Here is a 144,179-nt window from a genome sequence, read left to right as displayed (position 1 = left end):
ATATTGTTTTATGACATCAGCTAACAACCCTGTAACATGTCATCACCCTCCCTTCTCAACCTTGGGTTCCCTATTACCAGCTTTCCAGTCTCCTCCTGTCTTCTCGTCCTTGCCCCAGCAGTGGTGTACCCCTTTAGTCTTGTTTCGTTTTATGGGCCTGTCCAATCTTTGACTGAAGGGTGAACCTCAGGAGTGACTTCATTACTGAGCTGAAAGGGTGTCTGGGGGCCATACTCTTCTAGGTTTCTCCAGTCTCTGTCAGGCCAGCAAGTCTGGTCTTTCTTTTTGAGTTAGAATTTTGTTCTACGTTTTTCTCCAGCTCTGTCCAGGACCTGCTATTGTGATCCCTGTGAGAGCAGTCGGTGGTAGTAGCCGGAAACCATCTAGTTGTATTGGACTCAGTCTGGTGGAGGCTGTGGTAGATGTGGTCCATTAGATCTTTGAACTAATCTTTCCCTTGTATTTTTAGTTTTCTTCATTATTCCTTGCTCTGGAAGGGGTGAGACCAGTGGAGTATCCTAGATGGGGAGTTTTTTGTTTTTTTTTTTAATAATTTTTATTGTGCTTTAAGTGAAAGTTTACAAATCAAGTCAGTCTGTCACATATAAGCTTATACACACCTTACTCCATACTCCCACTTACCCTCCCTCTAACGAGTCAGCCCGCTCCCTCCTTCCAGTCTCTCGTGACGATTTTGCCAGTTTCTAACCCTCTCTACCCTCCCATCTCCCCTCCAGACAGGAGATGCCAACACAGGCTCAAGTGACCACCTGATACAAGTAGCTCACTCTTCGTCAGCATCTCTCTCCAACCCATTGTCCAGTCCCTTCCATGTCTGATGAGTTGTCTTCGGGAATGGTTCCGTCCTGGGCCAACAGAAGGTTTGGGGACCATGACCACCGGGATTCTTCTAGTCTCAGTCAGACCATTAAGTCTGGTCTTTTTATGAGAATTTGGGGTCTGCATCCCACTGTTCTCCTGATCCCTCAGGGGTTCTCTGTTGTGCTCCCTGTCAGGGCAGTCATCGATTGTGGCTGGGCACCAACTAGTTCTTCTGGTGTCAAGATGATGTAGGTCTCTGGTTCATGTGGCCCTTTCTGTCTCTTCGGCTCATTGTTATCGTGTGACCTTGGTGTTCTTCATTCTCCTTTGATCCAGGTGGGTTGAGACCAATTGATGCATCTTAGATGGCCACTTGTTAGCATTTAAGACCCCAGATGCCACATTTCAAAGTGGGATGCAGAATGTTTTCATAATAGAATTATTTTGCCAATCGACTTAGAAGTCCCCTTAAGCCATAGTCCCCAAACCCCCGCCCTTGCTCCGCTGACCTTCGAAGCATTCAGTTTATCCCGGAAACTTCTTTGCTTTTGGTCCAGTCCAGTTGAGCTGACCTTCCCTGAATTGAGTACTGTCCTTCTCTTCACCTAAAGTAGTTCTTATCTACTAACTAATCAGTAAATAACCGTCTTCCACCCTCCCCGCCCCCTCGTAACCACAAAAGTATGTGTTCTTCTCAGTTTATACTATTTCTCAAGATCTTTTTCATAATAGTGGTCTTATACAATATTTGTCCTTTTGCCTCTGACTAATTTCACTCAGCATAATGCCTTCCAGGTTCCTCCATGTTATGAAATGTTTCACAGATTCCTCACTGTTCTTTATCGATGTGTAGTATTCCACTGTGTGAATATACCATAATTTATTTAACCATTCATCTGTTGATGGACACCTTGGTTGCTTCCAGCTTTTTCTAATGTAAACAGAGCTGTAATAAACATGGGTGTGCATATATCTGTTCGTGTAAATGCTCTTATTTCTCTAGGGTATATTCTGAGGAGTGGGATTTCTGGGTTGTATGGTAGTTCTGTATCTAACTTTTTAAGAAAATGCCAGATAGATTTCCAAAGTGGTTGTACCATTTTACATTCCCACTAGCAATGTATAAGAGTTCCAATCTCTCCGCAGCCTCTCCAACATTTATTATTTTGTGTTTTTTGGATTAATGCCAGCCTTGTTGGACTGAGATGGAATCTCATCATAGTTTTAATTTGCATTTCTCTAATGGCTAATAATCGAGAGCATTTTCTCATGTATCTGTTAGCTGCCTGAATATCTTCTTTAGTGAAGTGCGTGTTCATATTCTTGGCCACTTTTTGACTGGGTTGTTTGTCTTTTTGTGGTTGGGTTTTAACAGAATCATATAGATTTTAGGGATCAGGTGCTGGTCGGAGATGGCATAGCTGAAAATTCTTTCCCAATCTGTAGGTGGTCTTTTTACTCTTTTGGTGAAGTCTTTAGATGAGCATAGGTGTTTGATTTTTAGGAGTTCCCAGTTATCGGGTTTCTCTTCGTCATTTTTGGTAATGTTTTGTATTCTGTTTATGCCTTGTGTTAGGGCTCCTAGGGTTGTCCCTATTTTTTCTTCCATGATCTTTATCGTTTTAGTCTTTATGTTTAGGTCTTTGATCCACTTGGAGTTAGTTTTTGTGCATGATGTGAGGTATGGGTTCTGTTTCATTTTTTTGCAAATGAATATCCAGTTATGCCAGCACCATTTGTTAAAACGACTATCTTTTCCCCAATTAACTGACACTGGGCCTTTGTCGAATATCAGCTGCTCATATGTGGATGGATTTATATCTGGGTTCTCAATTCTGTTCCATTGGTCTATGTGCCTGTTGTTGTACCAGTACCAGGCTGTTTTGACTACTGTGGCTGTGTAATATGTTCTAAAATCAGGTACAGTGAGGCCTCCCACTTTCTTCTTCTTTTTCAGTAATGCTTTACTTATCCGGGGCTTCTTTCCCTTCCATATGAAGCTGGTGATTTGTTTCGCCATCACATTAAAAAATGTCATTGGGATTTGGATTGGAAGTGCATTGTATGTATAGATGGCTTTAGGTAGAATAGACATTTTTACAATGTTAAGTCTTCCTATCCATGAGCAAGGTATGTTTTTCCACTTATGTAGGTCCTTTTTAGTTTCTTGCACTAGTACTTTGTAGTTTTCTTTGTATAGGTCTTTTATGTCTTTGGTAAGATTTATTCCTAAGTATTTTATCTTCTTGGGGACTCCTGTGAATGGTATTGATTTCGTTATTTCCTCTTCGATGTTCTTTTTGTTGACGTAGAGGAATCCAAGTGATTTTTGTATGTTTATCTTATAACCTGAGACTCTGCCAAACTCTTCTATTACTTTCAGTAGTTTTCTGGAGGGTTCCTTAGGGTTTTCTGTGTATAAGATCATGTCATCTGCAAATAGAGATAATTTTACTTCCTCCTTGCCAATCCAGATGCCCTTTATTTCTTTGTCTAGCCTAATTGCTCTGGCTAGGACCTCTAGCACAATGTTGAATAAGAGCAGTGATAGAGGGCATCCTTGTCTGGTTCCCGTTCTCAAGGGAAATGCTTTCGGGCTCTCTCCATTTAGAGTGATGTTGGCTGTTGGCTTTGTATAGATGCCCTTTATTATGTTGAGGAATTTTCCTTCAGTTCCTATTTTGGTGAGAGTTTTTATCATAAATAGATGTTGGACTTTGTCAAATACCTTTTCTGAATCAATTGATAAGGTCATGTGGTTTTTGTCTTTTGTTTTATTTATATGGTGGATTACATTAATGGTTTTTCTAATATTAAACCAGCCTTGCACACCTGGTATAAATCCCACTTGGTCGTGGTGGATTATTTTTTTGATATGTTGTTGAACTCTATTGGCTAGAATTTTGTTGAGGATTTTTGCATCTATGTTCATGAGGGATATAGGTCTGTAATTTTCTTTTTTTGTGGTGTCTTTACCTGGTTTTGGTATCAGGGATATGGTGGCTTCATAGAATGAGTTAGGTAGTATTCAGTCATTTTCTATGATTTGAAATACCTTTAGTAGTAGTGGTGTTAACTCTTCTCTGAAAGTTTGGTAGAACTCTGCAGTAAAGCCATCTGTGCCAGGGCTTTTTTTTGTTGGGAGTTTTTTGATTACCTTTTCAATCTCTTTTTTTTGTTATAGGTCCATTTAGTTGTTCTACTTCTGATTGTGTTAGTTTAGGTAGGTAGTGTTTTTCTAGGAATTCATCCATTTCTTCTAGGTTTGCAAATTTGTTAGAGTACAATATTTCGTAATAATCTGATATGATTCTTTTAGTTTCAGTTGGGTCTGTTGTGATGTGGCCCATCTCCTTTCTTATTCGGGTTATTTGTTTCCTTTCCTGTATTTCTTTAGTCAGTCTAGCTAATGGTTTATCAATTTTGTTAATTTTTTCAAAGAACCAGCTTTTGGCTTTGTTAATTCTTTCAATTGTTTTGCTTTTCTCTAATTCATTTAGTTCAGCTCTAATTTTTATTATTTGTTTTCTTCTGGTACCTGATGGATTCTTTTGTTGCTCACTTTCTATTTGTTCAAGTTGTAGGGACAGTTCTCTGATTTTGGCTCTTTCTTCTTTATGAATGTGTGCATGTATTGATATAAATTGACCTCTGAGCAATGCTTTTGCTGTGTCCCAGAGGTTTTGATGGGAAGTGTTTTCATTCTTGTTGCATTCTATGAATTTCTTTACTCCCTCCTTAATGTCTTCTATAACCCAGTCTTTTTTGAGCAGGGTATTGTTCAGTTTCCAAGAATTTGATTTGTTTTCCCTAATTTTTCTGTTATTGATTTTCACTTTTATGGCCTTGTGGTCTGAGAAGATGCTTTGTAATATTTCGATGTTTTGGACTCTGCAAAGGTTTGTTTTATGACCTAATATGTGGTCTATTCTAGAGAATGTTCCATGTGCGCTAGAAAAAAAAAGTATATTTTGCAGCAGTTGGGTGGAGTGTTCTGTATAAGTCTATGAGGTCAAATTGGTTGATTGTAGCAATTAGGTCTTCGGTGTCTCTATTGAGCTTCTTACCGGAAGTCCTGTCCTTCTCCGAAAGTGGTGTGTTGAAGTCTCCTACTATAATTGTGGAGGTGTCTATCTCACTTTTCAGTTCTGTTTAAGTTTGTTTTATGTATCTTGCAGCCCTGTCATTGGGTGCATAAATATTTAACATAGTTATATCTTCCTGGTCTATTGTCCCTTTAATCATTATGTAGTGTCCTTCTTTATCCTTTGTGGTGGATTTAACTTTAAAGTTTATTTTGTCAGAAATTAATATTGCTACTCCTGCTCTTTTTTGCTTGTTTGCTTGATGTATTTTTTTCCATCCTTTGAGTTTTAGTTTGTTTGTGTCTCTAAGTCTAAGGTGTGTCTCTTGTATGCAGCATATAGACAGATCGTGTTTCTTTATCCAGTCTGAGACTCTCTGTCTCTTTATTGGTGCATTTGGTCCATTTATATTCAGTGTAATTATAGATAAGTATGTGTTTAGTGCTGTCATTTTGATGTCTTTTTGTGTGTGTTGTTGACAATTTCATTTTTCCACTTACTTTTTTGTGCTGAGACGTTTTTCTTTGTAAATTGTGTGATCCTGATTTGCATAGTCGTTGACTTTATGTTTGCTGAGTCGTTATGTTTTTCCTGGTTTTTATTTTGAGTTATGGAGTTGTTAGACCTCTTTGTGGTTACCTTAATATTTATCCCTATTTTTCTAAGTGAAAACCTAACTTGTATTGTCCTATATTGCCTTGTTTCCCTCTCCATATGGCAGTTCTATGCCTCCTATATTTAGTCCCTCTTTTTGATTATTGTGATATTTTACATATTGACTTCAATGATTCCCTGTTTTGAGCATTTTTTTCTTTTTGAAATTAATCTTAATTTGTTTTTGTGATTTCCCTATTTGAGTTGATATCAGGATGTTCTGTTCAGTGACCTTGTGTTGTGCTGGTATCTGATATTATTGGTTTTCTGACCAATTTTCTTTAGTATTTCTTGTAGCTTTGGTTTGGTTTTTGCAATTCTCTAAGCTTGTGCTTATCTGTAAATGTTTTAATTTTGCCTTCATACTTGAGAGAGAGTTTTGCTGGATATGTGATCCTTGGCTGGCAGTTTTTTTCCTTCAGTGCTCTATATATGTCATCCCATTGCCCTCTTGACTGCATGGTTTCTGCTGAGTAGTCTGAACTTATTCTTATTGATTCTCCTTTGTAGGAGACTTTTCTTTTATCCGTGGCTGCTTTTAAAATTTTATCTTTGGTTTTGGCAAGTTTGATGATAATATGTCTTGGTGATTTTCTTTTTGGATCAATCTTACATGGGGTTCGATGAGCATCTTGGATAGATATCCTTTTGTCTTTCATGATGTCACGGAAGCTTTCTGCCAACAGATCTTCAACTATTCTCTCTGTATTTTCTGTTATCCCTCCTTGTTCTGGGACTCCAATGACTCGCAAGTTATTCTTCTTGATAGAGTCCCACATGATTCTTAGCGTTTCTTCATTTTTTTTAATTCTTTCATCTGATTTTTTTTCAGCTATATTGGTGTCAATTCCCTTGTCCTCCAGATCCCCCACCCTGCCTTCCAATTGCTCGAGTCCGCTCCTCTGACTTCCTATTGAGTTGTCTAATTCTGTAATTTTACTGTTAATCTTTTGGACTTCTGAATGCTGTCTCTCTATGGATTCTTGCAGCTTATTAATTTTTCCACTATGTTCTTGAATAATCTTTTTGATTTCTTCAACTGCTTTATCAGTGTGTTCCTTGGCTTTTTCTGTAGATTGCCTTATTTCATTTCTGAGGTCAGCCCTGATGTCTTGAAGCATTCTGTAAATTAGTTTTTAATATTCTGCCTCTGGCAATTCCAGGATTGTATCTTCATTTGGGAAAGATTTTGATTCTTTAGTTTGGGGAGTTGTAGAAGCAATCATGGTCTGCTTCTTTATGTGGTTTGATATCAACTGCTGTCTCCGAGCCATCTCTAAGATATTGTAGTGATTTATTCTATATTTGCTCACTGAGTCTTATCTTGTTTTGTTTTCTTTCAACATACACAGATGGGCTACTAGATTGCGCTGTCTTGATTGTTGTAGCCCTTGAATCACTTATGTCCTATTACCAGCTGGTTTGGGCTGTTACCAGATATATAAGCCTAAGGGTCCATTCACTATTCTTGAGTAGAATCTGATTTTGGGTCATCAAGTGTGTGGTGCAGACTGTCACCTATCCACCTAGAGAAGTACTGGTGATAGTTGTGTGCATCAGATTGTAGTAGCAGCAGGGGTTCACACTCCGGAGGGGCAGGATGCTGACAGGCTTCCCCCAAGTGCCAGTGAGGTAGGTGTGTCTCTATTCCTAAAGCACTTTGGTGGGTGGGCTCTGCAGCTGTACCTGAGGCCCCCAATGCAAGTACCTCTACAGATTGGTAGGTGTCACCCTCCTTAGACCCCTAACGCAGGAGGCTAGGTGGTCTGGGGGAGCTTCAGCTCTCAGTTCCCTGTTGTGGGTCAGTGAGGGCTCTGTTGAATATGCAGAGATATCAGACCTGGGAAACTTGTCGTTCCAGTAATCTGCTAAAACAAGTACAGTCAGATCCCCATCAGAATTGCCTTTGCATTGTAATAGCCACCTTGTTCCCTGTAGGGATGAAAGCCCAAGACTGTAGATCACATATGTTTGGCTGGAGTTGGTTCTGTATTTTTAGTCCAATTAGGGAAGGATTTTTGGTCCCTGAGTTTTTTTGTAGCTGTTTCTCTCAGGCCAGGAGAATGGGTTAGGAAAAGACCAAAAAAAAAAAAGAAAAACCTCAGCGCACTTCACTCTCTGGCTCAGGAAATTCCAATGTTAATGAAGCTGCTTGGGAAGGGGAGGGGAGGGTTCAGATAAATAGGAGAGAGTAGCACCCCAGAATATAGACAAAGTTACTTATCTTGTTTGGTGATGACTGTTTTATCTGAGATTCCCGAGGCATGTGTAGCCTGTGTGCGTTGGCTCAGTCGAGATTGCCCCTGAGGGTCAGGCCCGCATCCCGTGCTTGTGCTGTCTCAGAAGCCGTGGTCAGTTCCTTCACTCCCAGTCCAAAGCCCAGCACCAAGGTTCCCTGGCTGGGACGGCACACTCCAGGCTCCAAAATCAGTCACTGCCTCCCGGTGACTTCTTCTCCTGTCAGCCGCGTCACCGCACTGCCTGCGTGCACTGGCTGGGTTTCCCCCAAGGTCACTTCTGGGGGCTGGGGCTGTGTCCCATGTTTGCACCATCTCAGGATACCGTGTTCAGCTTCCCTGCACCCAGTCCAAAGCCCAGCGCCAAGGTTTCCTGACTGGGACACTGGTTCCAGGCTCCGAAAACAGTCGCTGCTTCCCCGTGGTTGTTCGTTCTCAGTCTCTGTCACTCAGGTCAACTCTTTAGATCTGTGTTTGATGGTCAGGGTTCGTAGATTGTCATGTATGTGATCGCTTCACTTGTTTTTCCTAGTCTTTGTCACAACAGGGATCCAAGGTAGCTTCTACCTAGTCAGCCATCTTGGCCCCGCCTTCTCCGTAGGGTTTTCATTGGTTGATTTTCAGAAGTAGATTGCCAGTTTTTTCTTCCTACTCAATTTTAATTTGGGAGCTCTGCTGAAAACTGTTCAGCATCACAGCAACATACAGGTCACCACTGACAGATGGGTTGCAAAAATTCTACCACAGAACCACTACTGCCCTCAGACTTATGTTTAGGTAGCTTCAATTGCCAGAACCCCTAAGCTCCCACTTAGGTGGCCCTCAACAACACTTGCGTTTGCAGATTCAGTGTCAGAGGTAACTTGCTAAAACACCTGTCCCAGATTCAAATTTACATGTTGTTAACTTCCTTCTAACAGCTCCTGGTGATGAAGTAGTTAGGCATGTGCCTGCTAAGCAGAAGGTCGGTAGTTCAAATCCACCAGCTGCTCCTTGGAAGCCCTATGGGGCAGTTCTACTCTGTCCTATAGGGTCATTATGAGATGGAATATACTCTACGGTGAAGGGTTATCTTAAGGTAGGAGTCCCTGGGAGGCATAAACAGTTAAGTGCTTGACTACTAAGTGAAAGGTTGGCTTGGTAAGGGGTGGAAGGGTGAGGCATTTTGGGTCTGCTTGTGTCTTGTGCCTTCCTCCACCCCCTTAAAAATGGTTGGAAGGGCTGACAGCTGTTGACAGTTTAGTCACATTCCAACTCTATAACTTTCTAGCTTTGTGATCTGGCTAAGCTGTTTAACTCTCTAACCATCAGTTTTCCTGCCTATGATATCGAGATAATAATAGTATTTACCTCTTACTTATTTAACCTAGGGATACCAGGTTAAATAAGTAACTGGAAAGCACTTAGAATAGTGCCTGGCCCATAGTAAGTGCTCAATAAATGTTTATTATTGTTCTTAAAAAAAAAAAACTTCTCAAATTGGGGATATTGGGTGGGCTTGGGTACTAGAGTCAAACTCAATTTAAAGGAATTGTACATAATTATAAATAAGAACAAGTTGTAACATGATTACAGAACAAGACAGAAGGAACTACATTACAAGTAAAGCACTGTAATATCACTGAGCTTTACGTTTCTTTATCAGTTAGGAAGTAGAGCAAAAGGGAGGACTGACACGCTATTCGATTGACCAAACCATACCAAACCAAACCTACTGCCATCGAGTCGATTCAGACTCATAGCGACTCTTTAGAACAGAGTAGAACTGCACCATAGAGTTTCCAAGGCGTGCCTGGCGGATTCGAACTGCTGACCTCTTGGTTAGCAGCCATAGCACTTAACCACTACGCCACCAGGGTTTCTTACTCGATTGACATGAGGGTAAATTTGCAGACAACACTGGCTGATGTATCAGAAGTGCCGATCAGAATGAAATCTGGGGACCACAGAATCACATGGGTGTTTTTAAAAATGTAATTTTCTGTGTCCTATTGATTCAGAGGTCCTGGGAATCTACTTTTTTTTTTTTTTTTTTAAACAAGTACCTAGGTGCTTGTTAGCACCTGAAAGTTTGGTTACCATTGATCCAAGGACTGAGAGAGAACATCCCACCAGGATCAAAGTGAATCTGCAGCTGAACAAAAGCAAGCCTGAGCCTTGAGATTTGACAAAATAGATCTCAATTCCTAGGCCGTTAGGACATCAATTGACTAGAGAGATAATAACAGCTGATCTTGTGAAATATTTATTGAGTGAAGAACATTGATCATCTATGATCCAGCTTTGCCAGATATCAACTCTGTAGGACACCAAGTGATCAAGAAGGCCTGAGTTTAAGAATGGCAAAGTAACAGCAGCAAAGCCCATTTTTCTCTCAAAAATCATCCCCTTAATAACAAGAATTACAAAAAACAGAAACATTGTGTTCAATGATACTAGAATCCCTGAAACACAAGATATGGAGACAAAAAGCAGATGGAACGTTGAGAAATGACTTAGCAAAACAGGACAAGGTCAAAACTGAGAGTCTACAAAGGAAGAACTAAATTAAGGCATTTCACCTGCAGGACTCAGGTGAAATGTGTTAATTGGCATCAGAATTGGTGACACTAAGTATTGTGAAGTATCGAAAGAGATGTGGAGGAGGCAAAAAAAAAAATGGGAGGGATTGAAAGCTATTTTAGACCCTCTGGCTTCCACCCAGAAACCTGGTGGTGTAGTGGTTAAAAGCTATGGCTGCTAACCAAAAGGTCGGCAGATCAAATCCACCTGATGTTCCTTGGAAATCCTGTCCTACAGGGTCAGGTCGCTATGAGTCAGAATCGACTTGACAGCAGCAGGTTTGGTTTGGTTTCAGAGTCCACCCCTTCTTCCACATTCAGATGACTGTCTCTCACCCACCAAATATACTTTAAGGAGAAACAAATGATCTTCTATTTTCAGGAAACTTTTGGAAGGTGTGCTGAACAAAATAGGGGATAAACTCAGAGAGAGGAAGACAGGAATTTTAGGAAACAGGAGATCCACATAGGAAGGATTGAAGGGAAATTCCAGGATGTTGGCAAAGGGAAATCCCTGAACAACAGCTGTGCAGCAAGAAGAAAGAACCAGGCCAAAGTGAAGCAGGAGAACAGAGGACTCTGGGAGGAATATCTTCAGGAAAAGATATTGAAACTTACAGTTTTCTGATGGGTTTGAAGTTGTGAAATATACTGGAAGCCATTGTGCACAGCTCGACAGCACTGGGTTTTTTTTATAGGAGGATAGGAGCAGAGTTTGCTATATAGATCAAAAAACCCTAAGCAAATTAAAACAAAAAACAAAAAACTAATTACTAACTCCAGGACAAACAAATGTTATACAATTTAGCGACTGTAACAGAGTCTGTTGCTTGGCTTAAAAGTGAATAGTAGTCATAAATAGTGAAAACGCTGAATGTAGATCTAACCAAAAATTGTGCTTATTATTATATTGAAAGAATGTAAGAGCTAAAATACTCATCTACCAGAATAAGAATTAAATAGATTATGTCAATTATAAACCAAGAGATATAAGGATATTTATTAGAACTATAGAGATACATACCCAAAGGAATCAAGAAAGGAGTAGAAAGTAGATGTCTCTTAGGGATGGGAGAGTGAGAGGAGTGCCAGGAGAGGTGGTGCTGGTGTTAGGAATCTGCTAGGTTTAAAAAATATATATATATATTTAAGACTCTAAACACTATAGCTTTATTATAAACTTTCTAGAAACAGAACACCATAATGTTAAGTGTGTTGTTCTGGAGAACAACTGTCAGAATAAAGCTCTATTATAATTCTAGCTTTGTGACCTTAGGAAAGTTACTGATCATCAGTTTTATCTTCTGTACAACGGGGATGACATGAGTAGCAATTAACTCATGGAGCATGTTGAGATTCAACGAGTTAGTCCTTGTAAAATACCTAGAGTGGTGTCTGGTGCAGACAGAGCATTCCATAAATCTCATCCATTGTTATTTCACTTTAAAAATTATATTCATGTGTTACTTTGATAGGAACCCTGCTGGCGCAGTGGTTAAGAGCTCGTCTGGTAACTAAAAGTTGGCTGTTCAAATCTACCGGTCACTTCTTGGAAACCCTATGGGGGCAGTTCTACTCTGCCCTGTAGGGTTGCTATGAGTAGGAACCAACTATACGGCACATAACAACAACAATTACTTTGATAAGAAAATAATTTTTTTTTTTTTTTAAATAGGGCAAATGGAGAGCCCTGACAAGGAAGTTTTGAGAAGCTTTCCATCCACACCATCTCTTAAGCTGCATCCTCACTCGCCAGACCCCAAAAAGGATGCTAAAAGAGTTATGGCTTCTGTGACCTGAGAGGGAGGGGAGAAGGGAATGTGTGTGTGTGTGTGTGTGTGTGTGTGTGTGTGTTTGTTTGTCTGAGTGTGTAAGAGAATGAAACTTCTCGATTAATACATCTATTAAAAAGTAGACTTATTTGACTAATATTTTGTCATTAGATTTTTTCCTGTTTCCACGTGTGTAGACTACACTCCTTTTTTAGCCCTGTTTATTTTAGGGTAAGAGTCCCTGGGAGGCACAAATGGTTAAGCGCTTGACTACTAACCCAAAGGTTGGACTGGTGATCTGCTTCCAAGTGGTCACAGCCTTAAAAACACTATGGAGCAGTTCTACCCTGCACATATGGGGTCGCCTTGAGTCGGAATCCGTTTGACTGCAACTAATTTGAGGGTAGGAGGGAGAACAGTCTAGAGGTTTCTCCTGATAAATCAATTCGTGCCTTGACATAATCATGTTATTTTCTTTGTGCTGGGGGTGTGTGCATTTACAGGCCTGAGGACAAGGTTTCATGCAGCCCTGTCTCTCCACTTGTCTAGATGAGGAAAATGACAAGTCAAGATTGGAAAGAAGCTGAGCTCATGTTACTTTCCTGACAGATGCTTGATAAAAACAGCTAATTGGTACCTCTTCCAGCTTACTCTAGGTGAAATTGGCTGAAAATCAAACATAATAGCTAATACAGCTGGAACGTGATTTTGTTTCTCCTAGAGAGGTCTGTCTGCGGGGGTCTTTCAGGAACAAACAGCACCTGATGTCAGACTAGTGCTACCTTAAAAGGCTGTCCTCTGGAGACCACTGAACTCAGGCTGTCTGGAGTGCAGTTTCTCCCCTGCAAAAAGGTTCACTGCAATTGCTGAAATGCCACCCCTTCATATCCCTGCTCCCAACACTGACCATTGGAGCATAGATGGCTTCTTCCCTCTTCCTGCTTGAACTTGGGACTCTTGGATCCTTCTTTCTCCCTCCCCACTTCAGTTATTCACTTATCCCAGCTCCCATCCTTTGTGCACTTACCCTTGACCTGTACAGGTCAATTCTTTCCAGTCTATTTACCATTTAATGATTAGGTTTAGTGGCCTATCTTGTCCATGTCTTAAATTTTGACTGCCCAAGGGTAAGAGACTGTCTTTCTTTCTTTTTTTTTATTAAATTTTTATTTTTATTTTATTTGTAAGGAATTTTCATTGTTTCTTTTGTTGGGTAGATGTCTTAAATAATCCATCCAAGGAAGGTCATTAGTTCAACTTGATAAACCTATACCTTCATGTATGATGGAAACAACGATGACAAATATTGAAGTCGCCTTTCTGGATCACACCATGCCGGTTTCAGAAAACCTGGAAAGAGTAGGAGCTCTGGCTGAATTTTCTTGAGTGGCTTCGGTAGAGTTGCTGGTGACCCATTTTGCTTTAGGGGCGCAAAATGCAAGGACTGTTTTCTTTGCAACTCTCAAGGTGCCAGGATTGATGCAGCAGTAGCTGATTCTGTGAAAGAGAAAGGAGAAGAATTTTAAAACTCAAATAGGGTCTGGAAGAGTAAGAGAAATACCTTTGGATTTGGACAGGAGAACATGAAGGTCAAGTTCAGGGACCCAGAAGCATTTTGCAGATCATCCCATTATAATGTGAAGTCTCTGTGGAGAGCATCTCATTTTAAAACTGCCGAGCTCTTCAGAAGCAGCCCAGGTGGCACAGTGGTTAAAGTGATAGACTGCTAACCAAAAGGTCAGCAGTTTGAGCCCACCAGCCTTTCTGTGAGAGAACAATACGGTAGTCTGCTTCAGTAAAGATTACAGTCTTGGAAACCCTATGAAGCAGTTCTAATCTGTCCTGTGGGGTCACTTGCAACAGGTTTGGATTTTTTATGAACTCCTTGGAAGGATGAGTGAGGCATGGCCATTTGCTTGCTGACCTTTGGCAAGTCACTTGTGCCATTATTTTCTCTTTTATAAAAATGGCAAGAAAAACAGTACACCAGAGTAGGGTATAGATGGGTGAGATAAGATTGAGGAATGCTTCTGAGGTCATCAAAGAAATGAAGATTTAAACCTCAGTAGTATAATTTTGGTGAGTATGAGTTTATGAGTGAGTGAAAGCGAAAGCAAGAGTTGAGGTCATTAGAGGTGAGGCTACATTTATTGGATCTGCTGGGCAGCTAGAACAACAAGATAGAGGGAAGATGAAAGGGAGTATGATATAACATCAGAGGCAGGAACGTGGCATGAGTCATCATTACATATTAAAGACAGCAGTGAACACAGACATACAAACCCACCACCTTCAGAGGGCACAGGAAGCAGCCTACTGATCACTACTGTATTAGTTTCCTACTGCTGCTGCAATAAATTTAAACAACACAAATTAACATATAGTTCTGCAGGTCAGAAGTCTGAAATGATTCTTAAGAGTTAAAATCAAAATGTTGGCAGGGCGGTTTTCTTTCAGCAGGCTCTAGCTTTTTTCAGCTTCTAGGGGCCTCTTGGATTCTTTGGCTTGTGGGTGCATCCTTTTATCACTCCAACCTCAGCTTCCGTCCTCATATGTCCTCTCTGTGACCCTCCTGTCTCTTTCTTATAAGGATTCTTGGGATTACATTGTCCCCTCCTCGATAATTCAGGATTATCTCCCAATTTCAAGACTTTAATTTTAATCACATCTGCAAAGTTCCTTTTGTCATGTAAGGTAACATACTCACACATTCTGGGGATTAGAATGTTGAAATCTTTGTTGTTTTTGTTAGTTGCTGTCAGGGCAGCTCCAATGCCCGGTAACTAACCTATGTATAGCAGAATAAAACATTGCTCAGTGTTGTGCCATCTTCAAGATCTTTGGTATGTCTGAGTCCATTGTTGCGGTCACTGTGTCAATCCATCTCATTGAGGATTTCCCTTACCTTGGCTGGCTGACCACTTTATCAAACATGACGTTTTTCTCTGATGCGGCATCCAAAGTAAACAAGATGAAGTCTCAGACAAAATTCTGTGATTCATAGGGTTTTCATTGGCTAATTTTTGAAAGTAGATCATCAGACCTTTCTTCCTACTCTGTCTTAGTCTGGAAGCTCCACTGAAACCTGTCCACCCTCACCAGCAGCAGATTAACTTATAGGCAAGGTACGTTAAGCAAGGTATGCACAGGCTTACTTGTGTTTACTTACTAATCTGTAGTGAACAATTTCACATGGGTTTCACCAAGTCTTTGACGTGGTGAAAAACAGGTGACATTGTTTACTATAGATTAGTAAATATGTACAAGTAAACCCTTTCATAACTTGCTTATTGGGTAATCTGGCCCTGACCACGATATGACCTTATTGTATTTGAGATACTGGGGGCATAGCTTCCAGCCTCATAACAACGTGCAAACCACCACAGTCTGACAAATTGACAGACATCTTTGGGGGCCATTATTCAGCCTATCACAACTACCCAGTGAAACACATGTTCTTTGTTAAAGGCTTTTTTTTTTTTTTTAATGTTAAGAGCATGATCCCCATATAATTAGAAAATAAACACATCAAAAATGTTATTTAACTCATTAATTAAGTAGGAAACAGTAAGATGTTACAACTGTTTCAAAGGAGAATTAAAAATCCATGCTGTTGTCATTGTTGTTGTTAGGTGCCTTAGAGTTGGTTCCCATTAATAGAACTCCAACAGAACAAAACACTGCCTGGTCCTGCACCATCCTCACAATCATTACTTTGTTTGAGCCCTTTGTGGCAGCCATCTTGTTAAGGGTCTTCATCTTTTTTGCTAATCCTCTACTTTACCAAGAATGATGTCCTTGTCTAGGGACTGGCCCTTCCTAAAAACATGACCAAAGCATGTGAGACGATGTCTTGCCATCCTTGCTTCTAAAGAGCATTTGGTTGCCCTTTTTCAAAACAGATTTTTTCCTTCTTCTGGCAGTTAGTATTTGTCACCAACACCATAAATCAAAGGCATCAATTCTTCTTCAGCCTTCCTTATTCATTCGTTGTCCAACTTTTGCATATATCTGAGGCTATTGAAAATACCATGGCTTGAGTCAGGCACACCTTAGTCCCCAATGTGACATCTTTGCTTTTTAACACTTTAAAAAGGTCCTTTGCAGCAGATTTGCCCAATGTAATATGCTGTTTGATTTCTTGTCTGCTGCTTCCGTGGGTGTCGATTGTGGAGCCAAGTCAAATGAAATCATTGGCAACTTCAATCTTTTCTCCATTAATCATGATGTTGCTTATTAGTCCAGTTGTGAGAATTTTGGCTTTCTTCATGTTGAGGTCTTAATCCATACTGAAGGCCGTGGTCTTTGATCTTTGTCAATAAGCACTTTAAGTCTTCTTCTCTTTGAGCAAGGAAGTTGTGTCATTTGAATATCGAAGGCCGTTAATGAGTTTTCCTCAATCCTGATGCCATATTCTTCTTCATATAGTCCAGCTTCTGAGACTATTTGCTTAGCATACAGTTTGAATAAATATGAAGAACGGATACAACACTAACACACACCTTTCCTGATTTTAAACCATGCCGTATCCTTTTGTTCTGTTTGAACAGCTACCTCACAGTCTATGTACAGGTTCTGCTTGAGCACAATTAAGTGTTCTGGAATTCCCATTCTTTGCAATGTTACCCACATTTTCTTATGACCCACAAAGTTGAATCCCTTTGCATGGTCAATAAAACACAGGTAAACATCTTTCTGGTATTCTCTGCTTTCTACCAAGATTCATCTAACATCAGCAATGATATCCCTCCTTCCGTATGATCTTCTGAAGAAGGCTTGAATTTCTGGCAATTCTGGGTCAACATACTGCTGTAAACATTTCTGGATGATCTTCAGCAAAATTTTACTTGCTTGTGATATTAATAATATTGTGCAACAATTTCCAAATTCTGTTTTATTACCTTTCTTTGGAATGGGCACGTATATGGATCTCTTCCAGTTGATTGGCTGGGTAGCTGTCTTCCAAATTTCTTGGTGTAGACAAGTGAGCACTTCCAGCATTGCATCTATTTGTTGAAACATCTCAATTGGTGTTCCATCAGTTCCTGAAGCCTTGTTTTTCACCAATGCCTTCAGTGCAGCTTGGACTTCTTCCTTTAATACCGTTGGTTCTTGATCATATGCTACCTCCTGAAATGGTTGAATGTTGACCAATTCTTTTGGTACAGTGAATTTGTGTGTTCCTTCCATCTTCTTTTGATGTTTCCTGCATGGTTCAACATTTTGCCCATAGAATTCAATATTCGAACTCAAGGCTTGAATTTTTTCTTCAGTTCTTTCAGCTTGAGAAACGCCAAGTGTGTTGTTCTCTTTTGGATTTCTATCGCCAGGCCTTTTCATATTTCATTGTAATTCTTTACTTTGTCTTCTGGGGCCACCCTTTGAAATCTTCTATTCAGCTCTACTACTTCATCATTTCTTCCAATTATTTTAGCTCCTTTATGTTCAAGAGCAAGCTTCAGAGTCTCTCCTGACATCCATTTTGGTCTTTTCTTTCTTTCTTGTGTTTTTAATAACTTTTTGCTTTCTTCATATATAATGTCCTAGATGTCATCCCACAACTCATCTGGTCTTTCATCCTTGGTGTTCAAAATGTCAAATCTATTCTCAAGATGGTCTCTAAATTCAGGCGGAATATACTCAAGGTAGTGCTTTGGGTCTCATGGACTTTTTAAAATTTTCTTCAGCTTCAACTTGAACTTGCATATGAGTAATTGATGGTCTGTTCCGCAGTTGGCCCCCAGCCTTGTTCTGAACTGATGATGTTGAACTTCTCTATTGTCTCTTTCCACAGATGCAGTCAGTTTGATTCCTGTGTATTCCATTCAGTGAGGCCCACATGTATAGTCACCATTTATGTTGTTGAAAAAAGATATTTTCAATGACTATGTCATCGGTCTTACAAAATTCTGTTATGCAATCTCCACGTCTTTTCTATCACCAAGGCCCTATTTTCCAACTACTGATCCTTCTTCTTTGTTTCCAACTTTTGCATTCCAATTGCCAGTAATTATCAATGCATCTTGATACATGTTTGATTAATTTCAGACTGTAGACGTTGGTAAAAATCTTCAATTTCTTCATCTTTGGCATTAGTGGTTGGTGTGTAAATTTTGAAAAATCGTTCTATTCACTGGTCTTCCTTGTAGTGTATGGATATTATCTTGTCACTGACAGTGTTGTACTTCAGGATATATCTTGAAATGTTTTTTTGACAGTAAATGTAACACCATTTCTTTTCAATTTGTTGTTCTTGGCCCAGTAGATAATATGATTGTCCAATTCAAAATGGCCAATACCAGTCGATTTCAGCTCCTAATGCCTAGGATATCTATCTTCAAGCATTCCATTTCATTTTTGACAGATTTCAATTTTCCTTGATTCATACTTTGTGTGTTCCACATTCCAATTAATAATGAGTCTTTAAAAATCCATAAACATATATAAAGCCATTAGGAATGCTGAAGTGAATTTGGAGATTAATATAAAACTGGTCAATATCTACAGAACAATAATTGGGTACTTCTCTATAAGACACAATTTGCATTTCTATGAATAAAATGATTTACTATCCGCATTCTACAACTCAGAGAGTTGCTGTTTCAATGAAATACAGAGGATAACCCAGTGTGACAGGACACTCAATAATCATTTTTGCCAATTTCAAAGTCTTTTACAATGTTTCCTGACACCTGCTAAAACCGAAATATTCCATTTTTTCTCAAAGACATACAAGGTGACCCCTATGTAAGGCTATGAAATAAACAAGGTTTGGCTTCCCTGTTCTGTTGCCTCCCATCCTCAGGAGAGTCTCTCCACCCCTCATAGATGCCATAAGTCCTCTCCACCCTGAACCACTGGCTGGCTACTTCATTCACATGCATTTACAATTGTCAAGTGACAGCCTAAATTGCATATACTGCTGGGTAGGTGTAAAACAAACAGAAGCCAAAGCATTTTAAGCTGAATGTAATAAAGTTGAGAATGTAGGCAACAGTTTTCACCCTGGCTGCACATTAGAATCACCTGGAGAGCTTTTTCAACACTACCAATAGTGGGATACAAACCCAGGGCAAATGAATTGGCATTTTGGGGGTGGAGCTCAAGCACTGTTATTGTTTTTAAAATCTTCCCAGATGATTCTATGTGAACCCATGGTTGTATGTCACTGGTGTAGAGCCTTACTCCTCAAAGTGTAGTCCACAGACCACAGCATAAGTAACACCTGGAGCTTCACAGACACATTGACTCTCAGGCCCCACCTTATACCTTCTGAATCAAAGTCTGGAATTTAGCTAGATATTAGATGCTTTGTAGGCACGTTAAAGTTTGAGGAGCACTAGTGTGGAAGAGTGATTCTAAAACATTGGCCAAACATCAGAATCATCTGTATGGCTTGTTATACCACAGATTGTTGGATACCACCCCCTGAGTTTCCAACTTGGCAGGTCTGGGTAGTAATTTTTGTTAGCTGCCATCAAGTTGGCTCCTGCCTCATAGTGACCCACGCACAACAGAACAAAATACTGCCTTGTCTTTCACCATCCCCATGATCGGTGCGAATCAGTTTGTTGTAATCCATAGAGTTTTTATTGGCTGATTTCTCAGAAGTAGATCAGCAGAGCTTTCTTCCTAATCCATTTTAGCCTGGAAGCACTACTGAAACCTGTTTAGCATCACAGTAACACACGTCTCCACTGACAGACACGTGGTGGCTAACCGTGAGGTCCATTGGCCAGGAATTGAATCCAGGTCTCTTGGATGGAGGGCAAGAATTCTACCACAAAACTGCCAGTGCCCCACAGGTCTGGATGCTTTCCCTACAAGTTCCAAGGGGCCCACACTTTGAGAACCACTAGTATACAACATTGAGGAGCCCTGGTGGCACTGTGGTTAAGCACTATGCTGCTAATAGGAAGGTCGGCAGTTCAAACCCACTAGCCGCTTTGTGGGAGAAAGATGTAACAGCCTACTCCTGTAAAGATTACAGCCTTGGAAACCCTATGGGGGCAATTCTACTCTGTCCTATAGGGTCGCTGTGAGTTGGAAGCAACTCGACTGCCATGGGTACTACAGAACATTAGAGAGCAGAAGAGAATTTTGATTGAGCATCGGTTCTTTCAGGGAAGCCACACCATAGTGCTTGCCTATCCATTCCACTGAGGCAAACAGTGGCACTCACACACCTAAAGCTCTTCAGAAGACCCTAAAATAGTGGCTTTTAGCTAGGAAGGGAAAATATCTTGAGAAAATGGCCCTTGTCCTCTGCAGAAATTATCTTGGACAGAACCAACTCAGATCCCCCCACTCCCCAAAGTTCCTCAGGATCCCTCAGTCTTTGAAAGGCTTTCTTGAGGAGAGAAAACCAATGACTTGTTTTTTCTGAGCCTGGAGTAGAGGCCTACTTAATTGTGAAATTACTTTTTTCCTTTTAAAGAGTTGTTTTTGTTTTGTTTTTTAACCTCCCTCCTTCCCCTACTTCTTTTTCTTTCTGTTTCTCACTTTTTTAATCAGAAAGTCCTAGATGAATCATGATGGCTTGCATTTAACTGACACCTGTTGTCCCTGAAGCAATTTCTTTTAACAATTCACTGATCCATACCCACCCCTCCCTGGAATAATAGCAGGGACCGGTTTTATTAACTTCATTTTTTGGATGTGGCATCTGAGGCTAAGTTACCTGCCCAAGTTCGTGGTAAGACATGGTCACTACCCACACGTGTTCCTGGGGCTTTTCAACAACTAAACCATCCATTCAGGCCTGCCTGCTCCAGATGCCTTCCTAGGAGACAATGGTAGTGACAGATGTGAATGTGGACAGGCTTCTCTGTCCTTCCAGGCCGGGGCCCGCAGTTGGGTCTCTGAGGCCCTGCATGCAGCAGCCCTGTGGAAGTAGGTGTGGTTAAAGCTAAGGCTGGGAGAAAGGGGTGGGAAAACCCCAGGGCCCAAGCTTGTGGGCTCTCTCACTTGCAAAGAAATCAGGTGCCCCAGCCAAGGGGTGGAGCCTTGGCACCCAGGCCCCTGGAGCTCAGAGGCTTGAGATAGGCCTGAGGGTGTGCCCCAGCCCTGTGCCTGTTTTAAAAGGCGTACTGGTAATAACTGGGGAGGCCTCAAGGTTGCACTGGTTGTGCAGTCTTGTATGTCTCCTTCATCTCTTCCTTGTTCCTCAAATAGCCGACCTCGGGCCGCCTTCTCAGGGTGGTTGGGAAGATAAAGGCTTTTATCAACTGCACAGGAGATTAAAATGTAATGTGCTGGCCTGGTTCTCTATTTCTTTTTTCCCTCTTGCTCTTTTTTGTCCACCTCCCTTCCCCCACCTGTTGGTTGCTGCATTTTGCCCTCCTCTTCCAATGGCCTTTATTTTTCTCCCCTTGGCTGGATTCAGCTGTCTCATAATATCATGTGACCAGCACATTTTTGATAAGTCCTCTACTTTGAGTTATGGAACCTCATCATGATTCTTCCTCCATATTGAATCTTTACTACTTCCAGAGATGTTTTCTCTATGTGACTCTTTTTTATCAATGGCTGACATTTACTGAGGTCTCAGGCAAGATGTCGGTCAGGGCACAGTCATCTGAAGGTTTTCTCTATGCCCAGAACTGTGTTAAACTCTTTACATAGTTGTTGTTGTTTCCCTCATTTAATCCTCCTAAGAGGCTACAAACAGAAATTACTATTATTATTATACCCATTTTATTGATGAGAAAGCTGAGCCACAGAAAAGCTACACGAGAGTTTATGGCAAATGCATTACATTCCTGAATACTATAGCTTATTCCCATTAAAGGAGATTCCAAGAGTAGATTATTCCCAAATCCCTGAGGTTGTCAGTCCCCAAGCTATGAGCTTCAGGTAGAGTAGTAGCAGAAGAGAAACTGTTTCAAGTTGTCTGTTAGTAAGTTGAGTACATCGCGAGAGAAGGCTATGTGATATATGGCGAATGAGCACAAAATACAGAGCTATAGCCCAAACTTTGTCATGAACCTGGGATGCTTGTCTTTATTCCTTTAGTTGTGGGTTTCTTTACCTGTAAAATGCATGGGACTCTGCTACTTAGAAGATTTTTTCCAATAGTAACAGTTCATAATTGTACAAAAGCAACATGTTTTAGGAAAATAGAAGTGTCGTTTGACCCTAGGCATCTGCTCTCCTTCTGTGTTTGTAAGCATGGAACTAAACCTGCAGGTTGAACAAGTGCACCAGTCGGGGATACAACCAACTGTGCCCAGGAGGCTTTGGCTGGACATTCCTTGGTAGGATGGTAGGTCTCAACAACACAAAAGAAATGTTGGGCTGATACTCATGTGTCCATGTTAAATCCCTATTTTATTGTCCTGCCGACAAGGGTGGCTTGAAACTCTTATCCTTCTCACTTTGCTGTGGCCCATACTGGGTAAACATGTTCTGCATGCAAAGCCTTGAGAGCTGTGCTGTAGCCTGGGATTTGTAAAATGTGAGCCTGATCCAATGCCCACATGGTATTTCCTACTTCTTAGAACCAGGGATCTTCTGGAAGTGGAGTTGATGTTGAAAAGAAGCTATGATGGAAAGAAGATAGAAGAAGTCACAGGAAATATGGAGCTTTCTTCTCTACCCAAAACTTTACTCCAAATAGCTGTAATATGCCACGAATATCATTGTGAGCTAAGACCAAGCATCTAGAGTCATCATCTCTCCATGATTACTTCAAAATAAATATAGCCAGAGGAAGACTGAGGTATATAGAGGAAGGAGGGTTTCATTTTGGAGGGACATGTGCATTTCCATCATACAAAGTCAAGTAGCATGGCTTCGAGCACAGCTCTGGTACGCTTGCTGCAATAAGGTGACTGTCTTTGACTTCAGTGAGAACCTAGATATCTAAACTGATGTTAAGTTGAATACAACTTAGTCTAGTTGTTATTTCAGCAATTTGTTACTCTGGGGCAGGGAATGAAACTAAGACTCTGCTGTCATTTTCTTTATTCCCCATTGATATAGCAAAGGACTGTAGTAAAAAGTATCCCATACTAGGAACCAGATCACCAGGGTCCTTGGCCAAGTCCCAACATGTGTCAGCAATGGGATCATGTCACATTGCTTCGTTTCTCAGAGCCTATATACTCTCATGTGAAAAGTAGACTGTTGTACCTGTTCTTCCCACATAATATAGGATGGCTCAAAGAATCAACTGAGATAACGAATATGAAAACAATTTTCTAAACTGTAAAGAGCCATAACAATGGAAGAATATTAGAGGTTATACTAGTTATTGCTGTACAACGAATTACCCCAAAACTTAAAATAACAACAAACATTTATTATCTCACTCAGTTTTAGGGGGTAAGAAATTTGGAGACAGTTTAGCTGAGTGGTTCTGGTTCCTGGGGTCTCAGGCAAGATGTTGGCCAGGGCACAGTCATCCAAAGGGTTGATCGGGGCTGGTGGGTCCGCTTCTAGGCTCACTCACGTAGTTGCTATGTTAATGCTGGCTATTGACCTGAGAAGTTAGTTCTCCACCACGCTGACCTTTCCATAGGGCTGCCTGAGCATCCTCATGACATGGCAGCTGGCTTCCTCCACAGTGAGTGATCCAAGAGAGAACAAGGTAAAGATGCAGTGTCTTTTATGACCTAGCCTTGGAAGTCACAGTATTCCAGTGGTCCATGTCATGGATTGAATTATATCCCCCCAAAAATGTGTGTATCAATTTGGTTAGGCCATGATTCCCAGTATTGTGCAGTTGTCCTCCATTTTGTGATTGTAATTTTATGTTAAGAGGATTAGGGTGGGATGGTAACACCACCCTTACTCAGGTCACCTCCCTGATCCAATGGAAAGGGAGTTCCCCTGGGGTGTGACCCGCACCACCTTTTATCTCTCAAAAAATAAAAGAAAAGGGAAGCAAGCAGAGAGTTGGGGAGCTCCTACCACCAAGGGTGCAGCACCGGGAGCAAAGCTCGTCCTTTGGACCCGGGGTCCCTGTGCCTGAGAAGCTACTTGACCAGGGGAAGATGAGGACAAGGACTTTCTTCCAGAGCCAACAGAGAGAGAAAGGCTTCCCCTGGAGCTGACACTCTGAATTCAGACTTCTAGCCTGCTGGACTGTGAAAAAATTAATTTCTCTTTGTTAAAGCCATTCACTTGTGTCATTTCTGTTACAGCAGTACTAGGTAACTAAGACAGTCCACAATATCCTATTGGTTACACCGGTCAGCCCTTTTCACAGTGGAGGGGACTGCATAGGAGCATAAGTACCAGGAGGCAAGAATCACTGAGGTCTTCTTAGAGGCCATCTTGTAAGCTGACGACTACAGATGTCATTAGATTTATTGTTCTATCTGCAAATTTTGGAAGTTGGAACTGCTTTTAGCTTTGGTGATGACTTTGGCTAAAATTCAGGCTTTCTCTCAGCCCGGCAATGCTTTCTGTTCTCTGAACTCATGACTCCAAGATGCATTTTTCCAAAGGTCATTGGGAGAATAGGGGTAGGTGGGATAGGTAGTGCAGGTGATAGAAGCGAGAAGGCAAAGTAGTGTTATGGATACCTGAAGAGAGCAGTGAATAAGGTTGGTAAAGAAGCTCAGGAAAGCTTCAGGAGCACCAAGCCAGTGGTATCAAGCCCTCAGTGTGCCTATTATAACACAGAAGCAAGAACAGGGTCAACTTTAGCCAATAGTTTCAAATTTCCACCCCAGCGGACCTTTAATCAGCCTTGCCAACAAGAAGCAAACGTAAGCCTGACTTCCTGTGCCTTTTCCTGCTCAGCGTCTGTGTGTGCATGTGTGTGTGGCGGGGGGGTGGGGGGGGGTGGTGTCAACCATCATGGAAATGGTCTGGAAAGGTAACCAAAACAGAAAATGTTGGGTTCAGCAACCTCTCTTTTGCTCTGGGCATTGCATTTTTTTTTTCATAGTAGTGAAATACAACCAAATTTCTTAAAGGTTTTCTCTATTTGTGTTTCAATCAAGACTGTGAAATAAAGTAATGAAAGAAAAACAATCCTTATGTTTCAAGAGTATGTATTTGACAATAAATTCAATTTCCCAGTATTTAAATACCAATAATGTAGCCCAGAACTATGTGTGACTATGGCGGGAGTAGGAGAGAACATAGTAAGGAGAAAATTAAAAAGACTCTGCTCTCCTGGACCTGGTGGTGCAATGATTAAGTGCTTGGCTGCTAACTTAAAGGTTGGTGATTCAAACTCACCTAGCAGCTCTGTGGGAGAAAGACCTGGGGATCTACTTCCATAAAGATTACAGCCTAGTAAACCTAATGGGGCAGTTCTACTCTGTCACATGAGGTCGCTATGAGTTGAAAATAGACTCCATGGCACCTAACAACAACAACTCCTTAGGCCTTACGGTCTATTTGGGGTGAAAAAGCACTAAAGAAAAAGAGCATACACATACAGTGGAGAATGGCACATGCTGTTGACTGACTGACCCAGCAGCTATCCTCAACCCCTTCTTCTTGTCCACCTCCCACTATAGATATGGAAGTGAGATTCTTAATATCTTGTCCTCAGTTGAGACTAGAGCTGAACACATAACCCAGTTCTGACCAATGAGATGTAAAATCTGCTGGGGACATTTGGAGATGTTTCCTTTTTCTGATAAAAGGAACAGATGTGAGAGGAGAGCTCATTGGGCAGTATCCCTTCCCCTCCTTACTGCCTGCAATGTGGAAGTGATGCTTGGAGTTGGCCAGTCATTTTGTGACCGTGAAGCAACAAGCATGAGGACAAAAAACCCATACGCAGAGCAAAGCACGAAAGTAACCTGGGTCGTGGTTGGAATCATGGCACTTGCAAACTAACCCCAGTAACTGTCTACCTCCAGTTACCTTCAAGTCAGTTCTGACTCATGGCGACCCCATGTGTGTCACAGTAGAACTGTACTCCATAGAGTTTTCAATGGCTGATTTTTCAGAAGTAGATCACCATGCCTCTTTTCTGTGGCTCCTCTGGGTAGACTAAAACGTCAACCATTAACTGTTTGCACCATCCGAGAACTCTGTCTACCTCCAGACCTCTGATGGTATGCACTTAAACCACTTTTAGGTGGCTTTTCCCTTATTTGCAGTTGATAATTTCCCATATGGAATATAGAATTTAAAATCAAGTGAGAGTATGAAGGAGTAAATGCATTGAAAGATCAGTGAGAGGTGAATTCACTGAGAGTTAGAGTGGTAAGGTAGGGCTTGTTAGAGGAATCTGCACCAATGGGAGATGTGGCAGATGGGGTGAAAATTGGCATTCTAAAGAGGATACACCAGGATCCTCTGTTTCTTGTTGTCATTGAGTCAGTGTTTCTAAAGACAAGGTTGTTATAGGTGCCTGTTCCCTAAAACGTGTTACACAGCATCTTGGGTAATTGGAGGAAGTGCAGTGTCATGTTTCAGAGAAAGGGCTTGGACATTAGGCAGACCTGGATTTGAGTCCCAGGTACACCACAAATCAGATCTATGACTTTGGGCACTTAGCATAACCTCTTTACGTTTCAGTTCCTCATCTGCAAATTGGGAGGCAATAAAAATTAAATGACATATGTAAAATACTTCGTATACCATGCTTAGTATACAGTAAGTGTCTTAGTCATCTAGTATTGCTATGACAGAAATACCACTGGTGGATGGCTTTAACAAAGAGAAATTTGTTTCCCCACAGTAAAGTAGGCTACAAGTCCAAATTCAGGGCATCAGTCCAGGGGAAGGCTTTGTCTGTCGGCCTTGTCTTCAATCTTTCCCCGGACTAGGAGCTTCTCTATGAAAAGAACCCGAGTCCAAAGGCCATGCTCTGCTCCTGGGACTGCTTTCTTGGTGGTATGAGGTCCCCCCTCTCTGCTCCCTTCCTTTCCTTTTTAGCTCTTGAGAGATAAAAGGTGGTGCAGGCCATACCTCAGGGAAACTCCCTTTACATTAGATCAAGGATGTGACCTGGGTAAGGGTATTACAATCCCACCTTAATCCCCTTCAACATAAAAATTATAATCACAAAATGGAGGGCAACCACACAGTACTGGGAATCCTGGCCTAACCAACTTGATACATATTTTTGGGAGACACAATTCAACCCAAGACAATAAGTATCCAATAACATGAGTAGTAGTTATTAACAGCATCATTATTGTAATCAGATACTAATTCTTTTGTCCGTCTTTACATGCCAGTATAGTAATGCCTGCTTAAGTCCTCTAAGATTCAATTACTGTCTGTCACATGGGAATGGCATCTCTCAGACGTGTATTAAATATGAATGGGGACCTTTGTGGTATAGTTTCTCTTTGAAACAAATTTTACCTGGAGTATGTAAGTAACTTCTAGCATTTTGTTATTTTTAAGCCCGTTAAATAGAATTTTGAGCTAATAATCACCAAATGATATTTTCTTCTAATAGAAGATACAAGAATTTTGTAAGGCACAAAGATCAAAACTTTAAATAATATTCCTTGGACTCAGTGAGAGTTTCAGGGTTGCCAGAATCAGGAGTAAACCGGCTTAGACTTTGGCAAATCCTGAATCAGTTTGAACTTCAAGAAAATTCAAGGGCATGAAGCTATCACGTTTGGTAAGAGCTTCTCACATTGTGTCTTAATTTTTCCCATCAACAAGGATGGGACAATAGATGGGAAAGTTGGTGGGGGGACACAAATACAATGTCAAAAAAAACCTGAAAGCTGCCAACTAAATATGCTTTCAAAATTTTCAGTTATCCAGATGGTGGTTCATGTAAGCTCCTGGACCCTCTGAGCATGTACTGGGAAATTCACACATGTGTACACGATCACCTGCATATGTTCTCACAGCTCTACGCCTTTTTCCTCTCCTGCTCTGTTCTCTTGCACTATATATGTATTAGATCTCCTGAACCTGTTCTCTAGAGCTTCTTTCTTTTCACTTACCTTGATCATCTCTTTTCTTTTTTTCTCTGTATTCTGAGGACATCTTGAGTTGTTCTTCTCATGCATTTAATTTTCCAGTTTATTTTTCACTGGCAGCATTCATTTTAAAATCTGCTCGTGGTTTTCATCTGATAGCAATTAGATCTGATCTCAAATTGTTTCCTTTTTGTAAATGCAAGTTTCTCACCAATTTCATAGAGAAAATGGATTTGATTTCTTTTTCCTGTTCTTTGGAGCGAATTTGTCTTCAGTGGGTGACGTTTGCCCTAACCCTCCAGAAATGTCCCCTTCATTTTAATTACAAAAACTTTTAATATGCCTAGTGATTGACTGAAATTTCTGCAGCAGAAATTTTGTAAGCTTGTTCTTACACACAGCTATTACTAAAACTTCAATTATATAAACTTACAATCAAACAAATGATAATCACAGCTATCATTAAAAATTATATTTTATAAACTTAAAATCAAATAAATTATAATTATATTACATAAAAGATAAAGTACATTCAGATCTCATCACTTCCTAATTGTTTTACTACATTTTATTGTTATCTATGCTCTCAAGGTTGTTTTTCATCTGTTGTATTTGCATGGTGGAAATACTATCCTATAGATTGGTGTGCTATTGTGTATCTCTTTCCAACTCCATGTTCAGGGAGGTACAGAGAACAAATTGCTGAACATTTTCCAGCACACCCCTGCTGGCCCACCTTGAACCCCAATTTCGCTAAATCTGGGGGAGAAGGAGGATCTGCTGTGGAGTTCTGCTAAGAATCTATACCTACTTGCTCCCAGAGAGGCTTTCCCTTTGAATGTCTTTAATCAAAGGCTGATCAGAATTTCCTTCCATTCCTGTACTCACAGATTTTTGCAGAAATTCCTCAAGTTTTATGTATTGATGACAATCCCCAGGAAATCCTCCCCCACCTCCTACCCAGGAAAAGGCCAGAAAAACTGGACTTCAAAGTTCCAGAGGTGTTAATTAGGTGAAGGAGTCCCCGGGTGGTGCAAACAGTTAACGTGCTCCACTGCTACTTGGAAGGTTGGCAATTCAAGTTTACCCAGAGGCACCATGCAAGAAAGGCCTAGCAATCTACTGAAGAATCAGCCATTGAAAACCCTATGGAGCACAGTCTTATTTTGACACACAGGAGTCCCCATGAGTCAGAATCGACTCAATAGCAACTGGTTTTATTTAGCTGAAATGTATCACTGAAATCTGTCTATCACAACAATGCTTTGAGAGATCAAGCTGGAAAAAAAAAAGGTTAACAGGAAAAATGAGCTAGAATGATGAACAGAACGTAGCGACATGTGATGTTGGGCTCCAGACCAGATCAAGCTGACATCTAGATAAGAGAGTGGAGTGTCCAGTCTCAAACTGCCTTGAAACTTGGCACTGCCAGAGATGTCACAAGGACTTTGTGAAAAGTTGCATTAACATTATCTACGAGCCAAAACTAACATTAAGTGGCAAGCGAGAATCACCGCTGAGTTCCTGGCCTGGAGACAGTCTAGCAAATAAGCCGTGGTCCTCAACTTGGTTGCCTTTCCTTCTGCAGAACTTGCAGAGCCACTTTCTCAGGCATGTGGAAGTGGGTACAGCCCAAGGAGTGCTAGGAAACTGACGAGATGCACCTGGAGCAGGGTTTTAGACCCAAGCCACAGAACCTCCTTTCTAGAACAACATTCGCCTTGTGCCACAGCTTGAATAGGAAAACACTCTATAGAAAATATCTCTGAAAAAAAAATTAATTTGAGAACATTGTGTAAACGGTGCTATCATTTACAAAGACCCCTTTGACAGATTGCTCTCAAGTATCAGGGCAAGGAAAATGTTTATCTCACAATAAACTACAAGTTCCTCCTCTGGAGCATTAGCTCTAAGGAACCATTGTGTGGTCCTTTTTTTGCCTGGCTGATAGGAAGCTCTGTTTTCCTTCGATTATTGGAGCTTTTCTTAGGCATGATTTGTTTTTATTTTCAATAACTTTTGCCCTCCTCTTGCACTACTTGTTTTGCATTGGTAATTTTTTTTAACATAATTGTGTCCAATAAAACTTTATTAAAAAAATGTTGAAATGGCAAATGTTTCATTATATACCCATAAAAAACAAAACCCACTACCGTCGAGTCGATTCTGACTCATATCGACCCTATAGGACTGAGTAGAAATGCCCCACAATGTTTCCAAGGAGTGGCAGGTGGATTTGAACTACCAACCTTTTGCTTAGCAGCCAAGCTCTTAACGTCTGTGCCACCAGGCCTCCATATACATATATATATACTTACCACAATGAAAAGCAAACTAACAAAAACATTATATGATATTTTTTCTGAACAATTAGATAAACAGCAGCCAGCTATGCATGGACCAATGATTTTAGTGTGTTAGATTTTAGTGTGAGTAATCCAACACTGTGTACCTAAGATCCAATAAAAATAATAAAATATTTTCTGTAAGTAGGAAAAGGTATAAATAAATATTTTCAAAGTTAAGTCAATAGATTTTTCAGTGGTCTACTATACATCCAGCCCTATGCTAAGAACTATGGTAAAGCAAAAGTCATAGGTACAGTTCCTGGTCTTGGGAACCCAGGCTTATTGAATAGGCAAGTCTCAACAACAACCATAATTTATCTATCGTATGTCAGCCATCATCCAGGTGCATTTTATACTTTATCTTATTTAATCTTCACCCTACCCACTGCCATCAAATTGATAGTGACCCCATAGAGTTTTCAAGGCTATAAACCTCTATGAAAGCAGACTGCCACATCTTCTTCCTGCAGACCACTGGTAGTTTTGAACCACTGACCTTTCAGTTAGCAGTCAATCGCTTTAATTACTGTGCCACCAAGGCTCCTTAATCCTTACCCCCTAGAGACTACAATTCATTTGGTCAGGTTTCGCCTGGGTATCCATAGCATTTCTAACAAGTTCTGGGAAGTTATACATAAGAAACACCTGGGGGTCTTGTTATACTCTAGGTTCTGAGTCGGTATATCTAGGGTAGAAGTGCAAATTCTCAGCAAGGAACTTGTTAGACATGCAAATTCTCAGCAGGGGTTTGAACTGAACAGAACCAGTTTGAAGTCTTGATCCATGATTTTAAAGGCTCCCCACCCAGGTGAGTCTTAATTGTAGCCCGGGGTTGAGAATTCCTGACCTAGAATGAAAGGAACAGAGGCAGCTGCATGCAGCTCACATCCAATGTGCCACAGCCAATGGGTCAAGTGAGGCCCCAGCATCTGTCCATGGACAGGGAGGACAGTAGCCTACCTGGAGCTGAGCAGTGTGACATCAGCTGTCTGAACGACCTATAGCACAGAAACCACAGATGGGGACATTCAATTCTGGAGGAGAACTTAAAGTGGATATAATGCCTATGACAACACTGGGAAAACCAAACAATTTATCTGCTAAGTGATGCTATTAAGAGATCCAATGGCATAGCCTCAAGAGCATGAGCCCCACGAAGGCTGAAGAAGAGCAACTACCAGACCCTTTTTCTAGGACAGGTAACAACTTAAAATGTCATCTCTGAAGACTTGCCTAACTCTTTCTCCCATGGTCTCCTGAAGTTTATTGTTCCGTTTTCTCTAAAAAAAAAAAAACAGTTGCCATCAACCTCGTGTGCGTAGGAGTTGTGCTCCGGAGAGTTTTCAATGGGTGATTTTTCAGAAGTAGATAGCCAAGCCTTTCTTCTGAAGCGTCTCTGGGTGGACTCGAAGCTCCAACCTTTTGGTTAGCGGCCAAGTGCGTTAACCATTTGCACCAACTGGGACTCCTCATTCCTCTCTATTATCCCCCTTATCATGCAGGATGGCAGTTGTTTAAGGGTTTACCTTCACCAGCAGACTGTGGCTCTTTTCCTGCCTTCTTTATCATTGTATTTCCAGAGGGCAGCAGTGTCCAGCACATGGTAGGTGGATAATTCATTGTTCAATGAATTGATGAGCTGTAATCAGATGGCTCATCTGTAAAGATCCAAAGAAACAGATCTCCACCGTGAAAAAACAATTTAAAACTTCAAACCACGTGGCACAGGGCCTGTCTATAAAACCCTCTGCCATCGAGTTGATTCTGACTCTTAGCGACAGTGTATATCCACATTTTTTCTTTTCTAAAGGCTTGGACTATAAATCATTGAGCTCTAAAATGAGAGCTGCAGATAAATAAATTGGTTCCATTGGGTTAGTCATACAATGTATGGTATATTTTCCAGTCAAAACCATAATTCCCATGAGCAGTCCTGGTGATGAATGAAGCTATACTGCAATTTTGTTCTTAGAATGATGGCTGGTGGTATTTGGAGGTTGACTCTTCTGTTCTTGTATTACAGGCCAAACCTTTGCATGTGTCAGGCCAGGTATAGCTTCAGATTATTTTTCTCTTTAACAAAAAGTTAAGCCTGAGGTCATGCTTCAGACTGTTGTGATTGAGTGCTACAGAGGGAAGGGAATTTCTAAACTTCCTTTTGGAAAGCAAAATGCAGATAAGCATGTTGGTGGTTACTCATTTATCCTTTTTTTTTTTTTCCAAAAAGCGTCTCAGCAGTTTTCTTTTGAGCTGATTTATGACATCAGTATCAAACTGGAGATTACGAAGTGCTATCTTTTGAGAAGATTATCTGAAGTTTGGATAGTGAACAATCAATTATATCTATTTACACCTAAGATATTGCAACAGGATTCTTATTTTCAGATAGATTTTTTAAAGGGTAAGTTTGGAAAAAAAAGTTTTTTTAATGGGCTGACACTGTATTGGGTCTTAAGAGATTGTATTTACCTCCACCCCTCACCTCCCATTCCCCAAAGGATTTGGCGGGCTGGGCTCTCTGACTCAGTGCCTTGTGCTGTAGAGAGATGGGCAATGTATTACTTGCAAACACACTCCCCTCCACATGTCAAGAACTTGGCTGCCAATTTTGATTCACCTCAAGTGTAGCTTTAAGACATCTGCAAGATAAGTGGACCCCAATTCTGCTGATGTTATCATCACTGACAACACTAAGGGCCGATATTCAATCAATTGCAAAGTGGTCTGCAGTCACCAGTCATGTTATGGGTTATAATTGTGGCACAAATGTAAATGGAGAAATGGGAGATTGAGTAGTCTCATTTGGTACACCAAATCACAGCATATGTGCTAGCAGGGGTCCCAGAGACCATCCAGGCACATACCCTTATTTCACAGATAAGGAGCTGGAGACCTAGGCAGGTGAACTAAGTTGGTCAAGTTCTCACAGCTGGTTAAAGGCAGAGGTAAGGCCAGTCATTTCTTAAGCTGCAAACTCACCCGGTACTTTTCCTCCAAACAGTGTATGCCATGAGCATTAATTATAAATATTATACTTGTATCACTCATAAAGGGCAGTGGTTTTCATTGAAATACTAGAAGTCCTTTTCAACAATCAGGTGATCTGACTCTCAAACTTTAGTGTGCATTAAAATCACTTGGAGTGCTTGTTCAAACAGATTGCTGAGCCCCACTCACAGAGTTAGTAGGTCAGGGGTAAAAACAGAGTTAGTAGGTCAGGGGTGGGGCCTGAGAATTTGCCTTTCTACAAGTTTCCGAGTGAACCGATGCTGCTAGACTGGGGATCACATTTTGGGAACCATTGGTCTAAAGCAAACTGATGCCATTCCCTGCCTTTCATCGATGGCCATCTGTGCATTGTCCACCAGTTGAGATCCACGTGGTTAGATCCACAGCAGGGGAGTTACTGGTGGACTTCTCTTTGAACTCCCTAGTGCATTTTCCATTGGAGGGCAGTCTCATTACAGCACGAGGGTCAAGAGCTCCAACTTGATTCAGACCACCAAGTACTCTACTCTTTAATTGCTGCATGAACTTGAGCATGTCATTTAACTTCTATATTTCAGTTTTTTCACCTGTTGAATGGGGATAATACCTTCTAACTCATATAACTGTGGAAGGATTAAACAAGACAAAGCCTATCGAGTTTAATGCATAATAATCACTTGGTGTATCAATCAAAGTCTAGTCCGGAAAAAAGGAATTAGCTCCTATGGAGAGACTGAAAGGACTCAGTTACTCATTGATGGAAGGGCTCAGAAACCAAGCAGGGGTGGTAAGGGAAACCAGAGGCTTAGCAACAGTGGAAAGCTGCTACACTCCTTGGGCTACAGTAAAAATGAAAGTAGGTAATGTTGCCAGAGCCGAGAAACCAGCCTTCCTCAGAGATCTAGAGCATAGTGAGGCTGCTCAGACCTTGGAGAGAGGGTCTGTCTGGCGGGAGCTAGAGCTGCAGAGGAGACACATTACCTTGAAACCAGAAGGCAAAGGACCCTGGGAATATAGTCTTTGTATACCTAACAGAGCAGAGGTTAAGCAGGAAACGAATCTGAAAGCAAACAGGCAGCAGCTGCCACACTCAGCAAATGTTATTGTTGTCGCTACTGTGATCACTTGCATGCCCCTCTTACCTCCATTACTGACCTTGCCGAGGGCCCTCACTATGCCTACATGTAAAAGGAGCGCTATATACAGGCAAGGTGTCATTGTCATGTGCTTTTTACTAAAAACAAATGTGCAAGTTATGTTGCAGTAAGACTTGTGTAGCTTGACTAGATGGTGCAATGAGAACCCTTTATCTGGAGCATGTCCTTAGCTCTCTGTCCAGAGCATCACGTCATACCTCTCAAGCTGCCCGCCACTTCATACTATCCCTACATTGTGTGTGAAATATGCTGAACTGCACAGCAGAGACAAAACTGGAAGCCACAATAAACCATAGTTTCTAGAGGATGATTCTGAAGATTTGAGGATGCGTGGTGGGGGAGGGGAGGGACTGAGGGATAGTGGGCTTTCTTATGTCTTCTTATAGCAGGAACATGCCTTGAAATGACATCACCTAGAGGTATGTCTCTTCATTATTAAGGATATGCAGGGCAGTGGTGGTTCGGTGGTAGAATTCTTACCTCCCATCGGGAGACCTGGGTTCAATTCTCAGCCAACGCACCTTGAGCAGCTACCACCCATCCGTCAGGGGAGGCTTGTGTATTGCTGTGATTCTGAATAGGTTTCAGAGAAGCTCTCCGACTATGACAGACTAAGAAGAACGTCTGGCAATCTATTTCCAAAAAATCAGCCAATGAACACCCTATGGATCAAAACAGTCTAAAACTTTGTATACGGGATCGCCATGAATTGGCAGCTAACAACATTAAGGAGATGATGAAATTATGTAAACACTGGAAGTTATCATTCGTGTGACCACTCTTACATAGTCCTTCTTGTTTTACCAAAACAAGATAATGTGATTATAGAATAAAAGCGGATGGGTGAGGACTAACAGAAACAGTGGCAACATTTATTAACCAAAAGAGCTGCTTTGGAAATATTTCCTAGGTGATAATTGAAATCTCAACCCAAAACTTAAGTTTCAAAACAACCTTTATTCTGTTTGAAGACCTAATACAATGCATTAAAGCAACTTAAAACAACAAGACGTAGCTCCATTGAATCTATAGTTTGAACAAAATGTCAAGGAGGCACACTCCCTCCACCCCCCACCCTGGTTGCCTTGTAAAGGCAAAATTACAACTGACCATGACATCCTCCCTCTCGTCAAAAGACCAACTTTAACAATGTCATATAAACAGATTTGTAAAAACATTGAACAGATCGTCGTTTTAAAAAATACACACATATAAATGAGTTTTTTTTTGTTTTGCTTTTTTTTTTTTTTTTGAAATAGCAGCATCCTGGGCAGCTAATGCTATCTCATGGTGACAAGTTTCATGTTAAATACTCTTCCCAATTAACTCAATTCTGTTCCCACCCCACCCATAAAGCTAGTATTTTACATAACTAGATTTTCAAAAAATACGAATTTGGCATTTTAGAACTTTGTCCCATTTGAAGCATTGTGCTTTAAACTGCCCCTTTCTTAGATGACCCTGAACTCCAACAGCTCTCGGGGTCTGCTTTCCAACTGACTTGGATACCATGCACAGCAAAAGCACAGTTGTTAAAACTAGCAGAATTTTTCTCCCAATAAGGAACATCAGTAGGACTTCCCAAACACATTAACTAGTTCATAACCAACTATATGACAAAGCACTTGGTTCCCCACAGTGACAGCGCACAGAAACACATTCTGACTCGACACATCAAAGACAAGGATTTTCCCATTAAGCGAGTCATCCGGACCAGCCCCCCCCAAAAGGAGTAACTTGTTTTAAAAACAGAAAAAAGCCAAAGAATTATGAACTTCTCACTTCACTTGCAAACAATTTTCACCTTTTTAAGACAAAACAAGGCAACCTCAAAGAAGAAAAAAAAATCCATACACATATACAGAATTGTACTAGACATTTGCTTGTTATGCACTTGAACTCAACGACTGTGGATCTGTTTTGGTTGAAAGGTGTGCGGGAAACACAGTCCATGCACATATACATATATACAGATATCAAGGGCCATGAAGTTATCAGATGTCGTAAACACATGCTTTTTGCCTTTTCACATGGTTATGATCTTTCTGTCGTGCAAAATGGAGCTCCCAAGGATCCCACTTCCACAGCCCTATCACAGGCTATCTGCAGCTTAGCCTCTGCCTTTTATCTTTAGGACACTACAGTGGGTGGAGAAAATAGATGCATGGATAAAATCACTATCAGAAGTGCCTCTGCTGTATTCATTGGTACTCAGGAGCCACCAAGACAGTGTTGTTAAAAGATGGCTGATTAAACCCAAAGAGCCCGGCTGGTCAAACATCAAGAAGGACAAATGTGGTGGACATGTTACACAGCAGTGAAAAAGGCATTCCGCAGAGATGGTGTAACTCACTGTGATACGGAACGCTGGATCCTGCCTCGCTGTTCCATGGAAGATCTACTGCATTTATGCTTATGAGATGCAAAAATAAGGCAAATGCCTAAATACCATGTCATCTTGCAAAGAGTCTTTAAGCAAAAACACGAACAAAACTGCAGCTTCTGATGAGACTTTTGAACTCAAATCTTATATTTTAGAAATTAAATAAAAATTATGTATTTAATAGCATACATGGATGTGCTACCAAAATAAACAAGAACTAGTTTTTTTTTAGTTTATCAACTACTACTGACTAATTGTTAAGACTTCTGTGTGATGTGGCTGGATACTTCCACCAGAAGTTTTAAACCAAAGACACTCACAGACTAAAACCAGGGAAATGATATTATTTGAAGATGAGAGGGAGATAGTCAGATCAGTTCAGTCAAGTTTCAGGGCTGACAATCTGGTGTTAAGACTGAATTCTGCTCTTGAGTAGCTTCATGGAAAGAGGGAAAAAAAAAATAATAATAATACATTCTACAGATCATTAACTCAGCTGCTAGACTGATTCTTTAGAAAGAATTTTGAAAGGATCAACATTAAAACAAAACCCTCTCACCCCACTATTTGAAGGGAAGAGAAATAAAACTGCAGGTGAATCGGTCTAATATTGAGAAAGGAAAACTGAAATTGCAAGATTCCACTTTAATCAATCAGGGTAGTGACCATGATTATAATTAGGCTTTATTACTTGTAACACATGTACAATTCCTACCAAACATAATGGCTTTTGGTAAGTAAATCAGGGAGAGGCACTTCTTACTCTCCCTAAGTTGGAAAGATTATTAATCACTTCCTTTTCCCCACAGTAAAGCGTAACACGTACAATTACTTGGGATTCCTGAAATGGCCAGGACTTTTAACAAGCTCCAGTGGGCCCAGAGCCATGACAATAATGAACATATCTATTTGCTCTATGTTCTAAATTGAATGGATAGAAAAATAACAAAACACCCAAATAAAAACAGTTTTTTTCAGATCATGCTTTTTCTAAAAGGTATGCTTGTTGTCTGTAGTGGACAATCTAATGTTAAAAAGAGAAAAACATTTCTAACTGCACAGGTTCTACCTTGAAAGCAGTGCTCTAAGCAAAGGTGTACACAGTTCCAGGAACCCAACAACAAACTCAAGAACTTTCTAAGAGCTGAAATATCTGACTGGCTGGACTATGATAAGACAGTTACAGTAGGTTTTTAATTGTCATTAATTGACAGTAACTAATGAAGTAGGAAAAGACTTCACTTTGCAGTTATTCACCTCTTCTCTGTAACCACAAGAGAAAGTGCAAACCACCTCCCCGCCCTTCCCGCCACCCCACCTACCCCATCCTTTTGTTACATACCCCCCTCCCTAGATTCAAGAAGTTCACAATTCTTTATGAAATAAACATTACCAGGTACCGTATTTTCAGAGTCTTGAAACAACATGGTTGGACTCAGCGATACTTTGTCATATTCATAATATCTTTTTTTTTTTATTGAATAAAGCAGCTTTGAAGCTTATCAGGCACTGCCCAATGAAACATTTAGTCCAAAAATCTGTCATGAACTTTTTAACCTTGAGCTAATAGCCAAGTACTCTGTACAAGAAAAACTGTAAAATATTTCATAGTTTTAATTCTGAAGCCATTTTTTACTGGCATCCTGTACATTTCTTCTTAAAAAAAAAAAAAAGAATAACAAAATGAATATTAACAAAAGTCAGGGACAACAATATTTTCAAGCAACAAAAATCAGGGTGGGGGAAGCTTATTCTGAAGGTACATTTAAAACTGAGATAACAACTTAATGAAAATTAAGAATTGCATAGCGCTGTGAATTTAGCCTTCAGCAAAACAAAACAGAAGCTATTTGGTATTAATACAAATCCATCTATTTGATAGTTAGTCATCCAATAATATGTACATATTTTATATACTGAATGTCATTTTTAAGTCCTGTTTTCCAAGTTCAATTTTTCTGTTGGTGGGTTTTATTGGTTTGTTTGTATTTGTCATTTTGAAAAGTTTAAACAAAACACTTTCTGGCACTTTGCTACGACAGAATTTCCTCTGAATGTACATGAACTGACATTCTCCCAAAGTGTCCCTTGTAAGTAGAAGTGCCTTCCTGCTACATATCGTTCATTTGTTAGAAAATGAAATAATCCACAGTGCGACGTGCCTGGGGGTGCTTGGACACAGCGACACACCCAGGCTAAACCAGGCTGGACCCAGCCTTTGCAGGTCACAGGGCTCCTGAGCCCCATCTACCCTTCGGTCTACAAAGTCCCAACTTGTAGCTGGTAAAGCTTTAGAAAGCATTAACAAGCACCATGGTTAAAGGCCTCTTTGTCCCTGCACGCAGAGATTTTTTATTTCTTTTTCTCTTTGTGTTGTGAGTTGTTGTCGTTTTAAATAAAAAAAAAAAAAAAAAAGGAAAGAAGGGAAGGTAACCACTCCGGATTAGAAACGTATGGTCACTCAGCACTAGGCTGTGTGTCTTCCCCTACTGCTTTGTTGTCAAAGAAAGCTCTAGTCCTATCCGAAGACAGCGGGCTTTGTTTCCACAGCTCAATTCACAGGTCAGGCTGGAGAGGAGCCCTTCGCTTTCCAGAGGCCTCAGGGTGGTTGAACTTCAGGAGAAGGATCAGAGTGTCAGCGCTTCATCGCCTCTGCTGTGCATATACTGGGTAGGCTAGTGTGACGTTGAGGGAGTCGTTGTGCTGCACGAGGGACGTGTGTTGGTAATGTAGCACCAGTTCTTTCAGGGAGCTGTACAAGTTATAGGGCTCTGCAAAGCCATACCCAGTTGCCGTCTTGTTTATGACACAATGCTTTACCTCGCCATCCACCCTAGAGAAGAAAAAAAAAAAAAACACCTTTTGAGCTCGTCCAGGACACTTCACAATTCCACAACGCATTTTTAATATAGTAATCACGAAACAGCATACTATCCAGGCCATCTCAACTTGGGGGAAAGAGTCCTAGATTAGCTGCGAACATTTGGCTTTGGCATTCCCTTACTAAGTGACTAGATAGGTAACCCAACATCACTGAACCGCTGCAATCTCTTCTTTAAAATGGTTTAAAAGGAGGACAATCATAAGCTATAAGCAACAGTTATAACTCTGAGAAACATAATGAGATAATGTATGCAATGTGCATGACAGAATGCCTGGTTTGCAGTAAACACGCATCAAATGGTAGCTTCCAACCACTAAACGTACTATATTGCTGTTACTCCCCTACCAGCGGTACTGCCGTTACTACAGTTACAATTACCAATGGGACTCCGTCTTTCAGGCTATCCTTAAAATGTCTACACAACTCTCTACCTCTGCACTTACTCTGTATTCTCCTACTCCATTGTCCTTACCCAAAGTTCCTCTTATTCCTTCTTTCCTCTAGGAATATGTCTCTGATTAAATGGAGACAGTATAATGCACTTTTAGAACCTTTCCCCAGTAGAGGACATTTATTTCCCTCAAATGGTATTATTAGTGCTTTATAACTCACTTCTCAAAGTATTTTCCAAACTATTAAGAAATAAACGAAAAGAAAATATAACACATGACAAACGTGTCTTTTCTTGGGTGGGCCTATCTTATTTGAAGGACAGTGATGACAGTGTCCTTTCTCTTGTGTTTTGATCTGTTCACTACCTGTAAGTAGTGCTCTCACCTGAATTACCACATATTCTAACCAGAGTGGCCTTGAGAGGCAAAAAAAAAAAAAAAAAAAAAGTAGGCATCGTGATTCCCATTTTAAAAATGAAGGGGAAAAAAAAAAGACTCAAAGACTTCTCATGATTAACTAATAGCTGAATTGGGACCCAAACCTCAGTTTTCCAACTACGAAGCAGTCTTCTTTCTGCTAGACCTGATTCACAGATAGTCCTGCCTAGTACTTTAAACTGATATTATGTTTGTTTTATCTTCTCTAGTACATAAGCACTGTACTGTTGTAAGATTCTGAAAGACTAGACTGGTTTCAAATCCTTGCTCCCCAGGGCTGAATGAACGACTAGTGGTCTCAAGAGATGTTAAAAAAAAGAAAGGTCTACAGGAGATACATACACTACAGAGCAGGCGTAACAGCCCTGTTTACTGCTCTCTCGGACAAGGAAAGTGCCATCCCGCTTCCCTCGCAATAGGTTCTCAGCTTTGTTCCGGTTGCTGCTTCCCACATTCCAGGTCTTCTCATCGTGGTGGGGTAAATCCTCGTCATCTTCCACCAGCGAATATTGACTAAGTAGGTAGGAGAGAAAGCTTCTAAATGAAGAGCATGGAAACCGCCAGCCTACCCGACTGTCTCCCTGAAGAAGGGCCTTCTAGTCACTTGTACCCAGTTCCTGCCCCTCTCCTGCCCAGCAAGCCAGGCCAGCGGTCACGTGTCTGATTATAACTCAGCGTCTCTGACTTGAATTTTCCACTTATCGTGTTTAGCTTTCAATGTAACCTCCCCAGACAAAGAGGTGGCCAATAAATTATCCTATTTCTGTTTTCACTTAATTTTTACCTGGGCAGAAGAAAGGTATTAATAACCTTGTTTATCCAGTTTAGATCAAGAAATTGATTGACTAAAACGTGTGCCAGTTTTCAATGAATTCAAACAAAACACATACTTCAGCTTCAAAGTATACTAAACTTTATTTTTTTTTCCGGCTGTTCCAAAAATATTTTGGGATTTTTCAAATGTTCAGGGACATCATGATGGACAAAGAGTGCCATGTGACACCATTATGGGTAAAAATAAATCCTAGTCTTGCTTAACCTTTCCTTTTTAAAAATACTAGACAATGAGATTTAGTTTATACATTTTCTCCTGTGAGGGTTCCAAACTTAGCAAAATTCCTTCCTTGCTCTGAAAACAAAGCAAATCCTGTGTTTTCCTTAAACGAGAAAACTCTTTTGCTATCTCCCATCTTCAGTAACTACTTACTCTTCAGTGTTTTCATTGCCCAGCCACTCGTTCAACTTCTTCTGCCGAACACCTTTTTGAGTCAACCACCTGAAAAATAGTTTTAGGAAGAAAATGCATCAGTAACTCAACCACAATTTTAACATTTACCAATGATTCATGCCTTAACAGTGGGGTTCCAGTTCAAACGCTTACAGCAAGTATTGGTCTCTTGTCTTTCTCAGCTGGATGAGGTCTGGTTTGATGCTATTCATACGTTTGTCAATCTCTCGATACTCAGCTGCCTGCTTCTTCAAGTCTTCCTCCAATCTTCTTCGACTGTCGACAATCTCACTGATGCGCGACTTTAACTTTTCATAATTATGCATAATCCTACAGGTAAGAGAAAAGCATCTGTCATTACCTGGGTGCATCATGAAAGTTCCCCAAAGTTTATGAAAAGTTCCGCTATGACTTCCCAGCCGTTTTCCTCAGGGAAAGAATGCTTTCTCTTCCTTCCTATTTTAATTATTCCAAGCACAGAAAGTGAGATAATCTTTAAGCAGTTTTAGAGGATTTTCATTCTCTGAAGCACAAGGACACTGGAAGAAATTCCCGTGGTTGACTAACCTTTGTATTTCTTTCTCATTGCCTTCACGTTTAAACTTTTCTATGTATTCTTTGCTGTACCGCTCCTGGGTTTGGCACTGTTCTTCAAATATTTTTATGGTTTCATTAAATGCTTCAATAGCTGTTCTTTTCATTTGGATTTCCTGAAACACAATTTTATACGACAATGTCATACCTTGCATATAACAATTTCTTACTCTAAGACACTACTAGGACATTTGATCTGCATTTTTTACTAGCATTTAAGTATTCTGTTAGAAAAGTGGGACAGGAACTCATAAAATCCATTAAACTCGTATCGCAGAAACACACATTTTCCTTTGAAGAACTTTCCCAATCTAAGGAAAATGATTACTCGACAATTTCCTACAGTTTTCATCTTTTTAAAAAGCTGGTGTACTTTATCAGTAGTTTATGGCATCCATGTCATCATCTACTCCCTCTGGTGGCCCCATATACATGACGGTCTAGAGGGAATTAAGTCCCTAGAAATGCAATGCAGTAAATGTAGCTAGCCTCTGTTTTTCACGGCACAGTACATAAATGGTTAAATGTCCACTTCAGAGATTGTACAAGTCTTTGGAACTTCCAGTTATTATTAACTTCCAACCCAAAAAGCATTCTATAATCAGGGATTATATCGAATCAACTTTAAAAATCATAGCAACCTCTTCATTCATCATGTGAACTTAATTTACTACTCTGATACTTATAAACCCAGTGCCATCGATTAAGTCGATTCTGACTTATAGCAACCGTAGCTATAGGACAGAGTTGAACTGCCCCACAGGGATTCCAAGGAGCGGCTGGCGGATTTGAGCTGCTGACCTTTTGGTTAGCAGCCAAGCTCTTAAGCCACTGCACCACAAGGACTCCTCTGATATTTATAGGCCTCATTTAAAAGGTTTAGAGATACTATGCCCCGACAATCAATAGTGATTCAAAAATAGATGATCTCTTTCTCATTTCATTCACAAAAACTCAACTATTTTTCATCTTTGCTTTGTTTTGAAGCTGTATATAATACTTGTAAGGTTCTAATACCTAAGAAATCTGAACTTTTAATCTGATTTTCACAGAAAATTTACCTGGGAAGTACGGGTATAATCTTCATATAATCTATCATACTCCCGACTTTTTTCTTGGAATTGAGTGTTATATTCATGTAATTTTTTCCCTACAGCTTCAATATTATCTTCTTTGACCACTTGATCCTGGAAGGATTTGAGATTGGAGGAAAAATAAAAATTTGGTTTATAAGGCATTGACTCAAATAACAATTATTTAACAAAATATTGGACATGGAAAAATATTTAAGGTACTTAATTTAGCAATGATAAAATTTTAACTTTGTGATCACAAGTGTAAAAGGCTTTCAAACTTGATTACATGTAAGTCATCTGCTTCAAAATTTTTTCTAAGTATTAAAGGTACCTTGTTGAAACATCATAATAACCTGAACATTTCAGTCTTGATTACCTGTTGGTATTTGGATACTGGATAAAGCAATTTCACATCCAGCTTGGGATTATACTGAGCTAGAGATTCATTCCGGTAGTGGTTTATTAGTTCAACCACAGAGTTGAAAGTTAATGGGTCAGAGAAGCCATATTTCCCATCTCGGTGAAATATTTTGATTAATTTGTTATTTCCTCCTTTCCTGTAAATACAGCATAGAAATAATAGCATCACAATTTCCCGATGATGAATACATCTTAATGTCAACCCAGATACCCAAATTTCAGCTACACCCCCTCCCTTACCTTAGTGTAAGCGTATAATCACCATGCATTTTAGTAGAGGCATCTCGTACCAAAAACGTCCCATCTGCTGTATCTCGAAGTTTTTCATTCACTTCTTCCCTAAAATGAAAAGATGATGTTCACTTCTGGGATTTAATGACTTTGGACTTACACTTATTAATTGCATTTTTAGAGCGAAATAACATATCCTTTCTTTGTTTAGATGTTTCAGTCTATTACAAACAGGTGCATGGGAGTTATACACCCCCCACCCCCACCACCACCCAAGAAAGAAGAAGGAAAATATACCCACTTTCACAACTGATGTATCTGTGGCATAGTTTTTATTTATTTGTTAACCACACTTCAGTCACTCTAAAAAAATCGGGACAAAAAGCAATCATCCCCCAAAAAAGTTTCCCCCCCAGCCCCTCACACCCTTCCAAAAAAAAGCTAAGGAAAAAAAAAAATTGCATTTTAAGACAATAACACTGATTCTTAGAGTTCAACAATGAAACTTCCCGGGTATTTAATTTCCTGTGGCATCCAGCACCCACAGTTCTCCAGCGCTCAGGGACTTTTTTTGGTCGTCTTTGGAATAGAACCAACTATGCTTCATGCTTATATTGGATGATATCCTAAAAATGGAATTTAGCAAGCTGGTGCTTTTTTTTTTTTTCTTCTCCTCTCAATCTAAAACTGTATCTAGTGCAAACTAGGAGTTTCTGTCACCTTACCTCGAGATATCTCCCCAGTACCATTCAGCATCTTGTAAGGACATATTGTTATTCATACCGTTGTTGGCTACAGTAGTGGGCTTGGGTGGTTTAGGGGGCAGTGCTGCAGATTAAGGAGAAAGAAAAGTTGTTCACAATCCCAAGTACAACTGAGTTTTTAACTTATACCAAAAATTTCTTTAGATAAATAACTTTCTATATAAAGAAAGGAATTAGAATAATTGTGAAATACAGAACTAATGCACAATTCTTTGACACACTGAAGATATTTTTCTTTAAAAAAATTTTTTTTCAGAGTATGGCTCAAAAAAAAAAAAAAAAAATTGAAAGAGAGAAAGAGACAAAGACAGAGCCAGAGAGGGGGAGAGAGAGAAACTCAGAGGTTAACAAATGATTGGGCTGGCCATGCAAATGAATTTTAAAGTAAATCCAGACTCATGACATTTTCTACTTCTAGATGCTTGTAAGTTTTCTGCGTGGTCAAATCCATCTAAAGTAAGAAACCATGAACATATGAGCAGGAGGAATCACATGGGTTGGCTTTAATTTTCTCTTCTTATTTAATTATAAAAGACAAATTGTTTCTGTCCTCCACAAATGCTGTGGTGATAAAAAAGCTCATCTACAGCAATATGTTTTAAGAGGAGGAATTGGGTTTCTCTAATCTTAGTATTTCAAGCAGTGTTCTGCCAAAAGCCACTTTAAGAAACCCATCTGTGACCTAAATCTCCTTAGTATTAATGCTAATATTCTGTTGGATAAATTGTGCTCTATATGGCAAGAGTGATTAAAAACCACATCCCCCTTCCTCAATGTCAAATCAATATACATACACCAACTGGTGACACATAAGAGGCTGCAGTGTTTTTTTAATTTCTTAATTGGGGGAAGGACTAACACTGGAATAAAACAATTTAGGAAACAAAATAAATCTAGGACTTTCAGCTAAATTCTAAGTTTTAAAGCACTGTGTTACTACTTTAATTTATGCAAAATGATTTCAGGTATCTCAAGACTATTTTACAAAGATTAAGAACTAAACACTAGAAAACTTTTTTCATTATAGTACGTTAATATAAGAAAGAACAAGCAAAGCCTCAACGTTTGATTTAGAATATGGAATAGTTTCCGGTCATCACGAACTGAGTTGCAATCACTGCTACATTGTGCATGCTTTCTAAAGTACCAAGTGTTATCACTGCAAAGTGCCACACAGTTCTCATCCACTGTCAACAGAGAAAAGCAGCTCAAAGGGTGCATCATTTTAATCATAGGAACGAGACCCCACAATATCACCCAAATCGCAAAGGACCACAATTCACAAAGGACACCAACGACAAACTGGAATTCAATTCATATCCATTCAAGTAAGAAATAAGCATTTACCACACACAGCCTGCTTTCTGCTAGCTTCCACAGGCGGTCAAACAATTTGTTTAATTTTCAAGCTCTGATCAAACTAATTGTCATCCAAGAACAAATTAATAAAAGCAGAAATCTACAGAGGATATGTTACAGTAGCTGTCAAAATTTTTTAAAAACCCACAAAATTAACTAGCTCTCTACAATACTGCAGTATTACCTGGTGGATCCATTTCTATATAAAACATCAAGTCTGTGCCACAATTTATATCTGTCTTAGCATATTCTATATCCAGGTCTTCCATATTCCAAACAGTGTTGTACATTTGTGCAAGAGTTCCCTTGGCTGAGCTCGGTTATAAGAAAAGAGTCCAGCTTTCTTTGTAATGGTGTCTTGGAATTCATTTTAAAACCTATAAGAGGCTGCACTGTAACCTATTACATCACACACCCCAGCCAATCAAGTCAGAAAAATGTCACCAGACCACTCCTGCTTCATCATTTCCCTTCTACACCGGCCTTAACACAATCCCAACCTCACTAAGATGGACATTTAGCAGAACTGCAGTGTATACATGCTCATCGTTTCAAAAAGGTGTTTAATTTGACCGTTCTCTTCCTGCAGTGAGTTTTCTAATTCCTGTTTTATGACTCCTTGCGGCATGGTATGCCCCACTCTTGGCAGGCTGACAAAAGCTGATACGCTGCGGCACGTAGCTTTTTTTTTTCCCCAGTGCATCTGGGTTTATAGATAGTCTGGTCGTTCCTTGGTTTAAAAATCTTACAGACGCATCAGAATGATACACTTAAGGTTTATTTTATAGTCCTTAAATGCCTCCCATATATGTCATAAGCTGAACAGATCAAGGACCCTAGATATTTAGTTTCAGTCCTACATAATTCACTGAAAACTCAGAATTTAAGCACTGTCACAAATGTAGCACATTAGAAAACAAAATTAGGAGAAGAAAAAAAAAAAAAGGCAAAGACAAAATCTCCTCTGCTAACAAACGTTGCTAATGAAAACTAGACTTCATGGAGCAACAATAAAAATCTGAACAGCAACGAAGATGCAAATTATTTGCAGAAATAAGAAACATACTTGTCAACACGAGTCATGAGAACTGAAATGCTACTGTCAGACAAAACTGGTCAAGGTAAGATACTCCTTCAAAAAGAAAAAAGGCCATATATGAGAATGCAGAGCAGAGGTGTAGTTATCTTTGGAAATTATTTTTCCTTGATGAACCTGTCTTTGGCTTACTGTGCTTAGGAGGGGGTGATGTAATCTTTTTTTTTTTTTTTTTTGTAGATCTCTTATGCCTCACTCTGGACACAAGTATTATTCCTTCTTAGCAGTATTCAATAAAAAGAAATCAATTCCTCTACAAATCTAATTATTTAGTTTTTTAAAATCATTCTGCATATAATGCTGCCACTCTTACTGGAGCTTAATATATATTCCCATTTTGAAGCTGCCTCTCTACAGTCACAATATTATGATAGGGTGGAGGGAGAAAGGGGGAGAAAGACCTTCCCCCAACACAAATGTGGCTCATTTTAATAACTATAGTGGCACTGTGATCCACGCAGGTGTATATCACAGGCTCGCGTGACAATTTAAAGAACACAGAGCCCTTGAAATTTATTCTCCTAGACTTTCTATCAAATTTGGATCATAAAGTATATAAAAATTAGACTAAAGGCAAGGAGATCTCTGAGCACTGCTCACTTGTAAAAAAAATTGTACCCCCTCTCTAATTTAATTTCTCTTTCCATTAACGGGGAAGACAAGCTCACCCTACCCCCTCCCATCCTTAGGTAAACTTAAATTCAAATGCAAATAAAAATGGTTAAGGTGGTAGGTAGGGAGGTATGCCCTCCAATAAGATTCAGGGTGAAAAAATAGCTTAATTAAAATGTTGACCCTCTCCAAAAAGGACAGGGAGACAGGTCCTTATTGCAGCTGCTCCCTCGTCTACCAGTTAGCCGGCCAGACAAACTGATGTGCATTTTGGAGAACTGGGTGCAAGTGATCTGGCTATTGGAACCCATGTGGCAAACGGACCCGGGAGGAGGCAGGGAGACAGGTGATTTTCCACGGACTCTCCAAAGCCTGGCCTGGAACCAACTTCCAGCCAAGCACTTTGTAATCGCCTCTGTCCCTAAATGCCTAATTTCCAACCTAAACCCCATCTTTCCCTGGTACTGCCCACCCCGCAAGGAAATGGGGAAGTGTCTCCCCTAATCTCTCATCTCCCTTCTGCAAGCAGCACTGGCAGACGCACGCGCGCACACATACACACACATACACAGATACAGACACAGACACACACACACGCGCCAAAACTTAAGCTACAGAAATAAACCTTTAACAAAAGTATAAAAAGACACAGTGAAGGGGCTGAGAAGTGCACAAATGAAAGACAACTTACTTTGCAGGTTATGCATTTGAACGGTTTCTCTTTGAAATGCCTGTATCCGACAACTGAAAAAATATCCAAAAAGCTATTCTTCCACCAACTGGGAAAAGCCCCCACGTCTCCCCCCGACTACTCGCGGGCCCGCTCGCTCACGGCCTCCAGCGAGTGCGCGCAGGGGCGGGGACGGCGCCGGCAGGAATCCTCCAGCTTTCAATCAGGACTCGGCTGCTCCGGCTGCCAGCTGCCGCACAGCCCCTGACCAGCACCGGCCACCGCGTCCCGCGTCCCGGGCCTCCGCTCACTGCTGGCTCCCCATTGGGAAACGCACTCGAGTTCGGTACTGTACTGGGGAGGAAAAAGGCCCAGCCGCTCGCACGTCTCTCTTAGATAAAGATCGCAGCTTCATGATTAACTTGGGCAGGTTCAAATATTTGCTGAGCTAGGGATTTCGCGTGGGGGAGGGGCGCCAAAGTCAAAGTTGTCATCAGCTAACAAGTGGCCAATGCAAGACCAACTCACTCATTTTAGCCGAGGAAATGAGAAGGCCATTGTGAGGGGACCTAAAATAGTCTCTGTGACTGGCTGCCGCTGCGCTCGCAGAGCTCAAGTAGCCGGCAGTGAAGCGAGGCACTATGCGCAGCCAAACACAGGAAGTGGCTGAGCTAGTTCAGCAAAAAATAGAATCAAAGCTTTCCTTGTAAAGGCCAGAACCTCTCAGAACAGCCCAGAACAGAGTGCCTTGCTAGTGTCCACCTCCTGCACCTCCTCCCACACACTTGCACAGACAGCCCCGCAGGTGTAACAGGAAAGCCCTCATAGAGCAATTCAGGCAGGGGACAGATTTAAACAACAACAAAAAAAATTAATAGTAGGAGAGGAGCCCCGGGAAGAGGACTATAAACTCTGCATGGATACTATACTCCATGATCATGTGAAGATTAAAAAACAAAGAAGTAAAACCCTGCAGCTATTTTTATGGGGTCGATTTCAACACATATGTAAATGTCCATAAATGCTCATATGCTTTTTTAATAATTACAAGTTATGTCTGCATTAGATCTATGTGATGGCTACATGAGGCAAAGGATAGGATGGCAAAGCAAGGGACATACCTTTCTCTATTTTGCCCTTTATTTGAGACAGTTGCAAAGAACCAGACTTAGGAACTACTGGCTACCATGTAAAGAATAAAATTTTACCATTTTCACTGCATCAGACTTTAATATTATCGTGAGGACCATAACCCATTGGAAAGTTACACAACCACTGAACTTTATGACTACAAAGTGATTGAAAGATCAGTTCAATCACTTCCCTTATGCCTCGTTAAAAAAAAATTCTGACCCAGGGGGTGAAGCGGTTCTCAGAAGATTAGGGCTCCAGCACTAGAACTTGGACTTCTCAAGTTTGATCCTAAACACCTTTCCCTGTGGCCCTGCCCTTAACTTCCTTCTGCCAGAGAAAGTCAAAATGAACATGTGAAACTGAAGTTCATTTCTTTAAAGCCACATGCAAAAAGTTTCATAGCTACAACAAAACTTAAGGTTTTTCTAATTTCTATTTTTGGCTTACTTAAATTAAAAAAAAAAAAAATTAAAGGCTACAATCTTTTTCAGTCTCTTTGAAGAAACATGGGTTTTGCCAATAACATCCTGAATCTATAGGAAGGTGATCTGTATCTGGGTACTGCCATGAAGTCCACACAGGCAAACAGCAGCAACCCAGCTTCGGGATTATTCTCAGTGCCCAGCAAATGCCGCTAAATCCACGATGAAAGTGATTTTACAAACTTTCCTATGGTGCAAATGACAATACAGAGAAGCCTGCTTTCCCAGTGAAAAAGCACAGTCTGTGAGTGAGTCTTCCAGCTCCCACTGCTGACCACAGTGACAGAGGCTCAGAGAATACCCTTGCACCCTGAGTTGCATAATCTTGCCCTACTTTTAAAAATAGCCTTTCTAAAAGCTACAAACATAGGAAGCAGCCTGTTAGCCATACCTGTCTGGGTGCACATGATGTTTTATGTCAAAACCTTCTAAGATGAAAATGCTCTCTAGGTCCAACAGTGTATTTTCTGTCTCAGAAGAAAATTATCCACTGGAAAGTAGTACACCCTCGACTTACAGAAGGGAAATCTTTTAAAATAGATTTGAAAATGGTTTGCTTCAAATAAGTTTCTCATATATGTACAATCATCTACCACAGAGGTTCTGTTATATTACTGAGAGTGTGAGCTGAGCATCTTCCCATTGAATTTTAGTCTTTGAAAAATGATCTGCTAGACACAGTCTTTATTAGCTTAAAATAGGGAGCCCTCTGCTGGTGAAACAGACTCAGTAACTCCTGCTCGGGAGACAATGATTTAACTTTCTGCACATTTCATTCATCTCGCCCTACGTCCAAAATGTCACACAGACTAATAAACACAGTCGTTCAGCTGCTGCTATGAGCTGGAATCAACTTGATGGCAGTGTTCAGAGCTTGTTTTTTGATTCGGTTCAACTGTCACTTAATCTATATGATTCACTAACAACTAGTAATTCAAATGTGCAGATGTCATCACAACTTAGGAAATATTTTCTTATGCGGCTGCGAAGCTCTTTTCGGAAAACTAGTATTTTAATTTCAGCCTTTGTCTGGGACATCAAAGACTCAACCACACAGAAGAACTGACACATATAACTGAAAGCCAAGTTTACCTTCTGGATTTTGGAAGACAATATGTATTACTTTCCCCAAAGTTTTGTAAAATGCATTTCAGAGGCAAAAACAGGCCATTACTGTACTTCTTTGCAGGCATAATCTAGTCAGAAAAATGTCTCTTGATCCTTAAGCTATGTCTGAAAGTTACAGACTGAACAGTATATCTCATACATGCAAATCACCACTAAGTTGAGAAATGTTCCATAGCTTTCATCATCCTGCACAACTGCACAACTTCTGTTTTTTGTTTGTTTTGTTTTGTTTTTAGTAAGGAGACTTTACTCGAAATGATTATTGCAGGGAACAGGGGAGGGGATTACTGCAATAGGGAGAAGGCTCTCACTGTAAGACCTGCAAGCATCTCCTGCACGACTTTTTAAATGTTTCCACTGACCATCATTTATGAACAAAAGACCATTTAAAAAAAAAAAAAAAGAGGCCGTGAGGATAAAAACATGAACCAAAATGTTTGTTTAGGGGTAAAATGAATACCTCTCTTCATAATTTTAACTTAAGACAACTTAGGACGGAAAGGTCTTTCAGGAAGATGCAAATTCATTACTCCACCTCCAGTGCCTTAATGATAAATTACGTGTCCTATGCTAAGGAAAACGTCCGTTTGAGTTTATAAATAAACCCAGGTTTACCTAATCTGACACATTCTACGAGGTATCTGAAAAGGTGTGCCCACTGCTTGTAGAAGAATAGAGCACGTCTCGCCTGTGATTTTCCCTTCAGATTCTATACCTGAGAACAAGAAGACTACGCTGCGAAAACAAAAGTAAAATGGAGCTGTACGCCACCAACACACAAACACTGCAATACGTCTGTTTTTCAGAGCACAAATAAAACTCACTCTTTTTCGATAAAACCTAGCATGGCTTGCCTCTATTCACTCCTAAACATCTAAATACATGCATTTTTTTTTCCAGGTTTCATTTCTCACCTTTGAAACAACCTTCTAAGTCAGACCACATTTAAACCCAATAAAAAATAAATCAGAGGAAAGTAAAACTCTTTGAAAGTCATTTCCCTCTACCTTAGTGCTTGCTTTAGTCTTGGTTGAAAATCAAGCCCAGAGCATTTAAAACAAGATTTATGAATCAGGCTCTTCAGGATGAATGTTTTGCAATGTGCCAGTGGTTAAAAATTAACTTTGACAGGTGTAGAAGGGCAGGGGGGAGAAAGAGTCATTTATTTTCTACTCTGGGCTTGAGGGTGCAATTAGACTTCGATTATGCTACATTAATATTTCTGAATATATCCATGAAATCTGAAATATGTAAATACACTTATAATGGATTTCATTCAAAGGCACCTGGTGTTAAATGGTCCTGTTTTACCTTGGGTGCCCTACAGAAATCTACTTTAGCTACGTTAAGTATTAACCAAACCAAACCAAACCCGTTCCTGTCGAGTCAATTCCAATTCATAGCAACTCTACTGGACAGAGAAGAACTGCCCCATAGGGTTTCCAAGGCCGTAATCTTTACCAAAGCACACTGCCACATCTTTCTTCCGCAGAGCAGCAGGTGGGTTTGAACGGCCAGCCTTTTTTGGCTAGTAGCTGAGTACTTAACTACTGCACCACCAGGGTTCTTATGAAAGTATTACTAGGGTAAATATAACACACAATGATTTAAAAAAATCTGCTATTCAGCTTCAAACGTTTTTAAGATTTTTAGTAACAAAAGGAGCAGCAAACTACCAACAGAGGTTACAGTGCTCACTCTGAGCTTAAACCTTCCAAATCTTCATTTCCCTTCATCAAAGGGGCAAATCATTGCTTCACAGGGTGGCTGGATGCATTAATGAGTGAAAGTTCTTGGAAAGTCAGGAAGTTTATCAAAGAAATGTTTAAAATCCCATTCATTTGGACAAGTATTTCACTGTGCCCAGTTCTAGGTTAGGAAGACCTCAAAAGGAGAGACAGCCTTTGTCTTTGCCCTTGAGAAATGTACTTTAACAGATTAAACTAATAGAATTACAGAGAAATTAAGTGTATGAGGATGAGTGGCTTAAAGACATACATACTCAATGAGTCAGTTTAAGTGAAGCATAAAGCTGGGGGAGGATTTACTGGGGTGCAGATGAAGTAGTTGGCAATTTGGGGGCTGCCGTGTACAGCTCTACGTTTTGTACACTGCACAAAGGCACCTGGCCGAGGTGGCGGGGGAAGTTGCTACTGAAATCCACACCACCCCACTCACCAAGCCATGCACAGAGAAATGCGCTCCATACATGGGAGCCTTCCTCTTCTCACAAGCATCCCTGGGACAGCAACTGCCTATGAATTGTCCTTTTCAGATTTGCTTAAAGCCCTTAGAGGTTCCCAGAGGAACTGGCTCTCCTGGCTGGAAATAAGAGGCCAGGGGGGAGAATGGCCTGACAGGCTTCAGAAAGTACTAACTAGGAACTGTCGTTTGAAGGAATTGGAGATACAGAATGAACTAAAAATATACACAAAAGACAGGAGAGAGACACTATAGAGTCGTAAAACTTAGTACACCTACTCCTCACTATCTCATTATCTGACATTTCGCATTTAAGACAATAGTAAAAAATCTACTACCTAACTATATTGTGCATTAACAACATACATCTGGCAGTAACAAACGCCAAGGTACCAGGTGAGTGTAATGCTGGCTGTGATGGTTAGGGTTAGTTGTCAGCTCGTCTGGGCCACGATTCTCAGTTATGTAATGACGTACTTTCGCAGCTGTGTAATGATGCAGTCATCTTCCATTTTTGTGATCTGATGTGGTCATCCTCCATTTTTGCATAACTCCAATTTTTGCATAATGACCTGGTCTTTGGAATCTAACCGTGTCAGTAAGTGAGGAGTAGGTATATATACATACATCACCTCATTCAGTCCTTACAATGGTCTCAGCCAGAGTGGGATTAGCCCCATTTCACAGGCTGGAAAATGGTTTGGAAAGGCTGAGTTACTTAATGAAGAACATGGCAAGTAAGTAGTAAGAGCTAACGAGTCTGATCAAACACTGATCAAACCGAGGTCTACTCGACTCATAAATCTATGGTTCTTGCTACTCCACAGTTGATGGGAGTGATTCTGAGCCTTATCCCAAAAGCTATAAAAATTGCACTGTGACTCTTTACGTGACCCATACAGTCACAAAACCAAAAAACCAAACTTGTTGCCGTCAATTCTGACTCATAGTGACCCTATAGGACAGAGCAGAACTGCCCCACAGGGTTCCCAAGGAGTGGCTGGTGGATTCAAACTGCCGACCTTTTGGTTAGCAGCCAAGTTCTTAACCACTGCGCCACCAGGGCTCCATTCACAGAGTCACAAGGGCGAATTCCACAGATTTTTAGTTTACTACTTGTTGGAACCTTCAGAAGACTTTTTGACTAGACTCTAAACTACTCATGGAGGTTTTGGACACCTGTGCAGAAGTGGACAGCAGAAAGAGCAATGGGCCAGGTGTCCTGGGACCTGGTCCCTCACACAGACCGAGCTCTAGAGCACATTGGTTGGGTGGCACAGCTGGACAATCCTTTTAACTCTAAAATGATGTTTTAATATAACTATCATTTAAAATATTTACTGCTTTTATAAAACCTGATAAAACAATCAAGTCATTATTTTTTGTACTTTGAAACTTATTTTGAATGTCCTCTTTGTAACTCCTTGAATTAAAATGCTGTTTTTCCTTCTCCTAATTCAAATTCTACCTATTCTTCAAGGCCCATTTTAAGTTCTATTTCTTCCATGAGCCTTTTCTGTCTACTCAATTACCTTTAAAAGTCACAAAATGCATCTCTAAAATTCTTTTTGTACTTAGAGTATGCACACTCCCACTTAGTATTTAATTATATACTACGTGCTAAAATATTTCACATTAAAAAATTAGTTGTATCTAATTTGACTTTGAATGCTTTATTCTACCTTTGCATCCCCAACAGCGCCTGAACAGAGCTAGGCTGACATTGCACATAATACCAGGTAGCTACGTTAATACTGGCATTAGGACTGGAGGAAGACTCATTAACAACCTACAATATGCAGATGATACAACCTTGCTTGCTGAAAGTGAAGAGGACTTGAAGCACTTACTGATGAAGATCAAAGTCTATAACCTTCAGTATGGATTACAACTCAACATAAAGAAAACAAAATTCCTCACAAGTGAACCAATAAGCAACATCATGACAAATGGAGAAATGACTGAAGTTGGCAAGGATTTCATTTTACTTGGATCCACAATCAATGCCCATGGAAGCCGCCGTAAAGAAATCAAATGACGTACTGCATTTGGCAAATCAGCTGCAAAAGACCACTTTAAAGTGTTAAAGAACAAAAATGTCACTTTGAGGACTAAGGTGTGCCTGACCCAAGCCATGGTATTTTCAATCATCTCATATGCATGTGGAAGCTGGACAATGATTGATGGAAACTGAAGAAGAATTGATGCCTTTGAATTACGATGTTGGTGAAGAATACTGAATATACCATGTACCACCAAAAGAAGGAACACATCTGTCTTGGAAGAAGTACAACCAGAATGTTCCTTAGAAGCAAGGATGGTGAGATGTCATCTCACTTACTTTGGACATGTTATTAGGAGGAACCAATCTCTGAAGAAGGATATCACGCTTAGTAAAGTAGAGGGTCAGCGAAAAAGAGGAAGACCCTCAACGTGATGGACTGACACAGTGGCTGCAACAAGGGGCTCAAGCATAGCAATGATTGTGAGAATGGCACAGAATTGGACGGCGTTTCGTTCTGTTATACACAGGGTTGGTATGAGTTGGAATTGACTCTGTGGTACCTAACAAACAACACAGCAAATGTATACCTTGCTGGGCCTTCCTTGAATTGACCCTTTGCCTCAAACATCATAAGTTTTGCCTATCATTTCAAGTTCTACCTGCTAAGAGCTAGAAAAGATGTCCACTTGCCCCATAACAGAGTCTTGCTTTTTCTCCCCTTAAATGTGATTTAAGTGCTCATTTCTATGCACAACAGTGAAGTTTTTGCAAATGACTGATTTATGGTCACTCACTGGAGATATGCTGGTGCTGTGCTTCCAGGGCCCTCCTGTTACTAGCGCGTGCTGGGGTGGTAATAAAGGACTCTAGGAAAACATCACACTCCTACCAGGTGAAAGAAATCATTTCTCTAACCCAGAGTGCCCTGCCAATTGCAGGCACTGGAGGCATTCCTGAATACGAAGGGGCTGAGGGTACAGATGTTTATCCTGGTGTGACTAGTACATTTTCACAAGTGAGACACGGAAACATCCACTAATTCCAAAGGACCTCTACATTTCCAGAATGACTAAAAGATATAACCAAACCAAAACCAAAACCCGTCTCCGTCGAGTCTATTCTGACTCATAGAGACCGTACAGAACAGAGTAGAACTGCCCCATAGGGTTTCCAAGGCTGTAAGTCTTTACGGAAGCAGACTACCACATCTTTCACCCACGGAGTAGGCTGGTGGATTTGAACCACCAGCCTTCCAGTTAGCAGCCAAGCGCTTTAACCACCGCACCACCAGGGCTTCTTTAAAAGACATAATACAAAGGGAAAATGGCTTAAACTAGGGTTTAAAAATTACTTGGATTCAATTTTTGTGAAGCGGCTACATGAATGTTAGGATGGTCTATAGCAAATAAATGTTCCAGACTTTGTCATTCTTTGGCAGAGCTGAGGGAACTAACCCTCCGCTGAAATGTGCACACCAATTTCTCAGTCTAGCAATGTAGTGTCCTTTGCTAAGTCAAGTGGCTTTGAGGGTGCATCATGATAAAGGCTGCAATTTTTGAATTGCATAGAATTTTCACTTTGTTGGGATTAGGAAGAAACTCATTAAATTTCACCACTGATCTGCTATACTTGGTGTTATAGAAATTAAACAATCTCCATGTAATAAATCCATTTGTGGGTTTCTGTCAAACCCTGTCTGGCTTTCAGCTTCCAGATGTCTCCCCTCTTCTAAGGGGTAGCCACTGAGTACACCAGGCCCACTCTTCACTGCAAACAGGGCCCAGTCCTAACTAGTTTCTAAGACATACTTCAACTTTAAGCAGAAGGAAGTGAAAGACCTCAGCTCAGCCCTTCGGCCCTGGGTCCTACTTTGTTCTTGCTAGTCCTCTTCTTCCCCACCCATGTGATTAGTCTAGGGTGGGCAGCCGATAAATGGCTCAAGTGTCATGTTTCATCCCCTGTCCTCTATCACAGCATACTGCTAACCTATCACTGTATTCTTTCCTAATGAGCCCAAAAGCAGCCTCTAAACCCCAACACAGAGCTCCAAAATCCATTAAACAAATGATCCAAGTAGTCACATGAGGAGAAACCTTTTGGCCACGCCCTGGACTAAAGTCCTAGGCCATACCTGTTGACCAACTTCTCTGATGTTGTTTCCCTACAACTCTGGGCATCCCCTTTGGAACACCCTGATTGCTGGGATCTAGAACCTATGGACACCGCCTTAGCCCCAACTACCGTATTTGGTGTCTCTATCACCTTTGGGTGCCACACTTCAGGGCTGTCCACATAAGCCCTTCCCAATACCTACATCTTGAGCTACTGTCCAGCCCATTCTCTATCCCATCCCTGAAGGTGGGTTTTAAGCCTAGCCCCACCCAGATGTAAACAAGCCAAGCCTGGCTGTGTAACACCTAATAGAAGAAAAAAAAAATAGAAGAGCACAACTTAATTCCCTATTGCATGACACTGACAACCACACAGAGATAAATATGGTAATCTACATGAGTTACCTATAAGGGAGCAACACTTCTGATAATAAATTCATCATGCTGTATTTAAATTATAGGCATACATTAAGACTATAAGCAACACTTTCTAGTGATCCTGAAGCTTCACCTCACTTGATAGGACCCTAAACCACTATTCTAAATGACTGGCCTATATTAACTTTTTAACCAGTATACAGCCAAGTCAGGTTGTTTGGGCTTTCCACAGTAGAAGAAAACTACATCAGTTTAAATTAAATCCACTACTAACATGGTCTACATTTCCTGCTTTGTTAAATGGCTAATTGAACGCCAGCCTGCTTTCAAAGAAGTGTCTGGCTTACTTTAACCTGCTGCAGTGAACGCTCTGGTTTCATACTGCGTGCATTATTGAAAATGTTTATTTTGACAAACATTTCTCGGCATACCTACTTCCAAAAAAAAACATTTGAAAATACTTTAAATTATAGAGTAATTATAAATCCCCTACTTTACAAGCATTAGAAAGAAAAACAAAAAATGTCAACAACTAAAATGAACTCCATAAATTTCTTCAACAACTAGAACCATAAAAGTTGAGAGGGAAGGGAACCTCCTCCAACCCTCATCTAAAAGCAAGATAATTTAAAAACCGTAAATGTTGACATCTGAATAATATTTACCATATATACCACCATTCAGCTATTTTTTCTTTTTTTTTTTCAAATCACAAGGTAACAGATTATTACAGATCTCAGTTCCACAAGAATCTTATGCTACTTCAAAGGAGGTCTATGGCCAGCATTTTTAAGGCTCTTTAAAATAAGCGTTTCAAATTTCCAAAAAGCATTACCTGGTGCAGGCTGCCGTTCATTCCATTCCGTTGAGATTAAAATTTCTACAACTTTTATGAGGTGTTCAGTATTATCAGAGCTACGAAAAAAAAAGAGAGAGTATTTTTAGGAATCTTTTCCCTAAAAACAAATTAATTTTCATCTAAACACATTCAAGCAAAGGTGTATACTAAAAATGCACACACAGTTGTGAACTAGTATCTTGGGACTGAGTTCAATGACAAATCAGTTAGGACTACCCTTATCGCCCCCCAAAATACACACGTTTATCTGCTTTCACTTACCTGTTTGCTGGGAATCTGAAAAGCATAGGGCTGAAAATTTCAGAGAGTGCTCTTGCATTCAAGAGATTTTTGCTGGCCGTTTGAGAGAGCTTGAAGAAATGTTTTAGCAAATACTGAAGTGTAAGCCAATACTGATGAGGTATGTTCGGTGACCTAATGAGCTTCTTCAACAGCTGGATATGTTCTTCGGAGCTCTGTACTTCTACAAGTTAAAAAAAAAAAAAGGCAAAGATAAAATAAGACTGTTTCTAGGTATCAATGAATAAACACCTATAAAATTTCTGTTCTTCTGCCTAATTACAGAAGAAGTCGTTTAAATGAAGTCATCAGGAGCAGCAGACAGTACGTTTGTTCTTCTCATTAGAAAAAGCATTGTGAGAAAGTAAAAAAATATCAAGTCAAATGGAAAGGCAAGAAACTCTGGGTGTAAGAAACCACAGATGTTCAGGGTGTGCTGGCAGAAATCTGCCCTTCAAGCGTGATTGGCTAATTCGGAGGAGCATCAGATAAGCAGCACAGGTTTTAACTTTGAAGGTTACAAACCACAATTTCCTGTCCCCAAAGCATTTAAGTGAGCACTAGTGCCTATAACTGAGAGTCTTTTCCCCTCAACACACTTGTAATGGCCACTCGAGGAAGACAACCAGAAAACCCCCAGTTACTGGGTCCTAGTCCTGGGTCCCTGAATCTGATGCCAGCACCTGGAACAACGCGTCCTTCACTGATGGAGTGAACTTTGCTAGTACTGATAAAAGGTTAACCATTAGCCATTTCAACATGCAGACAAGTTTCCTAAGCAAACGAGAATCTGGGTCTTCTATGTGATGGCCAGTAAGGGTGGGAGTTTGAGACAATGGTGGGAGGAAGAGGGGCAGATTACTATTAATATTTTCTAAATAATCTCTCTTTGTATGTAGCATTTAGTAGAGTTGACAAGCACGTCCACATCTAAAGCTGTGTTCAATGAGACTTTCAGAAGAGAAAACTAACCTTGGGCTAAAGACATCATTTCACTGTAAACGGCTCCTGGAATGACAGGATTTGGCAAGTCCAGAAGATAGCGTTTGAAAGCATCTGCTAAAACGTGCACATCGATCATTTCCCAGTCCACGGAGGTGACATCTGTAAAAGCAAATAAAAACAAATTTTTTTTTCAGACATTTTATTGGGTCCGTTTATTTCCTGAATGTTTTATATAATGTGATACAGGAAAGGAAAAAACACTGTCTGGAGGGTGGTTCTGCTCTGTTTTAGAAGGGTTCTGTGAAGGGGGTGGGTTAACAAGATAGTCAATGTTGCCTAAAACCTCAACAGGAAAATGACAAATGCAAATTCCTAGATTTCTGAAACCTTCAGTTGATAAATATTGCCTCTCAAAATTAATGCAAATTTTACCCAACAGAATGACTAATTAAGCATTAAGCTATTACAGAATTTTTGCAATCAATTTCAAGAATAAATATCTGTAAAAATAATTTTAACATTTTCAGAATTTCCCCCATCAATTTTGACTGGGTCATTAGTAATCTAACTGAATTATCTCAGAAGAAAGATATGAGCATGCCTGCCCAGTAAACTCCTCAGCTGCAAAAAGGCCAAGCAATTCAATAATGGGTGACGCTACCCAAAAACAGCCTCTGAGCACTCTCCAGCGGTAAGGCGCTTTGAGTACTTGGGACAGAAAAAGGCACAGGGCCAGACAGAAAGAAGGGATTGGGAACAAAGATCTGGAGACAGGAATGACCACGGGCATCTAAGACACCAGGAGAGGGAGACGCTGGTGCAGAAGGGTGTACACTAGGAATGAGAAAGATAATCTGAAGAAAATTATCAGAGGACTCAAGTGTACTCAACAGAAAAAAGGTAGGCTGATGGACAAAACACAACATTTTAAACAGCCTTGCTAAGTTGAAAATGAGTTGTTATGGATTGAACTATGTCCCCCCAAAATATGTGTGGTAAATCCTAATCTCAATACCTGTGGTTGGAGCCCTGGTGGCTTAGTGGTTAAGAGTTTGGCTGCTAACCATAAGGTCGGCAGTTGGAATCCACCGGCCACTCCTTGGAAACGGTATGGGACAGGTCTATTCTGTTCTATAGGGTCACTGTAAGTCAGAATGGACTTGAAGGCAATGGTTTTACACCTATGGTTATAATCTCACTTGGGAAAGGGTTTTCTGTGTTATATTAACAATGAGGCAGTATTAGTGTAGGGTGGGCCTTAAATCAATCTCTTTTGAGATTTAAAAAGAGGAGATCGAGCAAGCAAGTACAGTTAGGGGAAGACAGATACCATGCCACATGAGGATCACCATGATCGCTAAGGAAGAGAGGCTGAAAAGAGATAAGGACCTTCCCTCAGAGCCAAAAGAGAGAAAGAAAGACTTTTCCTAGGGCCAGCACCCTGAATTCAGACTTCTAGCCTCCTCAACTGCGAGGAAATAAATTTTAGTTTGTTACAGCCACGCACTTGTGATTTCTGTTAGCAGCACTAGATAACTAAGACAGGAGTGATGCCGAAAGTTGAAATACCAGTTTTAATCATCTGAAGCCTCTGACTTCTAATGAAGTAAGAAAGGTTCAAGGCATTATCAAGAGTGGGGATTGACTGGATTGGCTAGAGGTCAAGGAGAGAATGAGGAAGAATCAAAGCTTACTCCAAGGTGTCTGAGCACGAGTAAATGGAAGACATGGCAACGATTAGGAGAACGGTAGAGGACTGGGCAGTGTTCTGTTTTGTTGCACACAGGGTCGCTATGAGTCGGAACCAACTAAGTGACACCTAGCAACAACACAACACGTAGAAGAAAGTGGTATCCTGGATACCCACAAGTTGAACGTGATATTATAAATCACTCCAGGTTGAGATGGAGCTACAAAAATTCCCTAGACATATCATTATTATAAACCAAACTTGCCTGCCTCACTAACTAGGCAGATTTTATAAAAGCTAATCACTTACACAACCCCACCAAGCTCTGAGAAAATTCAGTTTGACATAAAATGTGGGTAGATCATTTTGAGGAAAAGAATTGTTAAAGGTAAACAGGCAAAAGGTTAAACCACTTAAATGTCCTACAAAGAACTAACCAGGGACACATCACATTTGCAACAAGTTTGAAAAGGGCGCGGAATGGCTGGTGGGTTTGAATCAGCCGACCTTTTGGTTAGCAGCCAAGTGCTTTGACCACTGCACCACCAGGACCCACTGGTCTCTTATATACTTCATTTAATACATCTGTATGCCCAACAAATAAATATTACTTAATTAATAAACAAAACAAAAGCAAAAAACACTTGCCATCAAGTTGGTTTCAACTCATGGCGACCCCATGTGTTTCAGAGTAGAACTGTGCTCCACAGGGTTTTCAACAGCTGTAAGCTTTTGCAAGATTGCCAGGCCTTTCTTTCAAGGTGCCTCTGGGTAGATTTGAATAATCAACTTTTCAGTTAATAGCCAAGAGCTTAACAGTTTGCACTACCCAGGGACTCCCGGTTTATAAATGTTAAGATACTATAAATTCCACATGTTCCTTCCTCAGGCAGAGTTCCCGCTGCCTTCTCCGTGTTCTTGGACTGCTGAGCTACAATTCTACCAGGCCACTTCCCAGCAGTATGATAATTAGGCAGGATCAGCACCTCCTACTAGACTAAGGCTACCTTGGGGCAAGGTCTGTGGCTCTCCCCTGCTCTTCTTGTATCCCTCAATGCACTGCACATAAAACATGCTTGTTTAATGTTTGCAGCATGAACTATAAAACCTCTAGAAAAAAAAAAAACCCAGTACCTCTAGAGAGATGTTAATTCACTGAGGCTCTTCTCTAACACTTGAGGTGTATTTCATGGCAGCCTTTATAGTGTCTGAATAAAATAACACTGATTCCTTTATTTTTTAATGCAACTTATAAAGCTCCTGGGGGTTTCTCACTTCCGTTCTATAAGTCCTTTTCCGTATTAAATCTACCTTAACATGCTCTTCTCATAGCTCTACACACTTGTCATGTGATGACTTTTCAAGTCAGCCAGGTAAGAGGTACATAATCTCTAGGTCTGGTTTGAGGAGACTTTCTTCCACTCATGTTTTCACTGAGCCTGCTGTAAACAGGTAACCAATCAACTATCTGGCCTTCACTTCTGCTCCTCCTGGAACGAAAACCCCTCCCCAACTGATCTCTAGGTCAGTGGTTCTCAGTGGTTCTCGACCTCGTCCTCTCCCTGAGGACAACTGGCCATGCCTGGAGACATTTTTGATGGTCACAACTCGGGGAGGGGTATGCTATCGGTGCCTAGTGGGTAGAGGCCAGGGATGCTGTTAAACATTCTATACTGCACGGGGCAGCCCCTTTCCTCCTCCACTAAAGAATTATTCATCCTAAAAATGCCAATAGGTCCACAGTTGAGAAAGCCTAATCTAAGAGAAACAATAATAAAAAAAGTACCTGGAGAAAATTCATGCCCTTAAAACTCAAAAGAAGCAAGAAACAATTCATTTTAGGGCAGTATAGTAGAAAAAAAAGAACAAGGGCTTTTGGATTCCGATTATTTCAGACGCAAGTCACAGCTTTGCTACTTTCAAACCAACCTGTTGCCGTCAAGTTGATTTCAACTCACAGCGGTCCCACAGGACAAAGTAGAACTGCCCCATACGGCTTCCAAAGCTATAAATCTTTATGGAAGTAGACTGCCACATCTTTCTTCCATGGAGCGGCTAGTGGGTTTGAACTGCCAACCTTTTGTTTAGCAGCCGAGTGCCTTAATCACTGTGCCACCAAGGCTCCTCTTTGCCACTTAGCAGCTGGAAAATGTTAGAGAAATCACTTATCTGTGCTCAGTCTCCTTTACTGGTGAATTTAAGTAACGAAGATTTATATCACAAGGTTAACGTGAGAATGAAATAAGTTAGTAGGTGCCTAATAAACATGGGCCATTTCTTCCACATCTGTCCTTTTCAGATACTGGTAATTCACCTGGTTGGCTAAAGGCCATAATCTTTTTTTCAGGCTCAAGTGATGTGAGTTATCTGAGCTTCTTCCTGGATTTGACAAATTCTGCAGTGAAAAATCCTTGAGCTAGAAACAGTTCCAGTGGGTCTACTCTCAAGTTTGGACAATGACAAAGTTTATTTTTTATGTATTTATTTATTTGCCAATAAACTCATTTTTATAGCACAGAATCCAAATGAAACCATTTTCTAAATGCATGTTTTTATTTCAATGGGGAAGGAAAGCTAACCAACAAAATATATATATTGTTGACGTGAATTTGGGTTCTTTACCTCATCTTACCCGTGGTGGTTTTTTTTTTTTAGCTAAGCTGCATCACTTTGTATTTGGTCACATTGAAAACTTAACCACTGTCTCTCAAACAACTCCCATTTCATAGGTTTCTGATGTCTAAACATTTCCTGTGTCTTATAACAATGTGACCAAGTTTCTGACCAAAATATGTACCTCTCTTTCAACTGGCTAAGGACAAAATTTAGTATTTCCTTAGCACCCCTGTAAAGCTGTTTAGAAATACAGAAAAACATGAGTCTTTTTATCTTGAGCTTTCTATCAGTCAGCTCCTAGTTACCTACTTTGTGGGCGGGACAGGAGACACAAGAGCAAAAAGGACATGCCTTCTGTGTAAGACTGATTTCCGCGCGTAAAGGAAAAATAAAGATTTCTTAAAATTTTTATAGTTTCAGACATTTGGCCTAAGCATTTCAAGTGAAATGATTTACTGATAAAGATCGAGTCCCCCTTCCTCTCAAACATTTTTCTAGAAATTGTCATAAGCTGCCTTTAAAATTTACATACATGTTTCAAATTCTCATTTACTAAATATATTTGGGTGTTCGTAGCATAATTTTATACTTCTGAAGAGGATTCTTCCAACTGGGTTTCACTCTTTGGTTCAAATCTCCAAATTTATTCTAAATTATGTGAGACAGAAAATTATTTTAAAAAGGAAAAATAAAAAAGAGTATTGGTGGGGGGGAGAATGAAGGATCTGAGAGATGCTAGAAATTGATATGAGAAGATGACTGGCTAACATGATGGCAAGTGACCTGTAAACTGGCTCACACTTGTACAGTTAGTTTGTGCTGTATGGCAAAGGAGAGGGGTACAACTAACACAGCCACTACCTGGCTCAATCAGTGTCATATAAGTGGTGTGCTAGAGCCAACTCGTAGTGGCTCGAAATGTCCAACTGTGCACAACCCATCCCAGCTCCACCTTTGGTGATAATCATGTTGGCAACTTGAAATCAGACACGGTGGGAATATTTATACCACCAAAAAAAAATCCCCAAACCAAACCAAACCAGATGCCATTGAGTTGATTCTGACTCATGTAGATCCCATGTGTTAGAAAGCAGAACCGCACTCCATAGGATTTCCAAGGCTGTGAGTTTTCAGAAGCAGATCACCAGGCCTTTCTTCCAAGGTGACTCTGGAGGGGTTCGAATCACCAACCTTTTGATTAGGAGTCAAGCACTTAACTGTTTGCACCACCCAGGGACCATGAAAATGCTATAAACCAGGGCTTTTTCCAAAGCTTCCCCAAAAGTTGTTTTCATCAGCACACCACTGAATATAAAATATCACGATGTTATTTAACATAAGTATGGCATGAGAAGGAAAAAAGAAAGAAGTGTAGGTGTGAGGGAAGGAAGGATGGAGGGGGAAAGGAAAAAGAAAGGGGAAAGGACAGAAAGAATAGGTTAGAAGAGACATTTGTTAAACATTAAATCCTGGTTTTTAACAGCTTCAGATGAATTAGATGTAGCCAACTGCAGGGTCAGGGGAAAGACAATAGATACGCAGAACAGACAAATCTCAAAAGACTGTTTCTTCTGTGATTTGTTCAGGACCCAGGGGCTCAAGGCTGTGAAGACTGTCAACGTGGCTGCAGGCAGGTATACACACACTTCTACCTCAGCTCAGGACGTAAATACCAAAGGTTTGCCCTGGTTTGCATAGGCACCATAACAGGGTCGAAGGAACTGGTGCGGGTTAGAACACTAGAATGCTGCACGCGTTATGGTCAACTTTTCTGTATGTGCATTACCTGAAACAGATGGGCAAGAACTATCTTTCTCACTTTTACTTCTAGTTCCACGACACTTACCACAATCAAGAAGCTGTCGTAATTCTGCTGGGCTGCTAGAGCTCTGTGTTCTGTATAGAGTTGAACATTCCAGACCTAGGATACAAAACAGACTGTGTATGTAAAACACAGCTCTCTGGAGAACCTGTGAGGAGCCTGCTGCCAGGAAGACATTCCAGTTTCCATCCAATATCTATTCTAGATATGTACCAAATATCCTGGGAAGTCAACTCCTACTATTCATCTTCTCTGGCATGTTAATAATCCTGGCCAAACCATTTGAGCACCAAGAAGCAAGTTAATTATATTTATTAAATTGTGGAATATTTAATTTTTTTTTTTTTTTTTAATATAGTTTCCAAACAGTAACTACATGTTAATATACAGTTAGAAATCACAGACCAAGATTATTTCTCTCGTACACAGCCACAAACTGTCTGTGTGTCTGGTAAAGTATCTGCCCATAGCAGGTAGGAGGAAATTTATTTAATGAATGCCCAAAAGATTAGTAACACCCATGAAAGAAGGGTACAGTGAGGTAAGTGGTTCCCTCTACCAGTCTTATTACCTTTCTTTTCAATGGCTTCCACTAGCTTGACAAGAAGAGGGGGAGCAATGTCAGGAGGGGCAAACTGCTCTGCAAGATCCAGAAGAGTCAAAGCTGTAAACAAACAAAATCCCACCATTAGATATATTTAATTTGGGGTAATCAAATGCATTAGACGACAATGAAGAAAACTTAAATACAAAATGATTTCATTCTATCTGACAGTAGCAAACTCAGGTGGAAGCAAGAGGGACCCCTATCCTGGGCCCTGTACTTTAGAAGGCTCCTCTCTACCTTTGCTCAGAGTGTGATGAAGTTTTGGGGCTAAGGGACCACATTGGCTTTCTCTCTCCCAGGACACAGTCAGAGTATTTATCAAGGATCCCAGAATTCCCTGCCCAAATGGCCTCTATGGCTTCTTCCCCAGGTCCATCCTTCCTGGCCCCAAGAAACGGACTGAGGCTGGGTGGGAAGTGGCTGTTGATGGAATGGACTTTGGAGGTACAAGGCCCCTCGTGGTGTAGGATGAAGTCAAGGATGGTCCAGGGGCCAGTTCTCCCCATACCACCCTGCTCTGGGTCAGAGCTTTGAGATGCCCAAGAACTCTAACATCAAATCTGGCCTCTGGGTCATCATGAAGGAATATTCACCCTGGTAGGTGGATAGCACAGATCTTATGGAACAGTTTGTTTATGTAATGTGTAATTTTAAAATATTTAAACACAGGCTATTGTTGTTGTTAGCTGCCGTTGAGTCGGTTCAGGCTAAGTACTACAGAACGAAACACTGCCCAGTCCTACACCATGCTCACAATCATTCTGCTTGAGCACATTGTTGCAGCCACTGTGTCAACCCAGCCACTGTGTCAATCCATCCTGTTGAGGGTTTTCCTCTTCTTCGCTGACCCTGTACTTTACCAAGCATGATGTCCTTCTCCAGGGACTGATCCCTCCTGATGACATGTCTAAAGTAGGTAAGACATAGTCTCACCATCCTTGCTTCTAAGGAGCACCCTGGCTGTACTTGTTCCAAGACAGATTTCTTCGTTCTTTTGGCAGCCCGTGGTATATTCAATATTCTTCTCTAACACTACAAATCAAAGGCATCAGTTCTTCTTTGGTCTTCTTTATTCATCATCCAGCTTTCAAATGCACAGGAGGCAACTGAAAATACTAGGGCTTAGGTCAGGCACACCTTAGTCTTCAAGCTGACATCTTTGCTTTTCAACAGTTTCAAGAGGTCTTTTGCAGCAGATTTACCCAATGCAATATGTCTTTTGATTTCTTGACTGCTGCTTCCATGGGTGCTGATTGTGGATCCAAGTAAAATGAAATTCTTGACAGCTTCAATCTTTTCTCTGTTTATCATGATGTTGCTTATTGCTCCAGTTTTGAGGGTTTTTGTTCTCTTTATGCTGAGGTATAATTCATACTGAAGGCTGTGGTCTCTGATCTTCATTAGTAAGTGCTTCAAGTCCTCATCACTTTCAGCAAGCAAGGTCGTGTCATCTGCATAACGCAGGTTGTTAATGAGTCTTCCTCCAATCCTGATGCCGTATTCTTCTTCATATCATCTAGCTTCTCAGATTATTTGCTCAGTATAAAGACTGAATAGGTATGGTGAAAGGATACAACCCTGACACACACCTTTCCTGACTTTAAACCACTCAGTATCCCCTTGTTCTATTTGAGCGACTGCCTATTGATCTACGTACAGGTTCCTCATGAGCACAATTAAGTGTTCTGGAATTTCCATTCTTTGCAATGTTATCCATAATTTGTTTTGATCCACACAGTCGAATGCCTTTGCATAGTCATTAAAACACAGGTAAACATCGTTCTAGTATTCTCTGCTTTCAGCCAGGATCCATCTGACATCAGCAATGATATCCCTGGTTCTATGTCCTCTTCTGAATCAGGCCTGAATTTCTGGCAGTTCCCTGTCAATACACTGATACAGCCACTTTTGAATCATCTTCAGCAAAATTTTACTTGCATGTAATTTTAATGATACTGTTTGACAATTCCCCCATTTGGTTGGATCACTTTTCTTGGGAACATGCACAAATATGGATCTCTTCTAGTCAGTTGGCCAGGTAGCTGTCTTCCAAAATTCTTGGCACAGACTAGTGAGTGCTTCTAGCACTGCAACCATTTGTTGAAAAATCTCAATTGATACTCCGTCAATTCCTGGAGTCTTGTTTTCCGCCATTCCCTTCAGTGCAGCTTGGACTTCTTCCTTCAGTACCATCGGTTCCTAGTCATATGCTACCTATTGAAATGGTTGAATGTCAACCAATTCTTTTGGATATAATGACTCTGTGTATTCCTTCCATCTTCTTTTTATGCTTCCAGGGTCGTTTAATATTTTCCCCATAGAATCCTTCACTATTGCAACTGGAGGCTTGAATTTTTTCTTGAGTTCTTTGAGCTTGAGAAATGCCAAGCGTGTTCTTCACTTTTTGTTTTCTATCTCCAGCTCTTTGCACGTCATTATAATACTTTGTCTTCTTGAGCCGCCCTTTGAAATCTTCTGTTCAGTTCTTTTACTTCATCATTTCTTCATTTCGCTTTAGCTACTCGACATGCGAGAGCAAGTTTAAGAATCTCTTCTAACAGCCATTTTGGTCTTTTCTATCTTGTCTTTTTAATGACCTCTTGCATTCTTCATGGATGATGTCCTTGATGTTATTCCATAACTCATATGGTCTTCAGTCATCAGCGTTCGACGCATCAAATCTGTTCTTGAGATGGTCTCTATATTCAGGTGGGATATACTCAAGGTAATACTTTGGCTCTCGTGGACTTGTTCAAATTTTCTTCAGTTTCAACTTGAACTTCCATATGAGTAATTGATGGTCTGTTCTGCAGTTGGCCCCTGGCCTTGTTCTGCCTGATGATACTGAGCTTTTCCGTTGTCTCTTTCCACAGATGTAGCTGATTTGATTCCTGTGTATTCCATCTGGCGAGAGCCACGTGTATAGTCCCTGTTTATGTTGGTGAAAAAAGGCATTTGCAGTGAAGAAGTTGCTGGTCTTGCAAAATTCCATCATGCGATCTCCAGCATCGTTTCTATCACCAAGGCCATGTTTTCAAACTACCAATCCTTCTTTGTTTCCAACTTTCACATTCCAATCACCAGTAATTATCAATGCATCCTGATTGCATGTTCAATCAATTTCAGGCTCCAGAAACTGGTAAAAACCTTCAGTTCCGGCATCTGTGGCCTTAGTGGTTGGTGTGCAAATTTGAGTAACAGTCGCGTTAACTGGTCTGCCTTGTAGGCATATGGATACTATCCTATCACTGACAGCATTATACTTCAGGATAGATCTTGAAATGTCCTTTCTGACAATTAATACAATGCCATTCTTCTTTAAGCTGTCATTCCTGGCATAGTAAACCATTTAAGATTGTCTGATTCAAAAGAGCCAATACCAGTCCACTTCAGCTCACTGATGCCAAGGATATCAATGTTTTATGGTTTCATTTTTGACTATTTCCAATTTCCTGGATTCATACTTCATACATTCCAGGTTCCGATTATTGATGTATGTTTGAAGCTGTTTCATCTCATTTTCAGTCATGCCACATCAGCAAATGAATGTCCTGAAAGCTTTACTCTATCCACGTCATCAAGGCTGACTCTACTTTGAGGAGTCAGCTGTTCCCCAGTTGTATTTTGAGTGCCTTCCAACCTGAGGGGCTCATCTTCCAGGACTGTATCTATCAATGTTCAGATGCTATTCGTAAGGTTTTCACTGGCTAACTCTTTTCAGTAGTAGACCGTCAGGTCCTTTTTCCTAATCTGTCTTAGTCTAGAACCTCAGCTGAAACCTGTCCGCCATGGGCGACCCTGTTGTTATCTGAGTACTGGCGGCATAGCTTCCAGCATCACAGCAACACGCAAGCCTTCACAGTACAACAAACTGACAGACATGTGGGGGAGACACAGGTTATGTGGCTACAGATATTGGGGTGGGCCTAGTGTGAGATATGGAAGTCAATACAAATAATCACTGTCCACATGAGACTCAAATGAGGTCCCTGTGTAACCAATGCTGAATTCTTAACTTGCATACATTGGTTTGGTCAGTTAGTAGTCTAAGAAATGTGATGCTCTCAGGAATTGTTTTTCCGTGCTTTATTTACATGTTTACCAGTTGCAATACTACAAAAGAAAAAAAAAAAACTAATTTGATGATATTCACAAATAACTTCCTTTAACATTACATTATAACTTCACTCACTCCAAAAAAATATGGAACTATTTTCAAGTAAAAAGTTCTCATAACATGCCAGAAGAGGGAGCTAAATGTATTCACCTCAAAGTTTTCAAACTGCAAAATACAGGGAAAGGGCAGTCTTTATGAAATTATCTATACTTGGGCAACCCATTTATTAGCTATCAATAATTAACTTTTTATATACTTAAAGTTCATCACAACACATTCTTATCCAGGAATGGTTTATAAAATTAAGAAAAAATTAAACATTTGCAGTTTGGTTTCACTGAGATTTTAGTGGTATAATTCTTTATTACAAGCCATATGTGATGCTACACAAATTTCCAATTGAGTCCATGTTTCAAATATTAAGAGTCAACGTAAGTAGATTCACAATACAAAATTAAAGAAAAATTATTACCTTATTAAATTCTGACCTCCGATTACTGATAAAACAATTTATTTTGTCAAACCTAAACCCTCTGGCTTAAGACCTTTTCAGATTATAGTAGGAGCTGGTGATGGCATGGTGGTTAAAGTGTTTGGCTGCTAACCAAAAGGTTGGTGGCTCAAACCCACTAGCCACTCCGCAGGAGAAAGATATGGCAGTCTGCTTCCGCAAAGATTACAGCCTTGGAAACCCAATTGGACAGTTCTACTCTGTCCTATAGGGCCACTATGAGTTGGAATTGACTTGATGGCAGTGGGTTTTTCTTTTTTTTTTTTGTAAAAGATGGACACATGTGATCTTGCCAACTAACTCTTATCAGTCATTGCAACTGCCCAGGATAAAAGAGGGTGAATCATGGAAGAAAACCCTGCAGCGGCACTGTCCAGTAGAACTTACTGCAAGGATGGAAGTGCTCTATAGCTGTCCTATCCAATAAAGTAGCTACTAGCTACTGAGCTCTTAAAATATAACTACTTCGACTGAAGAAGTGAATTTTTAATTTTAGTTGATTTAAATTTAAATAGCTACATGTGGGTGTAACCATTGTATTGAAAAGCGCAGCTCTATAAACTGAGCAAGGGCAAATTTTGCCAATGGCAGGTGAAAGATTCTTGAGTCAGCTTTGTGTTACACGGACCCCCAAGCAATTGCCATCAAGTCCACTCTGACTCATGGTGACTCCACGCGTGTCAGAGTAGAATTGTGCTCCATAGGGTTTTCAATGGCTGATTTTTCGGAAGTAGACCACCGGGACTCCCAAAAGGTCCCAAAATCCAAACCAAATCCACTGCCACTGAGTTGATTCTAACTTACAGCGACCCTTAGAGGACAGAGTAGAACTGCTCCATATGATTTCCAAGGCTGTAATCTTCACAAACATTGCTATGAGTCAGAATCGACTCGATGGCACTGGGTTTGGTTTTTTGGTTTTTAATCTTTACAAAAGCAACTGCCACATATTTCTCCTTTGGGGCAACTGGTGGGTTTAACCACTAAGCATTTTAACCACCGCACCAACAGTGCTCCTTAGTAATATGCTTTAGGACATACTATTATGATAAGCAAATTTATGTGGGTGACCCCCTTAAAAATTCAGCAACAATATTTCCAAATCACTAACTGTTAAAATGCAAGTGTATCTGAAAAGCACTTAAAATACAAATACCTTGTAAGTTTCATATGTTCTTTTTAACTAAAAGTATTGTAAAAGTTTTAAAAATACCACATATTGAAGCGTGCATGATTCCATTTCTGCAGATAATACTATTAACTGCTTACCTTTGTCTTACTGGATTATCAGCTCACAAAAGTACCCCCTCCCCCAAATGCCTACTATACTGAACAAAATGGAATATTATGTTATCAGCATTTGTAAAAAAAAAAAAAAAACCCATTGCCGTCGAGTCAATTCTGACTCGTAGCTACGCTATAAGGACAGAGTAGAACTGCCCCATGAGGTTTCCAAGGAGAACCTGGTGGATTTGAACTGCTGACCTTTTGGTTATCAGCCATAGCACTTAACCGCTATGCCACCAGGGTTTCCCAGCATTTGTAATACAGGGAAAATATAAAGGTAGACAAATAAAATGGTTTAGAGAAACATTAATTAGGGTTCTCCTTGGAAACCCTATCTGGCAGTTCTACTCTTCCGATAGGGTTGCAATGAGTTGGAACCAACTCAACAGCAACAGGTTTGGTTTTATAGTGTCTCTGGAGCCTCTAAGTGGTGCAAATGGTTAGGTGATCAGCTATTAATCTAAAGGTTGGAGGCTTGAATCCACCCAGAAGCACCTCAGAAGAAACGGCAGGAGACGTACTTCTGAAAAACCCACCATTCTAAAAATCAGCCATTAAAAAATCTATGGAGCAGAGTTCTACTCCTGAAACACATGGGGTCGCCATGAGTCAGAACTGGCTCCAGGCAACTCCGGTTTTTTTCAGACAGTGTCTCTCCTTAGCCCTCTCAAACCTACAGTTCTAAGTCCATCCCAAAACTCAAAGGCTAAAGTTTAAAAAGTAGACACATAAAAACATATCCACTCCATGCTTATCCAGCTCCCACGATTAATTCCTCTTTCCCTTCTCTCATAAATTACACACGCTTTTTTTTTATTAAAGAAAAGAAGAAAGAAAGCAAATCTCTTTAGTACTGGCAACTGAAAATGGAATTACTTAATAAAGCAAAGGTTTATCTCCTCCCAGAATCTTATCAACACGATCATTTCTGCAGGCAAATATGAAAGTTAATTTAATGATAAACTCTCTTGGAGAAGTACAGCCAAAACGCTCCCTAGAAGCAAGGATGGGAAGACTTCGTCTCACCTACTTTGGACATGTTATCAGGAGGGACCAGTCCCTGGAGAAGGATCTCATGCTTGGTAAGTTAGAGGGTCAGCAAAAATGAGGAAGATCCTCAATGAGATGGACTGACACAGCGGCTGCAACAATGGGCTCAAACACAGCAACAACTGTGAGGACAGAGCAGGACCCAGCAGTGTTTCGTTCTGCTGTACACAGGGTTGCTATGAGTTGGCACCACTGTGCCTAACAACAACAACAAAGATTGCATCTAATTGTGACTGAAATATTCATCCTATAGTTGTTATATCGCAGGGTTGGCAAATGATACATTTAAAAGGGCTTCCATCTCTCTATTTCTTCACTTGAGCTTGAAAACTAACTCAATAAATAAATAAAAGCAAAATCTTCTTCGTTTCCTTAATTCTTTCAATGTTGGGGGCGGGGGGAAGATAGTTTAACTGGATACCCTGGGTGATGCAAACAGTTAACACTCAACTACTAACCAAAATGTTGGTGGTTCGAACCCACCCAGAAATACTTCAGAAGACAGAAAGACCTGCTTCCAAAAGGTCACAGCTTTGAAAACCCTACAGAGCAGTTCTACCCTGCACATGTGGGGCTGCCACGCATTGAAATCAAGTGGACAGCAACTAACAACGACATCTGTTTCACTCATGCAAGCGCTGCGTGGAGTTTCTGAAAAGTGATGTGATAGCTACTAGGTACTATGGAAACACTGGATATTTTCTCAAATTGTACAACAGATTACTTGAAAAAGATCAAACAAAAAAACTAGACATATATATATTAGGAACTGCAAGTATTCCTTTTATACTGTATTGAGTGGATCTGCCACTCAATTTTTAATATTAAAAAATGTTTTACTATTCAAATATATGAGTCATCACAGCTGATCAGGATTTTGCAACAGGAGTTTTAAAAGGTAAATTTAACAAAGAGAGACAATTTTTTTTAAAACAATTCAAGGATTTCCTATTCCTTAGTACAACATCTATGATTCAATCCATTTTTCCTTTAAAATATTCAGACACAGCATATGTGGAAGCCCTACCCAAGAAGCCTTCACAGTCCACATCTTCTACTTTGGGCAACAAGATCAATTACAGTTTAAAATCTAAGAAGTATTTTAAAGCAAAATATTAATTTTTACAACAATCCTAAAATCAACTATTTCTTTAGTTCCATCCAATACAACAGACTGATATTTACTGTTTCGTTAGATTCCATTTTAAGAAATTCTAACAGGAAATGACAACTGCTAGGAATATTACCAAATTTGGCAAAATGTTCTTTGAGAAGTCCATGATCAAGCACCACATCATAGAGTCTCATAAACCAAAACACAAAAGGACTTAAAAATAAGCCAATAAAAAAATACAGACCATATAAAAAAACATGGCGGCTACCAAACAGAACACAAATTAACAGAGCATGATTCTCCTAAAGTTTACATAGAAATTCTCGTTAGATTTTTCCTTCCAGTTAAGATTTTTATACCTCTTTGAGAAGTGCTTTTTGGTGCTGAAGCCTGTTGTAGCACAGTACACAAGTCTGGAGAATCAAGTCCATGCCTAAGAATCTGGGTGAATTTGTAGATGCTTGTACTACAATCCAACACAAGTTTTCCACTGAGCTGAATCATTTTTGCATCCAAAGAAATCAGTATTGCTCAGGAAAAAGAGAAGAAGGAACAGGAGACGTGTCTAAAAGTGGTAAAGCCAGGAAATGCACTACATCAAACGAAAGGAGGAACCAGCCTTCAATCTGGATGAGAACACGGTGAACTAGGTGTCCCAGGTTGTAGAAAAAATTTCTGATGACACATCAAATGCTGCATTTTCCACTAGTTCTGTTTTCTCCCCTCTGCCCTGGTGACAACCAATCTCATGAAACAGAAGAGGACCTTCTCTCCAATGTGAGGCCCTTCCCAAACCACTAACACGGACAGGCCTGAACAGTCCTTGGGCTCCAGCCGTGTGTGGGAGACAGCGGCATTCCTTGCACTAAGTGGTGCCAACACCGCTACAAAGTGCAAGATGAAACCAGCACACAGCTGCACCTTTTGGAGCCGTTCTCCATTTAAAAAAAAAAAGACATTTTAGAGTTAGTGCCTGGCAGAGCCGAGTAGAAAGTTTAAGCTGAAATACTGAGACTCCAGAGACTGCCCAAGCCAAGTATTTCATTACTGATGGAAGCAGCTTGGAAGTGTGTGAAAAACTGCCACTTACCTTTTAAAATGTAATAAAAATACACAGAAGAGAAAGTGTATATGCAAAGGATGAATTAATATTAATTCAAGATGTTAGTCAGCCTGTTAACTGTTGCTGAATAAAAACTTTACTCCTGTCTGAAATGATTCCTCTCATGACTTCCAATGAAAAATGTACATTCTGGTAGGCAAAAACCTAAGAAATCCCAATTCCTTTCTTAAATAAACCTCATAAGCACCTTCATGCTTTATGCCTATAATGGTTAACACCCAGAACTTTTATACTTCTTATGCTCTATGGGCAAAATCATAACAAATTCTAGCCTGGGCTCTTTGGCTAAGATTTAAAAAAGAGAAAAAAAAAAAAAAAAAGCCGTTGCTGGTGTGTCAGTCTTGACTCATGGCAACCCCATGTGTTGCACAATAGAACTGCTCCACAGAGTTTTCAAGGCTATGACCTCTTAGAAGCTGATCACCAGGCCATTCTTCCTAGATGCCTCACGATGCTAAAAAAAAATAAACAAAAAACCTAGTATGGGTTCCCCAATTTTAGAAAAAAGTATCTAAATGATTGAAAGCACAGATTTAAACCCAAAGAGGCCTGGCTTTAAATCCTGGTTTTACTACTTCCTGAGTGTAATCTTAGGCAAGTTAATTAATTTGAACCTCAGCTTCTTCATCTGTAAAATGGGAGTACTGTGCGTATAATGAATCGACTCGACAGCACTGGGTTGGGGTGAGTATAATGAGGAGTAAATGGATAATGTACACATGGTAGGCAGTGTCTAGTATACAGAAAGAGCAAACTAATGGATAGTTATTTCTAATGTCAGAAGTACTCCTATAATGCTTGTTATGATTATTAATGAATTTTTGAAATACCCAATTGCAATGGCTCATTTTTAGACCAGAAACTATTACAATTAAGAAAGAATCTTCTCGATTTTTTTCCTAAGGTGGCAAACTGAAAGCATATTTGATAGAGAAGACATCCGCATACTCAAACCCAGTATTTTTTTAGAAGTCTTAACTCAAATACCACATTATTTTCAATTTATTGTACTTTCTTCCCAGTAAGGATTATAATACTAACCTATTTGAGTCATTATACTTCAGTTTTCTGAATCCGAAGGAAAAATGAAGTTGGAATGATTGTGTAATAAATTATGTTGAGCTTGGAGGAACCAAGAACTTTTTTTTTTTTTTTTTTGAAGGAGGCAGAAAAAAACACATTGGCAACTGAAAATGGGAGTAGAAAGAGTAGGTGTGGAAATAAATCTTCAGCCACAACTACATTATTTTCAGAGATAACTAGTAGGAGGGAACGAAAAGAGTTGCCAACAGATTTAAACTAGAAGTTTGCAAATCTTTACAGAAACTCTAACCACATTGGCCTTTGTATCTTTCTGTTTATCTTCTTCCATTTATCTCTTCTGCTGCCCCACAGCTTAAAAACAAATGAAAGGGATCCCAGATCCTCTGCCCATTTCATTTTGTTTCTACACAACAGACTGGTATAGGAACCAAATAAGGATCTTCTTATTACAGCTTTGCTTCTGATGACCTAGCTAAAGCTGGGGAATTAAGAGATAACTGAAATGCAAGATTACATTTAATCTCTGTCAGGCTAGCCTAATTAATTGTGATTCTTATCACCTCAATTGGAGTCTGATTTAGAGATTACAATGTACAGCCTATAGCAAATTAAAATGCTGGGCAAGAGGTAAAGGGGGAAGAAAGGCACTTCTCCTTTTCCCCTCCAGGAGAAGAGTTTATAGTTAAGTCCAAAGGATTTCAGAGGCTAATGATTTAAAAGGGAAGTTGGGTCTTTTGGTCTGTTGGTTTAGAAAGATCTCATATGAACTATGACCCAGAGGCCCCAAATGGGAAGAAAAGATGGGAGTAAACCTCCTAACTACACACACTGGACCCTTGACAATTTGTTGAATGAATGAGCGAGTGAATGAATAACACTGAACGCCGATCAGGAGCCACACTCTATATGAAACATGCTTTTATTTCTTTTTCATACCAGTTCAAAGTCAGATACTCTTTATTATTCTCAATTTAATGGTAAGGAAACTGAGACATAGAAAAATTAAGTAATTTGGCCAAGGTCACATAGCTCATAGGTCGTACCCATAGATCTTCCCTTCACCAGAGTATACAAGTCCCAATCAATGAGTGGACCTGTGGTAAGTTTCCCAAAAGTTCTTTCCAAGGCCTCCAACTAGCACACATGTAGTTGACGCTTGGTCTTAATACCTTCTGATGTGTTTGAGTAAGGGTAATAGAGTCGCTGAGTGGTATAAATGGCAGCCAAAAGGTTAGAGGCTCGGGTCCCCCCAGAGGTGCCTTGGAAGAAAGGTCTGATATCTACTTCTGAAAAACCAGCCACTGAAAACCCTATGGAGCACAGTTCTACTCTGACACTCATAGGGTTGCCATGACTTGGAATGGACTTGGAAGGTTTTTATCCTGATATTATTAGTTTTTGCACTTGCCCCCCGCCCCCACACCCACAAATAAGCATGTCCGTACATTCTCCCTCACTATAAAATATTTTTGAGAGGTATATAATTAACATTTAAACAAAATTAACACATAAACCTAAGACCTAGGTAAGCAATGGAGAAAAAAAAAAAAAAATTTGCCATCAAGTCAATTCCAACTCATAGCAACCCTACAGGACAGAGCAGAACTGCCCCAGAGTTTCCAAGGAGCGCCTGGTGGATTCAAACTGCTGACCTTTTGGTTAGCAGCTGTAGCTCTTAACCCCCATGCCACCACGGTTTCTAAGCAATGGAAACGCTTCTTAATAATAAGGAGGAGTAGGAGCATTCCTGGGGAACCAACCTATCTCTGCTTCCTGGCTGAAGGTAAATGTGTGGAGCACTCCTCTCCCACCTACATACGTACATATAAGCGTGTGTGTGTGTGTGTGTGTGTACATATATATGTTTATAAATATACCTAAATATATATTTTTGTTGTGGTGAAAATATTCACAACAATCACCAATTCAACAATTTCTACAGCTACATTTTCAGTGACATTGATTACATTCTTCATGTTGTATAACCATTATCACTATCCTTTTCCAAAATATTCCACCACCATTAACATAAACTCAATGCCCCCAAACAAAAACTCCCCCTTTCCCTTCCACTCCTGGCAACCACTAGTAATTTTTGGTTTCTATGTTATTTGCTTATTTCATATAACTAAGATCATATAGCATTTGTCCTTTTGTGGCTGACATTTAGCTCAGCATCATGTCTCCACGGTTCATTTACGTTGTGGCATATATCATGACTTCGCTTTTCTGTCTCCCACTTATATTTGATAATAAATTGCAGAGTAAAACTTCAAAGACAGAATGTTAAAAGTGTTTAAAATAATAAAATTAGGTCTTCCAATGTAGCCTGAGAAGCCCTAATGCCACAAGCAATTGCAGGGGCCCCTGCTCCAGAGAGAGAAGAGATAAGGAAAGATATCACTGGCAAAACCAGCCACCAGAAAGAAGTGTTTGATCCCGGCTGGAACCTCTCTAACAGTACAGAAGCAGGACATTGGCTGACCAAGGAGAGTGTCACTACAAAGAGAGAGAGACAGAGATGGCCAAAGAGGTAAATTTGCCCAGCTCGGCAGAACAGACAGTTTTAAGAAAGCCTGGATGGAAGTCAGAGGAGAAAAGATTGACTAGATTCCATTCTAACAAGTATGAAGAGTAAGATGTTTTTCTCTGACATTTTTAAATATATAGAAAAGCTGAAAGAACTGTACAGTGAACACCCATGTGCTTTCCACCTCGATTCTACAACTATTCTTTTATCGTATTTCCTTTATCACATAGTCATCTATGTACTGGGCCATTCACCAACCCATCTCATTTTTTTTCTTTGAGTACATTTCAAATTAAATTGCAGACATCAGTATACTTTACTTACCCAAAAAGAAGAAAGAAGTCTTAACTCTAGCAAAAAAAAAAAAAAGTTAATGCTATAGATATATGTGGGTTCCAAACTTTAACATGCATATTAATAATCTGATTCAGTAGATTGGGGTGGGGCCTAGAATTCTGCACTTCTAACAAGCTCCCAGGCGATGCCCATGCTCCAGGTCCTTAGGCCACACTTTGAAGTAGCAAGAATTTAGGCTGAGTCCACCAGCCAGAGAGGGCCCATCCAGATTACTGTGGGAGATAAAACTTCTGACTGATAACTTGTTGCCAAAAAGCCCTGGACTTCATGAGCTGGTCTTATGCCACAGCAGAGCAGCACACCACCCAAACAGCTAGCACCTGTCGGGCAGATGACTGGGAGGGTCAAGGTACTGGTAGGTCTGATATCACACTTAATTAGATATCAAAAGAGAGAGACATTACCAGTAGAAAGCTGTGCTGCTCTGTGTGTCTCTCCTGGCTGGCTGGTCGGAACTCACAAATGCAACATCAGGTGAGGGGGAGATCACCTTGTTCACACGAGCCCTAGGTGCCAGAGTAAGTTCAGGGCAAGGACTAGAACCCTGGCCTCCGTGACACCGCACCAGAGCTTTTCCCAGCACACCACACTCAAGAGGATTCAGCTCGTAAAATCTGGAATGTGTGTTGGAGTGAAGAGATGCAGAGGAATAGGCAACATCAGAAAGGCTGATCTGACAAATTCTATGATTACAACATACATGATAGTTCTCATGTATTGTCATGGGTTGAATTATGTCCCCCCAAAAATGTGTGTATCAACTTGGTTAGGCCATGATTCCCAGTATTCTGTGGTTGTCCTCCATTTTGTGATTGTAATTTTATGTTGAGAGGATTAGGGTGGGATTGTAACACCACCCTTACTCGGGTCAGCTCCCTGATCCAAGGTAAAGGGAGTTTCCCTGGGGTGTGGCCTGCACTACCTTTTATCTCTCAAGAGATAAAAGGTAAGGGAAGCAAGCAAGCTCGGGAACTCATACCACCAAGAAAGCAGCACCAGGAGCAGAGTGCCTGCCTTTTAAAGCGGGGTTCCTGTGCAGAAAAGCTCCTGGTCCAGGGGAAGATAAACGAGAAAGACCTTCCAGAGCCAAAAGAGAAAGCCTTCCCCTGGAGCTGAAGCCCTGAATTTGCACTTTTAGCCAACTTTACTGCGAGAAAATAAACTTCTCTTTGTTAAAGCCACCCACTTGTGATATTTCTGTTACAGCAGCACTAGGTGACTAAGACATGTATTAAGCAGTGTCAGAACCTGTGCTCAGTTCTTCATGGGCTTAATTAGTGAGGCGTTATAATTTCCCCCGTTTTACAGAAGAGGAAACTGAGGCTTAGAAAAGCTAAGCAATTTTTCCAAAGTCATGCCAGCAGTAAGCGGTGAAGCTAGGATTTAAAGAGCAGCTGGACTTCAAAGCTGGTCATAACCACTCCATGAAGCTGGGGTTGCTTTGTCAGGCAGCCATACTGCAAGACGCCATTTTAGAGGTTACAAAGCCATGAGCACCGACTGAAAAACCTTTGTGGGATGCAGATGGAAAATGCATTTGGTGACAGGAGGCACCCACAGCTACAAGCCTTAGTGACAAGAGGTACATTTGTTCAACTTGGGAGCCTGGGCTTGGGCTGGCTGGCAGCTTCTCGCTATCACCTCTGCCTTATGGGACTTGAACCTTGGCCAGCCCACTCAGCCAGGCTAAATATTTTCAGGAGTGCATTTATAAAATATTTTCTCATAAGGCTAAACTAAGCACATTCTTTTCCCAAAGATATAATGGGTTTTATTCAGTTAAATATAGCTGGCTAACATCACTTTCAGCAAGGTACAAATGGACTATTCTAGTTAATTATCAGGTGGGAAAAGGGCTCAACAAATAGAATATTTGTGTCAAATCAATCTTTTTTTTTTTTTAAGTTGGGATTACACTGGAGTCTGTACGGATAGAAATATAAAATATATATTGATTATAGAATGAAGCCTGATTGTGTTCCAAAAAAGATTCTCAAAAATAAGCTAAAAAATATAGATAAGCAATATGTGACGGATGGGTGTACAGCTGTTTAAAAGTCAATAGGGGAAAAGTGGTATGTCAATATCAACCAGAGCTCACTGGAGAAAGAAAAGGAATAAGGTCAAAAATTAAGCTTGACCCAGATATGGAACTATGCAATCAGGAATTTTAATCAACGCTTTAGAGTCTTGATAGAAAATACACTGGTAAAAATCTGTGGATAGTATGCAACTGAAACGCCCCCAGTTAAAAGCTGGAATAGTAAAGAAAATGTTGGTTTCCTATCATGGAAACACCTGTGATGTTTCAAACGAAAAAATATCTAGTGACTCAGGCTAGCGGATAGCACAGACGTGGAAGCAATCATTTATCACTGCGGGGTATTCTTTCTGCATTATCATCTCATAGTTGCCTCTTTCTTAACAACCATAACAACCTATGTTCCACTTCTCCATCGCACCACTTCGGTCTTCAGTTAAACGGGAAGTTATAGGGCTTGAACCACAGGAGGGAGTTTTGTACATTTTGTTCTATCAGATTAGGCCTCAGTAACTTTATGAATTATGAGCTGTCAACTACATTTTCATCTGCTATAGAATATGCTTCTTAGAAATTGTGTCTATAAATAAAACAACAGATGTTTTTTGTTGGCTCCAATAGGAGCTTGGGTAATTTTTGAAAGGAGACTAAAGTTAAGCAAATTAATACAAATGGCTGTATTAGGTTTCCCCCTATTGGTCACTTTTTACATTTGCCTTTTAATGACAGCTTCATTTTAATCTTTAAATTACTTTTTGGTGCCATTTAATGTTGGAAAATTATAATAATATTGGAAAAACTAGAATGGGGGTTATAACACAATTGCACGCTTTCTGTGAATTCTGTTTCAAAAACAGGTACTTCTTATGCCTTACCTGTGCATGACCATAACTGCGACTAAAAACCAAAAACCAAACCCATTGCTGTAGAGTCGATTCTGACTCATAGCAACCCTAAAGGACAGAGTAGAACTGCCCCATAGAGTTTCAAGGGGCACCTGGTGGATTCAAACTGCCGACCCCTTGGTTAGCTGCCGTAGCTCTTAACCACTATGCCACCAGAGTTTCCTATGACTATGACTATATGACATACAAAACAATCACAAAGCCACTGCACGGAAGCAGAAAAAAAGGTGACAATGAGTGAGGACACGAGTTCTAGGTCTCGTCTCTCTGCTGACAAAAGGTTGGGTGATCTGGGACTCAGTGTCCATATCAGTGAAACAGTAAAGGTTTAAGCAGATGTTCTAAAATATGATTTAATGAGAAAATCAAGGAGATCGCATGGCCAATAAAAATGACTAAATTACACTTACTCATTAATTACTTTAAAAATCTGGCAAAAATCACAGCTACGAGAGGGGGAGAGTGGAGATGGCACCAAATAAATTATTACTTCAAATATATCGGGGAGGGGGAGGGAAGAAATTAAGTGAATTAATTTAAGTAAACGGAAGAATAGAAAATTTTAATTCTATTTCATTGAGCTACTACATTAACCTATAACCTCTAATAAGGGGAGGGGAAGCTGTTTTGAAGGACTTTTTTCAAGTTAGAGATAAAATGTTGCTTTGCCATTGTGAATGGTAAATTCAAAAGGACTAAAAAAATTCTCCATTTCTGTATGTGATCTAACAGCAGACAACTAGCAACATATTCTTAAATGTGTTCCAAAGTCATGATTCTACAAAGAAAGAATCTGACTTTGACTGCAGTTTATACACACACACACACACACGTATGTATATACACACATATTGATGGGGGGGTGAAAGTCATGAAATGTACAGAAACATCAAAGTCAGGCCAAGCAAGAGAAGGGGGGCAGGTTGAACAATCACTGGTCTAGTTCCTGTACTTAGGTTATTTCCTTGAGTCATGAGAACAGCCCTGTGAGGAAGACTGTCTTATTTGTATACAGGAGGAGACTCAGGAAGGTTAAGTGACCAGTTTTTTCTCCTGTTCTCCCTCTTCTGAGTTTCTGAATTCAGTTGCTTATAAGTGCAAGCTCTTTTCACATTTTGAGACTTCTGACCAAGATATACACAGTATTGCTGCGCTCTCAGAGACAGGAAGGCAGGCCAATAAGGACAAACAACAGTGAAAAAATAGGTAAAGGAGTTGATTAGAGATTATGGTATTAATGGAAACTGCTCTGTTCATCGAATCCTAGATCTCTGAGAGTTTCTCCACTCTCTTCATAGGGAACTTGTCATTCAGTCGTTTCAGTTTTCAGAAGATAACACATTGTCAAAAATGTGGTAGTCTTGATAGGAAATAGTCCCAAATCACACAAGCTCAGCAATGCCAGCCTAAGACTGTCCTTGGTATTTGAGGCTGTCATTAGGAAGACACAAATGATAGTAACCGTTAACATTTATGATGAACTTAATGTGTGCCAGGTACTCTAAGCTGCTTTACTGAAATTATCTCAGTAAATTTTTCTAGCATTATGAAAGTAGTTCTATCATCATCCTTGTTTTACAGAAAGAAAAACAGAGGCTCAGAAAAGTTAGGGATTTGTCCAGGCTCACACAGCTGTACTAGTCAGAACCAGGATTTAACTGATCCGGAATCATCTGGTTTAGTGGACACAAAGGCAGTCCCTTCCAAGGGATCCATATGTACTAATAGATTGTCATTACATGGTATTTCTTTGGTTTTCCCTTAAAGACTGCCTTCTTGGTGTAGCCTGGTACACTACTCTTGCAATTGGGATTGCCAAAGAGCAAGACAATGAAGTTTGAAAAAGAGTGTTTTCCAGCCAAAAAAAGAATTGGAAAGTAGAAAGCTCAAGAACAGCCACTCCTCAACTGGCCCATTTCCTTATTTACTGATTTTTTTTTCTGATTCTAAGAAAGTCTACAGGATGTTTAGCATACCTGATCTATGCCCACTGAATGAGACTAGCACCCCTCGATCATGGTGACAACTCCCCTGCTCCTCCAGCCCCCACTGAAAATTACAGCAAGAGGCCAACCATTTTCATGTTCCTGTCTTCTATATTCATTTCAGAAGACACAGATACACATGAAAAGAAATCAAGCAGAATACACAAAACAGTATTCTCATTTCAACAGACAGTCAATATAAGAATTGTGAGATATTTTACATTCTTTTTTTTTATTATTATAATTTTTACACTTACAGGGCATCTCAGTGCAGACTAGCCACATTCCAATGACTCAACAGCCACTGTGGCTAGTAGCTGTCTTACTGGGCAGCACAGCTCTAGAAGACAGGGCCTTCAGTTTTTGTCAGTGTGAATTTTGCTATCAGGAAATGTGTTAGCTTTGAGGTCAAAATTAGAAAGGCAAAACAGAACCATATTTCTTATATCCCAAGAAAGTCAAGTAAGAGTTCTGTGTGTTCTTTTACTCTTAGCATGTAATGAGTAAAAAGCAGCTTAACCCAACTGTGAAGGCATTTAGTCAGTACCGACTGGGAGCTGGGGCACCCACAGTGTTTGTTATACATTAAGAACCTGACCAAATATGAGGAAGCAGGTATCCTGGTGTCTGCCACAGTGCCTGGCGTGGGGTCAGAAGATTCGACAGACCTATACTTTGGTTCTTTAGAAATGCCGTGATTAATAAAATTGTTTCATCTGACGGCTCTCCATCTGCTACTGGCTCTGCTTAAAATGAGCATTAAATGTGTCTGTGTGCCTCCTGTCTGCTGACTGCAGCTGACAGAAGGTTCAATTATCAGGGAGAAGCTGGCATCGTTTGGTGATTAAGTCAGAAAGCCTAAGGTCTGCTTAGGTTCACATCTTGACAGTATGAGCTGCAATAATTTCATTTATAAAATTAGTGATCATTAGTATGTCCGATATTGGGTACAAGACAGATGAACAGAAGTTACAATAAAAGGGCAGAGGCAGAAATGTCTACCTAGTCTCAGGGGCAAGGCCCCTTCAATTTACTTTGACGCTGTCTTTCTTTCTGATAAGTTGGTCTGATGGTGTGTATTTTTATAGCACAGCATCGTCAGATTCAAAGTCTCCAGTACATCCCTCTTCCCAGAACATGCAGTTTAATGAATCCAAAAACCGCAAAGATGTGGGTTTTGCAGGCTTAGGAACTGAGTGCCTTTGTGGTGTGGTTTTACTCTTTTTTCTGAAGTACTTAAGAATGGGACCTAATTAAGATCATTACAACATTCTGGTTAATAGTGGATTTTACACAGATGAGGCCAGATGATCCAGGGGCACCCCGGCCTTCCTTCCTCATTCACAGCCCAGCAGTGGCCCTGAGGTCACCCAGCCACGCTCACTGTTAGTGCTTCCACAACAATCTACCTCATATCATGATAGAAAAATTAACCAAGTGTAACCATAACACCTTGAGACTACAAAATATTTTCTGATTTTCAAAAAACAAACCAAAAAAGAAAACCTGGACAGAAAAGCAAAGAGTTTGGTCATGGTGGAGAAAGACTTGGGTTAACAACTAAGTTTAGGCTGTTTTTATTAAAGAACAGAAAAACAGCTAGTCGGGGAAATCAAATTGCTTTGAACTCTGTGCTATCGTGAATAAACAGATAACTGGTTTTAAAGACTTTTGTGACTACGCCCCAATGAATTCAGTGTCCTACTGTTTGCAAGCAGGTGCTTCAGAAAAATGAATAAAACCACACCACAAAGGCACTCAGTTACCGAGCCTCCAAAACCCACGTCTTTGCGGTTTTTGAGGATGTTATCAACATTTTTGGTGTGAAATGTCTTGCAGACCAAGGCCCCAAACAATTACTACCTCTTGCGAATTTTATAAAACATAAATACTATTCCAACCTACATAAGAACATTTATGAATGTGCACATTACAGTCCCTCCATTACAATAGCTATTCATGACAGCCCATACTTTGTAAAATACTTTACAGGGATTAGCTGTTTCACACTGACAGCCAGTATGTTTCAAATTTGTCCTTCGATTTCCTCTCAAGTTATAAGTGGGGATGAATTCAAGCTGAAACAATAATATAAAAGTAGTGAGACTGGGAGTCAAAATGAAGATATAGCTCATTATAAACAAGACTAAGTATTTTCCTCAATCACCATTCTCTTCATAAAATCTCTAACTCATTTTTCCCTGAGGACTATCTTATGGGGCCTGGCTTGAAATCGATGCTCAGTCCATAGGGTTACGGAGAAGCAGCTCACAAGTGACATCCGTTTACTTAATGGCTGAAATAGCCAATTAGGATGAATTGGAGGCTGACCTAGATAATGATGCTGCTTGGATTTAGCTTGGCCAAGAATGAATACTCCCCAAAGACTCTGGAACAGCCCCGAATTCACCATTTGTTCTCATACAACAACTTCCCTTTATCAGTAAAAGTGGGTTATTCCTTCCCCATCTGTGACGGGGAAAATCTATCTGAGAAAAATTTCTAGAGGACTAAAAAGTAAGTACTCTGCAAATGAGTGCCTGAAAACAATTCTCCTTTGGTAATTTTAGAAAATCCAAATGCTGTGAAATTTCATCACCCATTTAGAAATCTCAGAAGTTAAGCTTCAAAAGGCTTCCGGAGCATCCCAGCTACTCATGCTCCAGGCCATTCCAGATTTATTTTCCTTGAAGGATTTCTCTCCCCAGTAAGTGCAGCCTCAGAGCACCATCTAGACCATTCGTGGTACAAATCGTGGCCTGACTCATGTCAACTAGGGACAAAGGCAAGAGAAGGAGTTGGAGGTTACCCAGTGGAAAATTTAGGAAAAAGATTCCAGAACCTCAGAAAACCCTGGTTTAATTGAAGATACTGCTTCATTTGCCCCGATAAAAAAAAAAAAAAAAAGACTGTACTTATGCAATCTATTCCCCTGCATTAAAAAGTTTTAAGACCTAAAAGAAACATGATTACAGGTATGAACCATAGCTAAGCATTTCCAAGGGTGTATTCCTTTAAATCACATTAAAATCTCAAAAATTAAGTTATAAATGGTAACTAACTTAAACATTTATCAGTCCATTTAGGCCAGATCCAAGGTAAGAATGACAACTATTAAAACCAGTAATCCAGAAATATATCATAACCCTGTCCTTAGAATTTCTATCACAAGGTCTTTTTTTTTTTTTTTTTTTTGAATTGGCAACTTCACTAAAACAAAGTCTTTATAAAGATGCACCTTTTGGATAGAGTCTAGGATGAAAATGCTTTAACATGATTTCTCTTTTGTCCAGAGATTCCAACTGTCCCTGTACCATAATCATTCACCCTTTGGACTTTTTGTTTGTTTTTTTTGCAAACTGGACTGAATAATAATCTTTGTGGCCCTTTTCAAATCTAAAATTCCATGACTCAAAATTCTTTTCAGTAAACTTTAAATTTTGCATCCTAATGGAAGAGGCAGAGAGGACAATGAAGCATCTCAAAAATTTACATTTAGAATGCACGGTCATTCGGTCATTCTTTTGCCAGGAACAAATCTCTTTGGTCTTGCTTTATATGCGCTGACGGTGCCGAAGAATAGAGCATTCACCAGGTGATCACCCAAAGTTTGTTCCAACAACGGATTTATCACATTCGAGTGTGCAGACTCAGATTTACTTGATATATTTATGACCAAATATGGCAACCATTTAAAAATCACTCGAGGTTCTGGTAAGGTAATAAAAATACAAAAACAAAAAAATGGAATTCATGGGAAAATAAAAAGAAGACATTTAATAGCTCTTTCCTGGAGGGGAGCTAGATGGGTTTATGGTTCATTGTTTTTAGTCATTCCTCTGATTGAATAAACTTTCCACCTGCTTAGTTAAGTGCTGAGAGAATATGCCTTCACCAAGTATGTATGAAGCATGCATTTCATTTACCATAAAAAAGTCAAATAAGGCAAATGTGTGCAGCTGGGACAAACTTGTACCATACTTCACCAATCCCCCAATTCCTGGTAGACATTTGCAAACACCTCTATAAGTCCCAGCTGTTTTTAGTGAATAGCTGATGTTGGGAGCATCTTGCATAACTTACTAAACTGTCATTTTATTTAAAATAGGATTCCCAACCTCTAAGAACTAGGTCCATTTATTTTCAAGTCAAATAAATGACCCAAAGATAAACGTAAGCTTGCTTCTTTTCAAAATAGTAATATTTCACATTGAATGTGCTCCTGAGACCAGAGGAAATATTCTTTCCTTTCCTAAAATTTCTAGCCAAGTACTAACAGATCCAGTTGCTTCCCAAGAATATTTGTTTTCTATTTCTCAGAGTCTAGTTTGAAAAGGCTGCAACCCTTCACAAGGCAGAATAATTCCATTAGCTAGTTGGCTGTTTCTTCAAGTCCAGCTTGAATCCCATGGGATATATAAATTCTTGTCTGAGATGTAGGATAAGTGTCATGAAACAGACTAGGCAACTGGTAAACCACAGTTTTCAGAGCATAAACACAAAGATATAAGTGAAGACATGCTCTAAATTAAAACTATAACAAGTAGAAGTATCACAAAGCAGTAATTACTTAGTCAAGGTAACAAACATTCAAGAAGAGAATGTATATTAGGACTAATTTGGGGGGAAAACAGCAATGCAGATATATTAGTGTTGCTAAGAAGAAGGGACAAATAAAAAAAATTCACATCCACCCTGAATTATTTAAAGCAGAAATACAGCAAAATTTTCCTGCCAAATATTCTGTTGGGTGCTGTGGAGTAGAAAGTTCTGCCAGTTACCACTGGGTGGCAGCAGGGTGTTACTTAGGTTAATTGCTAAGCTAATCAGAATGGGCCATTCAACACTCCCTACACACTCTACTCCAATAACTCAAGGCTTCAAGAAATAAAAAGTAGCTACCCTCCACAAAAAGACTGGTGACCTCCAGTCCATGGATGACACAATTTTGTTTTGATTATCAGAGAGTCCTTTGGAAATTATTATCATAGCTTTTTATGGAATTATGGACTCAGACAATTTAGAAATTCTAAATAACAGGATTTTTTGAAATTCTGATCGTGCGCACATTTCCGCGTGTGTGCACGCGCACGCACACACACACACACACACAGGCACACAATCCCTACAATTTACTACTGAAACATTATCCTGAGCCAGTACAACAAACTGAAACCAGATTTTATTCTACCATTTCTTGTTAACTTGATGGCTTCTCCACACTTTTAAATAATACATATTCCCCTCCCTTTCCCTTGGTATTTGATCCTTTCCTTCTTTTTTTTGGTGAAATTAGTAATCTCACCAACTACAAGCTTTTCTCTTAATAAGTATATATGCCAACTTAAACACCATCTCTGAAAGTAAAGGAATAATAATAGACACGTGGAGGTACTTGCATGTCATCAGATGTAAACTCAAGTTTGCCTGAACTTGTGCCTGTAGCTCTGCTCTTCCTTCCGTTCAGGACAGTGTGACCTAAAGAGGTCTAGAAGGCAGCTCTTAGACTAAACAGCAGAGGAGGGACGCAAAGGCCAATCTTTCTAGTCCCCACTGTGCTTACTGTGGGACTTCTGACAAGTCACTGCTCTTCAGTTCAAGGGAGGGGTAGGAGGGATTGCTCAAACAGTTGGCAAATGCATAGGTCTTAAGATACCAAATTGCGAATTCTGCCTCATTCCTAATGGTGAACTTGAGGGAGCGCTTTCCAACCCAATCTCATGATCCCACCAGAACATCTCCAAGGTCAGTCACTCCCCTACCTCCTGCCAAGGCTCCAACAACTCCCAGCCAGGGTGGGGCCCCTCAGAACTCCTGAGCTGAGTGAGCCCTTCCTTAGATGATATAGAGTTTGCTTCTCTCAAATCCACCAACCGCTCCTTGGAAACCCTATGTGGCAGTTCTGCTGTCCTATAGGGTCCCTATGAGTCGTAATCGACTTGAAGGCAATGGGTTTGGTCTGGTGTTTTTTTTCTCCCTCCCACAATGCTGTCAACTGCATGGTTTCCTCTGTGGATATGGAAATAATCTATTTTAAAAATTGCAAAGTCTGAACTGATATTGCTAAATTATACACCTGAAAAATGTTTAATTGGCAAAAGGTGTGTTTTTTATATATATATATAACTAAAAAAAACCCAAACTCGTTGCTGTGGAGTCGATTCTGACTCATAGTGGCCCTATAGGACAGAGCAGAACTGCTCCATAGGGTTTTCAAGGAGTGACTGGCGGAATATATATATATATGTTTATATTTATAATGGAACCCTGGTTGCACAGTGGTTAAGAAGTTCAGCTGCTAACAAAAAAGTCGGCAGTTCGAATCCAACAGCTGCTCCTTGGAAACCCAATGGGGCAGTTCTGTTCTACAGGATTGCTATTAGTCGGAATCAACTCGATGGCAACAGGTTTGGATTTTGTTTTTAAATAACAATTAAAAAATAAAAATAAAAAAACTGGCAAAGTCTGGAGAATGGACTCACAAAAAATCTGGAAGGCTTGAAAAAACAACACAAGCTGTACTTCTAACCCACAAAAAAGCTTTTTGCAGCTGGGTCCATAATCAGAAAACATCAGTTGGGAATTAATCCAGGTCTACAGGAATCCCCTTTTCCGTGCCCTCCCCCCAAACCTGCACTTTTCATGCACTTCCTGTGTCAGTGAACAGCTCACAAATATTCAGTGCCCTTAGCCCTGCCAAACGAATAACAGCTTTAAGGACCAAAAGGGCTCATGAAGATATGCTCATTATAAAAATTATTTTTTAATATAATAGGGAACACTGAAAAACCAACTCAGAAATACTATTTATACCTTTAAAATCTTTGAGTCATACCATGCACAGCAAGGCTCCCAGATGTTGCAAAGGTTATATCAACAGTACATCTCCATCATACATTATTAAACTGCTATTTCAAAATAAATCAAGTCCAGAATCCAGGAATTTTAACTTCCACAATGACAATGGTGATGTTAGTAATTTTATCATCTACCTTAAAGAATCTCCCTGGGGAGGGGGTGCGGGGGGTACGGGGAGACTAGGATAAACAGTGGGATTTTTATTAGAAAGAGATAGCAGTAACCCACTGCATCTATCTGATTAGCATGAACAGATTTTCCAATAGGCAGATCATCTGTAGTAAACAATTTCACATTTTTTCACCACATCAAAGATTGTGCTTCTAGGTGTGGCTGGCATCTGTCTCCCTCCCAACCCTACAGCACCTTCCTACAGAATCAAAGCCTCATTTCAAATTTACAATCCCCGACAGGGTAGATGACCCAGTAAGCAAGGAAAGCACGGGCTTACTTGTGCTTACTTACTAATTTGTAGTGAACAACTTCACATGGGCTTCACCACATCAAAGATCTCTGATGTGGTGAAGCCCATGTGAAATTGTACACTACAGATGATCTGTTAAGCAAAGTAAGCACCATGCTTACCTTGCCTATTGTATAATCCACCCCTGCTGATAGATTTTGAAGATAAATCTTTAATACTTAACAGCTGATTACTGTATCAGAAAATTAATCATTTCCTTTACTTCCCTCCTTCCCGAGGAAGTCACAAAGCAACAAGTATTGGAGTACCAAGTTAAATTTAGTATATAAGTAAAAAGATGGCGGGACCCTGGTGGTGCGACTGTTACAAGCTCAGCTGCTAACCAAAAGGTCAGCATTTCAAATGCACCAGCCACTCCTTGGAAACCATATGGGGCAGTTCTACTCTGTCCTATAGGGTCACTATGAGTTGGAATTGAGTCAACAACGAGTTTGGTTTTTTGTTTTTTTTTGGTTTATAAAAGGATGGTAATGAAGACACATTCTTTTAAGGAGCTTTCAGGTTATGAATTAGGTTTCCTTTTGCTCAATGGCACCGGTAACCAGGTTTCAAAATCTCATAACTCAAAGAACTCCAGGAGAGTCAATTCAAAACCCCTGAGCAGTGTTGCTTTTTAGGAACAAAAAGCTGGGGACATACATGCAAGCTCACAAAACATAAAGGCTTTCCTCACACATCTGAATGTTAATGTAGGAAATCGCCACCTTATACATGGATTGTGCTTCCATTGCTATTTTTAAGTTGGTTCTGCAAAACTTAGAACGCATCTTTCCTTAGAATATTACAAATGGTGGTTAGGTTCCCACATCAGACCATCTGACTCTATTTCACTCAAGCTATTACTGGATGACTACCTTGGCGATGGAAACCCTGGTGGCGTAGTGGTGAAGTGCTACAGCTGCTAACCAAAGGGTCGGTAGTTCGAATCCTCCAGGCGCTCCTTGGAAACTCTGTGAGACAGTCCTACTCTGTCCTATAGGGTCGCTAGGTCAGAATTGACTCAACGGCACAGGTTTAGTTTTTTGGTTTTGGTTATCTTGGTGATGACTGCAAATATGAGTATTCCAGTGACATTATGGGTGATATGGTGTTATGTGCCACTGACTTGATTCCAACTCATAGTGACCCTATAGGACAGAGCAGAACTGCCCCATAAGGCTTCCTAGGATGTAATCTTTACAGAAGCAGATTACCAGGTCTTTCTCCTGTGGAATCACCAACCAATCTTTTGATTAGAAAGCAAGTGCTTTAACCATCGAGCCACCAGGGCTCCTTATGGGTGATATAAATTTCAATAAATAAATATGGAAGCCTAACTCACTCCAAATAGTTTCTATATGTAAATATGGCAGGGCCAATGGGAACAGTCCAGTAATTTCACCTTCACAATTCAAGTCAAAGGCAAGGGTGGCTGGGGGACCCACACAGGGGTAGGTAGAAGGGCAGGAGTAAATCCTGTCGATGCCACAGAGCAACACACGAGTTTCCACTGACTTCCTACCCTGGGGCCTGTCCCTGTGATCCCAGCCCTGGTGGGAAGCACCTACTACCTCCTGAGATCAGAGCAGGGGCAAAGAAGTCCCAGCCCCCCAGGCCCCAGAGAATAGGAAGTACGGTGACACAGCAGAGGAGTGGATGGGACAGGTGAAGGAAGACACACATTGCTGGGAATCGGCTGCCTCCTGTTTCGGAGGCACATGGCTCACTCAACAGGGGTAGCACTCTGAGCTCATTCTCTCTGCTTCCCTCCACTGGATTCTGAGCATCACTGGAGGCCGTGCAGATGCCCTCTGTATTCTGGTGGCCCCAGCATCCAGCCCAGGGCTTGGCAGAGAGTCAGTACTTCATACATGAATGTGAACAGAGCACCCAGGGAATCAGCTCCAAGTTCTCTAGGGGAACAAGCAAAGGTCACCTGGCATGAGGGTGGCTTTTCATCCATCCATCAATTCACTCACCAAACAGTCTATCATCTGCCTTCTCTGCAGAATGTTCAAATGGTTGCCTGACTGAGAAAGTACCTGTATGACATTTTTTTTAAAAAGCAGTTTCCGTCAAAAGAGTACTTAAAATACTTGGTAAGCAGTGCCTATAAACACTCATTAAAACACAGCTTTATGAGATGTTAAATCGTTATCCCAGTCGCACAGTTATAGGAGCAACTGGGGTAGCAGAATTTTTAGAATGGTCCATTTGACTAACCTAAGTCATTTGGAGAAAGACATTTTTACTTACAAAGTTCAACTGCCCAGTACAATATTTTAAAAAAGTAAAATGAGAATTGGAAACATTTTTTGAATTTAAATACTTGAGTATGTGTGTTTAAGTCCTGGATTTTTTGATAAGGCGACAAAGTGTCAGGGTAGATCATATGCATGGGTAGCATTATAAAAGCCCAGTACACGTGCTTTTATGGAAACATAATAATACAAAAAAGAACAAAGAGTGATACAACCATACAGACTAGATGGTTGAAAACGCAGAAATGAAAGAGGGATAAAAGCTTCACATGTACCTAATTCTACTCTTTTGTGATGGTATGAACAATAACTCAACTGCAACAGGAAAATGACTTTGAATTTTAAATAATGAGTAAGCATATATTCCTTTTCCTAAAGGAAGGGACAAAAATAGAAGAGAAAGAAGGTATCATTACTGGCAAATGGGCAGGTCTTTACAGAAGGAAATTACACAGCCTGATCTTAACAATGCATTTCAACTTTCATACATAAAACACTCATGTCTTAATTCTCTGATGATGTTCACAAAGCTACCTTTTCTCCTCTATTTCATCTTCTCAAATTATGCAGCAACACTAGGTAAAACCCTAATGCCAACATCCTTAGGAATCTGCCGGAAAATAGAAGTATGTTTTACTTTCTTCAGGGAAGTATGGCCTTGATTTACTATGGCCTTCCTCAAATCAACTCTGCCGTTTGGTTTTGCTTTCATTGTGCTGGAATCATTTAAAATTTATCAGTATGTTGCTCTGTAACAGTTTATGTATTTTTTTCACACATATATAGATGCATTATGTAAAAATTAAAGCAAATACCATATGGGTCTTCTAATTTCCCTTGTACTACCTCTTTTGTTAGCTGTTTTTTTTTTTTTTTTATACTACTTAGTTCCCAGTGGGCCGTAAATAAATTCTGCCAAGTTAATTAACTAAACATTTAATGCCAACATGGGGTATTAGATAATTATCTGAGTAGTACCTGACATGCAAAGGAAACTCTGGTGGCGTAGTGGCTAAGTGCTACAGCTGCTAACCAAAAGGTCAGCAGTTTGAATCTGCCAGGTGTTCCTTGGAAAACTCTATGGGGCAGTTCTACTTTGTCCTATAGGTTCACTACAGGTCGGAATCAACTCAACAGCAACGAGTTTTTTTGACATGCAAAAGCTTAAAATTTCAAATATGAGCAGACATGTGAGGAAAAAATAAGGCTACCATATAGGAACAGTGTTGGCTTTATTCACAGATTTATTAAGATATTACCAAAACACACACACACACACACAAAATCACAGATAAAACATTGATCTCTGTAAAATTTAATTTTCTCAAGGTTTGAAGGGGACTTAAGCATCGAGGAAAAGGAGGGGAGATGAATTTAAGGTGACATTAACAATTAAGAAATTGCTACACTTGAGTTTATATTCAAATCCAAGTAATACTAATAACTAAATTTATATGTCCATCCAAATAATGGGGTTGAGCTATTGATGTTTTCCCACTTTGGAACCATTTAAGAATTTTCAACCAAAAAAAATGAACATTTCTTTGGATATCAAATGCACCTCAAGGGCACTCAACACTCTGGGGAGCTCTTTGCATAAATCCCACAGAGTGGAAAAACTGAGCCTGGCACCAAGGGGCACCAAAGGCCACTATTACCAAGTCCGTTCCATTCCAGTTGTGCAGGAAATGCTGGATTCCAAAGCTTAGACTGAAAGAGAGCTGAAACTAACAGTAGAGCTAGAAAAATATTTTCAAAATCAATCAAGCCTCCAAAATGCATCTTATTAAAAATCATTTATCCATTTAAAATTCCATTAACATGGAATTCTGACAGTCTCAAAAAATGTGCTTTTGAAAAGGGACCATGAGGGCTGCTTGCCTCTACTCCTTAAATATCTATTGTGATTTAACGAGATTGGCAATGATGAATTCGAAGTACAGTATTGTAAAGGTTCCTAATCCAATCACACGTGTTCAAATACCTTAACTCAGGGCAACATCAAAATAATTCTGTTTTGATCATATCCACCAATAGGTGGCAATCTTTATTGCTAAGTTTACTTAGGCAAAAGATTCAGATTCAGAAAGAGCTTTTCCACCCTAGGCTCAGCATTTTTTTTTTTTTTTTCCTAATATGCTATGTGATCAGTAATCATAAAACCAAAATATTTGCAATTCATTGTTGTTGTTAGGTGCCATAGAGTCAATTCTGACTCATAGCAACTCTATGTACTACAGAATGAAACACTGCCTGGTCCTGTGCCATGTTCACAATCATTATGTCTGAGCCCTTTCTTGCCACCACTGTGTCAATCCATCTTGTTGAGGGTCTTTCTTTCTCTTTTTCGCTAACTGTCTACTACTTCACCAAGCAAAATGTCCTTCTCCAGGTACTGATCCCTCCTGATAACATGTCCAAAGTATGGGAGATGTAGTCTCGCCATCCTTGCTTCCAAGGAGCATTCTGGTTGTACTTCTTCCAAGACAGGCTCCTTCGTTCTTTTGGCAGTCCGTGGTACATTCAGTATTATTCACCAACACCGCAATTCAAAGGTGTCAATTCTTCTTTGGTCTTCCTTATTCACTGTTCAGCTTTTGCATATGTATGATGCAATTGAAAACACCATGGCTTGGGTCAGGCACACCTTAGTCTTCAAGGTGACATCTTTGCTTTTCAACACTTTAAGGAGGTCTTTTGCAGCAGATTTGCCCAACACAATGCGTCTTTTGATTTCTTGACTGCTGCTTCCATGGGTGTTAATTGTAGATCCAAGTAAAATGAAACCCTTGACAACTTCGATTTATTAAGCTACTAAAATTTGGGCTTTCTAAGAGAAATAAAAGTCTTGAAAATCTCAGAATGCAATACACCAAATGGACAAAGCAAAATGAGATTTTTTTTTTTTTTTTTTGGCCTAACGTGGTTTTGACAGTATTGTTGTTCTGAGCAGCCATCAAGTCAGCTCAGGATTCACGATGACCCCCTGTACAAACAGGACAATGGTTGTGATCCACAGGGTTTTCGGTGGCTAATTTTTGGAAGTAGATCTTCAGGCCTTTGTCTCTAGTCCGTCTTAGTCTGGAAGCTCTGCTAAAACTTGTTCAGCATCGTAGCAACACACAAGTGTCCACTGACATAGGGGTGGTGACTGTACAGGAAGTGCATTGGTCTGGAGTTGAACCTGAGTCTCCCACATGAAAGGTGAGAATTCTACCACTGAACCACCCACCAATGCCTCTTTTGACAGTATTACTACCTTCAAAGAAGGTATACAGTAAATACAGAACACACTCATACAGCATACTAAAAGCTCTGGAATGGCTTTCAACTAAATGGTACAGTTAATGAAATGTAAAAAGAACATAGAAGTTGACTAGAAAATATCTTCCAAGGTACAAAACTTATAAATACAAATGGAAGTAGAAGCTTTCTCTCAAGAAACAAAGCACTATTTCAGTGGTCTCTGTTTAGGGCAACATATACTCAGCTGTTCAACAAATTCACTACACCTTTTGATGACACTAAGAAACTACTCAAGTAGGTGTCTAAGAAAGAATCAGTCAGTTGAAAAACCCTTGCTGTCTGATTTATGTAATTTGGTCGTAATTTAGCCTCACTTCTTCTTTGGACAGTCTCAGAAAAAACGAAGAAGAGTTCATTCTCACCTCCCATAAAACACTGCTTCATATAATTTGCAACTGTTTAAATTGGCCCCAGGTCTTTATTTCCTGTGGCCAAGCAATTTCAATTCCTTTCATTTTCCTTCAAGTTTAAACATTCACTTAAGTCTAGGAAACATTTTTTTTTTTTTTGGTGCCAAATGTACTATTTTATTTTTGAATGTTATCATCAAATATTTGTTTTTAATCCTCTAATGAGTTTTGTAGGGGTTTTGTTGTAATCATCATGCCTCACAAATCCTTGGTTTGGCAGTGTCATTAATTCTATTTTATACACAAGAAAACCAAGATTAAATATGTTACCTTCTTTACGTCACACAGCAAATTAGTCACAGCAGTTAGGACTAACAGTTGGCCAAGGGCATTGTTCAAAGAGAGAAGCCCAATCTGTTCACAAGTGCCCCACATAAGCAAGAACAATGAGAAAGGACACTGAACATAACTCCTATAGCACTGGTAACAAACTCATTTTCCTATATATCTACCACATCTTGGTAAGAACCCAAACTTTGCATATTTTAAACTAAAATGAACTGATGTCAGATGACTCTTTGGCTGAAAGCAGAGAATACAAGAAAGATGTTAAGATGTTTACCTTTGTTTCATTGACTGTGCAAAGGCATTGGACTATGTGGATCATAACAAAGTATGGATAAAATTGCAAAAAATGGGAATTCCAGAACACTTAATTGTGCTCGTGAGGAACCTGTACACAGACCAAGAGGCAGTCTTTCAAAAAGAACAAGGAGGTACTGAGTGGTTTAAAGTCAAGTAAGGTGTGTGCCAGGGTTGTATCCTTTCACCACTCTTATTCAATCTGTATGCTGAGCAAATAATCCGAGAAGCTGGACTGTATGAAGAACGCAGCACTGGGATTGGAGGAAGACTCATTAACAACCTGCATTATGTAGATGACACAACCCTGCTTGCTGAAAGTGAAGAGGACTTGAAGCACTTACTGATGACGATCAAAGGCCACAGACTTCAGTATGGGTAATACCTCAACGAAAAGAAAACAAAAATCCTCACAACTAGACAAATAAAGAACATCATGATAAATAGAGAAAATAGAAAGTTATAAAGGATTTCATTTTATTGGATCCACAACCAACGCCCATGAAGAAGCAGACAAGTCAAACTATACATTGCACTGGGCAAATCTGCTTCAAAAGCAAAGATATTACTTTAGAGACTAAGGTGGACCTGACCCAAGCCATGGTGTTTTCAATCACCTCATATGCATGTGAAAGCTAGACAACGAATAAGGAAGACCGAAACATCGATGCCTTTGAATAATGACGTTGGCGAAGAGTACTGAATCCACCATGGACTGCCAGCAGAATGAACAAATCTGACTTGGAAAAAGCACAGCCAGAATGCTCACTGGAAGTGAGGATGGTGAGACTTCCTCTCACATACTTTGGGCATGTTATCAGGAGGGACTTCCTCTCACATACTTTGGGCATGTTATCAGGAGGGACTAATCCCTGGAGAAGGACATCATGCCTGGTAAAGCGAAATGATCTCTAAATATATTCAAGGTCATACTTTGGCTCTTGTGGACTTGTTCTAATTTTCTTCAGCTTCAACTTGAACTTGTATATAAGTAATTGATCTGTTCCACAGTCAGCTCCTAGCCGTGTTCTGATAATATTGAGCTTTTCCACCATCTGTTTCCACAGATGCAGTCAATTTGATTCTTGTGTATTCCATTTTGCGAGGTCCACATGTACAGTCACCATTTATGTTGTTGAAAAAAAGTATTTTCAATGAAGAAGTCATTGGTCTTGCAAAATTCTACCATGAGATCTCTGGCATCATTATTTCTGTTACCCAGGCCTTATTTTCCAACTACTGTTCCTTCTTCTGTTTCTAACTTTCTCATTCTAATCACCAGTAATTATCAATGAATCTTGACTGCATGTTTTAACAATTTCTGGCTGCACAAGCTGGTAAAAAACTTCAATTTCCTCATTTTTGGCATTAATACACTTCAGGATAGATCTTGAAATGTTCTTTTTAACGATGAATGAAATGTCATTCCTCTTCAAGTTGTCATTGCCAGCATAGCAGACCCATGATTGTCCGATTCAAAATGACCAATACTAGTCCATTTCGACTAATGCCTAGGATAAATTAATGTTTATGCATTCCATTTCACTTTTGGGGACTTCCAATTTTCCTAGATTCATACTTCATACATTCCACATTCGTATTATTAATTGATGTTTTCAGCTGTTTCTTCTCATTTTTGAGTCATTCCACATCAGCAAATGAAGGTCTCAAATGCTTTACTCCATCCACATCATTAAAGTTGACTCTACTTTGAGGAGGCAGCTCTTCCCCAGCTGTATTCTGAGTGCCTTCCAACCTGAGGGGCTCATCTTCTGGTACTATGTCAGACAATGTTTCACTGCTATTCATAACATTTTCACCAGCTAATTTTTTCAGAAGTAGATCGCCAGGTCATTTTTCCCACGCTGTCTTAATGTGGAAGCTTAGCTGAAATCTGTCAACCATGGGTGACTCTGCTGGTATTTGAAATACCAGTGGCATAGCTTCGAGCATCATAAAAATCCAAAACCGTTGCCATCAAGTAGATTCCAACTCCTAGCGACCCGACAGGACAGAGTAGAACTGCCCCATAGAGTTTCCAAGTTGCTCCTGGTGGATTCAAACTGCCAAACTTTTGGTTAGCAGCCGTAACTCTTAACTACTATGCCACAAGGGTTTCCTCCAGCATCACTGACAGATGTCTGGGGATTTTGCCCCCTTAATAACAGAAAAATAACTCCTTGCACCACTGGGGTGCAGGAAAAAAAAAAAAAAAAATTGGTGCAGGGAGGTTGATAAAACTGCATATTACTGTGGATTTCTATGGAACCTCTGGATGTGTTATGCAATGGAATATTACGAAATTTTAAACAATGTGCAGTTAAAACTATGATTTCTTACCCCTACTCCCACAGATTGCCACATTAGATTTGAGAAGTTCAAGTAAGTGCATTTTCTTAAAACACGTACTGTCTTACAACAATTATTCAGGAAAAAAGAAATTTAAAATGACCATAGGATCTGACCAGTTAATGATTCAGTAAACAGTAGCATTAATATATTCAGCATGAGCTGCAATCATGGTTACAGCTAACATTTTCATTCTACCCACAGAAATTTAATTACTCGATATGAAATATGCAGTTAGGAAAAAAAAAAATGTTTTCACAAGGTCCACTGAGTGAGCTTAGTATTTCTAATTAAAGCAAATAAATCCCAAGTCTTTAATTATGATCCATTTAGGTAAGAGACTTTCAACACATATTTTCTGCTAAGTCCCAATGAATGAAACAACAGAATTTTCCATCACTCAGTCCTACACCCATGAAAATACTCTCCTCACAACTGAACCTGATGCTGCAGGTTTTTTTTATCTTCTACCTGACCAACAAAATCAAGTTAAATTATTCCCATTTTAAGAGGTTTCTGTGTATAAATAAAAAATTGCCAAGGATCAGTGGTGAACACAATTTTGGTTTGCCCTGGGTAAGCACTTATTGTTGCCCATATGTATCTGTCAACTTCGCAGGAATTTAATCTTAGTAAAGACATAACTAAGGCAGCCACAGAACACTCCAAATTACTGCTTTAATTTAAACTACAGCTGTTTAATCATCTCATTGTAAAAGACCAGAATACCTAACGCTTGACTCTAGAACAGCAGGAAGTAAACAAGGGTAAAAAGAGGAAACTGAAGTTACTCAATTGTCCATGAAGCTTAAGGAACCATTTCATGTCATTTCAATTAAGTACACTGTCACTCTGGTCCATCTGATTGTGCAGCGCAGATTCTTCAGAATCTGATCCACCAAAACGCTTTATGCGGAAGCCCTGGGTAGGGAGTTCAGTCTTGATGCTATAGAACCTTGTCTTTTGTAGGTAAACTGAACTGCTCCTAAAAGGAAGAGAAAGGTTGCAAGGGGGCAAGCATGTTTATCATTCGTTTATGTATATTTTCTGCAGTGAACACCTGGGGAAGGAAAGAAAGGTACAATACTAGTACAAATTCCTAGTGGGAGCCTAGGCTACCTCTCTCTTCCACTCTAAATTGAAATCAGTGACTTCTGAAGACATCTTTGCTACAAATTAAATGGCCCTGCCAAAGCTCCAGAGTGAAAGAGTTCATTCAATTCACCTACTTCTGTGGGAGAAGAGAATTTTCAGCTTTCTAACCGCACCCCCTTTTAATTCACTGAAAATTTCCTTCAAGAATTTTCTAGGTTATGACCTCCAGGGATGGATCTTTCCAAAACTGAATTTTCTTTGAGGGAAATCCTCCCATCACGTCAGAGTTCACAGAAGAGGACACATTTTTAAACAGGAAATAGAACATTAAAACCTTTCAAAGTTTTATGCATCTAATCATAACAGTGGAACAAATCTTTTTTTAATCAGATTTTTTACTTTAACAGTTAGAGAGCCTGGTAGGTTTTACATGCCTATCAGAGAGGTTCAAAAATAACAACTCTTCTGATACCAAAAACAGAAACAAGTTATGTTTCACAAAACACAGAGGCAAAGGGCTCAAAATGGGCCTTCCTCTTTCATCGTGGCCTTTTGTAAAAATTGCGACAGTGAAGCAGTGGGAATTCTGGCAGGAAAAGAGTCCCATCAGAGACTGGCTTTTTTTTTTTTTTTTTTTTAAAAAGCCTTGCTTATGCAGAAAACTCTTGCTTTTTCCATTATGTGGTGTCTGGGGGAGGGTGGGAAGAGGAAGGCTTCTTTCTATATCTGTAAAAAAGCACTGTAATTTAAAATGAGTCATGAAAAACATAAATGAAAATGTTAACCTCTGAGATGGGGGTCAGCAAATTTTATACACACTTTGATCCAGTTTTCGCTGGCAAACTTGACTAAACCTAAACCAGGGATTTCCCTGGACAGACACACTCCAACTTACCCAGAAACTGAGGGGCAAATTCAAATAAAGGAAGGAACAAGGTGGAGGCCCCTGGAATTGAGAAACCTTTGGGTATGGCTTATCAAGTGGACAAGCCTTGGGCTATCCATTCAACCCAATATGCCTCCCACTTCAAAGGCGTGAATTTTTCCCCAATCATAACTCCAGAGGATACTCTAGCTCCTAAGGGGTGGAATTACTAGTCTTAGGGGTTAGCCCATATTGTAGTCATTAAAGCTGTCTCCTGGGTCAGGCATGGGAAAGCATTTGAGTGACTACATACTTGTAGAAGACACTCTTTCAAGGCCACCCTGCCTTGGCTTAGTGGGAGTAGTACTTCAAATAAAATCATTAAATCCATCTTCATGATTTATGGAACTACCTGGCATCTGGGACTTTTCTCATATATTATGACCACAATATGAGCCAAAGTTTGACTACTCTGTTCCCTGAACAAGATTCAACCTAAGGCCACATAAAAAAGTTCAGACTCGATTACAGCCAAGGAAACCCTAACAAGTAGCCAACTCAGTAACACATGGGGTTGCCATGAGTCAGAATTGACTCGATGACAACGTTTTTGTTTTGTTTTTTTTCGGTTTATGTGGAAGTTAATACTGCTAGAGGATTTTTTCTTCTTGCATTTAACTTTGAGAGTGTCTGAATGCAGGCATCCTGAAGTCAGAGAGTCTGCACGCAAATCCCAACTTTCTCACCGACAAGTGTTCAAGTCTGGGCAAGTTCCTACCTAGCCAAGCTTCAACTGCATCACCTGTAAAATGGGACTGAGACAAGCAGGCAGAGCATGCAGCAGTGCCGGGCACAAAGCAAACGCTCAGTACATGTCAGCTAGCACGGTAATCAAGGATCGCTTCATCTCACGTAGTTAAGAAAATGGAAAGGTATCAGCTGGATGTAATGAACTAAAGTCAGGAAATCAAAAAATTCATGAAATCATCTAACAATATACCCATGAATGAAAGATTCAGAACAAGGTAACTAAATCAGAACCAGCACTGTCTTTGCCTAAAACATTAAGTATCAACTCAGTGAGATGGATTTCTGGGAAAAGGTCTAAACCAAACAGTAATAGTTTCCTCTTTATAAGTCATATAAACAAAAGTGGGTGTTTTTTTTTTTTCCTTCTCGTTTGAAGAAGCTTTAATTACTGTAACGATTAACCCCCATTCTATCTATTTCCTTCTCTTAGGAAATTACACATTAAATGTGGGACAGCATAATCTGAAGATTACTAACTACATTTGCTAGGATTTAAAATCTAAAACATTGGATTTGACACTGGCAAAAGAGGGTCCCCTCAGGAATCCAATGAATCAAGAGACTCTTAGCATTTTCTAAGTAAATGCCTTACTATATTTCAAGCGTGTTCTAGAAAATGGAGTGGGTAGTAGTTGCCTGAGAGTGGGGAAGACACAGTGGCTCTGTATTTTGGAAAAAGATCACCGTGAAACTAACCATCCTTCTAGTGTATATGAAGGCAACTAGTCTCACAGCTATACTATAACAAAAACCCAAAAAAAGGAATATTTTCATTTTCATAGTCAAAGGATACAAGTTATCCAAACCTATTAAAGGGCCATTACAACTAGGTTGGAAAAGGAGATCATGCTTGGTAGAGTGTCAGTGATAAAGAGGAAGACCCTCAAGGAAATGGACTGGCACAGTGGCTGCAACACTGGGCTCACGGATAACCATTGTGAGGGTCGCGCAGGAGTGGGCAGTGTTTTGTTCTGTTGCACATAGCGTCGCTATGAGTCGGAATCAACTCGATAGCACCTAACAACAACTAGGTTCCAACTGACCAAAAGTAGTTAAAGGAATAAAAACAGTTAATGGATGACAAATCATTTATTTGGTCACCGTCATTGTCAGTTGTCCAGCTGAGTCTGTCATACTGCGGTGGCTTGCCTGTTGCTATAAGGCTGGAAGCTATGTCACCGGTATTTTACATACCAGCAAGGTCACCCACGGTGAACAGGTTTCAGCAGAGCTTCCAGACTAAGACTTAATAGGAAGAACAGCCTGGTAATCTACTTTTGAAAATTGGCCAGTGAAAACCCTATGTAGAACAACAGAATATATACTGTCATTAGACAGGCAAAAAGATCTTAAGAGTCAGCTCCAGTGAATCAGAATCCCGTCAAAGAAAACAAGGGTAAACATTCTTTGCATCTTGTGAAATGTCTCCTTAATGCAAGCCAAAGTTAGATTATTCCAATCACAGAAGGGCTGGATAGATGTGGTTTGACAAGAAACGGAGGTTCAACCTAAACAACTGTGAATTTTATGCTCCAATATGTTTAAACTTCCTCTAAATGTTAAAGTTGACCAGGTTTCTCAAGTTTCCTTTCAGGAAAAAATTAGACCACAAGTGACAGTTACAATAAAACTGTACATGTGACTTCAAACAATGACAGCAAGTAAAGCAGCAAAGAGTTTTCAATCTTGTAGAGCCGATTCTGGTGAAACAGCAAACTCAATAATCAAGATGTATTTACATAATTAACCCACCAATGACCTTCCTATATTGCCTTACGAATTTTTATACTATCAGAGCAGTATGAATATACATATACACGCATGACATTTTGAGAAGTACTAGCTAAGTGAGGGATACCGTGAAGGTTAAACACCAAAAATATTTAAGAATCATAGGTTCTAACATGTTTGGGAATAAACTGACCTCAACTGTCCTTTAGAATAATCTAATCCCAGCCTGTTGTTCTGATGGTCTTTTATTCACATACCTGCTTCTTTCTCTCATTTTCTCTTGGGTCTATTTCCTGGGAGGGAAAAAATCTGGTTGGTATAACTAATTTTTTTCACATTAAGCCACATCAAGCCAGTGGATCATCTGCCTTTGGCTCAGGGAAGCCTTCCGGCTGAACAGCTGCGGCCAGGAACAAGGTTGTGCCACACACTATGAGCATTACCACTCATGGGCTATCTTGCAGTAAGGCTCAGTTGTTCAAGAGCACGAGGTCAACAATCAGATTGTTTGGGGTCAAATCCCAACTCCTCCACTAGCAGTGTGACCTTGGGCCTTAGTCTTTAACTAAGCCTCAATTTATCTTTACAGTGGGAATAGTGATTATGCCAATGTCATAGGATTTTTTTTTAATTTTTATTGTGTTTGAAGTGAAAGTTTACAAATCAAATCAGATTCTCATACAAAAATTTATACACGCCTTGCTATATACTCCTAATTGCTCTCCCCTAATTTTTTTTTTTTTTTTTTTTAATGAGACAGCACACTCTTTCCCTCCACACTCTTTTCCTGTCTATGCGGCCAGCTTCTGACCCCCTCTACGCTCTCATCTCCCCTTCAGACAGGAGATGCCAACATAGTCTCATGTGTCTACTTGATCCAAGAAGCTCATTCTTCACCAGTTATCATTTTCTATCCCATAGTCCAGTCCAATCCCTGTCTGAAGAGTTGGCTTTGGGAACGGTTCCTGTCTTGGGCTAACAGAAGGTCTGGGGACCATGACCTCTGGCGTCCTTTTAGTCTCAGTCAGACCATTAAGTCTAGTTGTCATAGGCTTCTTACGAGAAGTAATTAATCACTGTAGTAAAATGTTAGCACAGCACCTGGCACGTAACTAACATCTGAATATACAAATATAGGTATAAACCCAGTTTTATATTACGTGTATGTACACAGTTATTTCTTTAAAGTTTTCATACCTAGTAAGCATTTTCCCCACATCAATAATATTTTCATGCTTTCTTTGTTGTCTCTTTTGGTATATGCATTGCATTTACAGGTATTTGGAAAATACAATTTTTTCCTTCTGGTAACTGCTCCTTAAGTATTCAGAAATATCTGTTGTTTAACCTACGCAAAAAAAAAAAAAAAAATTTTTTTTTTTTTTATTTCTAATTATAAAGCTTAGGAATAAAAAGACAACTTCCGAATCCTCCCATGTGACAGGGGAAGTTTCATACATCTCTTCTGAGCTCTTTGCATTTCAGAGGATGTCTCTTCATTTCCTTTCCACGTTAAATTCTTAAGTCATCACCTTTTCTGCTCAAAACTCTACGGAAATTGTCTTTTGGCATTTACTGCTACAAAGGAGAAAGAAGCCTAAATTTTGTTCCTTGGTAGTTAACCAGGTATTTTTGACAGGAAGCTTTAATATTACTGTTATTCTTGTAACTAAAAAAAAAAAAAATTGCCAAACATATCTAGGGGTGGCCTTTCTTTGATTTCATATGAAAAATATGGAGAGCGCTTTAAAATCTGCACACATGCATGAAAGCTTATCTTAATTACGTTGCTGGTTACTGCTTCTTTTCACTCAACAATTTGTATACCAACATTTACAGGTCTTGTGTTAGGTCTTTTCTCTATGTCTACCATGTTCTCCCTTGCTTTTTTAACTCCTTTTCTTTGGACTCTGGAAGAAGGTATTTGTATGTCTTCACCGCACTGCTTTCATTTTCAGCTGTGTCTGTCAGTTCTCCTCTTTACTGCCTCTTACATGGATTTTAGTGGGCCGTTACACTCTTAGTTTCTTTACAATCTTTATTTATTGTTTCACTTCCATTTCATTCCATTCCATTGTCTTTTCAGCTCATCATCTCATAACGTCTTTTTGCCCCTCTTACCTGAGGGCCATGTCTTCTTCAGGTGATACACAATTTTTGGAGGTCTGCACTTCCTTTGAATCTTCAAGATAATCTCCCCTTTCCTTTACGGGGCATTTTTCAGGAGGGGGAGTTTTGCTTTTCCTGGTTATCTACCACTGAACAAGAAGTGTTTCACCCAAGACCTGGTGTTTACTCCGACTCTACTCTTGATTTACGTGGGTACTGGTTTTAGACTTAGAGCGAAGAGTTGCCAGGCCAATTCTCAATGTGGTTTTCATTTTAATGTAGTTCTGCTTGCTTGAGAGGAAATTTTCTCCTGCCTGGTCTGGCTTTCAGATGCCCTGAATGGTGGAGGACCTGCAACACTAAATTCTTTGGTAAACACAGCTCTTCCTGACTCTATCCTCCAACACATCTGTGGAGTAAGATTCTCAGGATGTAATAGTGATGGTCCTTACCCCATCCTCCAGCTCAGTCTGGTGATTTTCTGAGTTGTGACCTCCCACTGGATAGAAAGGCACTGTTGGAGTGGATGAGGAAAAGAAGTAGGAAAAAGGTTTCTGGAAACAGCCGCCTAGGCCCTTTCTGAATTACAGCCAAAAAGTTGGGAGAGGACATGAGTCTGCCTACCTACTGTGACCTCTAAATGGTCAAAACTTATTCTATTATGTTTTTAAACCCAATTTCTTTGGGCTTACAGTAGAAATTTCTTTTCTGGTAGTTCTAGTTTTTATAACTGTTCAGAATGTAAGTGTTTGTCTGCTTTCTTAGGGACTTAGTGAGAAGTCTAAAGAGGCTGCATCAACAGCTACCAGCCAGTGGCCTTTTAAGTTAGGAATTTTTTTTTTTTAATTATGGTTTAATATGTATAATAAAACTTTTGCCAATTCAACCATTTTTACTTGTATAATGCTGTGACATTATTTACGTTCACCATGTTGTACAACCATCACCATTATCCATTTTAAATCAGGAAACCTTTAAATAAAGTTTCCTGTTTTTTAACTTAAAAAACTATAAGCAAAAATAAAGAGCATCCAAGAACTTTGGCTGGCATTTATCAGCTTCGAGACTATCTCTGTGATATGCCACATTGTTTTGTTTTGTTTTGTTTTTTTAAACACCTAGAAATAAAATTCATCTGTGCCTTTCATTTTCCCTCCTCTACGCTCCTGTCCTTGGAATTCAGGTAACAGAAACACAATGTTTATGTTGTAAACTTGGCAGTGACTGACTTTCCTAAGAAATAAAGTTTGACATTCAAAAGAATTTAGTAACTTTGTCAGTCTTGTATAATGGCATTTACTGCTAACTTTGACATAGTTCAGGTACAGGACTTAAAGAGTCATGTGGGTCAACTTGAGATTTCTTGTATTTATGGATTTTAAGCAGCTGTTATGTACATGCCAAAACAAATAATTCTTATGCTGAATACCATCAAGGTGTTTGTTTGTTTGTTTTTAAGCAGATAATAACCAGCCTGTGCTACATTTTAATTAAAATGATTTAATTTTTAGTCAGATTAAGGAAATTTGAAGCTCAAGGAAACATGTAAAGTAGGCATTTAACTTTGTCAAAATAACATGATTAGAAGGAAAATCTACTTACCAATGTTATAAAACTTTTGAGTATCTGATCAAGCTATAAGTGTTATACACTGAATTGTGTCCCCTCCCCCACCCCCCAAAATATGTGTCAACTTGGCTAGGCCGTAATTCCCAGTATTGAGTGACTATCTACCATTTTGTCATCTGATGTGACTTTCCCAGGTGTTATAAATTCTAACTCTGTGATATTAATGAGGTGGGATTAGTGGTAGTTATGTTAATGAGGCTGGACTCAAACTACAGCATCAGACTGTGTCTTAAATCAATCTGTTTTGAGATACAAAACAGAGAAGCGAGCAGAGAGTCCTGAGGACCTCATATCACTAAGAAACAAGATCCAGGAGAATGGCATGTCCTTTGGACCCAGGGTCCCAGCGCTGAGAAACTATGGGACCAGGGCAGATTGATGACAAGAAGCTTCTCCCAGAACCAACAGAGAGAGAAAGCCTTCCCCTAGACCTGGCACCCTGAATTTGGACTTCTAGCCTCCTAAACTGTGAGAGAATAAGTTTTTCTTTGTTAAAGCCACCCACTTGTGGTATTTCTGTATATAGCAGCACTAGATAACTAAGACAATATGTCTTCCCCCCAAAAATGCATATACGCACATATACCCAAAACTCTGTCTTAATTTCATAGCTTCACCAGTCTCACTGGAACTCACCCCTTTAATATATTTAGCAGATATAAGAAAAGGTTTCAAGTGCTATGTAAAGGAAAGATGAAAATGCTACGATTAATTTTTTTTGTGGCTGTATGAATGTTATAGCTACTGGAAATAGGTAAAAGAGATAAAAAGGCCACCCAAAAAGCAGAAAATTTTGGTCTCTTCAGTTATCGATAACTTCACAAAATGACCACTTATGCACACCCACCCAACCGCCTGCCAAGAGTGTTCTTGAACCCTGTGAATGCTCCATTGCTATGGAGCCTCCTTTGTAAGTATTTTATACCATCATTGCAGCTTTAGTCCCTTAATCTAAAAAAGAAAAAATACACATATATAATAATGTGTTGTTGGCAGGGTGGTTTTGAGGATCACATGAAAAACATCTATAAGATGCCTAGCAGAATGCTTAGCAAACATTTAAGTATGTTTAAAAAGACATTTTCAACATTTAAGCAGACTCATGGGAAAGTGTTGGATAATGGCTAGAACGTATACTGTGATCCTATGTTCTAACCATGTTTATTATATCTCATTCCTTGTTAGGTTGCTGTCCAGTCAATTCCGACTCATGGTAACCTCATGTGTGCACAGTATAACTGCTCCACAGGGTTTTCAAGGCTGTGACCTTTTGGAAGCAGATTGCCAGGTCTGTCTTCCGAGGGCCTTTGGATAGATTCAAACGTCCAACCTTTTGGCTAGTAGTGAAGTCCTTAACTACTGGGGCCACCCAGGAACTCCTTGGTACATTGTAAATATCAAATATTGTTTACTAATGAAGTCGCCTTGCTCTAGTATCTTCAAATAGCCCTCTCTAAATAAAAATTAAAAAAATATGCTTTCTGCTACCTGAAAGCCTAAGAGTTAATACGTTAGCAATGTTGTAAAATATTTTGAAACTATAAATTAATAATGATACAAATTTTCAGTTTTTTTTCCACAGTTAGGACACAGGAATAGAAAAATATTTCAAATGAACTGTTTTCTTCTAAAGAAGTAACACCCTTAAATAGTAAACATTTAAAAAATAGTAAACATTTAAACATTTAAAAAGAGGATAAAAACAAAATCAGCAGTATTTAATGGAAATTCACAGTAGATTATCTTATAAACACCCTTAAGTAGTTTTGAAAACTGCATTTTCCAAAAACTAGGAGCAAGCTGGAACCGATGTTGACTTTTTCTCGCTGTGGCCATGGTGACATGTGCTCAGCCTGAGGGCACCACTTCAGTTTTCTTCCTTCAGCCAGATTCACATGACCATCCCAGAGAGCCACGCTGGCTTCACAGCACAGCCTTGCCTAACGCCTATGCTGACTTGTTATCTCCAGGGTACATATTTTAATCCTTCTATCACATAAATTTGAAGAGGTATGAATAAACAAGCTTTATAACCATCACCCTCTACTTGCTTTGGCAATTTTACCACACAAATACTAACTAGACAAATCCCTAGGAACTCAGCGTATTATCATAGCAACAAAAATAGTTACACTGCATAGATGCAGTATAAAGGAAGCACTTTATGGATAACTTTTAATTTGCTCATGTAGTGCAAGGTGTGAAATTGAGAGTCTTAAAAGGATTTCAATGTCTGCAATTGCTGACTGCCCACCACAGAGGCAGAGCATAAATTCTCACACCGGTGAAAACCCAAAAAACCAAACCCACTGCCGTCGAGTCGATTCCAACTCATAGCAACCCTATAGGACAGAGTAGAACTGCCCCATAGAGTTTCCAAGCAGCACCTGGAGGATTCGAACTGCCGACCTTTTTTGGTTAGCAGCCATAGTACTTAACCACTATGCCACTAGGGTTTCTCACACTGGTGAAATATACCTTTAAATCATCCAGTATGTAAATTTGCAAAAACTCAGGCCCTGGTGGTACACTGGTTAAGAGCTTGACTGCTAAACAGAAGGTCAACAGTTCAAACCCACCAGCTGCTCCTTGGAAACCCTATGGGGCAGTTCTACTCGGTCCTACAGGGTCGCTATGAATTGGAATTGACTTGACAGCAACCAGTTTTGTTTTTTTTTCTTCCAGGATCAACTAGGCACTTTCAAATAATTCCATGGACTAAGCTCCAATCAGTGAGGTCCCACGCACACATCTTCCAAACCATCCTAGCCTGTTTTTCTACATAAACTCTAGCTATTTTCCCTTTTCCAATATACAGGGATTCTGGATTACATTATTAGGGAACACTATAATGAGAACTTATACATTTCTGGGTTTTACTTCTCCAGCAATTCTTATGAGTAGGAATGGAGAAAATTTCAATGACCGAGGGTCACTGGTCACTAAGAGGTTAATGCAAAAAATATAGCCAAAAACCAGAAGAGGCAGTATTTAGCTTTTCATTTTACAATGAAGAACATTGGGATTAGAAGGGTTAAGGAATTTATAGGAAGCAAATTAAATAATGTATCACAGTCAAATAATACATGACTCAAACAATATATCACAGAGATTTGTATTTCACTTATGCCTACACTCTTTACTATCTTGTGTATCAGATTTGATCATCAAATTACAAACAGTCTCCCACAATACACTGTAATAAATTCAGCTGGAGCTTCAATACGCCTCACACTGTGACATGCCAGAATAATCTACAGTCATTGCATAATACATGCTACCAGCTGTGAACAGAGGAATACAAACTCACTGCAAACACCTTCATGCAAGAAACCGCCAAGAAAAAGCATTCCTGAAGCGACAGCCGTACTTTAGGTGGCACACAGCCATTGGGAGAAAGTTCTGCATACACAATTAAACAGAGAGATCTTTCGCTTGTTTGTTTTATTTTTAATTGCAAAGCTATGTATGTTTTATCAGGACACTTTAACAATGTATACTGCATAGAATTATCACAGTAGAAACAAGATATTGTGGTCCTGTACATAAATTAGTGTAAGGAGAAATAACACATTTATAATCTGACATTATTTTGTTAAACAACTTCACGTTTTAGGGAAATTGTACCCAAGTAATTCAAATACAGCCAATTCCTAGTTCACTGTATCCTCCTCTATTTAGATTTTTCAAAAGCCCAAGAACTGTTGGGGTATTAAATGCTATAAATTCGATTGCGATCTCAGAACATTATGATATAATCCATCATGCAATTATGCTTCTCATTTCTAGCTATCACATCAGGTTATATTCTCCTTTTTCAGCCTCCAGACCATTTTAAGGTGCTCCTCGTGGGAGTTTGTTAGCAACAAAGACACAGGTATATGCAACAGCCAGCAATAACTGCTGGCATCTGTTTTCTTTTACTAAGCAAAACATGGATAAGTAAATGGCATCATATACTTGGTATTCTTACTTGCCAGAGGTACAAAACCCTCCCCTTTTGGATGCTACTTAGCAGACGTAAGGCACCATTTGTTGTAGAATTTCAAACATTTATTTTCTCAAACTGACTTACTGTAGAAGTGCTTACTAATCAGAATTCCTCCTGTTTTAAAGCAAAAATTCACCTAGAAACCAAAAAGGACTAACATCAAATTTTAAACTAACAAAAGAAACACTTTTAGCCTACAGAGTTCTACTTTTATGACAAACAAAATCTTAGGAGAACAACATTAGCTTAGTCATCTCCTGCTAGTAAATGAAATACGCTCCCTCCACTTACATAGCTTCTGTTCAAAGCAGAGCTGTGAGAGCTTTACCTAGCTGTAATAGTAAGGACACTGGACCCTGTGCCTATTTTGGAAAAAAAGAAGAAAGAAATGTCTAAAGCTGGAAACCTTAATGAAAGCATCTGAACAAATAACTCACCTTAAGTAACAAAATGTAACTTGTCCACTGCAGCTCCAGGATTCTAAATTACACAGGTCATGGTCACCTGGCAGAAAGCTTGTCCTCAAATAACATCTGACTGTGTAACCCTGAACTTAACTGTCATCACAGGTCCAGGAAAAAGAAAATCAAGTTCTTCCCTTCAAATAATAAAATAACAAACTCATTGCTGTCAAGTCAATTCCAACTCACGGCAGAGTTACAGAGCAGAAGTGTTCCACAGAAATTAGTAGGAAGAATATAAAAGCTGATGCTCATGAGACGAAGAACTATGCTTTAATATGTAACTTAATACATGAATAATATATTCTGTGACCAAAAGAGAAGTGGTTAGGCTTGTCTGAGTTCCTAAAAAAATAACTTTACACACTTGTTTTTTCCAGATCATCTCCCCAACCAATTACATTGATTACATCTTGTAGAAATACATTTCATTTCCCATTAAAACACAAAGGGAAAAAACATAAAATTTTTATGCCTGGGTAATAAGGAGCCCTGGCGGTGCAAGGATTAAGTGCTCAGCTGCTAACCAAAAGGTTGTCAGTTAGAACTCACCCTGCAGGAGAAAGACCTGGCCCTCTGCTCTCATAAGATTACAGCCTAGAAAGCCCCTATCAGGCACTTCTACTCAAAGCACCTGACAACAACAAAATCCCTAGTGTTGTGATTACATTTTCTGGTTGGTCAGAAGCTAGAGACGAGTCCTGTACTATGCCGACTTTCTCACAGAAGCTAAGTGGTCAGCGCAGAATGTGCAGTCAACACCAGAACTCACGTGTCTTACCACATCTGAAGGAGACTCACTAAGGGCTTTAACAAGACACTCCTCCAACTTCACAGCAAAGTCTCATGTAAGTAGGAAAGAAAGTAGGGAAAGTTATAAGGGGCATACTCTAAAGTAAAACAGAATTCATAAAGAGGAATTTGTGAAGCAAGGCAAATTACTTTCACAGGCACTATTTCTGTTCCCTCAAGGAGATCGTGATACATTCTGACCGCAGGGCTCCGCGAAGGTGTGTAATTTGGGATCAGGCCGCTATTTTCTGTGACCTCTATACAGTGTAGTCAATTTATGTGATTTATTACAGCCTTGCTTTCTTGACAGGGAGTGGCGGCTGTATAGGGACACTCAAACGCTGAGTGTGCAAAAGTAAAAACATGGTCCAGGAAACCATGAAAACAAATTGTAGAAATTTTTTTCTGTTTAGATGAAGTTTTGATCAAAATTTCAAAAAGCCCACCCAAAACATGTGCTTTAAATGTTTTTACATGAAACCAGCTAGGACCCACTGTCAGGGTCCACAGCGGGGGTCAGGGGAGTGGTGTGCGGAGGATGGATTGAGAAGGCTGTGCGTGAACTCAGATTTATAAATGATCCCTCAAGTTAGGCAGATTTCAACATTTTATACAAACCAACATGGTCACGGAATCTCACTACTCTAAATATTCTGCAATAACATGACTTTAAAGGATTTCAAAGTACTTGTTAAAAGCCCTGTCTCAAGAAATAGTCCCACTGGACAGCTTACTTATAATTATATAAGCAGAGTAGTACATTTCATTTCCCTATTCCTAAATCCTCATTTCCAATCAACTCAGTTCCTTGTGTACAAGAGGAAACATGGAACCACAACAGAATGGGCTGTGTGCACGGAAATGGAACGCTACTGTCTGAACCACTTGAAGCAGAGAGCTAGAATATCACCTTTCAATATCATGCCTCTCGAAAGAGCATGTAGCCCCCATTTGCATACCTATCCACACCCTTCCTGTATACAAAATGTGGAAGAGGTTCTCTCCAAAGAAGGTCAAATGGAGCTTTACTGGGCTGCTGGAACATGAAATAAAATGAGATACTCAGACTGGCAATTTTAGCATCCCATGCAAAAGAGAGGGTATAAAATCTGTGGCCCAAGGACACTCATTGCTCATGACACATGTTCAATTCATTTTTGCTTAAGTGGCTAAAGGAAGAGATTATCAGCTGAACCCACTTTTCCATCAGCAGAACTACCTGTCCCAAGCATGAAGGTAGATAATTGTAACTCTGGAGACGTATCATTGAGGGCTAGCTCAGTCAACAGTCAAGGCCGAGGCTGCAGAGTTCCTCAGGTGTGAATGACGTAAATAACAAACCAACCCTGATTGTTAGAGCCTTGTATGCCTGCACACAACACACTCAGCTCATGGCTAGTTTCCAAAGCCATGTAAGAAATGAAATAGCTAAACGATGAACTTTTCAACAGCATGCATTCACTCACTTGTGAGAGAGCCCACTGTGTGAGGCACTGGTCTAGAGACTTGGAACAACACTGATTCCTAACCTCACCGAGCTCACATATAGAAGAGACTATAAACAATAAGCGTACTAAGTTAATTATATAGTAGGCTAGATCCTAAGTGCTTTGCAAAGCAGAGGGCCAGATAGCAGCATGAAAGAGGGTGAGCAGAGTCAGCTACCATGAGAAGAAGAAAATGGAGCAAAGAGGTGAGAGTGTCAGTTAAGTGGATGTCTGGGGAAATTTTCAAGCAGAGGGGACAGTTATAGCACAGCCCCAGGCGGGAGAATGCTGGGCAAGTGTGAGGGACCAGGAAAGAGAGGAGGAAGAGGGCATCAGAGGTCAGTCTCTCTCAAGTCTTGATTGCATTTCATATCCCTGCTTTCTAGCACAAAATAGGGCCTCAGTGCATGTTTACTGAATTAACTTAAACTCCAGTAAGATAAATTCAACTCAATCTACAAGACAAACTACACACAAGACTAGTTGCTGTCAAGTCGATTTCAACTCGTGGTGACCCTATGTATGTCAGAGCATAACTCCTCCATAGGGTTTTGAAGGCTGTGACCTTTTGCAAGTGGACTGTCAGGTCTTTCTTCTGAGGCACATCTGGGTTGGTGTGAACTGTGCGTAACTGCTCGTGCCACCCAGGTACTCCTATCTATAGTCCAGGGCTCCCTAAAAACCTGCATGCAAACTGCAGTGGAGTAAGGTGCATTTTCCTGAGAGGAGCTTTTATCAGATTTTCATACAGGTTTTCCACCCTCTTTCCTCCAAAAAGTTAAATTTCAAAGTTTCCGGGAACATATAAGAAAAGTGGAAAAGTGAGGCACTCTTGCACACAGGCTACCCTTGGCCAAAGTCTAATGACAACTATCTTTCAAACACAGTGAAGGCAGGGAGGTTCAGAGGATTAGCATGCAGCACAGGTGCAAGCCCCCTCAATTTACCACACTGCCCATTAACACGGTGCGCCAATGGTCCCATCCCAATAAAAGAGAACTGTGGCAAAACCAAAGTAAATATGAGTGCTTGAGCACATATGGATGGCTATAGGTGTGTTGGTATATGGGTAGATAAAGGTATATACATAAATAAGAACAGACAGAAGTCTATAAAAAAAAACCAAAAAACAAATCTGTTACCATCGAGTCGAGTCCAACTCATAGCGGCCTTACAGAACAGAGTAGAACTACCCCATAGGGTTTTCAAGGAGCAGCTGGTAGATTAGAAATACTGACCTTTTCGTTAGCAGCTGAGCTCTTACCGCTGTGCCACCAAGGCTCCGGTAGTAGATTAGAAATACCGACCTTTTTGTTAGCAGCTGAGCTCTTAACTGCTGTGCCACCAAGGCTCCAGAAGTAGATGAGAAATACCGACCTTTCTGTTAGCAGCGGAGCTCTTAACTGTTGTGCCACCAAGGCTCTAGAAGTATCTCTAGGTATGTGTAAATAAGTAGGTGCAGGCACATATGTTCACTGAACACACAAACACAGATACTCCTCAGACATAACCAAATACCTTCCAAAGATTGGTTTTCTGGGTTTGAAAGCTTAGGACCCTAGTCTCATGGGACAACTCAGTCAATTGGCATAAAATGACTCACAAAAATCATGATCTGCTTTCTAGTGAAATGATTAGCAACTGGGGTTTTAAAAGTTTGCAAGTGGCCACCTAAGAGACAACTACTGTTCTCTACTTACAGGAGCAAAACCGTAAGAAGGTAACCAAAAGCTCAGAGAAGAAACAAGTCAACACAAGCCACAACCTCATCAACCCTGAGACCAGCAGAGCTAGATGGTGCTCAGCTACCACCACTGATCATTCTGACCAGGGTCACAACAGATGGTCCCAGACAGAATGGGAAAAAATGTGGAACTCAAACCCTTTAAAAAAAAAAAAAAGGCCAGACAAACTGAAACAGTAGAGAACAGAGGACTCCCTGAAGCTATTGCCCTGAGACACTCTTTAAATCAGGGATCCGAACTGGTTCTTCCCAGTTCAGTTATGTCTGAGGAAGCAAAACCAGAACAGACTCAAATTTTTTAAATTTGGGTGAACCAGCACAATAACTGAAATGGGAAAAATTGTGGATCGAAGCCCTGCTAGAATCCTCATCTCCCTCTTAGAAAACAAGGGCAGCATACATGTTGCATAGCAACCAAATCTCTTGCCCACTGAATTTTGAGCAGAGTCAGAAACAGCTGTTTCCCAGTCAAAGATGGTGACTGGCTGTGCCACTCTGAATGTGTGTCACCACAGTCCTGCCAATAATCCAATCTCACATGTCAGGCTCCTAAAAGGGCTCACTACGCTTCTTCCAAGTCACCCATTCCAGAGCTTTGACCCATAATTTCTCCCGTTCAGTTACTGTTCCAGATCACCCAAATTTTAATAATTTGAATCTGTTCCAGTTTCGCCTCATCAGCCATGACTGAGTAGGTTCACACCAGTTTGAAGCCCTGCTTTAAACCTAGAACCGAGCCTATCCCGAGATTACCTTTTAGCAAAACAGTAGAGTGGTACACAAAATATAAGACAATACCAGTAAGACTGGTGCTCTACTTAAAAACCGTCAGTATGAGGCTAAAAGGTCAACAAGTATTCAAAAGTAAAGATGAGAAGATAATGGGGCAGGGGAACTAGAGAACTAGAAATGGAACAAAAAGAACACAATTAAAGAGAATGTTGACACACTGTGATAAAATTAACTATTGTCACTGAACAATCTGTGCAGAAATTATCAAATGGTAACCTAAGTTGCTATGTCAACTTTCATCAAAAACTCAATATTATCTTAAAAAAAAAAAGAGAGAGAGAGAGAGAGAGAGAAATGTACGTGGTGCTTGGACCTCAGAGGTAATCTTATAAATGAAGTAACGACAGGCAAACACAAAAAACAGGCTAAGTCAAAAAAAAAAAAAAGGAGTAAAAAGAAAAAAAAAAGGGAGTAAAAATTCCATTATGGTAAAAGAGAAAAGAACAACCCTCTCTTCCCTTCGCATAACTTGTCACTGCAAAAGCTTTTCAAATAATTACGTGCTTAGGCAAAAGAAACCAAGAAGAGTCAGAACAAACAGAGTCTGTCGTTATAGCCCGCTTTCTGTATCAATTTGACATGCATCTAACAGGAGCTACTAAATTTTCACTTCAGAGGAATTATATTTAAATAAGAACACAAGACTAACATCTCTAGAAAATCTTAACGTTTAGAATTATTCTCCCCACACATTCCCTTCCCACTGCCTTTTCAACCTTTCAGTAATTCCTAATTTCTCATGTATAGTCAAGATCTTTCTTCCTAATACTTTCCTGCACATTACCATGGGTCTCAAGATTTCTTGAGTGCTGCTAGAAAAGTTTAGTTTCCTCTACACCTTTCCACGTATTAAAAAGAAATATGAAAAAACTTAAAAATCTCAATTGTCACCACATTACATGAGGAAGAATGCATTATAACCAAGCTTAGGGCCTAAAAAGGGAAAACCATTTTCCTATACACAGAGATGTGTTTTTCTATGTACCCTATCCAAATCACCTTTCACCTGACACCAGTTAGCAAATGCAATTTTGCAGAGAAACTGGTTTTACAAAATCTTTTTGTCACTAATCTTGACAAAGGTACCTTTTTTCACCTCTTGAATGATCTTCCCTAATTTAGTCAGATATTTTTATGATCCTTTGTATTCTCGGGCAAACTAAATCATTTTTCCTTTTAAAGTTGCCTACTTAAGGAAGTATTTCTAACTCAAAAAATACAAACCGAATTAAAAAAAAAAATAGGCTGGTGGAGAAAAACAATTAAGTATACAGTGTATCTTCAACCTGCTAAGTGAAACTGCAGGAAATTCAACAGTTGACAAAATTACATACATCTGTGGTGCAGTGGTTAAGAGCTTGGCTGCTAACCGAAAGGCAGGAGTTCTACTCCACCAGGCGCTCCTTGGAAATCCTATGGGGCAGTTCTACTCTGTCCCATAGGGTCGCTATGAGTCAGAATCGACTCGATGGCAATGGATATGGTTTTTGGTACATAGTCAAGGTTTTCTGATTCACATGCAAAGAAAAATTAACTTTTGAACTCTATGATTAAAGACATTACTTGAAAACTTATTTATAAACTACAGTATAATGTTTATGAAGCAAGTATCCCTTCTGGGCCAGGCAGAGAAGACAAAAACCCTTCACTTCAAATATCCTTATCAAATTACTTGGCTTTGGAAAAATATTTCTAATCCTACCTCTGACCAAAAAATCAAACCAAATCCATTGCCATCAAGTCAATTCCAACTCAGTGACCCTATAGGGCAGAGAAGAACTGCCCCATAGGGTTTCCAGGGAGCAGCTGGTAAATTCAAACTGCTGACCTTTTGTTTAGCAACCAAGCTCTTAACCACTGAGCCATCATTACCCAGTGCTAAAAGCAGGGCTTCAAACCCGTTAGTTCTGGTTTGAACCCCTGCTGAGAACTTGCATTTCTAACAAGTTCCCAGGCGGTGCTAATACTGCTGGTTAGGGGATCATTCTGAGAACCACTGGTAGAGCTGTGGTTTTGAAAATGTATTATATATTCTACATAAGAATCACCTGGGGATTTGTTAAAACCATAGATTCTGATTCAGTATATCTGGAGTGGAAATGCAAATTCTCAACAAGGGTTCAAATCAGAACAAACCAGTTCGAAGCCTTGGCTAAAAAGCAGTTCTTAGTGTTGAGGTCTGCTTCTTTATTCTCATTATCTCATTCATTTGGGCTAGAATAAGCCAACATTAAGGAGGCATTAATACATTACTCATAGTATCAGAGTCTCTTCCAGAAATATCTGGTGATGCTACTGTCAGTTCTACTCAACACACAACCAGAGCAGGTAGGTCCACTCATTTTAAACATACCTTTCCCTCTGATCAGTCCTCAAGAAAAAAAGACTACATAAAGGAAAAAAACAAATGCTTGCAAATCTACTAGTGAGGAAAACAGTACTTGATAAAGCTGATAATATCAAAGCTGAGCGTGTGAAAATGAACAGAAGTGAAGCCTTAAATGAACAGCTGTGCTAAAGCTCCAGTGTGGACCATCTCCAAGGAACAGAAAATGATTTCTGAATCGAAGTGTTTTCCATTTAAGAAAAGTATTCAGTGATTTTTTTGTTTTGTTTTTCCTCTTCGTGAAGGCCAAGCAGAATACAGGCATTAATGCTACAAATAACACTGCCCATGAAGGAAGAGAAATCTGTCTACATTTATCCTAACTACAGGACTGGTTTTCAGCTTCAGCCACAGTGTTCCTGGAGAGGAAACCAAGAGGTAGATACAGGGTTATAAAAACAACGGTTTCTTTTGTGCTGAATTCTCTGGTTATTTCATTACTCTCTCTGTTTTTCCATACAAATCATATTAATGTTAAATGTACTTACATTAGATTTATCCTCCGCTTGCCCAAAATGATTATATAGATACATAATACCAATTACAAGAATAAGAATGCAACAGATGTTTAATTCGATGGCAGCTATAAGAATAGTGCTTAAATGCTCACTCAACAGGTTCTCAGATACCATTTTCCTATTTTTATAACAACTCCTCATCCCACAAATACAAATTTCTAGCTGTGTAATGATTGACCGGAGTTTTTATTCACCATCTATAAATTCAGGTAAAGTTGCCAGGATTATTTCTGTGCAGACCGTAACAGAACAACCCAAACCTAAGTTCTTACCTTTTAACAAAAAAGTCATCAAGCAATCGTTCATCAATACTGACCTTGTTGCTCACTGTCTGCTTCAGTTTTTGAAGAACCTGGTGCAACAGGAAGGGGTCGAGGTGGCCGGGGCTTTGGTGTGGGAGGTGAGATTTTTTTCCTTCCAATATATTCTACATATGTTCCCGGAAAGTCTCCCCTTTCCCCCGTGGTTTCATTATAGCCATTCAACCAGCCAATTTCTTCAGGCCTGGCTTCCTGTCCATCACTGAATCCAAGAGCTACCAAAGACCCTTTATTCACAGTCAATATGTCACCCAAATGCAGGTCAATGTCTTCTTCTCGTTCCTTTTTATAATCATACAGCGCTCTGTACTGGTACCCCTCAGCACTCATGTTTGCAAATCTGTTACCATGCAACAGATGAGTCTGCTTATACGCGGCAGTCTAATTTTACGTTTCTATGGAAAGTGAATTCAGAGAGTGTGGTAAAATTCCTAATCTGTGTCCAGCAGAGGACAAATGACAACTCTCCAAAGGTTTAAGAGGAGAGGTGGCTGGCCATCCGGCTGTCCATCTGTCCTCCATCAATGGTGCGAATGAAGACAGGGCTCCACTTCCTCTGCGTGCCACTGTCCTCCCCTTGCCTCCTTTCCAGCAACTTGTCAACACTTGACTCCAGGCTGACTCTCACCGCGAGGCCCAATCCTTTCTGATGCTCTTGTCACACTGTCCATCTGTCGTCTGATTTTACTGTTGCACTCCACACGCAAGCTGCACCTAGCAAAGGAAAAACAAGACTTATGAATGAACTTCACACTTTGCCATCTGTGTGAATCTGAATTTGTACTTCCATTCAACAAGTACTTAATCGACTTGGCAGACGGACACAGACCAGTGTGTTATTGCTCACGCCGCATTAGCAAGACAGTCTTTGCCTTCTAAGAACACTGGGTGGGAGGAGGAGGGTTGGTGAGCATGTGGCATCATCTCAGCGATAAGAGAGATACACAAGGAACCGTAACACTAGGTACATGCCATCAGAGAGGCAGAGACAAATTGCTAGGGGGTTCAAGCAATGGTGCAACTACATCTAACTGCAGGAATGTGAAGACAGAGTACAATCGGTGGTGTAATCTTAGGTACAGATGTGAGTAAGCGAATGTCACATTCTGAGAAGAGCTAGGACAGGCAGTCCAATGCATCTGAAGCCAAAATCTGAGCAGTGGGATCCAGATTAGAAGCATATGACCTTATGCACGTCCGTGTTGGGTTTGTGAGTAATTCCATACACAATGGAGCCATTGAAAGGGGAGCAACAGGGTCAGGGTTGCATTTGAGGACTCTCAATCTGGCCACAGGGCATAGGAGAGGGGACTTGCAGAGAAGAGGTGAGGCAGGCTCTGGAAGGTGTATTGCAGTATTCTGGGCAGGAAGCCAAGAGGGCATAAACCAACGTGGCAGTAGAGGGTACAGAAAGGACAGGACTGAAGTAAGAGACAGTGCAGAGAAAGAATCTATAGGATTTTGCAAGTGCTTAGATACGGAGCAAGAAGGAGAAAGAGAAGGGCAAAAGGTGCCTGATCCTGCAATAATAAGGAGAATTTTGCTACCACTTTCAGGCTAAGGGAAGCCAGGAGGCATGACAGGCTTACAGTGACACTGGGCATCCAAACACAAGCGTGCTAACTAATTGCAGTGGAGCTGATTCTGACTCATGGTGACTCCATGTGACTCACAGTAGAATTGTTCCGTAAGGTTTTCAATGGCTGTGACCTTTCAGATCACCAGACCTTTCTTCCGAGGAGTATCCGGGTAGACTCAAACTGCCAAACTTTAGGTTAGTAGCCAAGTACTTAATCATTTGGGCCACCCAGAGACTCCACAAGGTGCTAGTGGGTGGATAAAACCCTGGTCTGTGATTCAGGAGAGGGAAGACACTAGAGATTTAGTAATCAGTTGAAAATAAGGTGGGACTAAACTCAGTGGAATGAAGATGCTCACAAGGAAGAAATACTTAAAAGTTAAAAAAAAAAAATGACCCAAGGACTGAACATTGAGGCTCAGTAAAGGAAGCAGTGGTGGTGCAAAGAGCTCAGCGCTCAGCTGCTAACAGAAAGGCTGGCAGTGGGAACCCGCCCAGCTGCTCTGCAGGAGAAAGACCTGGCAATTCGCTTTCATAAAGATTACAGCCTATGGGGCAGTTGTACTCTGTCACATGGGGTCACCAGGAGTCAGAATCAACTCTACGGCACCTAACAACAAAGGCAGGTGAGAAAGGAAAGATTTGGAGACAACGCAGGTAATCATTAAACCCTATAGAGGCATCCAGAAGGGGGAGACTGAATGAAGGCTAGGTAGTTTGGGGTTTGCCCACTGAGGGATCATCATCAACTTCTGGGAAAACAGATTCTAATCCTAGTGCAGCAGTGAGGATAGTAGGAGCCCTGGTGGCACAGTATTTAAGCACTTGGCTTCTGTCTGAAAGGTTGGCGCTTCAAACTCACCGGCCACTCCATGGGAGGAAGATGTGGCAGTCTGCTTCCATAAAGATTACAGCCTTGGAAACCCTACGGGGCAGCTCTACTCTGTCCTACAAGACGGCTATGAGTTGGAATCCATTTGACGGCAACAGGTAGTGAGGACAGTAACCAAATGTAAAGGAGCTAAGGAATCAGAGAGGAAGCAGAGACATGCTGCAGATGATTCTATGAAGATAACTTCAGTGGACGGCGATAGGGGTAGTGAAGCACCGCCCCCCCCCCCCGCTTTCCTTTTTTTTTTAAACATAGCGGAGGCAGAGGAATTAGAGTGATCAGAGAGCAGCCGACTGGCGGAACAGCGTGAACAGGTATACACCTTGCCCAACATTCATTTCTCAACATTATCTTTATCATAAAGAGTAAAAGCAACCTAAAGTGTTCAGTTAAGCTGGCAGTACAATAAAGCAATAAAAACAAAAGCCACGTAATTTTAGTGTGCTTTATCAAAGAGAGCTTTTATACGTTCTGAAGAGTGGAACACTTCAGAAGTTTAATATTATAGGCGCTATTCAGTGTAGGCATCTTAAGAAGCAAAATCTAATCACAGATTAATTGTCGTGCTGGCATTCAGACCTGTGAAGGATTCAATTTTACACGGTTAAAGCCTCTTAGCTGTAACACAAAAACACTCTTAGGAGAGTTACATATTAAAACAAACACTGGAAGTCTTGGTGTAGCAAGAATATTAGTTTGGGATAGTATTCTACTTTTCATTTCAGTCAGAGAAAAAAACTAAAGCAGTCAGCAGGGCATATGAGAAAAATAAACTATATTCTCTGTTTGAAGACTCTATCTCCTTTTGATAGATCCAGAATCAAATTAAATATTCACTGCATAAATTCACACGAAAATGTAGGACTAGCAAATCTCATTTTTAGTACTAATGTACCCTGTACAAATGCGACACAGAACTCTAAAGAAAACATGAAAATTTGCATATCCCTAAACGCCTGGAAACCAGGCAGTATGCCTAAGAATAATTTAATTCCTCCAAATCTGCCTTGAAATTTTTGTTAGCATTTCCTGGCAATGTATGTCTTTTTGATTAAAAGTCCTCAACCAGTAGGCTGGGATCTTTATGCCCACTGCTTCCTAAAACATCCTTTATTTCAACCACCCAGCGGGCCAGTTTGTTGAGATTCTTAACAGGATGGGCATACAATGAACTGCATCCCCCCACCCCTGCAAGGTCCCCAGCAACCCCCAGGCCCTTGCCCACAGCACACCTAGACATATGTCTATGCTCCTTGTTGGGGGCCACTAGAGTAAGAAAAGGCTTTGTGTCCGGGTGGAAACGAAATTTGCAAGGTCAAGGTTTTATAAACCTGAAAACTGTGTTCCAGCCTGCCTGATGTTCAATCCGTGCAAAGGGAGAAAGAATCTTAAGGAATTACCAGATGACTTTAAAGAGCTAGACCCTAGATTCGCAATGCCCGCCAAGCGGGCCAAAGACCTAACCAGTTATCAGATCAACTCCCACTCACACCTACATGTCCACGAATTCTCCCTTCGTTGCCATTTGCACAATGAGTCTTTTGTGTGTGTGTGTGTGTGTGTCTGTAAAAAAACCCTGTGCAGATCTCTGTGCCCTCTCTGATAAAAAGAACCCCAGATCTTATATGACTCTAGGATTCTAAACAGAACACGAGTCTACAATCCCATCTTCGTAATCAAGGTCAGGAAGATAGATGCAGATAGAACAGGTTAAATAATCTGAGGTCAGCTGTGATGTGGTATGTTGTCAGAGGAGTGTGAGAAGACAAATGAATCGGTTGGTGGTGAGATACGGAGGTCTTGCTGGGCAGAGGAGGCAAGTGCCTCTACTCTGTGCACACTGTATACTTTCTCCTGACTGCCATTCTAATTTTAATGATCCCTGTCATCATCTAATACTTAACAGGTTGCCATCAAGTAGATTCCGATTCATAGTGACTCAACAGGACAGAGCAGAACTGACCCCACAGGATTTCCAAGGAGAGGCTGGTGGATTTGAACTGCTATCCTTTTTGGTTAGCAGGCAAGCTCTTAACCACTGGGCCACCAGGGCTCCATCTAATGCTTAGCAGAAGCTTTATGTGTATTTATCCATTCAATCCTCAAGATAACTAACCAAAGAAGTAGGTACTTTATATACGAGGAAAGTGAGGTGCAGGCAGTTTAAGCATCTTGGCTATGATGATAGTAATGGAGAGGTGGAAACCAAAAAACCAATCCCATTGCCGTCCAGTTGAGTCCGACTCATGGTGACTCCATGCGCTACAGAGTAGAACTGAACTCTATAGTGTTTTCTTGGCTGTAATCTTTATGGAAGCAGGTCCCCAGGCCTTTCTTTCATGGTACCACTGGATGGGTTTGAACCACTAACATTTGAGAGAAGTGGAACCAGAATTCAAATCCAGGCAATCTGGTTCCAGGCCCCCCTCCCTTTTAACACCATGAGAACCTACTCCCCAAATTCAACTTGCTTTGCTGCCCATAAAATGGGCACCCCAAATATAACAGTGAAGTTGGCAATGTGATTCCTTGTCTGCACACTCTGGCCTCCCAGGTTAACCCTGAATGTAAGCCTTTTATTCTCTGGGAGAGCAGCCTTACTGGTGAACATACTTGGAAAAGTGTATGTGGCTCTTTGAAAAACACACCCGCACAAAAAGAACCCATTATTACACAGTAGCAGTCCCATTAAATCCAAGACCCAGCATCTCGGGCCACGCAAATTTTGAGACTTCATTAAAATGCACCTTTGCCAAAGAAGCCCATAAACTAGTGAATAAAATAACACAGGCACACAACTTCTGGAAGGCTGCCCACTTCTGGAACCCTGCCCAATTCTGCTCTATGAGCTTAGCTTCTACCACCTGTATCCCTCTTGGCATCTCTGCCCTTCCTGTTATCCCAGGCCTCTCACTGAACAAGTTTCTGACAATTCAGCTCCTCCTTTGGGGGAGACATGAAGAATCAATCCACAGCCACAAGGGCTGGGCTGTCACATCTAGAGGACTGGCAAGTTCCCTTTTCTCTAATCTTCAAATTCTCCCAGGATGCAGAAGACCCAGTGCCTAAGGCATTTGGCAGTGCCTGTGTAATCCTCCTGAGACCAATTTGTAGCCCAAACTAACCATACTGATAGGCTATGTGCTATACCTTGCCCAGATTCACACGATTATGACACCACTCTCTCTGGTTACACATACCTGTCCACTGAACTATTTGCAACCAGATTCAACATAGTTATCTACATAGTAAAGGTTCTGACATATGGATAATATTCACCATCTACAGTTCAATGTTTTCAAATAACCAAGGCAGTTTTATGATATAGGCTCCAAGCTAGTGTATGCATAAGTTACTGTAACAAAAGGTATAAAAATCCTATGAATAAATAACAAATTAACTTATTCTTATATATCATAGGCAACAGTTCTAAATTTCCTTAAAGGGAATTATTTTGCTCCAGTCTTTCAACCCCTTTAAAGAAGACTGCCTGCGATACCATTAACTAGGAAGTATATTTTCTCTCTCTTCTAAGATAAGGAGCAATTCTCATTCTACTCCTCAAAATAAAATTGGTTCTAATGCTCAACAAGTAGAAATCCATGATGTCTTAATGTACAACTGCTTGAAAATAGCTTTTCTTGTTGTTTGTTTACCCTGTAAAACACTGTAGGCATTTTGGCAAAGAACCAAACAAGATTCTTTGAAAAGCTCTGACTTTCTTCACTTCCTGCGTCCCTTTTTGCAAAGGACAAGGTAAAACTTGGTGTGGACGTAGGGGTTGGAGAAAAAGATACTCTTGAGTCACACTTACAAAATTTTAAGAATATACTCTAGTCATGTGATTCCATCCTGTGATGAAGTTAGCAGTTTGGCGCTGGGTGGCAGCCCAAATGGGTCTGATATTCAGTCAAGGTGGGAGGGTATGGAGATATTGCTGGGCCTTAAGCCCATCTCTCCCTATATTCCATCTCTCCATCCTCACTGGGCTAACTCAGAGTCTAGGGCAAGTTCCCCATCGAAATTCAGATAGTCTTTAAAAAAAAAATCATTATTTAAAATCTTCCTACCTCTGAAATTCTGGGATCCTGGAAATCAAGAAAATCAAATTGAACACAGTTAAAACATCCTAGTAGACATAATAAATTATCTTCAATTTAAAATGACGGGCTCAGGGTAAATTTTATTTCAATTAAAATAACATTAAAAAATGGGCTCAGATTAAGCTTAAAATCATAGACATCAAATATCTCAATTCATGCTCAAACCAACCAACTAGCCAGAAGGTCTTGCTGGCTGCCACACCAGGCACATGGTGGGTCTGTACTGCTGAGAAGCAGGGTGTGTCAGATGAGATTCCTGCCCGTGAGCCCTTCCACTGGGGGAGACAAGACAAGCCCAGGTGGGACAAGGAGGCAAGGCTCTCCAGAAAGCAATCAAAGTGACAGGTGGGGTTGAGCACCAAAGGAGGGGCAGAGAAGAGAGGACCCAGGCCCAGCTGGAAGGCAACTCTGAGGTGCTCTGTGATCAACATGGGGAAGCTGGGAGAAAGGCCAATGCCACCTCTCAAGCTGCGACTCCCTGGATCTGAGGAGCATATTCTATCACTCAAAAAAGTCATGGGGCCTTTGCACCATCATGGTGAAGAGAACCTGAGGAAACGGCCATGGAATGAGGGGACTGAAGTAGATGGTCTAAAGTCCTTCTTCCTGTGAGAAAACCATGTTATTTTATGAAATCCTTGGTGAGCATTGAGCTCCTGACTTGGATGCCCCATCCCTTTCTAGATATATAACCTTTGGTAAGTTACTTAAAGCTCACCATGGTACAATTTTATCATCCGTGAAACAGAAATAATAAGTGAACCTGTACCTCATAGGGTTATTATGAGAATTAAATGATTTTATATATATAAAGCACTCAGCTCCATGCTTGATAATAAGATCTTACTATAATTAACACCGACACAGTGTTAACTATGTGCCAGGCACTGTTAGAGCTTTACATATATCGACTCATTTAATCCTTACAACCACTCTAGGTATAATTATTATCCCCATTTACAGATGAGAAAACAAGCACAGAGAAGCTGAATAAAGTTACATGGCTAGTAATCTGTATCTACTGTATAACTATATTACTGTTATTATTATTATCACTACTATTAATATTAAATATCACTTGCTGCCATTTCTACAATTCAGAGATTTGAAACAGGCATTTGCCAGGTATTTTCCTTTGCATTGTCACTAAATGCTACAAACATTTCCAAATGAACCCCGAAGCTGGCCAAAATAAAACTCTCTGCTGTTGCCTTAATTCCTCTTCAGAATAAACAGGGAGACAGACAGATAAAGACTGCACATGGACTTTACCCACCTAGCTCTTTGCAGAGAGTAGCAGGGCAAAGGAGACCTGGGAGGGGCCAGTGTGTGTGTGCGCCTGTGTGTGTGTGCTGTTTCATCAGTGGGTAGGGAGTTGGGGGCAATTTTCTTCTACAACAGGGTTTGGGGGCTGCTCCCTGGGCTCTCAGAAAGAAAACCTGATAGCACTAATGCAATCCCCCAGGGACTAAAGGCAAATACCTTCTCATGTTACAGGCCTAGTTCCTGGGGCTTAACTCCAGGTTGGGACCAGTGGGGCACCCAGGAGGAAGGCCAGACAGGCAGGGCACAGCCAAACCAGTACCTTGGCTTCCTGAACTCACTAAGCCCACTGGCGGAGTTTCCTCACCCTTCAGCCAGATTCCTGTGACTGCAATACTGTCTGGGATGATCATTAACCTGAGAACTATTTTTACTACAGGTGCCTGGGGGTACATATTTGATTTCTTTCAAGGAAAACAATGCTGGAAGAGTAAGATTTCCAAAGATGCTTTTATAGTAAGCCTTTTTTTTTTTTTTAAGTAAAAGTTATACTCATTCTACCCTTTCTAAAAAACTCTAACATAAACCAAACAGACAAGTTTGTTGGTAATTACATAGTCTATTTTCAGCTCATTTGGTTTAATGTACATGAAATGGCCTTACTGCCACTCTTTTCGGCAAGTAAGAGCGTTGGCAGAATCATAGCAAGTAATCACAACGGTGTATAAACGGACGAGATGTGAAAAAAATGTGATAATGTGAATAATTTTAAAAATAATTATAACCGAAGTTTTTTTGATAAAAAGCTGAGATACAGTTTATGTCTTCTGAAGTAAAAACTAAATTGACAATCCCTTTCCAGCTTTTAAAGGGCTTCTTCATAAAGATGCTTTATTACCTTACCTTCATTGGCAAAATTCCTATACCCTCCAAAAGAGGGCGCTCTATTGGGAACCTGTCTGAAACAGATAATGTATTGATACTTAAGTACTTCCCATTTTCTCCTATATTTCGTATGTCTCAAATGTGAATCAAAAACAAAAATTCAAACACAAACTCCTGTTTTCCATAGCTTACCTCACCATAAAAATCTTATATTTTTTTAAATGTGCTCATTCACCATCGCTTTGTTCAATAAAACACACCTTGCAAATCACAAGATGCAAACACACTACAAGCTAAGCTAGAGCTGTTTCTGTTTTACTGAGCATGTAGACCATCTTCCAGCGTGAACGCCCTTTTAGAATACTCCTCTGAACTACCTACAGAAAAAAGGAAATTCAACCAACATGCTGTTAGTAGTTACCATCAAGCTAATTCACATCGACCTAAAAATTACATGGCAGTCATGGGAAAATTTAATTAAGGAAAGAGCCAACAATTTTTAACTGTAAAAAATTTGCATAAGAAGGGTAGGTTCCCATTTAAGATTCAAAGCCCCTCAAAAACCAGCTTAGGTGCAATCCACATTTCAAGAAGCTTACTGCACACTGCCACCACACCACCGCCCACATGCACCCCTCCCCAGCAATATTCAAAAACCTGTCACTTACCAAAATATGTATTACCTATAACTTATTGTACCACTTCTGTTTCCCAAAACCAACTTTACACCATGGGGTTTTCCTGAACTAAATAAACTTAAACTTAAGAAATAGCTAAAACAAACATACAAACCAAAAAAAAAAAACCCCTATATATATATATATATATATATATATATATATTTATAACCATTGAGAAGTGAAATGCTTTTCTACATTTGACTATATGTGAAAAGACACGGTAAAATCATTAAGAAAGCAAATCAAGCTGCAGATATCAGTGTGTAAATTGCCGAGTCTGCTATGCAACTGACAAGAACACGTCCCAAAGCAAGAACAAAGTTCAAAGAAAATGCACGTAACACTTTGAAAACTAGTATCAGGTACATAAAACTTTTTTCCAATCATACCAGTCCATATACAGTACTTCTATGGAAAAAGCAGTATGACCTTACTTGCAAATGGCATGTAAAAGTTGAAGAAGCCAGTATTTCTGCAAGACAGGGAGCCTCCTCCACTGGCCTCTCCAGTTTGCCTTGACTCTGAACTCTCAGTTATCAGCAAAGCTCGGCTATTTCAGAACTTCCCAAACCTAAATCTTGGAGGGACCAAAAAATTAGAAAATAAATCTCTCGTAGTATATTTTCTTTTTTTATAGCAAAATACTTACTCTCCAAAGTTTAAGTAACTTTTGTCCTTAAGAAAACTATCATCTGCTTGCTTTAAAAATGTGTTATTCCAAGAACAGTGTAATCAAAAAGTTATAGCTGGTGTCAAACTTTTTCTATTTCAACAATATTTGTGACCTTCTGTGTAGAAGTCACCAAATTCCTAATAATTTACATTTTTAAACTCTATTACTCTGATAAAAAAAAAAAAACCATAGCCTATGACAAAAAAAGAACCCATCTACTTACTCAACCTTTCCTAGCCAATACCCAACTATCTTTCAAGTTGTCAAGATATAACACAAATTAATGAAATATTAAAATATAGTTTCCCATAAAGCCTTGGTCAATAAGCTTTGGGAATGTCCCCCTTAACAACCAAAACTTAAACCTCATTATGCTGAATTGACAATCTTATGCTGCATTTAAGACCCGGAACTGCTTTATCCATACATACTTCACGCTGACTGCGAAAGAGGAAAAGAACAGGAAAAAAACCCTATCGCTTCTGTCATTAAAAAGGCAGAAAAGAAAAAAAGAAGAACAAAATGGATATCAGAAGAGATTCTGAAACTTACTCTTGAAAGTAGAGTAACTAAAGCAAAGAGAAGTATAGTAAAAGAGATGAACAGAAGATTTCAAAGGATGACTTGAGAAGACAAAATAGTAATGTAATGATATGTGCAAAGACCTGGAGTTAGAAAACCAAAAGGGAAGAACATACTCAGCATTTCTCATGCTGAAAGAACTGAAGAAAAAATTCAAGCCTCGAGTTTCGATATTGAAGGGTTCCAGGGAGAAAATATTAAATGACGCAGGAAGCATTAAAAGAAGATGGAAGGAATATACAGAGTCACTGTACCAAAAAGAATTGATCGACTTCAACCATTTCAGGAGGTAGCAATGATCAAGAACCGATGGTACCGAAGGAAGAGATCCAAGCTGCACAGAAAGTCTTGGTCTATGTACAGGTTCTGCATGAATGAGCACAGGTATTCTGGAATTCCCATTCTTCATAATGTTATCTGTAATTTGTTATGATCCACACAGCTGAATCCCTTTGCATAGTCAGTAAAACACAGGGAAGTATCTTTCTGGATTCTCTGGCGAAAAACAAGGCTTCAAGAATTGATGGAATACCGATTGGGATGTTTCAACAAATGGATGCAGCACTGGAGGTGCTCACTCATCTATGCCAAGAAACTGGGAAGACAGCAGCTACCTGGCCAACCAACTGGAAAAGACACATATACGTGCCCATTCCAAAGACAGATGATCTAACAAAATGGAGAAATTATGGAACAGTATCATTAATATCACACGCAAGTAAAATTTTGCTAAAGATCATTCAAAAACCATCACAGCAGTACATAGATATGGAACTGCCAGATTCAAACTGGATTCAGGAGAGGACATGGAACAAGGTGTAACACTGCTGATGTCAGATGGATCTTGGCTGAAAGCAAAGAATGTAGAAGGATATTGCCCTATGTTTCACTGACTATGCAAAGGCATTCAACCGTGTGGATCGTAACAAACTATAGATAGCATTACGAAGAATGAGAATTCCAGAATACTTGTGCTCATTCATGCGCAACCTCTACATAGACCAAGAAGCAGTTGTTCACAGAGAATAAGGGAATACTTTGTTTGAATCAGGAAAGCTGTGCATCAGGGTTGCATCGTTTGACCATATTTATCCAATCTGAATAATCTGAGAAGGTGGACTATCTGAAAAAGAACATGGCATCGGGATTGGAAGAAGACTCATGAACCTCTTGCAATAGGCAAAAGACACAACCTTGCTTGCCGAAAATGAAGAGGAATTGAAGCACTTACTGATGAAGATCAAGGGCTACAGCCTTCAGTATGGATTACATCTTAACATAAAACAAAAATCCTCACAACTGGACCAATTAGCAACATCGCCATAAACACAGAAAACACTGAAGTTGTCAAGTACTTCGTTTTACTTGGATTCACAATCAATGCTTATGGAAGCAGCAGCCAAGAAATTGAACGACAATGCAGTGGGTAAATCTGCTGCAAAGGATCTCTTTAAAGTATAAAAAGCAAAAATGTCACCTTGAGAACTAAGGTGCGCCTGACACAAGCCATGGTATTTTCAATTGCTTCATATGCATGCAAAAGCTGGACGATGAATAAGATGAATAAGGACGACTGAAGAAGAACTGATGTCTTTAAATTATGGTGTTGGCAAAGAATATCGAATATACCATAGACTGCCAGAAGAATGAACAAATCTGTCTTGGAAGAAGTACAGCCAGAATGTTCCTTACAAACGAGGATGGAGAGACTTCATCTCACATACTTTGGACTTGTTATCAGGAGGGACCAGTTCCTAGAGGAGGACATCATGCTTGGTCAGCCAAGAGAGAAAGACCCACAAGGAGATGGGTTGACACAGTGGCTGCAACAATGGGCTCAAACAGCAAGGACTGTGAGGATGGCGCAGGACCGGGCGATGTTTCATTCTGTTGTACACAGGGTTTCTATGAGCCGAAACCGACTCCACGGCACCTAACAACAACAAAAACACTGTTTCCGAAGTCATAAAATCCCCCTAATAAGGCATAAACTCGGACACCAACAACGCTGCAGCTCCGTCAGGCATTAACGGTTAAAGTGAGACCTTTCTGATATTATCAGCTCCCAGAGAAGCTAAAGAATTTCCTCCAAACCCAGTTAACACACGGGCTGCATTCAACACGTTAACAGCCACTCCACTCACACCCTTGCATTTCAAACTCAAATTCTGGCTACCAAAAGTATGTTTCTTTAAGGGGGCGTTTGGCCCGAGCTTTTCTGTTTTCTTTGTCTTGTGATCTGCGGGGCAGTTTCTGCCCTTGTGAAGTATTAGAGATGTAGCTTCAAGGTAACTCCCATGGTACTTAAGCTAAGGCTTGCACTCCCCCTCGCCCTCCCCAAACCCCCAGCCGGCTCCATATTGCTGGGCAGATCCCTCCGCTCTCGCACCGCGTTACAAAAAGCTGGATTTCCGGGCGGTTCCGAGACCCTGTTAAATATGCCTCCAACAACCTGCCCGAGCCCGGCCGGCACTAGGCGGCGAGTTAGCTCCCCTGCAACCAACCGCCCCGAGGCGCACTTCCCCCACCCCGGAAGAGGAGGGCGGCAAACTTCGGAGGGCGGGGGCCCGGGGCGAGCCCCGGGGGACCACCGTCGCCCCGCCCGGCCAGGGGAAGGGACTGGGCAGCGACCCCATCTGCAGCTGGAGGGCCGTGGGGCAAGGAATCGCTCCTTCCCGATAACGCAAAGGCAGCGGGCAGGGTGCTCCCCTCCGGGGAAGGACCCCGGAAAACTGCAGCGAGGAGACAGTGGGGACCCTCGGAAGTGTGAGGTAACGAAAAGGAGGGGGCAATCCCTTAAGCACGCCTGTAACTCCGGGACGAATGCGCTCGGCGGCGTGCAGAACCATCTCCGCGGAGGACAAGGAAAATGGGAACCAGGAGCGTGGCTGGAGTGCGCAGGGCGCTCGCGGCGAGTGGAGCCGGGGCGCAGGGCCCGCAGCTGCCCCGCGGGTGGGGGATGCCGGCGGCGGGGAGGGCCGGCGCCCGGTCTGCTTCCCCCGGCTCGGCTCTGCAGAAGGAGAAGCGGCTGCTGGTGACAGGAAGAGAGGCGACAGCGCACGCAGGCACCACCTCCCCCTCCCGAGCACACACACCCGGACATGCCGCCGCCTACCTCCCCCGCCGGCCGGCTTCCTTCCTCTATGGGGCCCGGGCTGCAGCGACGGCCTCGTGTGCGTACGGCTTCAACGCGCCTCCGACCCGGCACCGACCCGCAGGCTCTCCCGATCCGGGCTCTCCGTCTCCTACACGCTTGCCCGCCACCTTCCCGCGGCCGCCGCTTCCTCCAACTCCGCTCCAGCGCTCGCGACTCCTCTCGGTGAGCCCTCAGCCCCAGCCCCCGGCGCTGCCCCGCCTCCGACCCGCCCCGCGCTACCCGCCCCCGAGCCCACGCCAACCAGTGCCCGCGTCTCCGCCCCTGTCCGCCTTCGCCGCTCCCTCCGCCGCTGCCACTCACCGCTCGGGCCTAGGAGCCCGCTGGCCAGCGGGTGGCGGAGATCCGGACCCGCGGACCTTTCCTGTCGCCCTCCGGCCGCGCCTTTCTCAAGGGATGTCCTGGGCTGCTGGGCCGCGCGCGCGGGCGCGCGCGTTCTCCACTGCTTAGCGCTCTGGGTCTGCAACCCTTGGTCGGCCCGGCTCCTGCCTGCCCGCGGCGAACGGAGCCGGCTGCCGGGCGTCTGGACCCGGCCGGCCACCCTCAAGCTTCCCCACCCCCCGGGACTAGAAATGGAGAGGATGAGGGGTGTCGGGGATAAGTTCAGACTTCCCTGGAGGCTGGCTGCTTCTCTAATCGGGGTAACTTGAGACAAACCCCAGACACTTTCTAGCCCCTAGCGCCCCAGCAGAGCGGCTGGGGTGAGGAGTACTTGGATTCCACGGCTCGGCAAAGCAGGAGGCTGTGCAATTCCTGGTCTCCCCAGCACAGCCTCCGGAATGAGCGGAAAAACCACGCCGCCCCGCGTGGCGCCCTAGGGCTGAAGAGGGGGTGAAAGGGTAAACCGGAGGGACCAGCGCCCGCTGCCTGACGCGAACTCGTAGAGGGAACCTGCCAGTGGCACTGCTGCCATTGGGAGACAGGCAGGTCTGTGAGAAGGGAAGCGAGTTTTATGAGGAAGCCTTAAACGGGCTCATCCCTTCCAGTCCTGAGATGACGGAGCAAATAAAAGCCGCTCTGGCAGACCTTGGCCGCCTGGTTGCTCAAGGGGTGGGATAGGGAAAGCGCACTTGACTATAATTGTCTTAAATGCATTAGTTTTCAGATACAGATTCTTCATTTAATAATCATTACTTACTGAGGGCTGGGGACCACGGTCTCTGGGGACAGCTAGCTCAATTGACCTAACAGTTTATAAAGAATATGTTCTACATCCTACTTTTGTGAGTAGCCTCTGGGGTCTTAAAAGCTTGCAAAGGGCCATCTAAGATACTTCACTGGTCTCACCCCATCTGGACCAAGGAAGAATGAGGAAAATCAAAGACACAAGGGAAAGATTAGTCCAAAGGACTAATGGACCACAAAGACCACAGCCTCCACCAGACCGAGTCTAGCACAACTAGATGATGCCCAGGTACCACCACCAGCTGCTCTGACACGGATCATAATAGAGGGTCCCAGATAGAGCTGGAGAAAAATGTATAGCAAAAGCCTGACTCACAAAAAAGACTAGATTTACTAGTCTGACAGAAACTGGAGAAACCCCAAGAGCATGGCCCCCAGACACCCTTTTAACTCAGTACTGAAGTCGCTCCTGAGGTTCACCCTTAAGCCAAAGATTCGACAGGCCCATAAACAATAATACACACAGCTCAAAGGTATGCACGAAACTAAATGGGCACACCAGGCCGGGGGCCAGGATGAGAAGGCAGGAGGGGACAGGAAAGCTGGATGAATGGAAATTTGGAACCCAAGGTCAAGAAGGGAAGAGTGCTGACAAGTCGTGAGATTGGCAACCAATGTCACAAAACAATATGTATATTAACTGTTTAATAAGAAACTAGGTCTATAAACCTTCATCTAAAGCACAAGTAAAAAAAAAAAATCATTAAATTGCTATTAAAAAAAAAAAGTGGGCTCAAACCTTCCACTGATGGATCAGATGGAATGCCAGCACCATGTGTTTTGCTATTTTCTATTTTATCTGCTATTTCCCATTTTATCCAAAAGTAAATATGAAATTTACCAAGCTACGTCCTTCACACACATACTATATGAAATGAAGATACATATAGTCTGTTTGCGCTCTGAGAGTGGAATGATGCATCTCACCTTAAGGTAGGCAAGACAGCTGGGTGGAGATGAGCCCAAATGCTTGTCATAAAGCAAGCAGCTGGTACTAGAGTTTAGCTGATTGTTGCCACACAGGAACGTGAGCCCAATTTTCCAAATTTTGGAGTGAAGCTGAAAATGCCGATTTTTATGGGCAATTTCTCAATAATTATTATTGTGTACCATCAAGTTGATTCTGACTCCCAGCAACGCTGTATGACGGAATAGAACTGCCCCATAGGGTTTCCTAGGCTGTAATCTTTCTGGGAGAAGATAGCCGGGTCTTTTCTCTCAGGGAGCTGCTGGTGGATTCTAACCACCACCGTTTTGGTTAGCAGCTGAACACGTAGCCATTGTACCACCAGCGCTCCTTTCGTAATTATTAAATGCTGGCAATTAATTCACTGTTTTTTGAAACATGGGTTAGGCTACATTAGTTTGATGGCCACCAGTTTATAACTTCTGGGAAAAAAAGAAACCCAAGTAGAGAACTGGCTTTCTGTTTTTGAAATGCCAAACTGTTGCTTTAAAGCCTTATGCATTTGGAACGTTCTGTTTGACAATGTATGAGATACCAACCAATATTTTCATTTTTCCTCTCTTCTGCCTTGACAACTGAAATGTTTTGGGGGGAAAATCAATCTCTATATACTTAGCTTAAAAGATTCAGCTTTTGTTACCCAAGTTAAACTCATTAAGAGAACCATGAAAAATATTATTAATTAGGATGCTTGCTAGCAGACTAAGCACTCAAAAGGCCAGCAGTACTACAGTTCTCATTCTGTTGTTTCTGAGTTTGTAGAAGACATTAACCATGTTGAAGTATTAGGAGAGGCCACTTCCTGATGATATCCCAGAGACAATGCAAATCGTAATCCCCCTACTCAAAGGTCTCTAATCATAGTATATGCTCTGGTGAGCCTTGTCCATTTTAGTTCTGCAGTCCTCAGACTTTGTTTGGAAGTAAGACTCTAAGAAAAAACAACCTGTGTGAGGTGGAAATATAATGAGCCACCTTAGTGACAGTCCCAGTTAAATTTCACTCAGTATCTGGTCTTAAAAAATAAGAAGCTGGACTTCAAAAAAAAAAAAGTTATAGTATGGTAATCTCAGTTGAATAGATAACATAGGAAACATAGAAACTAAAATTATTTTCTAATTGTTTTTCCCTAAAGGGCCTTTTTTTTTTTTTTTACTTTTCTTTGTTTAAGGGTGGCAGCTACCAGACTTCTGATACATAGTGGGCACTCAATAAGAGGGAAAAGGCTGGAGGGTAAAAGGAAACAAAACACTAGTTCTCATAACTATGACTGTAAAAGCGATAGAATGCCAGTGCTGTTCAGACAGGACCTCTGAGGCTCTGAATAAGTCAGAGCCAGATTTGGGGAGTGGCCAGCAGGTCTACCCAGACTGCCAATCTACAAGTGATTCCAGACTATCATAAGATAGGGAACAAGATGAAAGAAATGGTTTTTATTGGAATTCTTCTCAGGAGGTGTCCTACATGTGATTACATGGAATTGCCTTCAAAATTGCTTGAGATGAGGAAATGAAATTTTCCAAGGGGTCTTGTCAGAATAATTATGATTGTTAAGCATAATATGAATAAGATTGTCATTAAACTGCCTTGTAAGCTGAACCTCAAGAGTTAATAGAACTTTAGCTAAATGGAGTGTCCAAGTGTGGGACCAGAGATAAACTGCAGAGCACAGCTACCAGAGTCCTCCTCCTGAAACCTTCTGCTGCACAGCCCTTCTTAGCCTCTCGGTAAACATTTACCAGATATTTACGGAATGTGTTTTGAAGGTGTATCAAATTATTAGCCTGTCACAGGCACCTGCAAAAATAGGCTGGACGGTAGTGGAGGGACGGTAGTGGAGGGACCCTGGTAAGGGATTCAGAATTCATAGCCTGGTCTTACAGTTTTGCAGAAATTAGATTGTGTTGCAACACTTAGAGATCAGGTTCTCAGGAAGAAACTACCAAAGCAAAGGGAAAATTTATTACTTTACTATTCCCCTCAAGCTACCAAGACACTCAGGGCTGCTACTAAGCCGTGAGACATTTTTGTACAAATTACTCTGATGCCAAAACTTTGTCATTTCAGGAAAAGAAAACTACAGGCCACTCTTCCTCTCGGTCACAGATGCAAAAATTCTTAAGTTTTTAGCAAACCAAACACAGCAATTGGTAAAAAGGATAATTTATCTTGATCAAGAGGAATTTATCCCAGGAGTGTAAGGTTGGTTTAACATTTGAAAAATCAGTCATTTGTAATTCACCCTATTGACAGATTATGAAACAAAAATCATATGATCATTCCAAAATTTGCAGAAAAAGCATTTGACAAAACTCAAGAAGTATTCCTGGTAAAAATGCTCCATCACTAGCAAACTAGTAATAGAAGGGGACTTCCTCAATCTGACAAATGACATATATGAAAAACCTTTAGCTAACGTCATACTTAATGGTGAAAGACCGAATGTTTTCCCCCTAAAATTGGAAATAAGGCAAGGATGTCCTCTCTCACCATTTCTATTCATAGCAGTGTGGTATTGGCTTCAAAATAGGCAAATGATTTGATGGAACAGAATGGAGTATCTAAAACTAGACTCTTTCATATATGGCTGCCGTGGATTGAATTGTGTCCCTCCAAAATATCTGTCAACTTGGCTAGGTGATGATTCCCTTGTTTGTCTACCATTTTATCATCTGATGTGATTTCCCTGAGTGTTGTAAATCCTATCACTATGAGGTAATAAAATAGATTAGTAGCAGTTATATTGATGAGGTCTACAACATTAGATAGTGTCTTAAGCCAATCTCTTTTGAGAGGAGCGAGCAGAGAGACATGGGAACCTCATACCACCAAGAAAGCAGCGCCGGGAGCAGAGCATGTCCTTTGGACCTGAGGTTCCTGTGCTGAGATGCTCCTGGACCAAGGAAAGACTGATGACAAGGACCTTCCTCCAGAGCCAACAGAGAGAAAGCTTTCCCCTGGAGCTGGTGCCCTGAATTCAGACTTCTAGCCTAGTGGACTGTGAGAGAATAAACTTCTCTTTGTTAAAGCCATTCACTTGGGTATTTCTGTTACAGCAGCACAAGGTGACTAAGATAGTGGCCAATTGAGCTTCAACAAAGTTGCCAAGGAAATTCAATGGAGGAAAGGATAATATTTTTAACAAATAATGCTGGAACAATTTGAAAGCCATGTGCATGGAAAAAAAAAACTAAAAAAAAGAGCCTTGGCCCTTCCCACGTATAAAAAATTAACTCAAAATGGATCATAGACTTCAGTTTAAGAACCAACACTATAAAACTACTAAAGAAACATAAGTTTACAAAAGATTGCTTAAATATTGGAATATAAAAAGCATGAACTATAAAAGAAAAAAATCAATAAATTGGACTTCTTCAATGTTTAAAACTTTTTGCTCTTCAAAAGACACTGTTATAAAAATAAAAAATCGCAGATCTGGAGAGAACATTTGCAAAACACATATTCAGTAAAAGGTCTTGTATTTAAAATACATTAACCCATTGCTTTCGAGTCGATTTGGACTCATAGCAACCCTATAGATTAAAAAAAGAAAAAAATTTTTTTTTTTTTTTACCCGATAGATTTTTTTTTCTTATAATCCAATAATAATAATGAAATAAAAGCACAATTTTTTAAAATAGGCAAAAGATTTGAATAGATACTTCATCAAAGAAGATATTCGGGTGGCATACATGCTCATGTATAGAAGCACATCATTACTCATTAGGAAATTGCAAATTAAAATCACAGTGAGAAACCACTATACACCCCTTAAAAAAACCATTGCCATCAATTCTGACTCATACTGACCCTGTAAGACAGAGTAGAACTTCCCCAGAGAGTTTTCAAGAAGCGCCTCATAGATTTGAACTGTCAACCTTTTGGTTAGCAGCCATAGCTCTTAACCACTACGCCACCAGGGTTTCCACACACCCATTAGTTGGCTACAATTGAAAAGGTTGATGACACCAACTATAGGCAAAGATGCGGAGCAACCACAACTTTCATACACTGCCGGTGGAATGGAAAATAACACAACCAAGAAAACAGTTTGGCAGTTTCTTTGACAGTTAAACGTACATCCGCAGTACAATCCAGCCATTTCACTTCTAACTATTTGCTCGAGAGAAATGAAAGCACTTGTCCATGCAAATATTTGTATCTGAATATTCATAGCAGCTTTTTTTATAACCGCCCCACTGGAAACAACTTAAATATCCATTAACAGGTGAATGAGTAAACGAACTGTGGTATATACACTCAATGGAATAAAATACTACCCAGCAAATACAAAAAGGAACTATGGCAACGGGTTATTGATACACATAATGTGGCTGAATCTCAAAATTATGATGCTGAAAGAAGCTAGACCCCTCAAAAAAGTGAATATATGATGTGATTTTATTTATATAAAATTCTAGAAAACACAGGCTAATCCACAATATAAAGCAGATAAGTGTTAGCCCTCAGTAAACTGTACACTTTAAATGTGCACTGTTTATTTTCTGTCAATTATACCTCAATAAAGCTATAAGAAAGAGACTCTTCCTAGCAGTGTTCTACATTCATCAGTCAGAATATTGTTGCAATATACTGATTTTGTCAAAATCAGAGTTTTCTAATGTCTTCCAGAGCTTTGTCATAATAAACGTGCAAACATATAATGTCTAGGTTCTGACTGATATTCCCTTTGTTATGATATCCTTGCCCAGTGCGCAACATGGACAACCATGCACATCAGCCTGGGAGTATTTGTCTAGTATTCACCCTCTTCCAGATATCAGGAAAACTTGGAAGCAGAATTTTTCATTAAATGCTGCTTTCAATGAGCATAGATTCAGAGAAAATGGTGGTAGAGAGTCTTGAGGGAGATTTCACCCCAGCTTTGGAAAACCCTATTGAAGTGTCCTAGCCTCCCAGTAGAATACACATCCCTAGTGAGCCAAAGGAAACCCTGGTGGAGTAGTGGTTAAGTGCTACAGCTGCTAACCAAAGACTTGGCAGTTCAAATCCTCCAGGTGCTCCTTGGAAACTCTATGGGGCAGTTCTACTCTGGCCTGTAGGGTCGCTATGAGTCGGAATGATAGCATTGGGTTTTTTTTTTTTTTTTTTTTGGAGTGAGCCAAATATTTCTATTCTCCATCTCAGGAGCTTTTTCCTGGGGACTGTGCCTGATGAACACAGTCTTGCTCTTACTCTCTGGCTTCCCTTTGTTGGGACTCCATACAGTCTGCTTCATTCCATTAAAAAAATCTTTTACAAAGCTTACTGTACACATGGTTAGCTTTCAGCTTCCTGAGTTACCATCACATTCCAGTCTCACCTCTTAGAGACTAAAACCTAATCACCTTGTTTGGACTCGAATGACATGTTGTTGTTGTTAGGTGCCGTCGAATTGGCTCCGACTCATAGCGACCCTATGCACAACAGAACGAAACACTGCCCTGTCCTGTGCCATCCTTAGGATCGTTGTTATGCTTGAGCCCATTGTTGAAGCCACTGTGTCAATCCATCTCGTTGAAGTCTTCCTCTTTTTCACTGACCCTGTACTTTGCCAAGCATGATGTCCTCCTCCAGGGACTGATCCCTCCTGACAACCTATCCAAAGTATGTAAGACGCAGTCTCACCATCCTTGCTTCTAAGGAGCATTCTGGTTGTACTTCTTCCAAGACAGATTTGTTCATTCTTTTGACAGTCCATGGTATGTTCAATATTCTTCGCCAACACCATAATTCAAAGGTGTCAATTCTTCTTCTGTCTTCCTTATTCATTGTCCAGCTTTCATATGCATATAATGCCTTGGGTCAGGCACACCTTAGTCTTCAAGGTGACATATTTGCTTTTCAACGCTTTAAAGAGGTCCTTTGCAGCAGATTTATCCAATGCAATGCATCGTTTGATTTCTTAACTGCTGCTTCAGTGGGTGTTGATTGTGAATCGAAGTAAAATGAAATCCTTGACAACTTCAATCTTTTCTCCATTTATCATGATGTTGCTTATTGAGCCAGTTGTGAGGATTTTTGTTTTCTTTATGTTGAGGTGCAATCCATACTGAAGCCTGTGGCCTTTGATCTTCTTTAGTAAGTGCTTCAAGTCCTCTTCACTTTCAGCGAGCAAGGTTGTGTCATCTGTGTAACGCAGATTGTTAATGAGTCTTCCTCCAATCCTGATGCCCCGTTCTTGTTCATATAGCCCAGCTTCTTGGATTATTTGCTCAGCATACAGATTAAATAGGTATGGTGAAAGGATACAACCCTGACCCACACCTTTCCTGACTTTAAACCACTCAGCATCCCCTTG

The 144,179-nt window shown here is 40.4% G+C and overlaps 2 protein-coding genes and 1 long non-coding RNA gene across 7 annotated transcripts; 2 read left to right on the top strand and 1 right to left on the bottom strand.

Moving 5' to 3' along the window:
• Positions 1–38,328: 38,328 nt before the first annotated feature.
• On the bottom strand, positions 38,329–135,800 carry PIK3R1 (phosphoinositide-3-kinase regulatory subunit 1). Of its 5 annotated transcripts, none has more exons than XM_003408071.4 (16): positions 135,688–135,800; positions 121,912–122,629; positions 66,857–66,949; positions 66,310–66,384; positions 60,185–60,316; positions 59,195–59,396; positions 58,910–58,989; positions 44,859–44,961; positions 44,143–44,241; positions 43,859–44,039; positions 43,468–43,593; positions 42,380–42,522; positions 41,966–42,142; positions 41,792–41,860; positions 40,927–41,097; positions 38,329–39,703 (listed from the first exon to the last, which is right to left on the bottom strand). In XM_003408071.4, exons 2-16 carry the CDS (start codon positions 122,243–122,245, stop codon positions 39,514–39,516), a joined length of 2,175 nt encoding a protein of 724 aa, XP_003408119.1. In that variant the 5' UTR covers positions 122,246–122,629; positions 135,688–135,800; the 3' UTR covers positions 38,329–39,513. The 5 variants fall into 5 exon arrangements, with proteins under 5 accessions (XP_003408119.1, XP_010586493.1, XP_064128836.1 ...); XM_010588191.3 differs by lacking the exon at positions 135,688–135,800 and adding an exon at positions 131,752–134,331; XM_064272766.1 differs by lacking the exons at positions 121,912–122,629; positions 135,688–135,800 and adding an exon at positions 121,868–121,901.
• Positions 59,802–62,990, top strand: LOC135228251 (uncharacterized). Its single transcript, XR_010318643.1, has 2 exons — positions 59,802–59,949; positions 60,112–62,990. It is a non-coding gene; the product is annotated as an uncharacterized LOC135228251 (long non-coding RNA).
• LOC135228250 (uncharacterized) lies at positions 134,882–142,640 on the top strand. The gene is made up of 2 exons (XM_064272778.1): positions 134,882–135,891; positions 139,946–142,640. Exons 1-2 carry the CDS (start codon positions 135,396–135,398, stop codon positions 140,077–140,079), a joined length of 630 nt encoding a protein of 209 aa, XP_064128848.1. The 5' UTR covers positions 134,882–135,395; the 3' UTR covers positions 140,080–142,640.
• Positions 142,641–144,179: the final 1,539 nt, after the last annotated feature.

Source organism: Loxodonta africana, chromosome 2 (genome assembly GCF_030014295.1).
Source record: "Loxodonta africana isolate mLoxAfr1 chromosome 2, mLoxAfr1.hap2, whole genome shotgun sequence".
Lineage (NCBI taxonomy): Eukaryota > Metazoa > Chordata > Mammalia > Proboscidea > Elephantidae > Loxodonta > Loxodonta africana.
Note: the sequence above shows the minus strand (reverse complement) of the source record. Positions and strands in the feature narration are given on the sequence as shown.

Excerpts from the sequence above, each read along its gene's own strand:
- PIK3R1 (XM_003408071.4), bottom strand. The coding sequence starts at position 122,245 with ATGAGTGCTGAGGGGTACCAGTACAGAGCGCTGTATGATTATAAAAAG. Across the intron at positions 66,385-66,856 it reads GGAAGCCATTGAAAAGAAAG|GTCTGGAATGTTCAACTCTA; the intron begins GTAATAAGACTG and ends TTTGTATCCTAG. Across the intron at positions 44,242-44,858 it reads TACTGGGGAGATATCTCGAG|GGAAGAAGTGAATGAAAAAC; the intron begins GTAAGGTGACAG and ends TTTTCATTTTAG.
- LOC135228250 (XM_064272778.1), top strand. The coding sequence starts at position 135,396 with ATGCGCTCGGCGGCGTGCAGAACCATCTCCGCGGAGGACAAGGAAAAT. Across the intron at positions 135,892-139,945 it reads AGCGCTCGCGACTCCTCTCG|GAAAAGAAAACTACAGGCCA; the intron begins GTGAGCCCTCAG and ends TTGTCATTTCAG.